This window comes from Pongo abelii, chromosome 10 (assembly GCF_028885655.2).
Source record: "Pongo abelii isolate AG06213 chromosome 10, NHGRI_mPonAbe1-v2.0_pri, whole genome shotgun sequence".
Lineage (NCBI taxonomy): Eukaryota > Metazoa > Chordata > Mammalia > Primates > Hominidae > Pongo > Pongo abelii.
In genome coordinates this window covers 66,408,307-66,552,485 of record NC_071995.2, presented here as the reverse complement: position 1 = coordinate 66,552,485, position 144,179 = coordinate 66,408,307, and the positions used below count along the sequence as shown (strand labels likewise).

Here is a 144,179-nt window from a genome sequence, read left to right as displayed (position 1 = left end):
GGCGGATCATTTGAGGTCAGGGGTTCAAGACCAGCCTGGTTGACATGGTGAAACCCCGTCTCTACTAAAAATAAAAAAAATTAGCCGGGCGTGGTGGTGCATGCCTGTAATCCCAGCTATTCAGGAGGCTGAGGTGGAACAATCGCTTGAACCCAGGGAGGTGGAGGTTGACAGAGTGAGACTCCATCTAAAAAAAAAAATTATTATTGACTATAGGCTGGGTGAGGTGGCTTGTGCCTGTAATCCCAGCACTTTGAGAGGCTGAGGTGGGTGGATCATTTGAGCCCAGGAGTTCGAGACCAGCCTAGGCAACATGACGAAACCCTGTCTATACAAAAAAATTTAAAAATTAGCTGAGTGTGGCGGTGCACACTTGTAATCCCAGCTACTTGGGAACCAGACATGGGAGGATCTCCTGAGCCCAGAAGGTCAAGGCTGCAGTAAGCCAGCCTGGGCAATAAGAGTAAGACTCTGTCTCAAATAATAATAATAATAATAATAAAAGAAATAAATTATTAGACTATAGTCTCCCTGTTGTATTATCAAGTAGCAGATTATTCATTCTTTCTCTTTTTTTTGGGCCCATTAACCATCCCCACCTCTCTCCCACCCCTTCACTACCCTTCCCAGACTCTGGAAACCATCCTTCTATTCTATATTTCCATGAGTTCAATTGTTTTGATTTTTATATCCCACAAATAAGTGAGAAATTGCACTGTTTGCCTTTCCATGCCTGGCTTATTTCACTTAACATAATGACCTTCAGTTCTATCCATGTTGTTGCAAATGACAGGATTTCATTCTTTTTTATGGCTGAATAGTACTGCACTATGTATATGTACTACATTTTCTTTATTCATTCACCTGTGGATGAACACTTTAGGTTGTTTCCAAATCTTGGTTATTGTGAACAGTGTTGTAACAAACATGGGGGTGTCGATGCCTCTTTCACATATTGATTTTCTTTCTTTTGGGTATATACCTAGCAGTGGATTGTTGGATCATATGGTAGCTCTGTTTTTAGTTTTTTGGGGAACCTCCAAACTATTATCCATAGTGGCTGTATAATTAATAATTTACATGCCCACCAAAAGTGTACAAGGGTTCCCTTTTCTCCACATCCCTAGCATTTTTTATCACCTGCCTTTTGGATATAAGCCATTTTAACTGGGGTGAGATGAAATCTCATTGTAGTTTTGATCTGCATTTCTCTGATGATAAATGATGTTGAGCATCTTTTCATATGCCTGTTTGCCATTTGTATGTCTTCTTTTGAGAAATGTCTATTCAAATCTTTTGCTCATTTTTTGATCAGATTATTAGATTTTTTTCATATAGAGTTGTTTGAGTTCCTGATATATTCTGATTATTAATCCCGTGTCAGATGGGTAGTTTGCAAATATTTTTTCCCATTCCATGGATTGTCTCTTCACTTTGATTGTTTCCTTTGCTGTGCAGACGCTTTTTAACTTGATGTGATCCCATTTGTTCATTTTTGCTTTGGTTGTCTGTGCTTGTAGGGTATTACTCAAGAAATGTTTGCCCAGACCAATGTTCTAGAGAGTTTCTTTAATGTTTTCTTGTAGCAGTTTCATAGTTTGAGGTCTTAGATTTAAGTCTTTAAACCATTTTTATTTCATTTTTGTATATGATGAGAGAGGGGTCTAATTTCATTCCCTGCATATGGATATCTGGTTTTCCCAGCACCATTTATTGAAGAGACTATCTTTTCCCCAGTGTGTAGTCTTGACACCTTCATTGAAAATGAGTTCACTATAAATGTATAGATTTGTTTCTGGGTTCTCTTTTTGTTCCATTGGTCTATGTGTCTGTTTTTATGCCAGTACTATGCTGTTTTGTTTAATATAGCTGTGTAGTATAATTTGAAGTCAGGTAATGTGATTCTTCCAGTTTTGTTCCTTTTGCTTAGAATAGCTTTGAGTGTCCTGGGTCTTTTGTGGTTCTATATAAATTTTAGGATTGTTTTTTCTATTTATGTGAAGACTGTTACTGGTATTTCTATAGAGATTGCATTGAATCTGTAGAATACTTTGGGTACTATGGACATTTTAACAATATTGATTCTTGCAATCCATGAACATGGAATATCTTTCCATTTTTTGGTGTCCTTTTTAATTTCTTTCATCAGTGTTTTATAATTTTCATTAGAGAGATCTTTCACTTCTTTCGTTAATTCTTAGGTATTTAATTTTATTTGTGGCCATTGTAAATGAGATTACTTTTTTATTTTGTTTTCAGATTGTTCACTGTTAGCATATAGAAATGCTACTGATTTTTGTATGTTGATTTTGTATACTGCAACTTTACTGAATTGTTTATCAGTTCTATTGTTTTTTGGTAAAATCTTTAGGTTTTCCCAAATATAAGATTATATCATCTGCAAGCAAGAATAATTTGACTTCTTCCTTTCCAATTTGAATGCTCTTTATTTCTTTCTCTTGTCTGATTACTCTAGCTACGACTCCCAGTACTATGTTGAATAACAGTGGTGACACTGAGCATCCTTGTCATGTTCCAGACATTAGAGGAAAGGCTTTCAGTTTTTCTCCATTCAGTATGATACTAGCTGTGGGTTTATCATATATGCTTTTATTATGTTGAGATATGTTTCTTCTATACCCGGTTTTTTGAGGGTAAAATATATTTTAGAAATTATGAAAATGAATGCCTTGGATGCTAAAGAATTTGAGTGCAAAGTGCTGTGGCCCTTGTATCAGATATAATCCTTTATTTTAGAAGCTTTATTCATTTAGTCAGTAATTACTATTTGCTTTTATATGCTATGCACTGTTTTAGGGGTTACAACCTTGAACAAGACTCAATCTATGCTCTTTTTTTTTTTAATTTTAAAGACAAGATCTTGCTCTGTCACCCAAGCTGGAGTGCAGTGATGTGATCACAGCTCACTGCAACCTTGAACTCCTGGGTTCAAGGGATCTTCCCACCTCAGCCTCCCGAGTAGCTGGGACTACAGGTGCATGCCACTGTGTCCAGCTAATTTTCTTGTTGTTTTTGTTGCCCAGGCTGATCTTGAACTCTTAGGCTCAAGGGATCCTACTGCCTTGGCCACTTAAAGTGTTGGGATTAAAAGCATGAGCCACTGTGCTCGGCCCCACTCTGTGCTCTTAGTTTGTAATTAGTAGGGAATTGAGATTTGTTTAAAAAGGCAATTACAAGATTTTGATTACATGGTGATTAATGCCACATAATAAGATAGGGTGCAATGGAAGCATTATTCTAGTCTTGGGAGTGAAGACATGCTTCTTAAAGAAAGTGATTAAGTTAAGAAAATAAGAATAACATACATGAGTTATTTACCGAATAATACCAGCATGTTGTGGATAATGTTAAATTGGGAGGTAGGGACCATAAATACATTGTGTTCTAAGATGGGCTGATATAGGCAGAGAAGTCTTCAGAGACAAGATTTGATTTAAATTAGATCTTGCCCAATTGATGAATATAATTTTTTATATGGTTGTGTTTAAAGACAGGGGGAGAACATCCCAGGTAGAAGTTTCAATACGTGTGAAAGGCTGGGTGTGGTGGCTCATGCCTGTAATCCTGGCACTTTGGCAGGCTGAGGCAGGTGGATCACCTGAGGTCAGGAGTTTGCACTTTGCATTAGGTGCTAGGGACCCAATAATGAATCAAATCTGGTCCCAGTACAGCAAATCATAGCTTATAGTATTATAAGGAGACCGGTCTAAATAAAGCAGAGGTTTAATCCTGGGGAGTAGTGGGAAATCTGAAGAGATAGAGTGGGGCCACCTGTATTTTGACTAATGTCTTGGGAGTTCAGATTTGAAGTCACTAACATTTTTTTATAGAGTAAGTACATTTCCTGGCTAATATGATAGAAGGGTTGCAACCGGAGAAAGAGCAGCTCTTGTAGGCACAGGGAAGTAACAAAGCAGGCTAGAGAATAGGCTAATTTTTGTGTTCGTTCTCCATCACCACTGCAAGTATACTGGCTTAGCAGGTCTGAGTTGCAAGTGCCTTCTGACTGGTCTCCCTGATTACAGCTTCTTGTCCACTCAAATCTAGTTGACACACTGCTGCCATGGTATATTCATGAAACAACATCTAGATTCTCATCTGACTAAGAAATCTTCAATGAATCTCTTTTTTTAAACTAATAAGCATTTGTTAAGGGTCTTTCTCCATATCTATCTATCTATCTATCTATCTATCTATCTATCTATAGATAGGTAAGTGGTAAGTTTTAGGAATCAAAGCAGAATAAGGTAACAGAGAATAACAAAGATGGTGCTTTTCTTGGATAAAGTTTTGAGGGTTACTTTTCCAAATAAGAAGAAACTTGAGTTAAGACTTGATTGGAGGGAGAGCTTTTGAGGCTTAATAGCAAGGGAAAAGGCCTTGAAGAAGTGTGTTTGTTGACTTCAAGGAGTGAGAGGTGGTGGGCATGGCTGGAGCACAGTGAGCAAGAGGGAGAGTGATGGAAGGTGAGCTTGACGTGGGTGAGTGGGTGGTGCCCCCCACCTTGAGTCAAGTTGTGCTTTGTAGTTCATCCTAAGGACTTTGGATTTTGTTCTGAATGATATAAGAAGTTGTTGGAGGGCTTTGAACAAAAGAGTATCATGATCTTATTTAGATTTGAAAAGGATTGATGGCTGTTGGCTGGAGATAGGCTCTAGAGGGGCAAAGATGAAAACAATGAGATCAGCTGAGGAAGTAAAAGAAATGAAGTTGAGAGATGCTGGTGGTTTGGACAAAAGTGGTAGTGATGAGGGTGTAGAGAATGATTGGACCCTTGGTTACAACTTGTAGCTAGGATTAATAGGATTTGCTGAATGAAAATAGAAGAGTAAAAAATGACTTCAATTATTTTGACCTGAGTAACTGGAGTAATGAAATTGCTATTGACAGGGAGGGGTAAGGTAGCCAGAGTAAGTGGCCTGGAACGTGATTAGAATCATGCTTTTGAACATATCTCTTGCATGCTTATTAGCTGTCTGAGTAGATGTGTTGCGATATAAACAATTGGATATATGATTATAGAATTCAGGAAGTGTCTGTGCTAGAGATACACATTTGGGATTTGTATATAGATAATATAGATAATATTTGAAGCCACAGGCCTAGATGAGATCACCAAGGAATAAGAATAGGTAGAGAAGGACAAACTGTGGTGCTCCAATGGTTAGAAGTGAGATGATAAGGAGGAATCAGCGAAGGAGATTGAGAAGAGTTATCCGTGAGGGAGAAGGGATCTCTGGAAGCTGGGTGAAGAAAAGATTTCAAGGAGGAGAGAATAATCAACTGTGTTGAGTAACTGACATTTGAATTTTGCCATTGGACGGGGGGAAGTTGATAAGCACAGTTTTTCACACTGTGTTGGTGAAGTGGTTACAGCCTGAATGGAGATTTTTCAAGACAGAAAAAAGTAAGGAAGTACCGGCAGTGAGTTATAACAGTCCTTTAGTTTAGAAAAACTTTGCTGTCATGGGAAAGTAAAATAGGGAGGTAGCTTAAAGGGATGATGTGGTACAAGGACGTTTGTTTTTAATGAGCTAGGTAGGGCAAATTTCATGATATTAGGAATAATGATGGATAACACAGGAGAGAGTGGACATTTGCTGAAGCAGTGTCATTAGTGTCCTTGAAAAGGTGAGAAAGCCAGGGACCCAGTGTCTGGTGAAGGGGCTAGCCATAGATAAGAGTATGGACAGTTCCTCCATCATAGAAAGTGTGGGCAGAGTACATGGGGACATTGGAGAGAAGTTTGTTGATGTAGTCTTGGGACTCTTTGGAAATTCTTTTCCGATTGCCTCTATTTTCTCAGCAAAACAATAAGACTCTCAGCAGCTAGAAGGAGAGTAACAAAGAAGTTGGAGGTTTGAAGAGCAAGAATAAAGTATAAAACAGACATTTTTTTTTTTTTAGATGGAATTTTGCTCTGTTGCCCAGGTTGGAGTACAATGGCGCACCAACTCACTGCAACCTCTGCCTCCCAGGTTCAAGCCATTCTCCTGCCTCAGCCTCCCGAATAGCTGGGATTACAGGCACCTGCCACCACACTCGGCTAATTTTTGTATTTTTGATAGAGACGGGGTCTCACCACATTGGCCAGGCTGGTCTCAAACTCTTGACCTCAGGTGATCTACCTGCCTCGGCCTCCCAAAGTGCTAGGATTACAGGCATGAACCACTGCACCTGGCCTAAAATAGACAGAAGAGAATGTGATGATGAAGAAAATCTTCAAGAATTGCCATTTATATTATTTGTTATGGTATTCAAAGTTTTCAAAAAATTTCTCCTAGTTCTCTCAACTCATCTATTCTCCACTCCCAGTCATTCCCAATGCACGTTTCTGTTTTAGCGTCATGATAATGGATGCAATATAGTAGAACACCTAGGGGCATCAGGCTGCAGTGAGCCATGATTGTGCCAATACACTCTGGCCTGGGCGACAGGGTCAGACTCTGTACTCAAAATAATAATAATAATAATAATAATAATAGTAATAAATAGAATGCTTAGGAGTGGGAACTTTGGTGGTGTCCAACTTTTGGAATTTGAATCTTGGTTTCACCACTGTGTTTCTTCTGGCTTTGGTTTCTTTATCTGCAAATGAGGAAATAAACAATCCATACTTCTTGTGGTTGTCATAAAGATTATAGAAGATAATGCATATCAAGCATCTGGCACATGGTAAACACTCAGGAAATATTAGTCAGGGTTAATTTTACTACTACCATCATCTCTATCCTGTGAGGATGTGTGTCTTAAGGGAGAGGACTATTTTACTCAGCCTGTGATCCTCATGATACCTTGTATAGAGTTGATGTTTAACAACTATCTAATGGAATGCAATCCACATTTAAACAATACTCAGTGCATTGCAATTGGCCCTCAGGTTTCCTGAAAATCTGACTATTATAATCAGCATGTTCTGTTTGAAGGTATTGTCAGTTGTCAAGTTGAGTGTTTGAATGCTCCACTGCCCTAAAAAGAAATTCATGATGATATTTCTCAAAAAAACATATTCTACACATGCAAATGTTGCCTTCTTTTTTGAACATCCACTTCTTAGATTGGATCCTACTGTGCTGTGGTCTTCCCTGGGAGCCTGATTTTTATGAAGCTGGCAGGGGGCTGGGTGCATAAAGAGATTCACAGCTGAGGAAATCAGACAATTGAAGCTCTGAACAGCCTCAGTGAGAAAACAGTGTTCCTGTTTCCTCTGTGCCACAGTCTTGTCACCTGCTTTTCCATACAGTGGTGAAACAGAGGTAGAAAATTGATTTGGCAAGTCACTTCTATTATTATCTTAGTGTAGCAGGACGAGCCTCAGACAAAACCCCTCAGACACCGAGTTAAGGAAGGAAGGGCTTTATTTGGCCAGGAGCGTCGGCAAGACTCACGTCTCAAAAACAGAGCTCCCCAAGTAAGCAATTCCTGTCCCTTTTAGGGGCTCACAACTCTAAGGGGGTCTGTGTGAGAGGGTCGTGATCGATTGAGCAAGCAGGGGGTATGTGACTGGGGGCTGCAAGCATCGGCAATTAGAACAGAACAGAACAGGACAGGGATTTTCACAGTGCTTTTCTATACAATGTCTGTAATCTATAGATAACATAACCGATTAGGTCAGGGGTCAATCTTTAATGACCAGGCCCAGGGTGTGGCGCTGGGCTGTCTGCCTGTGGATTTCATTTCTGCCTTTTAGTTTTTACTTCTTCTTTCTTTAGAGGCAGAAATAGGGCATAAGACAATATGAGGGGTGGTCTCCTCCTTTACTCCCCCTTTTGAGAACTTCACTCATTAGTGGGAGTTCTCACTTGCATTCTAACTACCCATGTCTTCTTGCAAGACAGATCAATAGTGATTAATATAGTACACTTGTGCTGAAGCATTTTGATGAACTAAGGTAGCGATGAAGCTTTTTATCATTTGAAGAAGTAGAGGTAGCAAACAAGTGAGCAGTAAGCAGGTTTCTATTACTATTATAACTCCTGTTTGAAGAGTTTTAAATCTTCTTAGTGCTGGGAACCATTTTCTAAACATGGCCCCAGGATCAAATCCATGCCAGTTTTGTCATATCTCTAACTATGTCTTCAACTACTTGCCCTTGATCATCTATGTGTAGGCAGCAATTAGTAAGGTTAAATTTCCCACAGACCCCTCCTTCAGCTGCTAGCAAGTAGTCGAGAGCCAATCTATTTTCATAGATAGCATTTCTCATTTGAGTTTCTTGCTGGGCCAGAATAGTCAAGGCTCTGCTGGTCTTATTAGTGACTATTTTTAAGACAGCTTGTAACCGTATGATTTGGTTGAGCATGTAAATGGGGGTCTGGTATCCCCATGAGCCATCTTGTGCCCAAGTGCCAGGCACATAGTATTGTATGATTCTCTCAGGGGGCTGTTCATCATCTTTTTAATTTTCTATAGCTATGCTTCTCTTTTTGCGGGAAGCATAGACAGGGAAGCCCAGGAGTTCACCTGTCTTTATGGGCAGTAGGAAGAAAGATGGTTTAATAGTGCCAATAACACAACTACCTGCCCACTGGTCGGGTAATTTGGTGTAAGCTCTATGCCCACATATCCAGTATAATCAAGTGGGGGCTGTCCAGTCCCACTGGGACTCCGGGTGGGTTCACACGGTTTGCAACTTTGGGAATTTACTAAATGGATTTTTCTTAGTGTGTTTTGAACTCCACTAGGTGGCTGTTTTTGTAGTACTATTATACAGTTTTTGCCCAAGGCAGCTGAGTCTTCCCACAGGAAGGGTGAAGTCCTTCCCAACTCTTGCTATATAGTATTGTCTAAAGACTGAGGCTTTTAGGACCCAGAAGTTATCAGGGTGATTCTTTTGAGCTGGGAATTCATCAGGAACTGGGTGTGTAGGTACTAATTCTTGGGCTTCCCATGGCCATTGATCTCCCATTATAGTTCCTCCACATATATAACATGAAGTGACATTGAGAGACTGGGCTACATGCTCGGCTAATTGCAAAAACAAATTTCTTGTTTTTCCTGGAATTTCTGGTACTGGCACATTTAGTTCATCATAGAAGGTTTGAAATACTGGCTCAGGAGAGCATTTATAAACTTCTCCTCAAACCACAGTATTTACTTGAGGATCCAGTCCAGCCCCATCGATTCCTAGGGTTACATGCTCCCCTTATTTCCAGCAAGGATCAAGGGAGTTTGTTATTACTAGTTCTAAGGGGTTACACAGACCACTGGTACACGAAGGGTCACTTTTCCCTTTCTGAAGATGGACAGGATCCTTTCCATTTTTTATCCAAGTAGCCTAAATGACACAAGACCAGTATCCACATTCATTTCCACACAGTCTTAATTCATGACAAATGTACTTATTTTCTGCCATATAGCCTCTTTCCTAATTAAGAGAACCACATCTTATTCCTAACTTATTACTATTAATGACAGCACAGACATCAAATTTCAAGGTGACTTGTTTGGGCACTCCTTTTTCTTCTGTTTTGGCTAACACTTTACTCATATCATTTATGAGCCCTCACCAGTCCTCAGTCCTTAATCTTATTTTAAAAACTGTGGTCATGGGAGGCTCAGATGGGTCATAACACACATCAGCTTGGGGGCTACATACCTTGTATAGAATAGCATTATACAAACAAGTTCTTTTTAGAGTCCCAGTACACTTATGATAACCATGAAATAATAGGACTGTAGCAACTTTTTGTCCTACCTCACAGTGACTTGATGTATACACTGGGAATAGTCCTCAGTCTGAGGAAGGTCAGTTGAAGTCCTTACTGTACAAGTCCAAATTTTAAGGAAAATGAGTCCCGTGATGAGTTTTCTCATGCTTCGGCCACACGTGGACCAGTCAGTTTCCAGGTGTGACTGGAGCAGGGCTTCTCATCTTCTTCAGAGTCACTTTGCAGGGGTTGGCGAAGCTGCTCCCATCCACGTACAGTCACAGCCTACTGATGTTCAAGGATGGTCTCAGAGGTTGGGCCCACTAGAATAAACTGAGTCCAATACCTTTACACACTTATGTTCAACTGGGCTCTCTGATACTGGGAGCAAGGTGGTGGGACTTAGGGTGTTGCAAACTTCAATGGTTATGTGGGGATTTTTACATAGCAAGCTTTGGTACTTGGTTAATCTAGCATTTGTTAGCCAATGATGCCCTTTGGTATTCATCAAAGTTACCACAGCATGGGGGGGCCTTTATATTCAGGTTTTGCCCAAGGGTTAGTTTATCTGCTCCTTGTGCTAACAGGGCCATTGCTGCCAGGGCCCTTAGACATGGGGGCCAGCCTTTGGAAACCCCATCTAGTTGTTTTGAGAGATAGGACACTGGCCTTGGCCAAGGCCCTACAGTCTGGGTTAAAACTCCAACTGCCATTTTTTCTCTTTCTGACACATGGAGTGTAAAGAGTTTTGTCAGGTCAGGTAGCCCCAGGGCTGGGGCTGACATGAGTTTTTCTTTTAACTCATGAAAAGCTTGTCACTGTTGGTTGTAATAGATGTAGTTTATCCAATCTACATTTTTATTAACTGTCACCCACCAAAATATTGACTCAAATCCTGCAGATATTTGATTTCAAGCTTTAAATTCATCTGGTATTCCCCGTGGGACTCCAATTGCGTCTAAATAGACGTGAGAGTTGAAAGACCCATAAAGGTCTTCTCTCGCTTTACGATGTCTTATTTTTCCTCCCTCTGGTTGATGAAATGCCAGGGTGAAAGTGATAGCCAATTGAACTAAAGTACAATTGCCACTCCAGTTATTTGGCAGAGTGCCCAATAAAGGTCCACCAAAATACCACCACACATCTGCTTGGGGATGAACAAGGGCTGACTGATTGATAAGCTCTTGAAAATTCTTAAGCTTACTGAATCCCTTCAGGTCTCCAAGGAACGCTATGTTTCCTTCCTGTCATGAGAGACAGGAAGTGAACTTAGTGTTGGGAGATGGAGGCTGGATGGTCCTCGGGGGCTGACCTGCAGGGTGCTGGACTTTGGGATATAGTAGAGAGAGCTTGGCATGACTTATTACTCCAGGCTGTAGAATCCTGGAAAAAAGCTACCATGCAGCTCATGCCTGGTCAACTGGAGGACCACCTTAGTGGAAAGGGGACAATCTGGGGCTCTGGCCTACCATGTGCACAAGCATAACAATTGCTTTTGTTTAATGTGCAGATGGAATATTTGATCCATTCCAACCAGGCATTTGCATCTTGGTATCCTGTCTTAATTGCCAAAGTTTGTTTTAAGTCTTTAACTTCTATGATCCTCTAGTAAAATGAATGTATGATTTTAGGAAATTATAAAAACTGGTTGGGGTAGTCCATCCTTGCTCTTTAGTGGTCCACAGAATGTTGGACCAACTACGGCATAAAAGCTCTACACTGGGGAGCGAGACTCCTGGTTGACACGGGAGTCTTTATCGAAATTTCCTTGGATTTAATGGTCCTAATTTACTAATGTCCAGTCTGAGGAGAGTCAGGAGGGACAGAGGTACTTTTCTGAATTAGAGAGCTGTCTTTGACTTGGCAAGTCCCCACAGGGTATAACAAGGCAAGCATTAAATGCAATAGTTTGAGGTGACATTGACTTGGTTATGTTAGTAACTAGATGGTCAGCAATAGAACAGGAAAGAAGAAAGAGTAATAGAAAAGATGAAAGAATTAAATTTTTCTTAGCTTTAGTTTGGTAGGGTTTTCCCCTGGGACTATAGTACATGACTCTGGAGGGGATGGCGCTTTCTTGACTTGGTTGTGATGAGTTCATCCTTTTTTTGCTGTATGAACAGCAGTCTTGGTGGTTAGCAGCACAAGGTAGGGTCCTTCCTAGGCTGGCCTGAGTTTCCTTTCTTTTCACCCTTTGATGAGAACGTGATCTTCATGCTGGTGGTGGTTTACTGGAAATTCTAGGGGTGGTACATGTGCTAAAAAGACTTTTAGTTTTGGGGGAAAGAAAAGTGGAAGATAAACCAAGTATATAATTTCTAAGAAATTGACCTTTTGTTTTAAATGTGGGGACATCAGCAGTGAACTTTATAGTCCTTGGTGCCTTTCTACTGAATAATTTCCTTTAGCACCTATTTTTATTAGTTTTTGGACCAAAGAAGCCAAACAGCATTTTATATTTGACAATGCTTCCGGTATGATTTTTATACCAGATAAGCTAAATTTCACCTTTATATTAGTGCGTTATTAATGTTAAACTTAGTTTTAATAAAACTTTATATACATATTTATTCAATTTTTAATGTCAGACCATGAGGTAAGATTTTTACAGACTCTTTTTAACCTTTTATAATCTTTGTTAAAGAGCAGGTTAGTGCTTTAAGAAAAACCTGTTGTGTTTTTACTTTAATGTCCAGTTCACAGAAAAACTGGATGATACCCCTTTAACTTTAGCTAATATGTTTACACACAGAATTTACACACAATTAATGTTTTAAAACTTGCTTAAACTTTTAAAACAAAATTTTAACCTTTTAATGTAGGTAAAAAATAGTTTTACATTCAGGAGGCCTAATTACTTGTAAATTATACAACATTTCTTGTATAAATTCTTTTTTTAACACACTTTTTAAAAATAATTCTCTTTCATGACTTTTACAGACAATTCTTTGACATGCCTTAACTTTCTGACTTACTACAAACATTTCTTTCTTTAAACAACCAGTTAATTTACTTCATGACAAGAATTGACTATATAGCATTCTTTTTACATAAATTCTGCCCCCCCTTTTTCTCTCTCTCTCTTTTTTTTTTTTTTTTAAAGATAACCATTCTTTTCCAAAGTGAACTTCCTTTATGTCTGTGGACCAGACTAAGGCCACAAGATTAGAAGTTATTATAATACATGTTACATGGTTAACTTTTAGCAAACTTTACTTTTGTTGAAAACCTTGTAAGTTTGGGATTTCAATTATCCTTTGCTATTAATAAGACCTTGTTTAGTCCAAATTAACTTAGCATTGGTACAGATGGCTTTTTTTTTCCTTTAATTACCTGGGAGGAACCATCTATGGTCCTGTCCTGAAGAGAGTTCCTCCTAGTCTGGTTGGACCTTTGTATGGTAATTAAGATTTAGATCCCCTGTTAGGAAACCTGCTGGGTTAAGGCAATTTTCAGTGGTTAATGTTAAACCATCTTTTTTTTTTTTTTAGGATACTTCTGAACTGGTGAGGTGTGCTTAAAATGAGGTTCCTCTAAAAGTTATTTTTTTACTTTCTTCTGTTAGCAAAGCAGTTGCTGCTACAGATTGAATGCATTAGGCCATCTGTGGGTTACTGGGTTAAGGATTGTTGATAGGAAGGCCTCAGTGCTTTCGGGATACGCCCTTGTTTACACTGACAACAAAGTGGTATTGGAGTGTTATAGGGTTACAGCAAACACCTTTAATTATCAATTCTAGGTTTTAAATTTACTTTGGCTTTTAAAGGAATAAGGTACACTTTTTTTTCCTTAACTACTTGTGTGTGTCTGTCTTTCTTTCTTTCTCTTTCTTTCTCTTTCTTTTGTTCTTTCTCTCTCTTTGACTTTCCTTTTGCCTCTGTCTCTTCCTCTCTCTCTGCCTCTCTCTCTCTTTCTCTCTTTTCTTGACTCCCTCTTTGTCTTTCTGTCTCTTCCTTTCTCTCTCTTTGCTGGTCTTTCCTTGCCTCTGCCAGCGGCTTATGCTGCTGTTCTCTCAACTACTGTGAAGGGTGGTCTAAAACCAGCTGTAACCAAGTGTCTATGTACGGGAACTGGTCTGGGTGCCCTGGCTTACAGGTTACCTTGTGCCATACCTTTGAAACAAGGGACCTATCCAGGCTTCCTTCTGATGGCCAACCCACCTCTAATGCTGGCTAGTCTATCTTACACAAAGTTTTAAGTTTTCCTGGTGTCATAGTACTCCATAGTCTCTCTTAAATCTTTTCTTGAAATTTTTCAACATAGTTCCTAGTGGGGTGGGCTTACTTTGTGCCTGACCCATGCTTCCTTGAGGCAAAACACCACGTTCATACCACACGCACACCACAAAACAAAGAATGGGTAAAAAGGGTACACACACACTTTTACAGTTTCCACCAAACCAGAATCAAAACCAAGATCAGAGTATCAAGCAATCCAAGCCAGGTCAAAACCAAACCCAAAATATCAAGCAATCCAAGTCAAGTCAAAAACAAAAACCAAAGTGCTGATACAGGCACGCCGTGGGTGATCAGGCCACGTTTCCACTCCAAAGGAGTGTGCAAGTTCCAAAGACTAGTCTTACCAAGTTTCAGATGTCTGGACTCCAAGTGCCAGTTCCTTCCTGGTGTTCAGCCACTGTGTTGATCCTCTGCATGGGCCTGCCATGCACCACTCTGACTAGGTGTTCCACTGGGGCAATTGCCTACCTGGGAGCGCTCTCAGGATCCACGTCACTCAAGCTGGCTGGGGTCCCCCACAGGGATGCTCCACAGGGCAGGCCTAAGCACCCCAAGGGGTTGCCTTGACCTTCTGTTAATCACCTCGCTCCCCCATCAGGGAACCAAGAAATGTAGCAGGATGAGCTGCAGACAAAACCCCTCAGACACTGAGTTAAAGAAGGAAGGGCTTTATTTGGCTGGAAGCATCAGCAAGACTCACTTCTCAAAAACAGAGCTCCCCGAGTGAGCAATTCCTGTCCCTTTTAAGGACTCACAACTCTAAGGGGGTCTGCATGAGAGGGTCGTGATCGATTGAGCAAGCAGGGGATATGTGACTGGGGGCTGCATGCACCGGTAATGAGAACAGAACATAACAGGACAGGGATTTTCACAGTGCTTTTCTATACAATGTCTGTAATCTATAGATAACATAACCGATTAGGTCAGGGGTCAGTCTTTAACTACCAGGCCCAGGGTGTGGCACTGGGCTATCTGCCTATGGATTTCATTTCTGCCTTTTAGTTTTTACTTCTTCTTTCTTTAGAGGCAGAAATAGGGCATAAGACAATATGAGGGGTGGTCTCCTCCCTTAGTAGAAAGGCCTCATAAACGGCATTTGCAAAGGAGAACTGCTTTAAAAAGGGTATAGTCATTCAATGCCTGTGGGACAAATGGCCCTTTGGTACTGGCTGTAGAAATCATCTAGATGGTGCAGATTGTGCTCTGGAAGAGCATTTTATTGCAGGGACACTGCAAGAATTGACTGTCTTATTAAGAAGCACTATTATAATAAAATGTGATTTAATTACCAAGCAGGGGTCAAGAAAGGACTGGAGGAGGGATTTGATCATGAAAATACTGGCCCAGATGAATTAATTTTAAGGGTGTTTGTAATAATTAGGCACATATATTTGAATAATAATCACACCCCCAAATTATGTGAAAAGTATACCCCTTTCAATTGCATAAAGTAGTTTACGTGCCCATTATCAACTGAGCCAAGGAATGTGTAATGATATGAAACCTAAGATCTTCATGAAATGCTTCCATAAAAAATAACAGACAGCTTTCCCTTTACTTATATTTACTTGCCAATTTCAAAGGAATCAAATTCCATTAAATTATATAAATAAACTATCCTGAAGGCACTTGCTTCTACTGTTTCAGGAAGCTACCCTATATTTAGAAAATTTCTGTGGCTCCCGATAAATGTATTTCCTTTAGAAAAGCAATTCTCATAACTTAAGTGGATAGAGTAGTGGCTGTTTTTAATGAAACTAAGGAATTTGTGATGTCATCTTGTGTGTGCCAATCCTTCAATTAAGAGGGGAGGACCCGAAAATGCAAAACCCTATGGTTATACCACACACTTTAAAAGAAATGTATCAAAAGCTCATTATGCATGGTCACAGTTTGCAGCAAAATACAATCCTTTAGAAAGTGAAAGGGACTGCTCTTTTATGTAACTTGGCTCTGGAAGCCTGCGGTGACAAACCACACACATCAACAGCCCCCACTTTGAGCAAACGTGGAAAACCACTTGTTAGCTCCGCCCCTCTAAGTACTCCTCCCTGTGGCTCCATTTTGTTTTTAAACTATTTTATTTTTGGTAAAAGTTAAGTTTACTAAGCTCTAAAATACATGAAATCTCCTGCTGTCTATTCTAACACTGGAAGCTGCTCCGGTATAAAAATTGATGCATCCCATGTGATAAGGAGGAGGAATGTTATTTTATTAACAGTTGGCACCAGAATTCCTTCAGAAAGGGAAATGGAATTACTCTGAAAAATACCCTGATAAGAGCTTCTAAAGTAGAAGAGATCCCAGGAGGGGCCAGGGAGTAGGCGGAATGTTTCTGAGACAAAGGGAGCAATTTTGCTGTAACTTACAAGGGCATCCAGAGGGCCTGGGAGGGGAGGAGCATTGGAGCCAATCAGAGAACATCTTCTCAACGTGGCTCTTCCTCTCCATCCTCCCGCACAAGCCTTTGCTAAAATGATTGAGCTGGCTAAATACTTGGTGCAAGTAATTTTTTATTTTATTTTATTTTTTGGTAGAAGCGTGGGTAAGGGTTGGGCTTGTGTCTAGATCAATTGAGTATATCAAGGTTAACATGTATGGACCTAAGACTGGAGGCAAACAGACTCTGAAAATAAACTTGTAGGATTTTTTTTTTTTTAAATTATGGAGAGGCCTCTAGGTGCTCACGGGGGGATGTTTTTTGATGTAGTCTTTGGAAGCTCTTTTCTGATTGCCTCTATTTATTTTCTCAGCAAAACAATAAGACTCTCAGCAGCTAGAAGAATAACAAAGATGTTGGAAGTTTGAAGAGCAAGAATAAAGTATAAAATAGATATTTTACCAAAAATGCCTTCTACCAAAAGACTTTTGCCAAAAATAAAATAGTTAAATTTTATTGATATCTTTTAATGAAATCTTTGTGGGAGCTAGAGGGCCTCTGATGGGATCTTGGGTAAACCAGCTAGTTTATGGGCAGAATCACTGCTGTCATGGGTGGGAAGCTACTGTGGATAGTCTTAAGCTGCTTCATGGATGGTTACTTGGAAACAGGACTCTATAAATACAAGATATCATGGTTGCTTTTGCAGTCATTGAACTGGCCAGACTTCAACGTAATTTTTTTAAAGTTATTAATTTATTAATTTATTATTATTATTCTTTAGAGGCAGGGTCTTGCTGTGTTGCCCAGGCTGAAGTGGAGTGGTATGATCATAGCTCAGTGTAATTTGAACCTCAAGGGCTTAAGTGATCCTCCTGCTTCAGCCTCTGAAGTAGCTGGGAACACAGGGTCCACCACCACGTCTGGCTAATGTGAATTTAAGGGGCTAATTGACGGAAAAAAATGATTCTTTAGTAGACTAACAAAGAATTTTGAGATCCTAACCTTACATTTCAACACTAGTTTTTCAAAATTAATTCAAAGTCCCTGAGAATGAAGGATAAATTAAGGATCAAAATGGTATCTAATAGTCTCCAAATGATTCTTCATTAGCCAAGGTTGCTAGAGTGCAAATGATTCTTCATTAGCCAAGGTCGCTAGAGTGCAAATGAAGGTGAGTCAGCATATTGAACACTTTGCACACAATCATCATATCTGTTCTAGGATCAAACCTAGAGGACCACAGTTGAAGCCAATGGACAAAGGGTAGAAATATATGTGATCATGGTTTACAGTGTGTCTTGGGGGTTTTTGGGTACAAAAATAATGGGATATCACCCAAGGCAGGGGTCCACAAACCCCAGGGCACGGTCTGTGGCCTCTTAGGAACTGGGCCGCACAGCAGGAGGTGAGCGGAGAGTGAGGGAGCATTACTGCCTGAGCTCTGCCTCCTGTCAGATCAGCAGCGGCATTAGATTCTCATAGGAGCCTGAACCCTATTATGAACTGCGCATGTGAGGGATCTAGATTTCACACTCCTTTTGAGAATCTAATGAATGCCTGATGATCGGAGGTGGAGCAGTTTCATCCCAAAACCATCTCCATCCCCCACTGTCTGTGGAAAAATTGTCTTCCACGAAACCGGGCTCTGGTGCCAAAAAGGCTGGGGACCGCTGACCTAAGGAAATGATTCAATGTATATTAAATATTTCCTCCAACTGGAATTTTCTGACCCAGAGTTTCAGATTGCATCTCCCCCTCAAGAGATACTGTCCTTGATCACGCCTTATAAAGTTTTCCCCTGCATGTCACCCTTTGGATTTCTTTCACAACACTTATTATCATCTGAAGTGATCTTGAATATTTTTATTTTTTACTTGTTTGTGGTCTGCCTGCCAACCATTGTGATATGAAGACCAAGAAAACAGGAACCCAGTGTGCCTTGTTCATCCCTGTTTCTCAAGCTGTAGGATGCCTGGCACATAATCAGAGCACAATAAATATTTATTGAGTCATTGAATGCATTTCACTCAGCATCTAAGCTGCAGAGATTATCAAAATCCTCATAGGCCACTACAAATATAATGTGGTTACTTTTATAAAGGAAACATGTACTGAGGGATTCTAAGGCTGGTGTTTTGAACTAATTCCTTTTTATTATCAGCCTAATCTTGTATCATTTAAATGATGATCACATTATACCTGTCGGAATACTTTGCAAGAAAAAATTCACTATTATAGTCTCTCTATACCAAAGTGAATCTAGAGATTCAATTAAATGATAGAATAGTAGAGTTCAGTTTTGATATGGAGAAATGTTTTGATGTTGTATTTTAGTTTGGGTTAATAGCATTATTAGGTTGCATTCTAGTGTAATTAAAAGCATGAGTTCACTTTTGTTTTTAAGAGATGAAGTCTTGCTATGTTGCCCAGGCTGAAGTGCAGTGGCTATTCACAGGCAAAATTATAGTGCATTGCAGCCTCGAACTCCTAGGCTGAAGTGACCTTCCTGTCTCATCCTTCTAAGTAGCTGGGACTACAGGCTTATGCCACCACACCCAGTTCAACACATTTTTTTTTTTTTTAATTTAAGAAAAAAATTTTGTGGCGGAGGCTAGATAGTAATACCTGTTTACAAGATTTGACAAGATTTAATACTACTTTTGTTTTAAAATTTATTTATTTATTTTTTGTGACGGAGTCTTACTCTGTCACCCAGGCTGGAGTGCAGTGGTGTAATCTTGACTCACTGCACCCTCCACTTCCTGGGTTCAAAGGATTATCCTGCCTTAGCCTCCTGAGTAGCTGGAATTACAGGCATGTGCCACCATGCCTGCGCTAATTTTTGTATTTTTAGTAGAGACAGGGCTTCACCAAGTTGGCCAGGCTGGTCTCGAACCCCTGACCTCAAGTGATCTGCCCGCCTTGGCCTCCCAAAGTGCTAGGATTACAGGCCTGAGCCACCGTGCCTGGCCTTAAAATTTATTTGAAAGCATAATTATGAATGGAGAATATATTAGTAAATGTGTTCAGGCCGGGTACAGGGGCTCATGCCTGTAACCCCAGCACTTTGGGAGGCCGAGGTGGGAGGATTACCTGAGGTCAGGAGTTCGAGACCAGTTTAGTAGAGGGTGAAACCCCGTCTCTACTAAAAATACAAAAATTAGCCAGGCGTGGCAGTGTGCACCTGTAATCCTAGCTACCTGGGGAAGCTGAGGCAGGAGAATTGCTGGAACCAGGGAGGCAGAGGCTGCAGTGAGCTGAGATCGTGCTGCTGCACTCCAGCCTGGGTGACAGAGCAAGACTCCCTCTCAAAAAACAAACACACACACACAAATGGTGTTCAAAATGAGAACAAATAATACAAATTTCTTTAGCATCGTATTATGGATAATTAGGAGAAGTTATTTCAGAACTAATGCAAATGCATTGTTTTGGGAGAATGGAACATTTTTTTCTACTTCATACCATATTGCTTCCATTTTTTTTTTGTTTGATATTACTCGTCTGTTTTTGTTTGTTTTTTGCTTTTTTTTTTTTGAGACAGAGTCTTGCTCTGTCACTCAGGCTGGAGGGCAGTGGCGCGACCTCAGCTCATTGTATCTTCCACCTCCCAGGTTCAAGCAATTCTCTTGCCTCAGCCTCCTGAGTAGCTGGGATTACAGACGCGCACTGCCATGCCTGGCTAATTTTTATTTTTATTTTTTGAGACGGAGTCTTGCTCTGTCGCCCAGGCTGGAGTGTAGTGGTGCGATCTTGGTGCACTGCAACCTCCATCTTCTGGGTTCAAGTGATTCTCCTGCCTTGGCCTCCCAAGTAGCTGGGACTACAGGCACGTGCCACCACGCCCAGCTAATTTTTTTATATTTTTAGTGGAGACGGCATTTCACCATGTTGGCCAGGATTGTCTCGATCTCCTGACTTTGTGATCCGCCCACCTCGGCCTCCCAAAGTGCTGGGATTACAGGCGTGAGCCATCATGCCCAGCTAGTTTTTAATCTTTAATAGAGATGAGTTTTCGCTATGTTGGCCAGGCTGGTCTCAAGCTCCTGGCCTCATGTGATCTGCCTGCCTCGGCCTCCTAAAATGCTGGGATTACAGGTGTGAGCCACCGTGCCTGGCCGCTTGTCTGTTATATGTTGTCAAGAGGCCTTGTTTTATAACAAAACTAGACTTGTTAGATATAAAATTATTAATTTTCTTCTAGGTATATTATTTTCTCTATTTTCATATGAGAAAAATTAACAAAAAAGTACTTGTTAGTACTCCTGTACTGTTGAATGAAACTGATTGCATAAAAGAAAGTTACAAAATTATTTTAAAATTTCATTTCTGGAATTGGTGTGCACATATTTATTATGGGTGGAATAAAGGAAAAAGTATTTTCAGATGTTTACTTATACGCAATTTTTTTTTCTTCAAAAAATAACAGTAGGCAAGACGCGGTGGCTCACTCCTGTAATCCTCGCACTTTGGGAGGCCGAAGCAGGTGGATTGCCTGAGTTCTGGATTTCAAGACCAACCTGGGCAACACGGTGAAACCCCATCTCTACCAAAATACAAAAAATTAGCCAGGCATGGCGGCATGCACCTGTAATCCCAGCTACTCAGGAGGCTGAGACAGGAGAATCTCTTGAACCTGGGAGGCAGAGGTTGCAGTGAGCCAAAATAGCACCACTGCACTCCAGCCTCAAAGTGCTGAATCCATCTCAACAAAACAAAACAATAAGTATATTAGTTATTTCTACATAACAAATTATTGCAAAATTTTGTGGCTGAAAATAACAAACATTTACTATTAGTAACAATAATAAACAATTATATTATTATAGATAAATAAAGATTATTTATTATTTCTATAAGGAATCAGGGAGCAGCTTAGCTGGATAGTTTTGGCTTGAGGCATATTTCATACGACTCCAGTCAAAATGTTGACCCCCACTGCAGCCATCTGAAGGCTTGACTGGGGCTGAGGGATCTGCTTCCAAGATGATGCACTCACATAGGTGTCAAATTAGTGCTGGTTGTTGACAAGAGACCTCAGTTCTTCATCATATGAACCTCTCCATAGGACTGCTGGAGTGTCTTTACAACACGGTGGTTGTTAAGACTTCCCCAGAGCACTGGGCGTGGTAGCTCACGCCTGTAGTCCCACCCACTCGTGAGGCTGAGGCCGGAGAATGGCGTGAACCCAGGAGGCGGAGCTTACAGTGAGCCGAGATCGTGCCACTGCACTCCAGCCTGGGCAACAGAGCGAGATTCTGTCTCAAAAAAAAAAAAAAAAAAAAAAGACTTCCCTCAGAGCAAGTGACCAAGGAAGCAATGTGGAAGTTGTAATGTTTTTTATTATCTAACCTTGGAAGTTACATCATCACTTCCGTGATGTTCTACTAGTCACACAAACCAGTCTTGATTTAATATAAGAAGGAACTACATGAGGGCATAAATACAAGGAGGTAAGGATCACTGGGTATTGTCTCAGAGGCTGACTACCGTAGTAAGAAATATGAAGGTTAACTTGAATTCTACCACTCTTATGAATTTTGAATTTGTTACTGATGTTCACTAAAAAGTGCTTTGCAAATTATGGGGTGAACATGGTGGAAAATAGAAATAGCATTTCACAAAAAGCCCTGATCAGTGTATGAATAACATCGTCTGCTTCGAAATATTATGAACATTGCATATCATCACATTAGATAAAGCATATAAAGTATTGTCAAATCTGCTTCATAAGATTATAAACATCTTTTGCTTTTGGTGGGACACGAGATCAGATAATTGCAAAGAAAATATGGAGAAAAGGTAAAGACTGAAAAAGAAAATAACAAGGACCAGGGGAAGGAAAAAGAAGTAGAAAAAGAGAAGATAAAGGAAAGGGGATAAAAGGGACAAGATAAGACAAATTGGAGGTAAAAGAGCAGAGATACAGAAGATAAAAACATGCAAATAAAAGACAAAAGAAATGTGAACCCAGAGGTGATCTGAACAAGAGAGAAGGAAAAGGAGAAATGATCATGAGAGGGGGGAAAGGAAAAAAAAAGACAGAAAAAAAATTTAAGGTTTTCATTCCTTTACCAGTTTTTAGATACTTTTCCACCTCAGAACAGGCTTGCGGCCTCTTATTTTCTCACTGTGTTTCCCAAGCTCCTCTGGGAACTCCCCTTAATGCCTGGTTCTCAGAACCCTGCTTTTCAGCTTGTTGCTCAGACTGGGTTGGGTAAGTTTCCGGGGAAGAGAGTAGGTTAGCCATTTAATTTATTATCCAGCTTGTTCTTCTTAAGTACACACTCCCTTGTTAGGTAATATTTTTCTAGAAGTATTGAAAAAAATGTAATTTCTTAGAAAAAAAATCAGGCACAAACAAGTGATTTTCTGAGAGAATTTTAGTTCTGTAAAAAAGTATTACCATATTTGGATTTGGTTCCCTTTGTATATCTGGCAGATGTGTATAGTTCTTTTTGGATTTTTGATTCAGGGTTTACTTTAGTTCAGATTTCTGCTTCAAGTCATGTTTCTGTGGTTGAAATAAAATTCTGGCTAAAAAAGTACCTAGCTACTAGTTTTTATTAGCCAACATTTCTTTTTTTTAATGTGAGAACATTGCATAATCTGTGCTTCAATAATGATTAATTTGTAGACTTTAGAGAAGTTTGGATAAGCAATTTTCATATATGGAAATATTAAATGAGCAATATGATTATTTTTTCTTACATTTTTAGTGTATTTTCTGCTAAGTTAACAAAGGCAAATTTAATCAAGGCAAGTAATATAATATGCAACCTTCTTTTTAGACCATCTCCTGCCTCCCTCTCCCCAATCTGGGTTATTTTTAAAAAAGCTATTTAAAAATTAAAAAATTTCAACTGAGTAACACATTCACAAAGCTCAAATTCATCTTTTTTTTTTTTGAGATCGAGTCTCAAAGTGCAATGGCGTGATCTCAGCTCACTGCAACCTCCACCTCCCAAGTTCAAGCGATTCTCCTGCCCCAACCTCTCAAGTAGCTGGAATTACAGACGTGCACCATCACGCCTGGCTAATTTTTGTATTTTCAGTAGAGATGGGATTTCACCATGTTGGCCAGGCTGGTCTTGAACGCCTGACCTCAAGTGATCCTCCTACCTGGGCCTCCCAAAGTGCTGGGATTACAGTCATGAGCCACTGTGCAGGGCCTCAAATTCATTTTGATTGAAATTCACTGGACTTCTTTAATTTGTGATTGGTAACCTTCATCATTTGGGAAAACTTTTTTCTATTATCTCTTCAAATATTGTCTCACCCTCATGCTTTTTTCTTTCTGGAACTCTAATTAGAGGCATGCTACTTTCTCAATCTGTCCTCATGCCTTTTAACGTTTCTTTTATGTTTTACATCTCTTTGCCTCTCTGTGCTTCCTTCCAGACAAGTTCTTCTGGCCTATCCTCTATTTTAATATTTCTTTTTTCTTCAGCTATGCCTAATATGCCATTAAAACCATTCATTTAGTTTGTAATTGTAATAAGTATAATTGTCAGTTATTGTGGTCCTATTTAATTCTTTACAAAAAACTGCTTCATCGTTTTACAGTTTCTTATTATCTGCATTTATTTTCAAGCTTGGCTATTGAACAATCATAGTTGCTTTGCAATCTGTGTCTGATCATTCTAGTATCAGATTTTTTTTCAGTCCTGTTTCTACTTTCTGTTATTTTTGTTGCTTATTGCTGTAGTACTTTGTCTCTTTAACGACTGTGAGCATTTTCTTTGGAAAATTATTTGTGAGCATTCTTTGAGTCCCTGGATGATATAAGTTCTTCCAGTGGGGGATTTGCTTTGGCTGTGTGCCTGGAAACAGTACCAGTTCTTGACTTTTTCCTGGATCATTCAGTTTATATTAAGTTGGACTATAAATCCTCATGAGGGCTAGCATGCAATTGCCACTTATTAGAGAACTTCTCCTTTACTCTCTTAAGTGCCTTTGCTTATAGTTCCCTAGGGCAAGGGCTGTGGAGTTTATTTTTGATTCATCCTTCCACCAAGGGTTCATCCTTATACCAGTCCTTTGGGATCTGAGTATCCTATTAGGTTCTCCAAGCAGTTATGGGCTTTGTCTTCTGTTCTCCCACATGTCCTGAGACCATGGAAATCAAGGCTGAGATTGGCCAGGTTTGGCAAATGCCCTCAGTGTCTGGCTCCCTTCTGGGTTCCCATGTTCACTAAGATTTTGACTTAATAATTCCTTCTTGACATCCCTTTGATGCTTTTAAGGTTTTACTAATATTTTATTTTGTATTTTCAGCTGGAGGGTTATTCCAGTTAACTAGCCTGCGCTATTACTAGAAATAAAAATCCTGGTACAAAAGGTATACAGTGAAATGTTTCCCTGTTATTCCTGCCTTTCTGATCACCATATGATCATCTCAGTACGTGCTAAAACCACATTTGATAAAGTTGAAAACTCATTCACACATTCACCACACACACACACACACACACACTCTCTCTCTCTCTCTCTCTCTTTCTCCCTCTTTCTCTTAGAAAACTAGGAATAGGAATAGAAAAGGAAACTTTAAAAAACCGATAATGGTTTAATGTCATACTTTGGTGTTGAAAATGTGGGGATATTCTTGTTTTTTACTTAGTCCAATTTCTTTATTTTTCGACGTTGGATGAAATCCCAGAAAGGTAAATTGACATACCTAAAGACCAGTGGTCTACCCAGAAAAGCACAAGTTATTTTATTTATTTTTTAAGGTATTTTGTAAATGTTATTTTTGAAACTAATTTCAACTTTTATTTTAGATTCAGGGGGTAAATGCGTAGGTTTGTTACATGGGTATATTGTGTGACACTGAGGTTTGGAGTATGAATGTATGAATGGCCCCATCACCCCGGCGGTAAGCATAGTACCCAACAGGGTGTTTTCAGTCCTTGTCCCTCTTCCTCTCTCCCCGACTAGTAATCTCCAGTGTTTATTTTTCCCATCTTTACGTCCATACCTAATGCTTAGCTCCTGCTTATAAGTGAGAAAGAATATGCAATATCTGGTTTTCTGTTCCTGCATTCATTCTCTTAAGATAATGGCCTCCAGTTGAATTCATGTTAAAGGACATGATTTAATTCTTTTTTATGGCTGCAAGGTACTCCATGGTGCATATGTACCACATTGTCTTTATCCAATCCTCTGTTAATGGGCATCTAGGTTAATTCCATGTTTTGCCATTGTGAATAGTTCTGCAATGAACATATGAGCGCATGTGTTTTTTTGGTAGAACAATTTCTTTTCTTTTGCTTACATACCAAGTAGTGAGATTGCTGGGTCGAATCGTAGTTCAGTTTTAAGTTCTTTGAGAAATCTCAAAACTGCTTTCCACAGTGGTTGAACTAATTTACATCCCCACCAACGTGGTCTTCACTTTGTTGCCCAAGCTGATGGGGGCATTGTTATTAAAGTGTTCGCTTTCCTCTGCAGTGTTGCCAGCATCTGTTATTTTTTGACGTTTTAATAGTAACCATTCTGACTGGAGTGAGGTGGTATTTCACTGTGGTTCTGGTTTACATTTCTCTGATTCTACTAATGTTGAACATTTTTTCATGTTTGTTGGTCCCTTTTATGTCTTCTTTTGAGAAGTGCCCGTTCATGTCACGTGCCTACTTTTTAATGAAGTTATTTGTTTTTTGCTTGTTGAATTACGTTCTTTATAGATTCTGGATAGTAAACCTTTGTCAGATGCATTGTGTGTGAATATTTTCTCCTATTCTATAGGGTGTCTGTTACTCTGTTGATAGTTTCTTTTGCTGTGCAGAAGCTCTTTAGTTTAATTAGGTCCCACTTGTCAATTTTTGTTTTTGTTACAGTTGCTTTTGAGGATTAGCCACAAATTCTTTGCCAAGAATTTTCTGTCTCCCTGTTATTTCTACCTTCCTGATCACCATATGATCATCTCAGTAGGTGCTGAAAGCACATTTGATAAAATTCAAATCTTTCACACACTTACCCCTTTCACACACTTACCCATACACACACCTCTCTTTCTTAGAAAACTAGAAATAAGAATAGAAAAGGAATTCAAACAACACTCAGCTACAAGAGATAAGTCAGAAAATCTTGGCTGGGCATGGTGGCTCACACCTGTAATCCCAGCACTTTGGGAGGACGAGGTGGGTGGATCACCTGAGGTCAGGAGTTCGAGACCAGCCTGGCCAACATGGTGAAACCCTGTCTCTACTAAAAATACAAAATTAGCTGGGCATGGTGGCACATGCCTGTAATCCCAGCTACTCAGGAGACTGAGGCAGGAGAATTGCTTGAACCTGGGAGGCAGGAGAATTGCTTGAACCTGGGAGGCAGAGGTTGCAGTGAGCTGAGATCACACCATCACACTCCAGCCTGGACAAAAAGAGTGAAACTCTGTCTCAAAAAAGAAAAAAAAGTCAGAAAGTCTTTATTTTGTTATCTTTTATTTTATTTATTTTTTATTATTATATTTGAAAGAGACAGGGTCTCACTCTGTCACCCAGGCTGGAGGGCAGTGGCATGATCATAGTTCACTGCAGCCTTGAACTCCTGGGCTCAAGTGATCCTCCTACCTCAGCCTCTTGAGTATCTGAAAGATTACAGGTGCATGCCAGCAAGACTGGCTAATTTTAAAATTTTTTATAGAGATGGGGTCCTTCTTTGTTGTGCAAGTGGGTGAGAGTATTCTTACTAAAGTAAGAGCAAGACCAACAGGCTTTTGTCACTATTTCTATTCAACATTGTTCTGGCAGCTCTAGCAGATGCAGTGAGACAAAAAAATAAATAAATAAATAAAATAAAAAAAGAAAGAAAAAAAAGAAAAGAAAAAAAGAAAAAAATGGAAAAGAGATAAGACATTGGAAAGATAAAATCTTTTTTTAATTTATAAAAGATATGATTACTTATAGAGATTCTAAAGACCATCTATTAGAACCAATGATAATTCAACAAGTTTGCTGGATACCATAGCATTTCTATACTGGTAATTAGTCTTTAGAAAATTAATGAAAAATATGTAATTCATAATAGCAACAAAACTGTATCTTCAAATGAATCTAACAAAATATCTGTAATACTTTATGGAGAAAATAGAACACTACTGAATGATGCTAAAGAAGTTCTAAATAAATGGAAATATGTACCATTTTCATGAAAAGGAAGATTCAATATGATAAAGATGTCAGTTTCTCCAAATTGATTTATAAGTTTGAGGCTTTTGTGAATCTTGTCAGACTGATTCTAAAATTCATTAGAAAGAACAAAAGCTATGCCAGTTTTGAAGAAGAGTCTGGGCTACTTTGTACTACCAGATACCAATGCTTATTATAAACCTAAGATTAAAATAATGCTGTATTGGTGTGAGGATATACATATACCTATGTGGAACAGAATAGAAATCCTGGAAAAGAACTGCATGCAGATATGAAGGTATAATATAGGACATTACAAATTAGTGAGAACAGGACAAACTATTTAAGACATTGTCATGAATCAGCTGGTTATTCACATCGAAAATTCTTGTATCATACACTAAAGTTTTAATTCCAGGGGTATTAAAGACCTAAATATGAAAAACAAAGCTTTTAACATTGCAGGACATTTTAAGAGAAAACATAGGAGATATATTTTTAATCTTGGCATGGGGTGAATTTGTTAAGTAAAGCACTAAAAGGCATATACTATGAAAACAAAGATCAATAAAATAAAAACCCTCTGTTTATCAAAGATACTGTAATCAAAGTTGAAAGAAAAATTACAGAATGGGAGGAAGCATTTACATTACATGTAATTAATATGATATTTGTTTTCTAAATATATAAAGTAGTCCTCTAAATATAAAAGAAAAAGACAATCCAATAGCAAAATGAGTAAAGACATGAACAAGCTATTTACAGACAGGGCTAGTAGCTACTGTATTGGGCAGTGCAGCTCTAGAGGAAATCTAATTGCACAAGAAGTTCCATCATAGAACTACATTTGGAAACACCTAAATGTCTGTCCACGGAAAAATGAACAAAAAAGTATAATATATTCGTAAATTGAAATACTATGTCCCCATCAAAATAAATAAACTAGGGCTACATGTATCAATAATTATAAATATAAAAGCCAGGGGCCAGGCAGGTGGCTAACACCTGTAATTGCAGCACTTTGGGAGGCCAAGGGAGGCAGATCATCTGAGGTCAGGAGTTTGAGAACAGCCTGGCCAACATGGTGAAACCTTGTCTCTACTAAAAATACAAAACTTAGCCAAGCATGGTGGCATGCGCCTGTAATTCTAGTTACTCGGGTGGCTGAGGCACAAGAATCGCTTGAACCCAGGAGGCGGAGGCTGCAGTGAGCCCAGATCATACCACTGCACTCCAGCTTGGGCAACAGAGTGAGACTCTGTTCCAAAAAAAAAACACACAAAAAAAGCCAGGCATAGTGGTACATGCTTGTAGTCCCAGATACTCAGCAGACTGAGATGGGAGGATAACTTGAGCCTGAAAGTTTGAGGCTGCAGTGAGCTATGATTGCACCGCTGTATTCCTGGGTGACAGCCTGGGTGACAGAGTGAGACTCTACCTCTAAATAAATAAACAAATAAATACATAAACAAAGATTTGTAAAAATTATAAATATTTAAAATAATTTGAGCCCCAAAAAAGCAAGCTGCTTAATAATAATACAAGATAATGATTTATATACAGGTTGAAAAATACTATATAGTACTACATATTATTTTATGAGCTCTTCATATACATTAATACTGTAAACAGCCATGGTGATGATAAATGTTTAATTCAGGATAGTGGTTATCCTTCAGTAGGGAGCAAAGGGAATGGAGTCTGTGAGAAGTATGTACATATATAAGGAACTTTGGCTCTATCCATAGATTTTCATCCCCCCTCTAATGATGTAAATACAGCCAAATGTTAAGATTTAAAGAAGATCAATGGTGAATACACACACATTTAATTAATACAATATTAACAGCCTCTATTAAATATATAGAATAAATATAAATATATTGCATATTGTACTTTTTTGTATGTTTGACACAATTTCATAAGAAATCATAGAATAGAACCCTGTAAGAGGATGGTTTAACATTAGGAAATATTTTATTGCAATTGATCATGTTAGTAAACTAACTTAATAAATTAGAGAAGAAATGTTTAAGAATATATGAGCAAGAAATGGGTATTGCCGAGACCAGCTTGGTTGGGGAGATCCTAACCCAGCAGCGCTAGAGGAATTAAAGACACACACACAGAAATATAGAGGTGTGAAGTGGGGAATCAAGGGTCTCACAGCCTTCAGAGCTGACAGCCCTAAACAGAGATTTAGCCACGTATTTATTAACAGCAAGCCAGTCATTAGCATTGTTTCTATAGATATCAAATTAACTAAAAGTATCCTTTATGGGAATTGAAGGGATGGGCTGAATTAAAGGGATAGGTTGGGCTAGTTAACTGCAGCAGGAGCGTGTCCTTAAGGCACAGATCGCTCATGCTATTGTTTGTGGTTTAAGAATGCCTTTAAGCAGTTTTCCGCCCTAGGTGGGCCAGGTGTTCCTTGCCCTCATTCCGGTGAACCCTCAACCTTCCAGTGTCGGCATTGTGGCCATCATGAGCATGTCACAGTGCTGCAGAGATTTTGTTTATAGCTAGTTTTGGGGCCAGATTTTGGGGGGCTTGTTCCCAACAGGGTATAATTTGTACAAAGAAAAACCACAAAACTAATTAAGGACACAGTATAAGACCTGAATAAATGCAGAAACTACCATGTTTCAAGGTAGGACAACCCATATTGCGAAATTATCAATCCTCTTCAAGGTAACAGGGAAACTGTATTGAGCCATTCTTGCGCTGCTATCAAGAAATACCTGAGACTGGGTAATTTATAAGAAAAGAGGTTTATTTGGCTCAGGCTTCTACAGGTTGTATAGGAAGCATAGAGGCATCTGCTTCTGGGGAGGCCTCTGGAAGCTTCCAAACATGGTAGAAGGTGGAAGTGGGAGCTTGTATGTTGCATGGTGAAAGCAGGAGTGAAGGAGCAAGTGGTGAGGTGATACACACATTTAAATGACTAGCTCTCACGAGAACTCACTAGCTCAAGGACAGTACCTGGGTGATAGTACTAAACCATTCACAAGAAACCATCCCTATGATCCAGTCACCTCCATCAGAGTCCACCTCCAACAGAAACTTAATGCCATTCTAATTGGAATGTCAATATTTTGAGTATTTCAAATTAATGAGGGAAAGGGGAAGCAGGACAATTGGCTCTCCATTGGGAAAAGAATAAAGCTGGTCTATCTTACCCAATTTATAAAAATAAATTTCTAATAAAGAGCCAAACATGAAAAATAAAATTATAAAACAATTAGAAGAACATGTGATAGAATACTTTTGAAATCCTGGAATGAGACTGGCCTTTCTAAGCATGATATTAAAACCTACTAGAAAAGATTGACAGATTTGACTGTACACAGATGAAAAACTTCAGCATGGTGAAAGACACAATAAAACAAAATAAAAAGCAAAGAACAGGATGGAAGAAAATTGCTGCAGATGAATGATTCCTATTAGTCCTGTTCAGTGAGCTCCTGCAAATTGCTAACACTTATTAGCCACTTTTCTGTGTGCCTAGCACTAACAGAGTGCTTTTTAATTTTAAGCCATTAAAAATCCCACAACAACTTAAAATGTTCCCAACACATAGAAATAATAAATACTCAAGATAATGGAGACAATAAATACCCTGACTTGTTTATTACACATTCTATGCATGTGACAAAATATCACATGAACCCTAGAAATATGTACAAATATTATGTATCAATAAAAAAAAATCCTACAACAACATTATGAGGTAGCCACTATTGTTATTTTCCTAGGTGAGGAAATGGAAGCACAGAGAGGGTAAGTGATTCCTCCAAACTCACCTGTTGACTTAAGTGACAGAGATGGGATTTAAATCTAGATCGACTTGCTCCAACATTTAGTTCTCCTACCTACTCTCCTGTTTATATAAAGCATTTTAAAAAATAGAGGCACCCAGGCTGGGTGCAGTGGCTCACGCCTGTAATCCGAGCACTTTGGGAGGGCGAGGTGGGTGGATCATGAGGTCAGAAGTTTGAGATCAGCATGGCCAACATGGGGAAATCCCGTCTCTACTAAAAATACAAAAATTAGCCAGGCATGGTGTGCGTCTGTAATCCCAGCTACTCGGGAGGCTGAGGCAGGAGAACAGCTTGAACTAGGGAGGCAGAGGCTGCAGTGAGCCAAGATTGTGCCACTGCACTCCAGCCTGGGCAACAGAGCAAGACTCCGTCTCGGGAAAAAAAAAATAGAATAACCCAACTGAAAAATAGGCAAAAAGAGGAAAGTAGAAAATTCATAGAAGAAGAAATACAGTGGCCTAGAAATGTGTGAGAAGATGCTAAACTTCACTAGTTACCAAAGTAATACAAATTAAAACAACATGAACTGTCACTGTAGCCCTCAGGTTGGTAGAAAAGTTTTAAAGAAATTCTAATAAATAGATACAATTTAAATAAAAATTATAAGAAGAAGCAGGGAACATGTTTTCTACTTTGTTGGTAGGAAATAAATTGCTATGACTGTTTAGGTGGGCAATTTGGCAGTATTAATCAAAATTACAAATTCACGTGCTTTTAGATGAGCAATATACTTTTTGGAATCTAGTTAACTATATCCTAGTGATATACACATAGGTGTGATACAGCTATACAGTAAAAATGCAACTTAAACTTAGAAATATGCACACAGATGTAGTACAGCTATACAAATGTATAATGTTTAAAATTCAAATTAAACGTTAGAAATAATGGGGGTAGATCTATATATTCTGCTGTGAAAGATGTCCAAAGCAGAGCAGTGATTATTGTGTTTGGGTTAAAAAATTTAGGTTAAGAAATACAGACATCTGTGTCAAGAGCAAAACCCTGTGTATACTCTTGGGTGCCAGGTGCTTTTCTTGCAGTCTCTGTGGTTGCCTTCTAGAACGCCCCTGACTGCAAGTCTCACCTCCAAGTCTTTGTCCCTACAGGTAAGGGATTATTACTGAGATTCTCTGAGGTCTCCTGTGCTTATGTTGCCTTTGGACATAGGGTCTTTTCTTCAACTCAGATTAGTCTGCTTCATGTCCCGCAGAGTGTCTGTCTTTGATGTTGCTACTATGTGCTTATCACTTTGCCCTAGTTTCCATTGCCAATGTAGGTTTGTTCATCTATATGTATTTTTATTTCCTTGGTCATTTCAATGAGCTTATGGGAGGGGCAGCTGGAAATGCGTGTTCAAGTCACCATATTACCTGGAATAATTTTAATACCTCATTTTAGATAATTTCTTTTGCATTTTCTCTAATTACTTAGGGACATTTTAGGAGTTCTAATGCCAAATAAGTAAACATTTGGAAGGGTGCATATTTGGGAATTTTGCCAGAACCAATTTAAAAAGCAAAGTTTTGAGAGAAATGATAGACTACAGTAAAAATTAATGAAAACTTGTTTAAGGAACAGTTTATTTTGCATAGTTAGAATAGACTTTATCTGTACACTTAAGACTGTGCAATGGTTTTAATTGAATATATGTCTTTTACTGTACCTGAGGGTATAGTCTGTACTAGAGGAATAAAAGGATCCGACTGCGGTGCCAGTGAATGAAATAGGCCTGTTTCTTACAGAGCTGTGATGTACAGTGATTGATTATCATTCAACAATGACCACAGGAAGTGAGGATATCGAAATGGTCCCTATGAAGACAAGGGACATTACTCACTAACGGGTAGCATATCTATCAGCCTTGAAAATAATTAGAGATAATAAAATCATAACTGCATAAGCATATGGAGAGCCATGCATTTTAAAACACAAGTGCATATTTGTATATTTCATCAGTGTTTATAATGGCTTTCACATGTTTTTTCCTCATAGAATCCTCACAACAATCCAGGCAAAATGGACAGTGTAATTTTATCCCTGTTGTGCAGATGAAGACACTATCGGTTAAAGTGATTAAATGATTTAAGTAAGGTCACACATTCAGTTAGTAGAAATTCTCATATATAAAATGTTTTAGATCATATCAGTTTATTAAAAAATGATTCATTCAACAGCTGTAGGGGCAAATCAATACACTGTAATGTTTTATACTCCTGTTAACAGTGTATGAGAGTCAGCATTTCTTAGCACACTCAAAGCAAAGCAGTTCTATGAAGGCCTCCTTCACAAGCGATTGCCACGTCATCTGTGCTAATTTCCTGAAAACTTTGTTAATGGTCATTCATTAACAATCATTCCCATTTTATCTGAGGCTTTTCATTTCTGGCTTATCTTCATTATAATTTACATGTTTCCTTTTAAAATGTTTTCTAAAGCACAGCAAACCAGTAAACGTGCTAATAAAAACTAAAGCTGAGATTTAATTTCTTAGATAAAATTGAAACAGGCTGACAAACTCAGACTTGTGGGAAGATTGGAGAGACGGTTGCCTGGGAAATACTTAATGAGTCATTGTTTTTAAAACCCCCAGAGCCAGGAAGAAGGGGCTGATCAGCCGGGGTGGGCTATCATATTCCTATTTCATATATTTCTAGAAACAGCACAGTTTTGTGCATGTGTTCAATGCTCCAAAATTAATAACTTCTGGTAAAATCAAGAGATGAGCTACTTTAGGCAAATTTGGTCCCCCTGACCTAGTCATAAACATTTATAAATACGATGAAAAGTCTTCCTTTAGCCATTTCTTATACATATATGTTTATCTGTACATATGCCTGTCTCCCTCACTGGCTAGTCGAGTTCTTTGAGCTAGAGAATGAGGGTTTTCATCTTTGTTTTACAGCTAGGACTTGAGAGAAATACCTGTAATATAATAATGCAGATGAATACTTGATGCCCGGCTGGAAAAACGACTTTTCGAGTATAATAGCGATGGAAGAATTCCCAAAGGAAATTATTGAAATATTTGAATTTATAAAAATAAAAAATATCTCTGCACTACCCTCTTCCTCCATATAAGTCTAAGCCCATAAGCCAACTTAAATGACAAAGCAAATAGGGGAAAATATATTCAGTAAACTTGACAGCAAGAGATTGAATACCTTTATTATATAAAGAATTCATAAATTTCAAGAAGAAAAATATAAAGAACCCAATAGTTAAATGGGCAAAGGACATAAATACATAATTCACCAAAGAGAAATAGAAGTGACTAATAAATATAAAAATGCCAACTTTTACTTTTAATCAAAGAAATGCAGAACAAAACAAATACTATTTCTGATCACTAGATAAAAAAATTTTCTTTAAAAAAAATTGTAATGAACCTGACAAAGGCAGAGTGAATAAGAATGTATTTTGATACAAACTTTCTGGAAAGCAATTTGGGAATATTTATCAAAAGCTTTAAATATATTAATATTCTTTGACAAAAGAGTTCCACTTTTATTTAATTAATTTATTTATTAAGATGGAGACTCATTATGTTGCCCAGGCTGGAGTGCAGTGGCTATTCACAGGTGTAATCATAGCGCATTGCAGCCTCCAACTCCTGGGCTCCAGCAATCCTCCCACCTCAGCCTTCCAAGTAACTGGGACTATAGGCACAGGCCACCACCCTTGGCAAGAGTCCCACTTTTAGAAATTTATCGTAAGGAAACAATATGAAATGTGAGTAAAGGCATTCTACACAATGTTATTTATTTGAACAAATACTAGAAAAATTTAAAAATCCAATTGTAAGGGATGATTAAATAAATTTTGGCATAGCCAGACAATAGGCTCTTTATACACCCTTTAAAGTTATGCTAATGGAATTAAAAATATATAACATGGCAAAATACTTATGGTATAATTTGAAATGAAAAAGTACTTTTAAAATAGACATTTATACATAGTTGTATATAAGCATAGAAAAGTTACTAGAAATAAATATATCAATATTTAGCAATAACTATTTCTAGACAGTGGAATTGCAAGTAATTTCTTCATACTTATATGTATTTTTTGAGCTTTTTACAAAGATAATGTACTACAAATCTGGGCATGGTGGCTCACGCATGTAATCCCAGCACTTTGGGAGGCTGAGGCAGGTGGATCACCAGAGGTCAGGAGTTCGAGACCAGCCTGGCTAACATAGTGAAACCCCGTGTCTACTAAAAATACAAAACAAATTAGCCCAGCATGGTGGCAGGCACCTGTAATCCCAGCTGCATGGGAGGCTGAGGCACAAGAATCACTTGAACCCGGGAGGCAGAGGTTGCAGTGAATCAGGATCATGCCATTGCACTCCAGCCTGGGCGACAGAGTGAGACTCGGTCTCAAAAAAAAAAAGAGGCATTGCTCCTGATAATGTACTACAAATCCAACTTGAAGTTATGTACATCTTTTAAAGAATGTGTAGTATGTACATAACTTAAGGAAATCTGGTTGTTAAAATTAGCAAGGAATAGGTAACATGTAGAAGGAGTTTCTTTTTAAGATGAGAGACATTTGAAAGCTGCATGCAGTGGGAAAGAGTGGAGAAGGGGAGGTTGAAGATATAGGAAGAGGCTCTCATTGAGGGCTGAGGTCCTGGGATACAGAGTTGGGTGAGACCTGGGTGAGACCCCTCTTCCAGTGAGGCCTGAAGGAGGAAGGTACAGACCAGTTAGGCAGCGGGGATGAGAAAGTAGAGATTCTCACCTGATGACTGCTATTTTTTTCTGAAGAAAAGAGGTAAGATTCTTTGCTGGAAGTCTGAGCAGATGCTTGAGAAAAGTGTGAAGCTTTGAAATAGCCACTGAGCAGAAAAGAAGGCACTCCTGTGCCATTTTCCCTTCAAAACCTATTCCTTCTTTTCATTCCTGTAATCAATGATTGGCACCAATGATTCAAGATAGAATCTGGAAATCGTTCTCTGCATTCCTATCGATCAATAAAGTTCTAGTAATTCAACCCCCTCAGCATCGTCTCTTGAATCAGCCTTCTGTCTTTTTCATCTTCTTGCCTGTATTGCTGCAATAATTTCCTAATGGCCTGTCTAGGTTCATTTGTTTCTTCCTACTCTCAATCTTTCTATTACACTGTTGGCAGGCCCATCTTCCAAAAATCCAATTAAGGACTTTGTTGTGACCCTTTAAAAAAATACTCCAATTGCCTTTAGGATGAAATCCAAATTCCTCTGCGGGATATACAAGGCACTTCTTCTTTGTTGTTTCATTGTTTTGTTTTTTATTTACCTATAAAGTTAATTTTTAAAATTTGAACTTATAGCTTGGCATGGTGGCTCCTGCTTATAATCACAGCAACTTAAGAGGCCAAAGTGAGAGGATCTTTTGAGTTCAAGGCCAGTTTGAGCAACCTAGTGAGAACCCATGCCTAAAAAATAAATAAAAAAAATAAAAAGTAAAAAAAATTTTTTTGAACTTATACAATGTTTAGCAATAAAGCACAAGTTTTAACCTACTTTATATGTTGAGGATCTGCAACAGATTTTGTTTGAAAAAGGACTCCAATGCTTTTTAAATTTTAATTTGGCTGGGTGTGGAGGCTTACACCTGTAATCCCAGCACTTTGGGAGGCTGAAATGGGCGGATCTCTTGGGCCCAGGAGTTCAAGACCAGCCTGGGCAACATGACAAAATTCTACGTCTACAAAAAATACCAAAAAAAAAAAAAAAAAAAAATAGCCAGGCATGGTGGTGCACGCCTGTAGTCCCATCTATTTGGGAGGCTGAGGTTGGAAGATTGCTTGAGTCTGGGAGGTGGAGGTTGCAGTGAGCTGAGATTGCATCACTGCACTCCAGTATAAGGCACTTCTTGATTTGTTTCTTATAATTTTAAACTTTTTATCAAGAGATGAGCTGGAACAAATCTGCACGTAAAGGAAGTAGCGACAGTGGTGTGCTGGAGCCAACTCATTACCAGCTCGTGAGAGCCATCCACTCCATCCATCCATCCATCCATCCATTTTTCCTTTCTTCTTTCCTTCCATTCATCTACCCTTCCATTTACAAATGCCTACAATATGCTGGCAGCTGTATAGGCTAGGTGCTAGGGAAATAATACAAAGAAGTCTAGACGTGGTGTCTGTGCAAGAGAAACTTAAAGGTCTGGTGAGGGAAATAGACTTAAATAAGTGTGATAAATGTTACAGCCATCAAAATAGGTACAGGGTGCAGTGAATACAAAAAGGAATGAATGTTAGGTCTCTAAGGTGAGGGTTGGGCAGAGAGATGGAGTCAAGGAAAGTTTCCTAGAAACTAAGATGACTCTCGGGTTTCTGATAACTAGGTATGTTAGTTACAGAAAGCTACAGAAGCAACTTTCCCCACCCCCACCAAAAGGTGGTAAATTCCCACTCCCCTATCATTTTGGGTTACACTTGTACTAAAAAAGATGCATTTGGGGAAACATATCAGAATCTTTCAGCCTCTACATTTTTGCATGCACCATTTTCTCTGCCAGAAACATCCCGTATTCACTTCTTCACTTGGCTAATACTTAATATAAAGAAAAATGTGAAAGCATTTATGTATCAGCTAATGTGCTAAATTCTTTACATTCATTATTTCATTTAATCCTCATAATAATCCTGTGAAGGAGGGATCTCTTTGCAGATGAGAAAACTGAGATTCAGAAAGGTAAGTAACTTGCTCCAGGTTATCCCAACTAGTAAACTGGAAGAGCTGGATTTTGAACCCAAGCAATGAGACTCAAGAACCCATGTGTTTAATCATGACAACAAAGGGCCTTGTCAAGATTCAGTTCAACTGTCTCATCTTCCAGAAAGTCTTTCCTGTTGCTCTTTTTTAATGGGTGCATCTCCTTATTCCCAAAAATCACATGCATGCAAATTCATCATGGCACTCACCATACCCTACTAGAAGCATTTGTTGCTCCTTTTCTGTTCATTAGCTGCTTCCCTTTTTTTCCCAGACTATGAGCTCCTTGAGGGCAGGAAGAAGTCCATACATCTGTTTCCTCAATTCAGAACACAGTACCCAGTTTTCCATAGGATCTTGATCAATGTTTGTTGAATAAATGGAGGCATGAAAAAACATGGCATATTATTGATGGGAAATTAGATGGGGCTAGAAAATAGCGTATGGGCTAAACCTGCAGAGGTAGAGTGGGGTCGGATAATGAAGATTGTTATATACTAGTTTAGGAATTTGCAAGCAGCAGTCACAAGATCCTTTAAAAATACTTCCACATCCATGGATATTATACTTTTCAATTCTGTAAGTCTGTAATGTGGGCCATTAACCATGTGTGTGCTGGTACCTGTTTAACAACCCCCTACTGACGTCCTGATTTGTAGTGTTTTTTATTTCCATGGTGTACATGTTTACATCATGGCAAACTTCAAGTTGCCAACGTGATGTTAATGAATGTGGAAACAGGAAGGGATGCTCAGTAGCATGCCATTATATTTTCACCCCACAGTTAAAATAGACATAAATGACCTCAGGAGCACAGATAATAGTGAAATGTAGCGAAATAATTAGGACATGATGACTTCTGAGTGTTTATTACTTTTGTTTTTAATATAAATCTTTAATTGTTTATCTAATTTAATTTTTAATAATGTCCAGGTTTAACAGCTATCTTACAAAATTCCTTAAATTTTTATTGACACATAATAATTGTACATATTTACGGGGTACATGTGACATTTGATACATGCATACAGTGTGTAATAATCAAATCAGAGTGATGGGATATCCATCACCTCAAACATTTATCATTTATTTGGGTGGAAAACATTTCAAATGTTTTCTTCTAGTTATTTAGAAGTGTACAGTAAATTATTGATAACAATAATCATCTACTGTGCTATTGAACACTAGAACTTATTCCTTCTATCTAACTGTATTTTTGTACCTATTGGCCAGCCTTTCCTCATCCCCCTTTCTTCTCCCTTCCCAGCCTCTGGTAACCATCATTCTACCTCTACCTTCAGGACATCACCTTTTTTTAGTTCCCACATATGAGTGAGAAGTTGAGATATTTGTCTTTCTGTGCCTGGCTTATTTCATTTAATGTTCATCAGGCTCATCCTTGTTGCTGTAAATGATATGATTTCCTTCTTTTTATGACTAAATAATATTTTACATTTTCTTTATCAATGCATCCATTGAAGGACACTTAGATTGATTTCGTATCTTGGCTATTGTGAATAGTGCTGTGATAAACATGGGCGTGCAAATATCTCATTGATATTTTGATTTTCTTTCCTTTGGGTATATACCTAGCAGTGGGATTGCTGGATCATATGTTAGTTCCATTTTTAATTTTTTTTGAGGAAATTCCATACTGTTTTTCATAATGGCTATACTTATTTAAAATTCCTTAAATTTTAACAATTGGCTCTCATGAGCTGGTAATGAGTTGGCTCCAGCACACCACTGTCGCTACTTCCTTTATGTGCAGATTTGTTCCAGCTCAGCTCCTGGGACCAAACTTATTTCTAAGCAGGTGACTATAAAAAGCTCTGGGTCAGTGGGTTCTCAAGGTAGCATTAGCTCTCTTATTATCTGCTGTAATCTTTGTGTTCCAGTTCCTCAGTACTCATGTTTCTGCCTTGTTTTGCAGAACATTCCCTGCAGATATAACCATCTTTGTAAAGACTGCTTTTTATCCTTAATACTAGTTTCCCTCTGACTCCTTTTTTTGAGACAGGGTTGATCAAGTTGTGTAAGTTCTGACCTGCACAGGGGTCATTATTCATATATGGACTGTTTGCTTGGACTATCACATGTTACATTGCTTTCTGTTGTTTGCCTACCTCAGTACTGCTTGAATACTCACCCTTGCATTTGGACTTTCTTTGACTCCAGTACATGGATGGCTCTTCCATCCTGCTTATCCTCTTAGTTTTGGATCTACCTTTGGAATCAAGATTCTGTATTATTTTTGCTTCAGTGACTGACATCTGGCCTCCGTCCGTGATCTGATTGCAAGGCTACCTGGCTTCCTGGCTTTGGCCTAGCCAACCACAACTCAAATCCAAATGCTGATAAATAGCAATATGAGAAAATGAGCTGATTTAAGCAGATATTACAATTTTAACGTTATCAATATCTGCCAGTAGTTCCAAAGACCATAGTCGTCTTACTTCTAAACAATTCCTGAAGATTCAAGACTGCTGAGAGTTTTGAAGAGTGTCTAGGTTAAAATAATGGAGCAAGTGAATTAAATAAATGGTTGTTTTCTCCTGTCAGTTCAAAGAAGGCTCATAGAAGACTGAGTGAATAGGTGGATCTTTAATGGATTGAGTTTCTCCTTTCTATAGCCCCATAGCAAGGACATATGGCTAAATCTATGCTAAGCAATATACGTTTTTGAAATAAAACACACTATTTTTGTACATAGTCTGTTTATTTGCTATTTGAACCTAACAAACTCAAGAAGGAAGACTTGGCATTTCTCTTAATGTTCAATAGTTTTTTTTTTATGATTATACTTTAAGTTCTAGGGTACATGTGCACAACGTGCAGGTTTGTTACATTGCTATACATGTGCCATGTTGGTTTGCCGCACTCATCAACTCGTCATTTATGTTAGGTATTTGTCCTAATGCTCTCCCTCCCCTGGCCCCAGACCCCCCGACAGGCTTCATGTGTGATGTTTCCCACCCTGTGTCCATGTGTTCTCGTTGTTCAACTCCTACCTATGAGTAAGAACATGTGGTGTTTGATTTTCTGTCCTTGTGATAGTTTGCTTAGAATGATGGTTTCCAGCTTCATCCATGTCCCTGCAAAGGACATGAATTCATCCTTTTTTATGACTGCATAGTATTCCATGGTGTATATGTGCCACATTTTCTTAATCCAGTCTATCATTGATGGACATTTGGATAATAGTTATTAACATTGCATATTAGTCCATTTTCACACTGCTATAAAGATATCACTGAGACTGGGTAATTTATAAAAGAAAGAGGTTTATTTGACTCACAGTTCACATGACTGGCGAGGCCTCAGGAAACTTATAATCATGGCAGAAGGGGAAGCAGGCACCTTCTTCACAAGGCAGTAGGGTAGAGAAGAGCAGGGGAAACCACCACTTACAAAACCATCAGATCTTGTGAGAACTCACTCACTATCACGAGAACAGCGTGGGGGAAACTGCCCCCATGATCCAATTACCTGCCTCCCTCAACACATGGGGATTACAGGTCCCTCCCTCCATACATGAGGATTACAATTCAAGTTGAGATTTAGATGGGGACACAGAGCCAAACCATTTCACATTGGTAACCTAACATTGATAAAAAAAACTGACGTTAATACATTTTAGCCTTGAGCATCCTTGAATGATCTAAGAATCAACTTGAGAAAAACTGTAAGGGAAAATGCATTTTAAAATACTCATTTGGTTCCCTCAAGGGGAGCAGAAACCTTGAGTTGCTAGTTTAGGACTCAGGCTCTTGGTTGAAGGTAGGAGTTGCCCTATGCCTCAGGCTTCACTGATATTCTGCTCCTGCTGAAAGAAAGGTAGCTGGGGCAATTCCCAGTCCAGGAAAATATTTCTATGCTTATTATTGAGCAGAATGAATCGTTATGAACTCAAAGATCTTTCCACACTCCAGGAGAGCTGCTGTGTTCAATGACACAGAAAAAAAGTCTCCCTTAGAACAAGAAGTTAGTTTTCCTAAGAACATTCTAATTCTCAGATGCCTTCCAGAGAAAGGGAGTTACCTTAAATCTTTCCCTTGACAAGGTAGGGTTCAAAACAGATATTCCAATAAATAAATAACTGACTGAAGTTAGAGAGCTCTCTGTTTCCAAAAACAGAGAAACAATGCCATGTAAGGCTGGCTTCATGGGCATGTGACCTGTGTCATTACACAGAATTCTGCACTTAGAGGGCTCCACGCTGGATTTAAGATGTGGCTATTGTCATCTTGAAATTCCTTTTTTTTTTTTTGAGATGGAGTCTCACTCTGTCACCCAGGCTGGAGTGCAGTGGAGCAATCTTGGCTCACTGCAACCTCCACCCCGCCAGGTTCAAGCGATTCTCCTGCCTCAGCCTCCCGAATAGCTTGGATTACAGGCACACTGTAATTTTTGTACTTTTAGTAGAGACGGGGTTTCACCATGTTGGCCAGGCTGGTCTTGAACTCCTGACCTTGTGATCCACCTTCCTCGGCCTACCAAAGTGCTGGGATTACAGGCGTGAGCCACCGTGCCCGGCCGAAATTCTTAATAATTTTTGAACTAGGGAGTCCTGCATTTTTGTTTTTCACTGGGCCCTGCAATTCATGTAGCAGGTCCTCATTGCAAGAGAGTTGGAAAAAGACTTCCAAAGAGGAACGTTCTCTGCAAGAATGCTCCAGGACAATACTGAAAACATGTCTTGAAGAAAAGTTATAATTTTTATTTATGTAGCCAGGCAAGAGTAAACTGAAAACACAGCTACCACAAGTACTGCTTTATAAACATCCAACTGTAACAGTAGCTATCATTTATATTGTGCTTACCATGTGCCCGGCTCTGCGTGTGTTAACTCGTTTAACCATCATTATATCCCCCCATTCACAGTCGAGGATATGAGGCACAGAGCGGGTAAGAAAAGCTCCAAAAGTCACACAGGTAAGTAAATGACAGGGCCTAGATTCACACCAAGGCAGTACGGCTCCAGAAGTTTTTTTAAATGTAATGTTTCTCCCTTTTACTAAGGAACAATGACATTGGTTTGCAAAAAGATATTTTGCACTGTCTCTGATTAGTCTAGCTATTACTTTAGAATTCAGAGAAAACTGATGAGCTAGGGCCTTTTAAAGACTTGAGTCAATATGTCCTTGAAAGCTAATAGTGAATTGCACCATAGAACAAACACATTCTTTCCTTTGGAACATCAGCTACGGACTATTTTATAAAGGGGAAAAGTACTAACATATTATACTTTATTGTCTCATGACTGGCATTCAATTTTGACTCAGATTTAAACTACAGTACTAAGCTTATGTGCTAGAGGAAACATTTATCTTTGGAAATTTGCAGTATATTTTATTCCTTTCAGGGAATTGGGGATTTGGCTCCTACTTGCTGAATATGTTACACGATTCTGTAAAGCCATTTTTAAATTAAAGAGACTTTCTTTGACTTTATTTTAAAAAATCTTTGTAGGCACCATAGCATATTGGTTGAAAGGATGGGCTCTAGAATCCCACAGCTGGTTTTCTGGTCCTTGTATTTGCATCTGTAACAAATATAACAAAAACAGACACCTCACATGGCTGCTATGAGATTAGGAAGGACCTAGCACTTCCTAGAACACAGTTAACCTCAGGCTATATGAATAATGATTTTATTTATGAACACTGGTATAGAATAGCGCAGTAGATGGATCTTGGGGAGATAACTTATGAGCCTCAGTTTCTTCAGTGCAAGTTAATAACACCTATCTCACAGAGGGTTATAAGGATTAAATAAGATACTGTATAAGAAATGTGTACTTAGCTAGGGCTGGAATATAGTAAGGTCTTATTAAAATGTAACTACTGTTATTCTATTTGAACTTCCTTTAATGTAGGTCTAGGTAATTCCACAGTGAAATTTGGAGCTCAGCATAAAGCCATTTTCATCTTTTTCTTCTTCTAGGCCATACTCTGTTAGAAGAATGAGGTAAATGTTGGTCTTTATTGTACAGTGATACTTTTATGTATTAATTATGCATTTAAAAATAAACTTTGGAAAGACAAATTGGTCTCTTTCCAATGGTCCTTTTATAAAAAGCTATTAAAAATAAGGCATAAAAGAAATCACATTCATTCATTATTAATACCTTATAGCAGTGATTACATCAGCTCAGTCTGCCCATCGATCCGCCTCAGAGCCCTTGCCTCAACTGGAGCTCAAAGAGCAGACAACAGCAGAGAGGAGGCAAAGAGCACATCTTCTCCCAGGTCCTCCAGATCTTGCTCCCTCAGTAAGGCCCTTCTTCTCCTGCACCTGCAGCTCTCCTCCTCCATTGATTTCTTTCCCTTGGCCCATCAATGTGCTTGAGTCTTTTTCTACCTTATGCACAAGAAATAAGACAAACTATATTCCCCTCATACTTGCTGTTCCCTTGAAGTGCTGTTTTATCTTTACCTTTTCTTTGACTGCTAAACTTCTGCTAAAAGTGGTCTTCACATCCTTAACATCTCCCGCTTTTTACCTGCTCCTTTCACCCCTGTGGATTTCCAGAAACTGTTATTTTGAAAGCATTAAGAACCTCCTAATCATCAAGGCATTTGATTTTTAGACTTCATTCTTCTTGATCTGTCTGAAACATGTGACCTGTTGAAATCTTGACAGTCTTTTACCTTCAGAAACATTGTACTTTTCTTAACATTTGTGCCTTGGTTTGCTCATAGAAAATGTAATAATGTCAGCTTTGCAGAATGTTGTAAGAATAAAACAAAGTGATGTCATTCACATATTTAGCAATCAGCAAAATTAGCATCACTTCCCCCTACCCAGACTGTAAGTCTTACACTTAGCAGATGACTTTTATACCTGAATTTTTGTTTTAGCCTTTCTCTACAGGTTCATTCTTCCTTTTTAACAGACTGCTGCACAACTATTTCTACTTGTAATAATAAAATCATGGATGGTTAGGGCTGGAAGCATTCTTAGAGAGATCACTCTCAATTTACAGTGAAGCAAATGGTGGTGTGGAGAGTAAATTGATTTGAGCCAAGGCTGCTTGGTCAGTAAGGAAGGCTTCGATTTCAAACAATAGGAATCCCAATGCAATTGGCTTAAGTGTACGATCTTCCACAGCAAGAAGTACAAGACTATGGTATACTAGAGTTGGTTAATGTAGCAGTTTAATGACAACATCAAGGGCTCAGGTTGCTTTCCTGGGCTGCCACCCTCAGCACATTGGTCTTTCTACAGGCCAGCTGCTGGAGGTTAGATGGCCTCAGCAGTTCCTGGTGTCTCAGCTAGACCTGACAATGAAAGGAGAGGCCATCTCTTCCTGTGTGGCTCCTTTTACTAGTGAGTGTACACTACTCTGTAGCACACAGCCAACTTTCCTTCATGCCTCATTGGCCAGACTTGTGACATGCTCTGGGAGTCGGACATGTGATTGACTCAGACCGATCAGAATTCACCCTTGGAGTCTGAGTCTCATCTCCTCTGAAGTGTATGGCACTACCAACTTAGGTGGATGCAGAAGCTAAATCTGGTTTCTTAGATTAGAAAAGAAGAAGGTGCAGTGAGAAATGGGTGTTGGGTAGGCTCCGACAGTGTCTGCCACTGTCTCACAGTGAGTTTGTGGCAGTGTCACAACTAGAACCCACTACCCAACCTTCTTTCAATAATTCTTATCGCCTCTGAACAGTTGAACCAGACTCAACCATGACTAGCATCCGACTGATTACCCTTCTACCTAGACTTGTCCAATATCATATTCTCCTATGTACTGACCATTTTCTTCTAAAGGTGTGTGATATGGTTTGACTGTGTCTTCTCCCAAATCTCATCTTGAATTGTAGCTCCTATAATCCCCACATATCTGGGAGGAACCTGGTGGGAGGTAATTGAATCATGGGGACAGGTTTTCCCATGCTGTTCTTGTGGGAGTGAATAAGTCTAATAATATCTGATGGTTTTATAAAGAGCAGTTCCCCTGCACATGCTCTCTTGCTGGCTGCCATATAAGATGTCCTTTTGTGTCTCCTTCACCTTCCGCCATGATTGTGAGGCCTCCCCAGCCGTGGAGAACTGTGAGTGCATTAAACCCCCTTTTTAAAAAATATTAATTATCCAGTCTTGTGTATTTCTTCATGGCAGTATGAAAATGGACTAATACAGTATGCTACAATTTTCTTCAAAATGTATTCATCTTTGACGCCTACCTTGTTTGTTCTCTGCAATGATTCACTCTCCAAATCTTATTTAATCCCTTGATTAAAAATCTCACACGTTCATCATTTTCTTTCCATTATTGCTGTTATCTCTAGGCCACATCTTTATTATATATGAATTAGATTATTATAGTACTCACATAACTGATTTTCCTGATGCAACTTTCTAACTCTCATTTATCCTTCAAATCACTGGTATATTCATTTTCCTAAAACATTCATCTCACCTTTGTGAAAACTTTGGTAGGGGGGTGCCAAGTGAAACTAAGCTGTAATAATTTTTAAAAATTAGGATAAAGTATGAATTCAAAGTTGTCAGTTCCTTTTATTTCTAGTGTTAGAACTTATTTATTTATTTGAAACAAAATCTCCCTCTGTCACCCAAGCTGGAGTGCAGTGGCGCGATCTCAGCTCACTGCAACCTCTGCCTCCAAGGTTCAAGTGATTCTCCTGCCTCAGCCTCCAGAGTAGCTGGGATTACAGGCAACCGCCACCATGCCCGGCTAATTGTTTTGCATTTTTAGTAGAGACGGGGTTGCTATGTTGGCCAGACTGGTCTTGAATTCCTGACATCAGGTGATCTTCCCACCTCAGCCTCCCAAAGTGCTGGGATTATAGACTTGAGCCACTGTGCCAGGCCTCTAGTACTGGAATTTACAAATTTCCTTGGAGTAGATACCCTTTTACCTGAGAAGAATTGCTTCAATGGTCTCCTTCAGGTAGATGTGATGTCCAAAGTTACCATTGTTCAGGGGAAGGTATGTAACAGAACTTTTGTCTTATATTGACAAATACCGTCCTTCTGGGAGACTGTAAAACAACAACCACAGCGATAACGACAACAAGAACAATAACCCTCCATGGATATATTTGCATAAGGTCTAAGGAGCCTTCTGGGAAGTAGTGGGTAAAACACTGACACTTGCCTTTTGAAGTTTAACATTATTACTATAATATCAATAGATTAAGATGGATCGAACTGAGATCATTTAACAAAAGATATCAGGTGCTTTTGAGGAGAAACCCACCATAAGAGAAAAGAGAACTTGGAGTGGTAACCCAAGTCATACCCCTAAGGGCATTAGAATGGGAGTGAGGAGGCCTGGCTTCACAATGGGTTTGGTACAGCAAGTAAGCATCCGCAATTAATGCTATCTTCCCTTAAGAGAAGGGACTTTGGAAAAATGCTGTGTGTGTATATAGATATGTGTCGGTGTGATATAGTTTGGCTATGTCTCCACCCAAATCTCATCTTGAATTGTAGCTCCCGTAATTCCCACGTGTTGTGGGAGGGACCTGGTGGGAGATAATTGAATCATGGGAACGGTTTCCTCCATACTGTTCTTGTGGCAGTGAATAAGTCTCATGAGATCTTATGATTTTATAAGCGGAAAGCCCTTTTCTTGGCTCTCATTTTCTCTCTTTGCCACCACCATGTAAGACATCCCTTTGCTCTTCCTTCATCTTCTGCCGTGATTGTGAGGCCTCCCCAGCCATGTGGAACTGTGAGTCAATTAAACCCTTTTCTTTATAACTTACCCAGTCTTGGGTATGTCTTTATTGGTAGCATGAAAATGGACTAATACAAACTGTGTATAGACTGGGGACCAAACTCATGGGAGGGGTAATTTAAGAGCCCAGTACAGAAGTTTCTTAGGATTTCCATAGCTGTCTAATACTGAGGGGGAACAATTTTCACTTGCTTTTGAAGAATTCTTGCCAACAGTGATGGCAGTGATGATGAGTCAGTGACTTTATTCTCTTTGGAAGGGCCTCTGGAAGTTTGTAGTCACATTTTTACTGAAGTAATATAAGAAAGATATAACAGCATTCAGCTTGGAAAGGAAGAAGTGAAACTCTATTCACAGATAACATGATTATTTAAATAGAAAACATGATGCAATCTATGAAAAAAAATTCCTGGAACTAAAAGTGACTTTAGTAAGCTTGCAGAATACAAGATCATACATAAAAATCAATCGTATTTTTATCTGCTGACAATAAATAAGAAATTGGAATAACTATTTGAGATAGTATCAAAAATATGAAATAAATGGAGAGTAATCTGATAAAAATACTTGAAAGACCTGTACATGGAAAACTACAAAACATTGCTGAGAGAAATTAAAGACCAAAATAGGGAGATACACTGTGTTTTCAGATTGGAAGACCAAATAATAATATTAATTACTCAGTCTTAATATTGTTAAGGTAGCAGTTCTCTCTAAATTAATATGTAGATTTAATCCAGATAAAAATCTAAGCAGGCTTTTTTTTTGTTGTAGAAATTGACAAACTGATTCTAAAACTTAGATGGAAATGCAGAGGACCTAGAATAGCCCAAGCAATCTGAAATGAAAGAACAAAACTGGTGGACTTAAATTACCTGACTTCAAGGCATATTATAACGCTATGATAATCAAGACAATGTAGTATTGGTATCAAGGTAGACAAATAGATCAATGGAACTGAATAAAGAGTTCAGAAATAGACCTACACATAACACATATGGTCAACTGATTTTTGACAAAGGTATAAAGGCGATTCAGCCTCCCAAAGTGCCATGATTACAGGCATAAGCCACTATGCCCAGCCTAGGCAAAAATTTCTTAGATGCAACACCAAAAACATGAGCCATTAAAAAATGGATAAATTAGACATCATTAAAATTAATAACTTTTGCTTTTTGAAAGACACTGTTAAGAGAATGGAAAGACAAGCCAACACTGGGAGAAAATATTTGCAAATCACATAACTGATAAAGCACTTGTATCTAGAATGTATAAAGAACTTTAAAATCTGAGTAATAATAATAATAGTTTAAAATGGGCAAAAGATTAGTGCACTTTGAATTTGACACTTCATGAAAGGAGCTATGAGGATGGCAAATAAAAACATAAAAAGACATCCAACATTGTTAGTCATTGAGGAAATACAAATTAAAGCCACAGTAAGATATCATTACATATCTATTAGAATGTCTAAAATAAAAATAAAGATGATTATCCCAAGCATTTGCAAGGATGTGGAACAACTGGAATTCTCATAATCTGTTGGTAAAAATGTAAAGTGGTAAACCACTTTGGCAAATTGTTTGGAAGTTATTTGAAAAGTATAATATTAATTAACCTACTATGTGACCCAGGCATTTTATGGCCAGGTATTTATCAAAGAGAAATGAAGACATATGTCCATACAAAGACTTGTACATGAATATTGATAGCAGCCTTATTTGTAAGAGCCAAAAACTGGACACACTGCCAGTACCTATCAAAAAGGTGTATGAATAAACAAACTGTGGGACATCAACACAATGGAATATTACACATTAGTAAAAAGGAACAAACTATTGATACACCCAACAACATGGATGAATCTCCAAAAATTATGGAGTGTAAAAAGACAGCCTAAAAAGAGTCTATACTGTATGATTTCATTTATATAAAATCCTATGCAAACTGAGCTATAGTGACAGAAAGCAGATCAGCAGTTGCCTGGGGATGGGGCAGAAGGGAGAGATTCCAAGGAGTATGAGGACATTTTGGGAGTTGATGGATATATTCTTTATCTTGATTGTGGTGATGTTTTCATGGGTGTATACATATGTCATAACTTATCAGATTTTACACTTTCTTTCTCTTTTTTTTCTTTTTGAGACAGAGTCTTGCTCTGTTGCTCCGGCTGGAGTACAGTGGCACAATCTCAGCTCGCTGCAGCCTGTGCCTCTCAGGTTCAAGCGATTCTTGCACCTCAGTCTCCCGAGTAGCTGGGACTACAGGCACATGATACCACGCCCAGCTAATTTTTGTATTTTTAGTAGAGTTGAAGTTTCGCCATGTTGACCAGGCTGGTCTTGAACTCCTGACCTCAAGCGATCCACCCACCTTGGCCTCCCAAAGTGCTGAGATTACAGGCTTGAGACACCATCCTGGCCCAGATTTCACATTTAAACAGTTAATTTTATGTCAGTTATGTTTCAATAAAGTGGTGTTAAAAAACAGATATTGTAAACATGTAAAAATAGGTAAAGTGTGAAATATTGGTTATACCTACTGAATCTGCATTTCTCCAACTGATAACCTTCAAATCCTTGGACCTGGTCTCAGCCTAACCTTCCAGCTGTATCTCCTAGTGACATCTTAAATTCCAGTTAAAGGAGACTGTTTCCTGAATAGATGTTAGCTTTTCTTGTGCATTTTGTCACCCTGACATGAGCTGCCCACCGTCTTCTCATCCCCTCACCAGATGGGATCTGAACTCCCACAATGCTTTGCATCTTTCTTTACGGTACTCATCACTCTATGTTACAGCTTACAAACACGTTTCTTACCTCCCCTATAAGCTGAGAGATTCTTGAAGGTAGTGACCCATATATTTATTATTTATCCTGGTACCCCAGTGGCATCTTGGAGAATGTCTTGTAAGTAGTAATGATAAATATGTTTAACTGAAGAGTTTTTAAATACTGTCCAAAGGATTGAAAACATTTCACTGTGCTTAAAAATATGAAACCTTTCCTAATTGTGGTGCATGCAATCTTCATTCACATAAGACTGGGTGAGTATTTCTCTTATATTTAGTTTGCTTGATGTCTTAAGCTGTCACAAGTATCTTTTGATACTTATGATCTCTAGTGACATTTCTCATTACCTAAGTATCAGTAGCTATTCTTTGTGGTAGATTTGCAATTGCTTAATGATCACTCTTATAGTGCAGCAGTCCCCAGCCTTTTTGGCACCAGGAATCAGTTTGTGGAAGACAATTTTTCTATGAAATATTGGAGTAGTGGGAAAAGGGTTGCGGGATGAAACTGTTCCACCTCAGATCATCAGGCATTGGTTACATTCTCGTAAGGAGTGCACAACTTAGATCCCTCGTGTGCGCAGTTCACAATAGGGTTCATGTTCTTATGAGAATCCAGTGCCACCACTGAAGTGACAGGTGTGACAGGAGGCAGAACTCAGGCTGTAATGCTGGCACATCCATAGCTCACCTCCTGCTGTGTGGCCCGGTTCCTAACAGGCCATGGACTGGAACCCTGTTACAATGTGTACACTCACATTTTAAGCAAAATGGCATAGGTCGTAATGCCTATATAGTAGAGAAAAATAACAAAATTCTGTTTGTGAAATATTTCTTTGTATTTTTTGATCCCATGATGACATAATAAAACCCAATCCCTGTCTAAGAAATAGTTTGAGATAAAATCTAAGAATAATTTTGTTGGACAGTTAAGGTGAACAAGAAACTGGGTTAAAAGGAGAGCTTTATTTCAGCTTCATATATCTGACAAAATTGGGAAATTGGATAAAAGGAACTTAGGAAATTGTACTGAATGAAAATGTACTGACATTTTGTATTTGTTCTGATGTAAAAGCATCTATTTCCCTTACACAGAGATGGACACATAATGGTCTCAAATCTAATGGAAGTGCTCATTTCCAAGGGTATTGTAGTTTTGAAATGAATTTGTTTGAGGATTCTAGGTCTAATTTCATATTGTTAAACTCTAAAATTACAGAAGGCTTTTCCAAAGTAATACTTGAACCTCTGAATGACCTCATGGTGCACCTCGAGCATAGGCTTGTTGTGTACAAAGTTTGATGGGCTTGTTTTCAATACAACAAACCCTTCAATGCAAAACATTCAAATCCTCCTCTCTATAACAACTGATGCCATATCTTAGCTCTTGCCTTTCCCATGGGCTAGATTTCTTTTCCTTTTCCTTTTCCTTTTTTTTTTTTTTTTTTTTTTTTGAGACAGCGTTTCGCTCTTGTTGCCCAGGCTGGAGTGCAATGGCACGATCTTGGCTCACCGCAACCTCCTGCCTCCCAGGTTCAAGCAATTCTCCCTGCCTCAGCCTCCTGAATAGCTGGGATTACAGGCATGCGCCACCATGCCCGGCTAATTTTGTATTTTTAGTAGAGACACGATTTCTCCATATTGGTCAGGCTGGTCTTGAACTCTCGACCTCAAGTGATCCACCCGTCTTGGCCTCCCAAAGTGCTGGGATTATAGGCGTGAGCCACCGCGCCCGGCCTTCCATGAGCTAGGTTTCTTCCTTCACTCATGTAAGAGCTTGGCCTGGGTGATGAAGTGACAGCCACTAAAAGTTTCTAAAGCAGGTAACAGGGCAGAGGTTAAGAGTTCAGGGTTTGCAGGTAGACCTTGGTTTGATTTCTAACCCTACCGTTAGTTCTGCGGCTCTGATCTAGGTATTTAACCTAAGCCTTAATTTCTTCCTCTGCAAAAGGGGTCCCAGGCGTGTTAAGAGCTTAGCATGGTGCCTGGCGGAGAAAGCACACATCAATATACATTTATGCTGTTAATATTATTAACAGAAATATCTTAGTTTTACTTCAAGAAAATAGCCTCCTTTGCTTTTTATGCATGAGTCACCAATTGGGAATTACTTATTCACATTGTTATTATAAAATAGCTTTATGGTGCTAATTTTAAAAACCTGATAGTTTGGATGTGGACAATTTTCTTAAAAACAGCTCTGGAGAATTTGGTAGTTGTGTATCTAGTGTTAAAAAAGCCAGCCCAGCTTTGCCACAAAGACACAAATATCAGTGGCTTCAAATAGATACACAGGTGGCCTTTTGGAGCCCCAGATATTGTCTTACTCAGTTCACTGTGGGCAGGAAGAAGACCTATTTTTAAGGAGAGGGAAGACGACTATAAGTGGTTAAAAATAGGATGCTTCTCCGTCCTCTCTCTGCTACTTTCACCCTCCATGTTTCCGACTATCCCCATTTTCCCTAAATTCCTCTTATCATCTCTGTACATGTTTCCCTCGTCCTTTTCTACTCTAGAAATAGTACATATTATGAGAGCAAATACTTGACACCATCCCCAGAAAGTCAGTGGTGGGGATAATGAATTTTTAATCCCAAACACCTGGCCTCCTTTTATTTGCCCGCCAGAATGAGGTTTCTTGATTATTCAAAAAAGTCCTCTTACGCTGGTGCTCACAAATGAGTAAAAAGGTTAATAAATTTCAGATCTACTTAGTAATCCTGGGAGATAGAAGTCTGCAAACAGAGATTTTTCTTTTTAGGTTGAATCTGACATTATGAAAAGCTACCCATCTCTTCTCATACTCAAAGTATTTACCCAAGCGTTAAACACTGAGTAGCAAGAGTGTGGTGAAGGAGCTAACATTAATCGTGGGACCATTTTGCAGAATCTCATGCACATTATCTCATTTAATTTTCATGACAATCCCTTAAGGAAAGCAACATCGTTCCCATATGACATAAGTGAGGACAGGTGGGGGCTTTGACATATCCTATCACAGAGAGGCCCATGCTGATGCAGTTTCACTAAGCCCTAGTGATCCCTTGTAAAATTTAGTCATCCTCTGCAGCCGATCTCCCTCATCCACACAGTGGTATCATGTTGCAATACTTTGATACAAGTGCCTCTTTGCCACTGTGCAATGCCAGTTATGGTGAGATGTAGCTCCCATTTCCAGCCACCTTCTGTGGCCAGCCAATTCATGAGACCATGGACAAGTGCAGACTCCATCTTACTAGGAGAGGAGACAGTGGAACTGATAGCCCCTCCCTCAGCAGTACAAATACAGCATCTGTCTCCTCAAAGCTATTTCCTCTGCTCTGGTTATGTAAAGGCAGGCATGCAAGTGCCTTTATATTGGCTGGGGCAGTGGAGGTGGTGGAGGATGATAGTGGGAGGTAAGGAGAGTTTTCTGAATTGATACCTCTCAGTAAACTCTGCATGGCCATGGAAGGGGTACCTGGTGGTTTTGGTCTTTGGTTACAATTCTGGGAGAAGAGCATCACTTACACATGGATTATCAAATTTAGCTCTTATAACAACCCTATGAGGAAGGTTTGTTCATGTAATATAGTAGTTACAAGCATGGGCTTGGGCTTTAATTACAGGTCTTATATCATTCATGTCAAGTTCAAACATGACCACTGTTGTGCCTATTTCCTCTCTGTATCATGGGAAGAATGATAGTTCCTACCTTATGCTATTGTGAACAGTAAAAGAGATAACCTACGTGGTAGTAAATGCTGTGTAAGTGTTTGCTATTGTTATTTTTATTTTCCAGATGAGGAAACTAACACCCAGATAGGTTCATAGCTGTTGAAGATCATATAGCTAATATGTGCCTCTAAAACCCATGCTCTTAGCCATTCCTTCATGGTGGTGTTACTTAGCCTTTTCCACATTCTGGCACACATGGAAAAAATGTGTGGTTATAATAATGTTATTATTCATACACAGCATTGGGGAGAATTAATAGGATAGCTCAAGTCTTAAGGTAATTGGTCTGGGAGGCCCTGACTATCCCAGGTCCGCTCTGATTAACTGACACTCTGGCTGTACTGGAGCAGGGAACAGGACCTGCTTCTCCAGGCCAATAGTTAGGTAAGTCTTCATGGAGAAAGTGATGTCTTAGGTGTGGCTGGAAGATTAGTAAAATTTAGTAGCAAAAGCAAAGGACGAGAATGGGGAAGTGGGGAAGTCTGCTTAATTTTCTCCTGTAGAAAATGGAGATCACGGTAATACCTATTTCACAGGTTAAAAATGAAATAAAGGAACATACATGGAAAAGGCTTTGTAAGATGTGATATCAATGTTAGCTGTTACTATTCTTGAGGAAAATGAATAAAATATTTAAAACCGTAAAAGTGAACAGCACATAGTGGTTGCAGAGATAGAACACTTCTACCAAACATTCACTTGGGAAAGTTTACAGCTTTAATAGGACTCGTATCCTTTCATTCATCCATTTATTCATTCATTCTTAACCAAATAAAAGTGAACATAAGCTTTCTCCAACATTTGTTATGAGGCTCAGCCTATTTTCATCAATAACTGAAGCAAGTAGGAATAAGATCAAGAATCCTATAATCTCAAGCCAGGTGTGTCTCTGAAGTCCATAGTAGTTTGGCTATATCTGGGAAATGGCATGCCAGGCTGTCTCTATGTGATAGTCCCAGGGCTTCTTGGGTGAGGACTTGTCCAGAGGGGCAAGGCAGCTAGGCAGAAGCAGCTGGATCCCAAAACAAAGCTTCGATCATTGGAGGGAAGGGGTTTGGGGGTGTCACTCAGGTTGTCTCTGGCTCAGGGAGGGACATCTGCATCCTGTGGAAGGAGCATGGGAAGGTTGTGAGTAAAACTTGCACTGACAGCGTTGTCCATCCCTGGGGTCCAAGGACATCTGCCTTGGACCTCCTGGCCTAAGCTAGAGTAAGCCAAGAAAAAAGAAGGGAAGCGAGACCTTCTTTCCAACTATGCAACACAATACTGAGACGCCTTGCCACTCTGAGGGCTCCATGGCATCAGCTGTGGTAGGAGATGTCAGCACCTGCTGGAAATGGTGGCAACCAAAGGATGGAGGCCACAGAAGAAGAGAGAATAGCAGGTGCCATGTGGGTGAGAATCAGATTTATTTATGGAAAATATTCATAGAGTGATTAAGGGCAAAAAGTAGGAAAACATGGGTTACATACAGAACAAGGCAAAGATAGTTAAACTTTGAAAGTTTTCCTAAGTCTTCATAGCCAATTCATTTCTGTACCCTTCAGCTACATACATGTTGAAATCCAAGATGAGCTCTGTAGACCAATTCATCTCAAAATATTATTTAAGAAGTTTTTTTTTCCATAGAGAGTTCATTTAAAATTTGTCCAACTTTGACATTTTCTTTTCTGAGTTTGCTGTGAAATTCAAGTTGTGTAATTTACACAAATGCATCAATATTTTAAAAGCTACCAATCTTACACATGCAAAAAAGAAGGCTTATAATCTTCAGTAATCTTTAATGTAACACACATCCATTATATATGAGCTCTCAAAGGAGAAACTTGCATTGTTCAGAATCCTAAGTGCTACACAATGGCGTCTTTGGGAAACTTAAATACCACACATTTGCTTTGTAAAACCATCGTTGAGTGACTTTAGTGGATTAACCCTGAAAGTCATCGTGACTGTTTTGTCTTTAATAATCTGGACCAAGCAAAAGGAGAAAAGTTTCTATGATGTGACATTCTTGTGGTCATAGTTTTAACAAGATATACTCCTTGAAATTTGCCTCTGATGCTGGAATGCTCATCAATTCTCGGAGAAGCTGACTCATTCTTTGTGGCTGAACTCAAATGTCACCTCTTCTGTGAACTAGTCCTCAAAACCTCGAGCAAGATTAATTGCTCCCATGGAGGTTGGCACATGCATGTGTTATGGCACTGTTCTTACACAGTGTCTTAGCTAGTCATGTGTTTGTTTACCCAATAAACTATGAACTTCTTGGGGTCAGGAATGGTTCTTGGCACAGGAGGCACCTAGTAGACATTTGTAGAATTAGAGTATGTATCTATCATCAGTAGATACTACATTTAAAATATGGATAGATTTGCACACTTGTAAAAACCAAGAGAAAAATGTACAAGGAGCTGTTGCCATCCAGATGTAGGACAGAAAAACGAATTTTGGGATGTTGTCATCTTAAAATTCCTTTAACTGGAGAGATTCAAGAGAAGTCAACAATATTTTGAGGTGAATGACTGAGTTAGTGAGTAAATGAAAGTTTCTCTTTATCCGGTGTGTACTTGATTAATACCTACATTTAAAGCTATCATTCCGGGGAGGGAAGGGGATGGGTTTGGTATTTGTTGAATTACTTCTGCCTACTAGGCTCTGTACTAGGAAGTTTCCATTACAGGATTTCACTTTAGGTGCAACCATCCTGCTGGTTGGGTTCTATCATCTTTTTTGTCAAATGGAGAAACAGCAACTGCAAATTACTCAACTTGTATTTTCAGAGAGATTTAGTAATGTGAACAAAGTCATTCATCTAGTAAGCGGCTGGACCAGAATTCTAACTCAAGTCTGAAAAAAGTCTTGGCATATACCTATACATATTAGGAAAAAAGGGAGAATTCAGCAGTTGTTATGATAAATGAGGGGCAGCCCTCATCTTGTAGTTTACACTTACCATCTTAAATACGTATCTAAGGAGAAGGGGGAGGTGGGATGGGGCTTGGATTAGGCAATATGTATGGTGGTTAAGCAAGTGGACTCAGAGTTAGACAACCTGGGTACAGAGCCTGGTTCTGTCTCCTTTTAGTTGTGTGACCTTGAGCAAATTATTTAACTTCCTTGAGCCTCAGGTTCTTTAACTGTAAAAATTGGTGGAGGGGAATAATCATCATTTCTATCTCACTGGATGTTGTTAGAATGAAATGAAAGAATGAACATAAACACTTAGCCAAGTGCTTGGCACACACTAATGCTCAAGACCTTATTATCATAATTATCTAATGCTCCATATTTACTACCCAAAGTCAGCAGATAATTGCTTATCTTCCAACTTTCTTAATGTTTAGTAGATGCAATGTTAAAGTGGAAGACAAGTCCACTCAATAGACCTGCAGCCAGAGTATTGGGTTTGGAATCATTTAATCGGAGTTTGGTTCCTGGTTCAGCTTCGTAATCTTGTCTAGACACGTTGCTCAGTTTCTCTGGACTCAATTTTCTTATCTGTAAAATAGTGATCAAAACTATACCTAGCTTACAGAATTCTTGCCAGGCAAGAATTGCTAAGACAAGGAGTACACGAAAGGGCATTTAACCTAGTCTAAGAGAGTCAGGAGGATCTCCTGGAAGGAAATGAAGCCCAAGTGGACACCTAGAAAAGAAAAGAACCTTGTCAACCGTGATATACACTTATGTCAATAATATATTATTATTTAAATAACATAAGTATATATAACTGACATTTAAAGTTATTTTGGACTGTATTCCCCATTTTACTGATTTTTCTTCCGATAAAACCTTTGAATTTCATTAAGTTTTAAGAAGAGAAATGGTATGATTTTTTTTTTTTTGGTAGATTGTAATTATCGCCAAAATTTGGTCCATCATTTTCCTAAAGATGTTTCTAGTGAAACACTAGTCTTCTGCAATGTCTTCGATCATCAACTGTGTAAAATGAGAACTAAAATAAATATAGACTGAAACTCTTTCTTGCTTTCATATTGAATGAGATAAGTGCATGAGCTGAGAGAGGGAGAGAGAGAAAAACACATGTTTACATCTTGGATGTGATCCTGAGTTATTTCCTGGATATAAATAAGACACTTTGAAAGGCACATTAACTTTTCCAGGTCACAAGGGTTTTCATTAGAATGCTGGACTATAAATAGTTCCCTAGTGAGGTAAAGGAAATGATGCCCTATTCCTTCTCACTCCCAGAGTTCTTAGCATACTGGAGAACAACATTCTCTTGCAAGTGTTTGGCTCACTATGTGCTGGTATTGTTTATAAGGTCAAATTTTGGATTAACCTTTTGAGATTTAAAATAAAATCAGACAAGGGAATCTTTGTGAACATTTTATTTCTTAGGGAAAATTATTTTACATGGAATTTACCTAGTGTACCACATAAAAATTCTTAACACAGAGTATCTAGCACAGTGTAAAAATATATTTCCCTTGAGTAGCTTAAATGTCATCATGTTTGGTACAAAATAGGAAATACTTCATTCTGCAAATTACCTTGCCAGAGCTTCTCTGCTATGGTCTCATACATAACAGTGATATCTATATAGTAAAGGATAATTGAGGAATTACCTGGTGAATTCAAACAACAGTATCAGTCACAAGTGATAATTCAGAAAGCATTTTGTTTTGTTATCTTTTATTTTTAAATTTTTTTTATTGTTATTATTTTTTAAGAAACAGAGTCTTACTCTGTCGCCCAGGCTGGAATGCAGTGGCCTAATCATAGGTCACTTGCAGCCTCGAATTCCTGGACTCAAATGATACTCCTACCTTAGCCTCCTGGGTAGCTGGGAGTACAGGCATGTGCCACTATGCCTGGTCAATTTTCTTTTTCTTTCTTTTTTTTTTTTTGCCTGGTTAATTAAAAAAATTTTTTTTGTAGAGATGAGGTCTGGCTGTGTTGCCTAGGTTGGTGGAAAACTGCTGCCCTCAGGTGATCCTTCTGCCTTGGCCTCCCAAAGTGTTGGAATTACAGAGAGCCACTGTGCTTGGCCTGTTTTGTTACCTTTTTAGAGCAAAATTATCTGTCTAAAGAATTAAAAAATTACCTATACTTATTTAAGTGTATTTTGTCTGAAGTATTTCTGGGAGATGCATTGAACAGGCCACATTAGGATGAAGTGGGTTTGTTAGAATAGTAAGATCTGGCACATGGCTGCTCATGTCAGGTTTTTGCTGGACTATAACTGCTTGAGGACACAAACTGTATCTTATTTATCTTTGAATCCCTCTGGTGTCTTGAATGTAGTAGGCATTCTCTAAATAGTTATCAAGTTGATTGAAATTCATTTTGTTATGAAAATAATTTCTGGGCCTCCTAGGAATCAGACAGTGTTTGAAAAATGTATCCCTCAATGCTCATTATTACATTTGGTTTAGTTTCTCGTGGGGACCCGTGTATGTTATTGAAACATGAAATATATCTGTAATAGGAAAATATGGATGTGACAAGAAAAGTAGCAGCAAAAATTGGGCAACCTTTGGTAAATATGGGTAAAATCGATGCAGACCTGTCTGACCTAACAGAATTCGTACAGATTTAGAGTTTTTGGAAACTGTTTTCACAGTTATTGTACATTGTACGGTTTGTCTTACTTTTCTCTTTTGACGGTTTTATTATTAAGTAAGCCAGAAAATGAGATGAGGAGATGCTTATCTCTGTGTGCGTGTGTGTGTGTGTGTGTGTGTGTAAACAAGAAGTCAATACAATTTCATCTCAATAAGATGAGCCCTGCTTAGGAGGATAATGACCATTAATTGAAAGACTAATATGTACCAGGCAGTCTTTAAATACATTAACATAGTTAATGCATACAACAACCCTATGAGGTACCTGTTATTTCCATTTTTAAAGTTTATAAGCTGATGTTCAGAGATGTTTAATAATTTTCTCAAGCTCACATAGTAAATGGCTGAGCTGGGATTCACACCCAAAACTCTTCGACTAATGAATCAGTTTTCTTCCCCTGTATTGTGCTTGACACTGAAGAGGCACCCACGCACACTTATTCTTAGCAGTGTCAAAACATCTTTTTCTTTTGGGCACCATTTTTCTGTAATTATTACCTGTAGAATCTTTCTTTGAGCCTTAAAGCCAGATTAAGGCTTTGCTTATGTACAGCAGTAAAATAGTCCAATCTTAGCTTCCAGTACTGGTGATATTTTCTGGAAAGTCGGTAACTGGACAAAAGTGAGTCACTCTGAATAAAAGAAAAAAGTGAAATAAGGGTGTTTAAATAAATAAATAATAAAAAGTGAAATAACATTTTCATGTGTTTCCTTCTACTCAGAATTCGAATTGCTCGATTAGTTGCATTAGGAAAAGACAAAGGATTAAACACCCTCATATATTTTTTTGAGACAAAGTCTGGCTCTGTTGCTCAGGCTGGAGTGCGGTGGTGCAATCACAGCTCACTGCAACCTCTGTCTCCCAGGTCAAGCCATCCTCCCACCTCAGCCTTCTGATAACTGGGACTGCAGGTATGCGCCACCATGTCCATGTCCGGCTAATTTTTGTATTTTTAGTAGAGATGGGGTTTTGCCATGTTGCCCAGGCTGGTCTCAAACTCCTGACCTCAAGTGATCCTCCCTCTTTGGCCTCCCAAAGTGCTGGGATCACAGGTGTGAGCCACCGCGCCTGGCCTCACTTTTTAAACTATTGAATTAGTATCCTACAGTTTTTACTTTCGGGCAGTAATAAAGACACCCTATGGAAGAGCTGCAGGTGGAAGAGGTTGAGAAGGATTCTGTGTTTCTGAGTTGATATAGGAGTCAAGGTGGTATTTTGTCTAGGGAGGAGAATGACGATATAAGAGAAGCGTTAGCTAGTTTCTAGTCAATCTTCTTTCCTATGCACACAGGATAATTACAAAGTTAAAATTAAAAGACAATTTACTTATCTGACTTTTTTGTTTCAGTGATGTCGCACTCAGAAGCAGTTAAAATAGCAGATAAGGAAACCCCTGGGTCTGTTGAGATCTAAACAACCTGTTTCTTTGTTGTACTATGTACCAGGTAAAGTGGTAAACAAAAGAAGCACAGTTCCAAACCTCATGGAACTTATATATCAAGACATGGAAAGACAATATTTTCATATAATAGTATGTAAGAACTTTCAAAGAGACATTGCAGTAAAAAAAATTCAACTCCAAGGGTGAAAACTTGCCTCCAAAAGGCTCCTGGAGCCAGGCTACGGCTGGGAGTGTTCAGAGGGACTGTGGGAAGACAAGATAATTGAAGGAAAAATAACGGCTCCAACTAGTTTAAGGTATTGACATCAGCAGGAGATTGCACTGTGCCTAACTGGGGTTACTGGTGTTATTGAGCAATACAGACTGCCTGGACATTAAAAACTGACTGGAGTGGGTACCATAGTGGTTTAATGCAAACTACCTTCATTGGTGACTTGAGGTAGGTATATCTGAGCTCTAGCAACTGATCACATCCACTTTCTGTGAAAAGGCTTTCATAATACTTTTTTAAAAATTATTTATTTATTTATTTAGGTAACGGTAACAGCACATAAAATTAATCATTTTAAAGTGAACATTTCGGTGGCATTGAGTGCATTCACAATGCTGTGCAACCATCACCTCCAGTCCCATGACATAGTCATCACTCCAAAAGGGAACCCTATACGTATTAAGTAGTTGTTTCCCATCCCCCTTTCCGCCTGTGCCTCATATCTACAAATCTGTGTTCTGCCTCTGTGGATTTACATTTGCTGGATACTTAATGTAAATGGCATCATACAATAGGTAACCTTTTGTGTCTCGCTTTTTTCACTTAGCATAATGCTTTTGAGGTTTGTCCATGTTGTAGCACGTATCAGTACTTCATTCCCTTTTATGGCTGAATAATATTCCATTATATGTATACACCACCTCTTGTTTATTCATCCATTGGCAGACATTTGAACTGTATCTCCCTTTTAGTTATTGTGAACAGTGCTGCTGTGTACATGGTATACAGTACATGTACTTGTTTGAACACTTGTTTTTAATTCTTTTGGCATCATACCTAGGAGGGAAATTGATAAGTCATATGGTAATTCTACGTTTGATGTTTTGAGGAACACCAAACTACTTTCTACAGTGGCCGAATGACTTTACCTTCCAACAGTATATGAGAGTTTCAATTTCTCCATATCCTCCCCAACAGTTGTTTTTTGCTTTTTTGATAGCCATCCTCGTGGGTGCGAAGTGGCACTTCATTGTGGTTTCGATTTACATTTCCCGAGTGACTAATGATGAGCATCTTCCCATGCTTGTTGGCCATTTGTGCATCTTCTTTGGAAACATATCTATTCAAGTCCTTGGGCCATTTAAAAAATCATGTTGTTTGTGGTTTTTTTGTTGTTGAGTTGTCATAATAATTTGTGAGCCATGTAGTTTAACTATGTTATGTTCAAATCCAACACCCAGAGCCGTCTTAGCGATGGGCTTGTTGGGAAGGTGTGGGCAGGGAGAAGGAACATAGGAGAGGTGGAATTTCGTGTGTGGGTGAAAGGGGGCAACATCAAGATTCACCTTCCCTCATAACTCAGAAGAGAAAGTGCTAACTCTGGCATGGCACTTTGATGGATTTGCCTTCCTAGAATCTGTGATCTCAACTTCATTCTCACCGTCAATGTCTGGCTTAGTAGTAAAGATGTACCATTTTTGAGTGCACTGCACACAAATTATCCTACTTAAGCTTCATAGTCATGCTGGTTGGTGCTATTATTTTAATTTTGCAGATTACAAAAATTGAAGCTTGGGGAGATTATGTAACTGGTCCAAAATCACAACTAGGGCAGGGTGCGGTGGCTCATGTCTGTAATCCTAGCACTTTGGGAGGCTGAGGCGGGCGGATCACTTGAGGTCAGAAGTTCAAGACCAGCCTGGCCAACTTGGTGAAACCCCGTCTCTACTAAAATACAAAAAATTAGCTGGGCGTGGTTGTGCATGCCTGTAGTCCCAGCTACTCGGGAGGCTGAGGCAGGAGAATCACCTGAACCTGGGAGGTGGAGGTTGCAGTGAGCTGAGATCAGACCACTGCACTCCAGCCTGGGGGACAGAGCAAGACTCCGTCTCAAAAAAAAAACAAAAAACAAAAACAAAAACAAAAAATCACAACTAGATGGAGGTTGAATGAGTAGAATTCCTTTCTCCCAGATCCATGCCCTTTCTCTGTTACTCCATGGATGGCTCGCCACTTGTTTGTCTCATTACTGCAGCCTCCTAACCTTTCTCCCTTTCTTCAGTACCGCCTTCTTCAGTCAGTCCTCTGCACTGCTGACATAGGCATCCTTTCTTAAACATAAATATTATCATGCTACATCTCTGCTTGAAGTCTCTTAATGGCTTGTCATCCTTCAAGATTCACTGTCTTCTCTTTCAAGTTACCATCTTTTGCTTCCCTCATTTGTGTCCTACTTTATAGTCCTGTCAAACTACTCCCAGTTTCTGGAATCTGTCAAGCTGCTTCATAACCTCATGCTCAAACATAGAGTTCCCTCTACCTGGAATGCATTAAAGGTCCCTCCTCACCCACAGTACTTTATGAATCTTTTCCCCATGCCATAAAATGCACAAATATTGGCAAATGACGTAGTCAGGGGAAAAGAAACAGAGGAAGCTCTCATTATTTACATACTTCACCTTGACTACCTGGAATATCCAAGAGAATTCACTGAAAAACAAGAAAGTAGTCAGATATAAGATTTTAAAAAATCAGTAGGTCTCCTAATCACCAGCAGTAACCAATTAGAAAATGTAACGGAAAAAAGATCTTATTCATAATAGCATCAAAATGATAAAATATCAGAAACAATAAAAATATGTAAATCCACGTATTTAAAAAACATTCTAAAATGCTATTGATAGAAAAAAGAACAACCGAGTCCATGCAAATATACTCCATGTTTCTGCACAGAAAGTTTAATGTGGTAGCTATGAGCCTAAAGCTTGAGTTTGAATGCCATTTCTACTCATTCCTTCCTTGATCATCTCAGGAAAGTGGCTTCACTCCTCTAAGGTCTAGCTTCCTTGTTTGTAAAATGAGAGTAATATTATTAGTTAACTAGTGTGTCAAGTATAAGAATTAGAGAAAATGATCTTTTCAGAACACTCAGCCCAGTGCCAGGCACATAGTAAATACTTAATCAGTTATTATAGTAAAGATGCCAATTATCTTTAAGATGATCTGTGCACTTAATGCAATCCCAATTGAGGATTTGTTTTTGTGGGTGATTATAATTTTATTGGGAGATTATCTTTGGAGGTTATTGGTTTTTCATTTCATTTTTTTTGGAGTAATGTGTTCTCTGAGTTGCAAATGTCTCACAACAATGAGAAAAACAAAAAAACAAAACACAAAATGTTTTGGTTTTGCCTGGTGTTTTGCTGGTCCCATCTCTCTCTCTCTCTTTCTCTCCTGTCCTTTTTTCCCTCCTTTATTTACTACCCTTTAGTTATACTATAGCGTACTGCAGAAAAGTCTACATTAAGTGTACTGCTATCCTAGTTAAGAAATAGCACATTACCTGCACCCTAGGAATTCCCCCTTGTGACCCTTCCTAATAACTAACCCCTCCCTTCTCCTCAAAGTTAATTTTTTTTAGTACATTTTAACACTTTATTGGAAATTGGTTGCATACATCAATGAAATCAGATCAAAGTAAAAGCATCATTTTCACACAATAATATCCTGATATCTGTGCTATGCTATCTTCTTACATAATTAATAAATCCCAAGATGTTCCTGATTTTGGTATCAAAGAGCTTGAGTGTCCAGAAATAGCTCTATACAAATAATAATCATAGCATCTAAAATAGCCATCATTGTTTTGTGTTGGTTCCAAAAGTCCTGGGAATATCTCTTAAAATGTAAGTACCTTAGACTGGCTGCAGTGCTGGTGGGAGAGAGTGAAGGGGGTACACATGGAGCTAATTATAGCAGGAGCTGGGCAGAGGGAACAGGCTTCTCTAGGGTGAGGAACATAAGGGGATAGGGGCTGGAGATTCTGAAATCTGGGCAGGGAACTCAGTCACCCTGCATTTTCCAACACTGCTTGAGTGTCAAAGCTAATAGAGACAGAGACTCTAGTGTGAAAAGATGCCCATCACCCCAACTCCCTTGGCATTGCCCAAAGATGGTAGAGCCCACTTCCAGATTATATAGGTGCAGAGAGTTCACAGAGAAGGTTCTAGAAAGTTCTGCCAACCACCCCCTCTCCACCCCTTTCCCCCTCCTACCCCTCTCCCACTAGCTATCACCAGCTATACTCAGTTCCCTCCCAATTGAGAAAACGTGAGGGAGTAGCACTTTACAGAAAATAACTTTGGGCGGGCGCGGTGCCTCATGCCTGTAATCCCAGCACTTTGGGAGGCCGAGGTGGGCGCATCACGAGGTCAGGAGATCCAGACCATCCTGGCCAACACGGTGAAACCCCGACTCTACTAAAAATACAAAAATTAGACGAGGATGTTGGTGTGTGCCTGTAATCCCAGCTACTCGGGAGGCTGAGGCAGGAGAATTGCTTGAACCTGGGAGGCGGAGGTTGCGGTGAGACGAGATTGCGCCACTGCACTGTAGCCTGGGTGACAGAGCAGGACTCCGTCTCGAAAAAAAAAGAATAACTTTGAGCCAATGTGCTGCTGCTAGCCCCTTGGAATCATGTCAGGGTGCCCTTTGCTTGGTTTGACCTGACAGGCACTGGGAAAGTCTGTTCTGCCCCCATTGTCCCCCTCACCACCTTTAAGGCATCATCCATCAGCAATTAGGTTCCCTGGTTCTTCAAAGCTTCTCAGCACCCAGCATAACACCTGTATATCTGTGGCGGCTTTACTGCTCACAAACAGCTTTCACTTCCACTAAGTCATGTGGCTCTCACAACCCTATGAGGTAGGAAGGGCAGGGACCATCTACATTTGAAAGACACGGAACCTGGAACTCATAGAGTTAGGTCCCTCGACCAAATTCACACAGCTTGGCCAGTGGCAGAATCAAAACCAGAACTGAAGTCCACACTCCACTGTCCTTCCCACTGCTTTTCTGAGCACAGGGAAGAGGCTGGCAGAGGGGACTCCTGTTCTCATCCCTCACCTGGCCCTCTTGGGAGGCTCGGGGACAGCCCCACTGAGGACCCCATGGGTCTGCGTGCGGTGGATGATGACTGCAGTGCTTGGGCACAGCAACGAGGAGGACACGATGACAATGATGGCCCGGATGCTGAGGACAGTGACCAGACATCCAGGCTGTGCTTGAGAAGCACGACTTCCATAGGGCCTTGGCTGGCTGCATCCATGTTGCTTCACCCCCACATTGCAGATCACGAAGGGTCTGCGGAAAGTTCTGAGGCAAGGATGGCTCTGCGCTTCTCAGGGTTCCCAGGACCCCACGGGATTCGGCAGCGGGACGCGACCCCCAGGTCTGGAATCTCAGCCCCAGCCAGCGCGCAGAACGTGTTTCGGCTCCTCTAAGCCCCCTTAATTGGTTTTTAACAACTTTACCTTCTTTTGGACTTTATATAAATCATATATAAATGCAGTGTGTATTTTTTTGTTTGTTTCTGGCGTCTTTTCCTCAACATATGTTTGTGAGATTAAATCATGTTTTGTATGTAGCTGCACTTTTGTTATTTTTATTACGGTATCTATCCTTTCTATTACTGTTGTAAATTTGGGTTATTCTCAATTTTAGGGTATTACTAATAATCTTGCTACAGTTTTGTGCATGTCTTTTGATGTATGTGTATGTGTATTTCTATTGGATGGATGTCTGAGAATAGAACTGCTCATAGGATACATATGTTAAACTTTAATATAATAGATAACACCAAAGAGATTTCCCAAAGTAGCTGGACAAATTTACACTCCTTCTAGTGATGTATGAAAATTCTGGTTGTTCCATATCCTTCACAACACTTGATATTGTCAATATTATTAATTTTAGCAATTCTGTTGGGTGTGTGGTGTTATTCCGTTGTGATTTTACTTTGCATTTCCCTGTTGTCATTGAGCAGCCCTTTTTCAAATGCATTTTGGCCATTTGGGTATCCTGTCTCGTGAAAGGTCTGTTCAAGTCTTTTGTCCATTTTTAACAAATTGGGTTGTTTTTTCTTTAATTTATAGGAGTCATTTAGGTATTTTGGATATGAATTCTTTGTCCGATACAGGTATTATAAATACGTTCTCCCAGTTTGTGGTTTGCCTTTTTACCATCTTAATAGTATCTCTTTTTTTTCGAGGCAGAGTCTCACTCTGTTGCCCAGGCTGGAGTACATTGAGGTGATCTTGGCTAACTGCAGCCTCCACCTGCCAGGTTCAAGCAATTCTCCTGCCTCAGCCAGTGAGTAGCTGGAACTACAGGCACGCGCCACCTCACCCAGCTAATTTGTATTTTTAGTAGAGATGGGGTCTCACCATGTTGGCCATGCTGGTCTTGAACTGCTGGACTCAAGCAATCTGCCTGCCTTGGCCTCCCAAGGAGCTGGGATTACAGGTGTGGGCCACCATGCCCAGCCTCTCAGTGGTATCTTTTGATGTACAGAAATCCCAAATTTTAATAAAGTCAAATTTATCAAGTTTCTCCACACCCACAACTTTGCTTTTTTTAGAGATAGGGTCTAGTTCTGTCCCAGGCTAGAGTACGGTGGTGTGATCATAGCTCACTGCAGCCTTGAACTCTTGGGCTCAAGTGATCTTCCCATCTCAGCATCCCCAGTAGCTGGGACTACAGGTGCGTGCACTACCACGCCCAGCTAATGTAGTATCATTTTGGTCATATATCCATGAATCTATTTCTGGACTCTCCCTTCTGTTCCATTAGACAATTTGCTATCCTTATGCCAATGCCATCCTGTCTTAATGCTAAGTCTTGATATCTGATAGAATAAGTTTTCTTATCTTGTTCTTCAAGAGTGTTTTGGCTATTTCTGTTTTATTTCTCTTCTACATAATTTTAGAATTGGCTTGTTAATTTCCATATTTAAAAAAGCTGCTGGGATTTTGAATTGAAATTTCACTGGATATATAGATCAATTTAGGAAGACCTAACAACTTTACAATTTTGAATCTTACAGTCCTTGAACATGGTACATCCCTCTATTTATTCAGATCTTTATATCCTTTCAGTAATGTTTCTCTGTGAAGGTTTTTATGATAATTTCTTAACTTAGGGTTCCTACATAGTTACATGTGGGGCAGGTTTGAAGTTTCAGTTTGATAAGATGATATATTTTCTTCTAAGAATGGTCCCAGGTTATGGCAAACTTACTCATAGCTATCCTGGGTTGGTAGCCTGTATGTGTTTGATTCCTTTTTCTTTTCCTGTTTTTCTTTTTTTTTTTGTTGTTGTTGTTTTTGAGACAGAGTTTCACTCTTGTTGCCCAGGCTGGAGTGCAATGGCACAATCTTGGCTCACTGCAACCTCTGCCTCCCAGTTCAAGCGAGTCTCCTGCCTCAGCCTCCTGAGGAGCTGGGATTACAGGCACCTGCCACCAGGCCCAGCTAATTTTTATATTTTTAGTAGAAACAGAGTTTCACTATGTTGGCCAGGCTGGTCTCGAACTCCTGACCTCAGGCGATCCACCCGCCTTGGCCTCCCAAAGTGCTGGGATTACAGGCATGAGCCACCACATCTGGCCCTGATTCCTTTTTCACTGATAGCCATTTTAAGCTCCCAGCCTCTTGCAGAAGCTGTTCATAGCGCTTACCTCTAAAATGAGACTGAAGCAAAGGGTAGGTGGAAAAAGGAGCCCTCCATAGAGTCTTTTATAGTTATTTGTATAGTTGGATTTGTTATTTGATGACAATTAATACAACTTAAATTACCTGTAAAATTTAATAGCCAACCATTTCCGCTCCCCTAGCTTAAGCTCCCAAACTTTGGCAACCTTCTCGGTCTTCTCCTTTCTTCGCCGGCTCATCACCTGTGCTCCAGCACCTAGCTTTCTTTGATTTGTCTTTGTTCCTTGAGAGTGCCATTCTTCTTTTCACCTGAGGGCCTTTGCATTTCTTGTTCTCTAGGTCTGTAATGTTCTTCACATTTTTGCCTAGCTAGCTTTAACTCATCCTTCCGTGGCTCTCAAGTTCTACAACTCATCCTCAGAGCAGCCTTCCATGAATTTCAGACAGGGTCATGTCCCCTGGTATGTGCTCTTCTAATATCTTATATTTCTCTCTTGCACCATTTACCACACTTTTAATTAAATAATTAATTTTGAAAGTAGTTGTATAATTCCAGATGTGAGCTTCATGTTTGGTCAGGCAGTATGACTGTCTCATTTGCTGATTAATTCCAGGACCTAGCAGAGTGCCTCATACATCATAGGCCTTTGAGAAACACTTATTGAAGGAATCAACAAGTAAGGGAATAAGATTTTTTAAAGTATACGTCATACATTTGTTACCAACAACCCCCTCAACTCCAAAATTGGGCACAAGGATTGAAAATAAAAAATTCATTGTACTGCTTAGTAAAGCATTACTAGTAACTTTCATTAAAAATGGACAAACTTTGTTAAAAATTTATGAAGCCTTCAGATGATTTGGTTACAGATATTTGTAATATGTGCATTTAAAACTATATGTTAACTGATATAATGGAATATGATTTGAGGAAATGACTCAGCAAATGATTCTACAGACATCCTTGTGAGCGTTCATAATCTGAATCAAACAGCAAAATGAGGTCACCAAATGTACCAACGGGGGAAAATAACTTTCTAATGAAGGCCTAAAGATATTTGTGAAAACTATTCTCTGAAGCGAGTTGGGAGATCTCATTCAAAATTATTGCAAGAGGGTCAAATGTAAGAATCTTGGGAAATCACATTTCAGAGAATGTATAAAAATCTAAATACACTTTCACATTTTCCAGATTTTGCTCAATCAAAATTCAGGACAGAAAGTCCTAATAGGAGATCTTGGGTACCCCCATCTGCTCCTAATGAACAAGAAGTATGTTAAAGACCAAAATTATTGGCATAATAATCCGTTACATATAAATCACATGTAGTGTAATCTTTATTTTTCTTATGAAAAAATCATGTTTAACAATGGCAAAAAAGTACACATAGGCTGTTTTATATAGCTGTAAAAGTTTATATCTGAATAGATCTAACATGATGCTGCTATACTCAGAATTCATTTTATGAGAACATGCAAGTAAAGTACTTTTTCTAATGTACATAAAGATACCTAATTAACAAGGCACATTGTACTAATGACTAGGAAAAGTAGCTTTTTCTCCCCCACCACCCTAAGAATTCTTGTCATGATTTCCCTTTTGCAGTAAAATTTTAAGAAGCAATTGGCAATTTAGGAGGTAACAGGGTATCTTTTGGTAAAATCTTGAATTGTTGAGCTCTTAGGACTGATCTCTCTTTGGGAGTGTCTTTTCTTTGCATGGGGCTCCTAGAGATGTGTGCAGATTTGCTTATTAAGTGTTTAGTGGGTATTAGATCACACATGAATGTGTTCTGATCAGCTCAGCCTAGCCACAGTGAGCAGCTTTGTGGCTAGCAAAAGAGAAAGAGCAGTTGATTTGTACCCAGCTGCTGTCACCTTGGTGATGTACCAGATAGCAAGCAGGCAGATGTTGGTTTGTTGCCTTTGTCGTCTTTCCTCCTAAAACAGTATTGGCTTTCCCATATGAACACAGCTGTGAGTTTCTTGTGTGTTGTTGTTTTTTTGGTATGAATTGTCATCTTTGATTTTTTTTTAACCCCCACACTCCCCCAGACAAGTCAAAACCTCCAGGTGAGTGAGTTTTTGGGGAGAATCTTAAGTATAGTTTCTGATTCCCCTAAACCTCTTCATGGAACCTTAGGGATCTTAGGCTCCTGGATTGGGAAATCTGAATTCTTTTTCTGTTTCTGTTTTGTGCAGTGCAGACAATGTGGTTCTGTAGTCCCCTATACTTGGAGTGAGTTCTGAGGATACCATCTGTAAAACTTCTCCTCTAGAATCCCCACTGCCTGAAGTCTGTAAAGGCCCTCTGCCCACGAACAAAGGAGGGACTTAATAACCCACTAAGGATTTTGGTAGGAAAAGGTAATTATTTCCCGAGATGAGTGCTGCCTGGGAGACTCTTCTGCTATCCCCAGGAGTCCCTTCCTCTATGCTCATTTCTAGGCTCCTATCATCCAACATCTTCAACTTCAGATGCAAGCTGGTCTCTTACTGCCTCCCTGGAGTTTTATTGTTGGACAATTTCCTGTCCATGGATCCTCATGAGATTATGCTGAAATTTCATTCCCAATGTCATCAGGAGTGAAACCAACCAAAATTGAACTCTAGAGAATGTGCTTTAATATATAAGAACACAGCTAAGTAATTGCTGTGTTGATCAGAGGAGGAAATCATTCACTATAAAATGCTATAGGACAGACAACTCATTTTTAAGCAAGTTCATAACGGGAATTGCCTAAACAGAATTAAACTTTTATGGATTTTTTTAAAGAACCTATTTATTCATCAGACTTAAATGAAACATTTCATTTCACTTAACTAAAAGGGCAGAAATTTTTGATGTCTCGATTACACAGGAAATGTGTTATGCACATGTTCATCAGAGTTTAATGGATGACTTCAGTTGTAAAAAAAGTTCGGCCATGTTGAGACTCTTGCTCAATGATCCCTGGTGAAATCCCCTTCTTGCTACTCACTCTGTAATCAGATGTTACATCTATCGACCCAATTCTTTTGAATGGTTTCTAAAAAGGAGAGGCCATTAGTTCAAATGTGCCATTTTCGCCTGTCAAAAGGCACTTTGCAAACGAACATTACACTCTAGGAAGCAGAGCTCTTCCATTCTCAGAAAAAAGTGATGATAATTGGAATTTGCATGTGTTTCTTTTTTGAGAGACAGACCACAGAGTTTGTTTATGACTATCTTTAGCACCAACGGGAAGCTCATGATGAAATGGAGGGGAAAAGAGTTAAAATGTTTTAAAACTCATAGGAAATATGTTCCAAATGATCCAGGGGCTTTTAAAAGTCCATTTTAAAAACATGAGAATGATGTAGCATGGGGTTGTTTTTTCGGTAGCAGGGAAGGGCATCACTTTGCTAACTGCACTTTCTGGCCCTGGGATCAGCTGCTCATTATTTGTCTGAAGAATAACTGGGTGGGACCAAGGCTGCAGTCTTTAGCAGTGGAAAAGGTGATTCTTTGTGAAAAACTTAACTAGTTGGTAGAAAGGTCAAACCAGGAATGCTGACTCCTTAGCAGCCTAACCCTAACCTCAACACTAACTTGGTTTTTAAACAAGGTAGGTTTTTTTTTGTTTTGTTTTTGAGACAGAGTCCCCTCTGTTGCCCATGCTGGAGTGCAGTGATACGATCTTGGCTCACTGCAACCTCCGCCTCCCAGGTTCAAGTGATTCTCCTGCCTTGGCAGGAGTAGCTGGGATTACAGGCACCCGCCACTGTGCCCAGCTAATTTTTGTGTTTTTAGTAGAGATGGGGCTTTGCCATGTTGGATAGGCTGGTCTTGAACTCCTGGCCTCAAGCAATCCACCCACCTCAGTCTCCCAAAGTGCTAGAATTACAGGCATGAGCCACCTCAACCAGCCTAAACAAGATAGTTTTTATATGAATAATCTTAGATGATAGGTAAGTGTTCACAAGCATGTTTTCAAACATTCGTATCAGCCCTTAAGGGGGTACCAAGCAGTCTTCACTCTCTTACTTCCTCTAAGTCTCAGATCTGCACTTTAAGTTATCCCCATCAGTCAGAATAGGCCAGGTTATGCTGCTGCAACAAAAAAGCCTACCACCATGTGGTGTTGGTTTAGGGACTGCTGGTGGATGAAAAGAAAACCATTACCTGAGGCAGGAAGAATGTTTTTCTTTTTTTTTTCCCTGTGCCCTGGGGACAGACAATGTTTGAGATGGTGGCTGCTCTGTCTCCTGAGCTCCTAGAGTGAGATGAGCAGCACACCCTAGCTGAACTGCAATGCAAATAAACTTAATTTTATAGCCAGTAAGATTCAGCAGCATAACGTGACTTATCCTGACTACTACAATATTTAGTGTAATTTTACAGATAAACAGACAAATTCTCATAGAGGTTAAACAGCTATCCCAAGACTCTAGGCAAGGGCAGGGAAACCATGTACAGCTTCTCTCTAACACATCAGGCTGACTCTTCCTTTGTGTCTGGCAGAGCCATGAAAGATCCGTTTTTTCCATCAGCTACTGAATTCTCATTCTAATGAAGTCATTCTGATCCCATGTGCCTCTGGGAATGAACGTGGTCTTTTGCAGACAGAAACATAACTTTTTTTTATTTGTTTGTTTAGCATTGCAGGTAGGATGACCAACCATCCTGGTTTGCTGAGGGATTTCCCAGGCATGGGAGCATCAGTGGTAAAATAAGGAAAGTCCCAGGCAAATTAGGTTGAGTTGGTCATCCTAATTGCTGAAGTGATTTCTCCTAGTAACACTTAGGAATTATGCAGCCTGGATTCCCACTGCACCTTGTAATTCTTTCCATTATAATATTTATCACATTGTGTTTTAAATGACTCAGACCGTTCAGTGTCTATCTGTATACAAAGCCCTGAACTCCTGAGACCAAGAACTATTTCTTTTCCATTTTGTATTTCTAATACCTTGTATGGTGCCTGCCACTTCAAAAGAACACAATAAATATTTATTGAATGGATGAATGAATGCTATTTCTCTGTCGTTTTTCATTCCAAAAACTGGTGTGATGTAATTAGCTTTCTCCTTTGAGAATTGATTCTACCTAGATACTAATTTAACTATAAAGAAAGGTAGGAATCTTTCTTAGCTGCAGCTACAAGCTTGCATAAAGCTTTCAGTGTGACCCATAGTGTAAAATTATATAAACTCAGCACTGGATTTCAGCATAAACTGATTCCTTTTAGACTGACTGAATAATTGAATCTCCTTGTTTGGCATTTGTTTAAAGAGAGAAGGTCATGGGACAAATGGTGGATATTTGAGGCTATGGAAACATATGTTATAAATTTGGTTTAGCTGTTTCTGGTAACTGGCATTATTGTGACTGAAGACCCAGGCTTCCCCAGTCTGCCCTCCACCCTCGGGAATGCATAACTAGATGCTTTTCAAAAACCAGAGCAGAAAGAAAATCGCCATGGGCACGCCTCACGGATGGACTGCATTCATGCCCAGTTAAGGAAAGCAAGCAGAGGACTGAGATACTTGCTCCAGAGAGTCAGACCCAGGGCTCATCCAGTTGAATCTTTTCATAACAGGCCTAAGAGGTGTGCTGAGAAAGAGCTTAGTGGTTCTTGACTCTACTTACAGATTAACTCCTCAGACATCTTTGCTAATCACCCACAGAGGCTCTTTCCTAAGTGACTAAGCTTTTCTGAGAAGTCACTTGAATTCTATGAAGAGGCCCTCCGGATTGGTGGGAAAATCATGGAACCTGTTTTAAGGGGACTTAAAAAAAATCCCCATCCTCAGTTTCCTCGTCTGTAAAATGGGTTTCATTTTACTTACCTTTCTTACTTCGCAAGATAGTTCGTGAAGGTCAAAGGAGATTACATCAGTGAAAACAGTTTGAAGATTGTAAAATGCAGAAAGAATATAAGATAATATATATTTTCTGCCTCTATTAATTCACCTGATTCTTTCCCCATCCTATAACAAACCTTTCCTAAGCTTGCCTTCTGCTTTAGAACTTCCTTTTATTTATCCCAATATTTTTCTCACCACAGAAAGAGAAGAAACGTTTGCTGTGTGCTTTGTATGTGCACTGTCTTCATAACAAACTTGTGATGCAGGTACATTATCAGAATTTTACATACAGGTACAAGTTCGTGGTGGTTTGGTAGCTTGTCCGAGGTCATGCATGCAGCCAGATCTTGGGTTTAGACTCAATTGTGCCTATCTTATAGGCCATGCATTTTCCATCCACCACACAACCTTTGAAGTTTTAAAGGGTTCCTCTCCATTTTTTTTTTTTTGATCCTGGATTTGGTATACAAGTTCACCTTGGGCTTGATCACAGCATTTTGATTTTCTAGAGTTTGATCATATTCTTCATCTTCTGTCACTCCAGCCTGAAATGTCCTGCTCTTTATTCTGGCAGTCCTCTCCATTTTCTGGACTTTTATACTTGCTTTTATTTGGACCTTTCTTGAGATGTAAGAGCTAAGGCTACATGTAGTAGTCCAGGTGAGGCACTCCAGCGTTGGGTACCAGGATAGGATAATGTTTCCAGATGTATTTTCAATATTCAACATGATGCCGAGATATCATTTTTCTTTTGGCTGAAGCAAGGCAATTCCAGCAGAATGTCCTCTGGCATAGCCAGCAACCATGTGGCCAGCCCATTGGGAACATAATGTTTTGAGGTTGCTAAAATCCATTCATTTATTTATTCAACGAGTGCTTTAAAATACTTATGCCAATCTCTATTCTAGTTGCTGTGGATAGGGTAAAATAAAACACCTCAAGTCCCTGTTTTCTTAGAGTGTATTAAGAAGTATGGAAAGACAGTCGATGAATACAAAAATGTATATGACACATGGCAAGGGATATGCAGAAAAATGAAACTGGGGAAAGGGAATAAAGGAGGAGTGGGCAGCAGACTTGCTTTTTAAAAATAAGATGGTTAGGTATATTCCTGATAAGGTGACATTTGGGCAGAAATTTGAACGAAGCAGAGGTCATCTCAGGGAAGAACAGCCCAGGCAGAGAACAGCAAGAGCAAAGGTCTTGGGGAAGCTATTTGCCATGTTTAAGGTTATGCCAGTGTACTTGGATCAAAGTGAGAGTGGAAGGGATTGGGGGAGATGAGGTAAGAGATAAGGCAAGAGCATCAGGATCAAAGAGAGACAGATGATGTATGGTCTTGTAAATTATGGCTAGGACTTTGGGTTTTATCCTGTGTGAAATAGGAAGCCATTATAGTATTATGAGCAAAGAACTGGCCTGATCCAACTGAATATTTTAAGAACTTACTCAGACTGCTTTGTGGTGAGAGGCATGGTGGAGGCAGGGAGGCCAGTTAGACAGCTGTTGTAATATTCCAGGTGAGAGATGATGGTGGCCTAGATCAGGATGATGGTGGAGGTAAGGGCAAAATGTGGTTGGATCCTGGATATAGACTGGATAAGAGAGAAAGAGAAAAGCCAATGATAACTCCCAGTTTTCAGCCTGAGAAACTGGACACACTGGGTGAACACAGTTACCTTTTATTCAGATGAGGTATACTGTGGGAGGCACATGTTTTGTGTATATGCGTGTGTGTGTATGTTTCTATGTGGGGGTAGGGAATCAGGAGTTCTATTTTATATATTTTAAGTTTATGTCCAAGTAGGGATATCAAATAGGCAGCTAGATGTGAGTATGAAGTGTTCTGGGTAGAGGTCAAGGTTGGAGTTATACATTTGAGATCTTTCAAGTCTTTGGGTGAAATGAGATCACCTAGATAAATAGAGAAGTAGATAAAAAAGAGATCACAGGACTGAATCTTGGAGCACTACAACCTACCATTTAGAACTTGAGGAAATAGATGGAACCAGTAAAGAAGTGTAGTTTCTTAGAAAGCTGTTTTGGTGGTTGTATGGCAGCAGCTACCGTAAATACTGATGTATATATTGGAGAACTGCTTCCAAAGTGGAACAGGATCATTGTGAAAAAGCACAAATAAAAAAAGAGACTTTTTTCTTATCATTGAAAAATCTGGGCCAGGTGCAGTGGCTCAGGCCTATAATCTCAGCACTTTGGGAGGCCGGAGCTAGAGGATTGCTTGAGCCCAGGAGTTCAAGACCAGTCTGGGCAACATAGTGAGACCTGGTCTCTATTATTAAAAAAAAAAAGAAAAAAAATCTTTAGAAGATAGGCCAGTTACTCCCAGAAGAGAAAATTAGGTTGAATTAGTTCAGGTTAGGGAAATTTGCTTAACTGACTAGAAAGCAAAGGGATTATGTATTCCTGGGAATGTAAGCAAGGGATAGAAACAAAGTTCCACAACTCTTGATACCACAGATATGCAAGTTGTAAGTACATGCATTTATAAATTCACAAATCAGACATATCAGGATATGCATATTAACAGAATCATCTACACAATGCGTATAAATACAGTTTGGCCTTCGGAATACTTTTTTTTTTCAGTGGCAATTGGTGTTAAGTTTCCTAAGTCACACAAAGAGAGATTATTTAACTCGGCGGGGTGCGGTGGCTCACACTTGTAATCCCAGCACTTTGGGAGGTCAAGATGGGTGGATCACTTGAGGCCAGAGTTCAAGACCAGTCTGGCCAACATGGCAAAACTCCATCTCTAAAAAATATACAACAACAAAAAATTAGCCGGGTGTGATGGTGTGCATCCATAGTCCCAGCTACTCGGGAGGCTGAAGCATGAGAATCACTTGAACCTGGGAGGCAGATGTTGCAGGTTGCAGTGAGTGCAGATAGTGTCACTGCAGTATACCCTGGGTGACAGACAGAGACTTTGTCTCAAAAAAAAAAAAAAAAAAGAAAAGAAAGATTATTTAACTCATGATGTATCTCAAGTGTGGGCCTAATTTTTCAATTTTTTATTTTTTAAAAATGCATCGCAAGCTGTTTTATTTCAGTGTATGGGAGTGTTTGACAGAGCAACATTTTTGTAAGCAAACCTTGACAATATATCGCATGAGTGTCCAATCTTTTGGCTTCCCGGGTCCACATTGGAAGAAGAAGAATCGTCTTGGGCTACACATAAAATACACGAACATTGACGATAGCTGATGAGCTACAAAAGAAAAAAACTGCACAAAAAAATCTCATAATGTTTTAAGAAAATTTACGAACTTGCATTGGGCTGCATTCAAAGCTGTCCTGGGCCGCATGTGCCAGCCGTGGGCTGGACAAGCTTGTATTAGAGCGTGTTTCTTTCTTCATTGGTACTTATTGGTAGAAGATGAGATATCCAGCAATAAAAGGCAAATGTAAGCATGGTTTCTTTAAGATGCATCATAAGCTGTTTTCTTTCAAGAACGGAAGTGTTTGACAGAGAAACAACTTTGTAAGCAAATCTTGAGAACATGTTATTAGAACATGTTTCTATCTCCATTGGTTCATATTACATGGCTTTACCTATGGAGCTATAAAAGGCAAATGTAAGTATGCTTCCTTTTTTTTTTTTTGGAGAACTGAATCAAACAGATTTTATTCAACTTTTTAGATGAGGAAAACAAATGATACGAAATAAGTCATAAGAAATACTTTCTTATACCACTGTCTCAAACCACTTTCAGTGTTTTACAAAGTGCTCACACAGCAAATACGAAAGACTTCAATACACTCTTCCTTTGTAACTTTTTGCCATAAATGCAACACTAACAAACATACACATTTCTTCTGTATCAATCTTAAAAGTTGAATTACTAATTTTTATGATGTTACTCATAGATATTTTTATTCATATACTTTTAATGACATCATTGCCAACACATACATTATTTTCTTTAACTTTATTTTTACATTAAGCCAACATCTGTCATGCAGCTATCAAAAATCTTAGAGTAAATTACACAGGTTTGTAGTCCAATTTAGACTTTAGCTTGTTAGAATCAGCCACTTTTCTTTTTTTTTTTTCTTTTTTTTAATTTATTTTTTCTTTTTATTATTATTATTATTATACTTTAGGCTCTATGGTACATTTGCGCAACGTGCAGGTAAGTTACATATGTATACATGTGCCATGCTGGTGCGCTGCACCCACCAACTCGTCATCTAGCATTAGGTATATCTCCCAATGCTATCCCTCCCCCCTCCCCCCACCCCACAACAGTCCCCGAAGTGTGATGTTCCCCTTCCTGTGACCATGTGTTCTCATTGTTCAGTTCCCACCTATAAGTGAGAATATGCGGTGTTTGGTTTTTTGTTCTTGCGATAGTTTACTGAGAATGATGATTTCCAATTTCATCCATGTCCCTACAAAGGACGTGAACTCATCATTTTTTATGGCTGCATAGTATTCCATGGTGTATATGTGCCACATTTTCTTAATCCAGTCTATCATTGTTGGACATCTGGGTTGGTTCCAAGTCTTTGCTATTGTGAATAATGCTGCAATAAACATACGTGTGCATGTGTCTTTATAGCAGCATGATTTATAGTCCTTTGGGTATATACCCAGTAATGGGATGGCTGGGTCGAATGGAATTTCTAGTTCTAGATCCCTGAGGAATCGCCACACTGACTTCCACAAGGGTTGAACTAGTTTACAGTCCCACCAACAGTGTAAAAGTGTTCCTATTTCTCCACATCCTCTCCAGCACCTGTTGTTTCCTGACTTTTTAATGATTGCCATTCTAACTGGTGTGAGATGGTATCTCATTGTGGTTTTGATTTGCATTTCTCTGATGGCCAGTGATGGTGAGCATTTTTTCATGTGTTTTTTGGCTGCATAAATGTCTTCTTTTGAGAAGTGTCTGTTCATGTCCTTCGCCCACTTTTTGATGGGGTTGTTTGTTTTTTTCTTGTAAATTTGTTGGAGTTCATTGTAGATTCTGGATATTAGCCCTTTGTCAGATGAGTAGGTTGCGAAAATTTTCTCCCATTTTGTAGGTTGCCTGTTCACTCTGATGGTAGTTTCCTTTGCTGTGCAGAAGCTCTTTAGTTTAATTAGATCCCATTTGTCAATTTTGGCTTTTGTTGCCATTGCTTTTGGTGTTTTAGACATGAAGTCCTTGCCCATGCCTATGTCCTGAATGGTATTGCCTAGGTTTTCTTCTAGGGTTTTTATGGTTTTAGGTCTAACATTTAAGTCTTTAATCCATCTTGAATTGATTTTTTATAAGGTGTAAGGAAGGGATCCAGTTTCAGCTTTCTACATATGGCTAGCCAGTTTTCCCAGCACCATTTATTAAATAGGGAATCCTTTCCCCATTTCTTGTTTTTGTCAGGTTTGTCAAAGATCAGATAGTTGTAGATATGTGGCATTACTTCTGACGGCTCTGTTCTGTTCCATTGATCTATATCTCTGTTTTGGTACCAGTACCATGCTGTTTTGGTTACTGTAGCCTTGTAGTATAGTTTGAAGTCAGGTAGCGTGATGCCTCCAGCTTTGTTCTTTTGGCTTAGGATTGACTTGGCAATGCGGGCTCTTTTTTGGTTCCATATGAACTTTAAAGTAGTTTTTTCCAATTCTGTGAAGAAAGTCATTGGTAACTTGATGGGGATGGCATTGAATCTGTAAATTACCTTGGGAAGGATGGCCATTTTCATGATATTGAGAATCAGCCACTTTTCTTACTGCTTTCATGAAGTCTTCCTGTACTACAAAATCATGATCAGCACGAATTGCGAACATGCCTGCTTCAGTACAAACATTTCTCAGGTCTACTCCATTAAAGCCATCTGAAAGCTTCACAATTGCTTCCTAATCTCTCTCACCATGCTTTGTAATGGGACCTGCATGGATTTTCAGTAGGTCTAATCTTGCTTGTTCATATGGCAAATCAATATGTATTTTTCTATCTAATCTTCCCGGATGCAGCAAAGCAGGATCCAGTGTGTCCGGTCTGTTTGTAGTCATGATCATTTTAACTCTATGCAGAGTATCAAATCCATCCATTTGATTCAGTAACTCCATTAAAGTATTCTGAATCTCTCTGTCAGCTGAAGTACCCTCAGAAAACGGACAACCACCAATAGCATCTATTTCATCCATAAAAATGATGCATGGTTGATGGTTTCTGGGATAATTAAACATTTCTCTGATCAAACAAGCACTTTCACCAACATACTTGTCTACAATAGAACTAGATACAACCTTTAAGAAATTGTAGTCCAGCTGGCTAGCAACAGCTTGTGCCAAGAGTGTTTTTCCCATACCTGGTGGTCTGTGTAACAAACAGCATTTTGGAGGCATTATTCCTACCTGCTGAAATAACTCTGAGTTTGTAAGAGGTAATTCTATCACCTCTCTTAATTCCCAGATCTGTTCTGATAGCCCTCCAATCTCAGAATAAGAAACATTCCAGGGGTCCTCATGAGACATGTTATAAACCAGTGGATCCACCTCTCTTGGCAAATATCTCGTGACAGTTAGTGTAGTCATATCCAAAGCGACTCCTGTTCCTGGCTTCAGCTTACTTTTGTCAAGCTGTCGACGACAACCCACAACATATCTTGGTCCATTTGTAGCTTTAACAATGAATTTTGCTTCAGTTATCTGTTTAAGCACTTCACCCACAATCTGCCCAACACTTTGTAGGGCCTTCAGATCATTTTCAGACTTTTCATACTGCTTGGTAAGTTCTTTTAATTGTTCCCTTAACTCGTTAAGACAGCCGTCGATCTCCTTGTGCTCAAGCAGCTCTTGCAGTAGTCCTGAATGAAGCACCTTACCTCTAGGGTCCGCCATGATGAGAAGCTGCTTCGTTTTTTTAATGATATATTTAGTGCGTGTAAGTGCAGCTTTTTTACATGGATATACTGTGTCGTAGTGAACTCTCGATTGTTAGCGTAGCCATCACCTGAATAGTGTAAATTGTACCCATTAAGTAATTTATCATTCCTCACCCCCTCCCACCCCAATTTTCAATTTCAGTCATGTTCTTAAGAGTTTTTGCAATTGCAATTCTTGTCTGTGCAACTAACTCATCTGATAGATAGACAATCAAAGCAGATGTATAAGAAGAGTGAAATATTAACAGATTCTGAAAAAGCATAGTCTCCTTTTATCCTGTGGACCCTTGCACCCCCTCCCTTCCCCTAGTGCTGCATCCCAAATTTGGCCAGCTAGAGGTAGGTCTCCAGTTCCCAAGGGGAAGTAGAGTCAGAGAACAAAGATATTGTTCCCAGTTAAGTTTGAAATGTCTTGATCTTCGCAGAAGACAGATTTAAAGAACAGGTCAGGCACGGTGGCTCACACCTGTAATCCCAGCACTTTGGAAGTTCCAGGCAGGCAGATCACCTGAGGTCAGGAGTTGAAGACCAGCGTGGCCAACATGGTGAAACTCCGTCTCTATTAAAAATACAAAAAATTAGCCAGGTGTGGTGGCACAAGCCTGTAGTCCCAGCTACTTGGGAGGCTGAGGCATGAGAATCACTTGAACCTGGGAGGCGGAGGTTGCAGTGAACCAACATCACACCACTGCACCAGCCTGGGTGACAGAGCAAGACTCTGTCTGAAAAAAAAAAAACCAAAAAAACAAAAGAATAATAGCAGACAGATTGAACTCCTGTGGGCTGGCTCATTGGGGAAGAATTGGAGAGGCCGAGACACTGATGCGGTGTTAGAAGGGACTCTCCCCTGCAGGCCTACTTCATTTTCTGAAGATGTGAATGGGGTGAATGTCATTTCTCCAAACATCACATATACTCAAGCTGCATCCTCTAAGTTCTAGAAAAAGCTCATTGTCTTCTCTGGCTTAGTTTCAGAGAGGCTCTATGACAAGTTTGTCACCAGCGGAACAACCAGGATGTCCAGTTGCCTATTGTGCTGAGGGAGAGTTGGGGCTTTGTGGAAGAAACAGTGGTTGGGAGCCCTGTCTATGGATCACTGTCTTTAGGAGGAAGGCTCTTCTTGCTCCCCTTCCATGCGGTAGTAGGATGGGCTGAGGCTGCCCCTGCTTGGGAGAGGCTGCTGTCCTTGGCAGACCAAGAAAGGATCAGCTGAGCCTTCTTTTGGATGTCTTCATCTTTTCACAGTTTTTTGAAGGGAGCCTTCTTTGTGCCCACAAACATAGATTTAGTACCCGCTTCTTTGTGCTCCAATACTGTCTCCATTACAGGACTTACTGCACCATCCACTTGTCTCTCCCCTACTAGACTTGTGAGCCCTTCGAGAACAAAGACCAAGTTACATTTGTCCTTATATACCACCCCAGGATGGTGCCTAGGTCATGGTAGGCGAGCTATAATTATATGCTATGTTATAAAGAAAAACAAATGCATTCACTCTCTACGATGTTGAGTGCTCTGTTACCTGGCTGGGGTAACTGGAATAAGTAGAGGAGAGTGCAGGCCTATGCAATACAATGCGTTCTGTTCAACAGATGTTAAGGAACAATAACTGCAGCCACCTACAGTGTGTCTTCTCATCTTTATTTCTTTTCCTTCAGATAACAGATTGAGGCCTATTTCCCCAGAAGGATGGATAATTGCAAGATTATCCATCTTACAATCTGTTAGCTAGTCCCCTTCTTCCTAAGACTTTTCCTGTCATCACTGTGACTGTACCCTTGCCTTAAGTACATTTTATAGTTAGTTCCCTCTTTTGGCCACATTGTGTTCTTTGAAATCATGTCTTTGTAAAATGGAACATTTTCTCCTGTAGTGACAAGGTTGTAATTAAAACTAAAGGCTGACCAAAGACTCAGTATCAAATAAAATATAGTCATGATCAATAACATGTCAAAAAGACAAACCTGCAACTACAGTCCTCTAAAACAATTTAAAATAGTAAAATCACACCCCAAGTCCTATATAAAAGTCATAAGCACACATTGGTTATACAAAGATACGTGGAATTATGTCAATGTTTGTAAAAACATAAAATTACATCCTACTCTATCATAAATTTTTCCTAAAACTAATACACATTAAGATGATGTTTTTAGCACATTAATGAATAACAATTTATTCTGCTTTTAAATTAAAAATGGAGTATTGGAAGATGATTTAGATAGTTCAAGTCTCTTTTTAAAAAAGTCAAGTCTAAGTAAGTTTGAAGTTATGTTCCTTTTGCCCTTTGTAGGTTGTCCTCTTCAAAGTGGAGGCCTTCGAAGTGATTCAAGTGATTCCATAGTTGCACCCAAATTAGTAGGCTCAAGAAATGTTTCTTGTTGTTTATGACAATGATGGTGTTTCTTTCCTCTTCTGAAAAGCTCACCCAATATTTCTAATCTTTTTCTTTCCTTCTCTTTTTCTTTATTTAAAGCTAAAGTCATAGTTGCTCAGTAGAAGACCAAACCGGAGCTAGGCAAGGACATGAAATGGCCTTAAATCCCTCAGGCTCTGCTTCCTTCTGTGAGTGATTCTTCCCTGATTTAATTTTTATTGTAGAAGCAATAATACAATTGCTGATTGTGAGCAAACTCCACAAAAAGAACTTCAAAACATCTGGGACAAGATTTCTAAGAGGTCTGGGTGACCCTGCATAAAATTCAGTAAAACAATTCAATCAACATTTATTGAAGGCCTACTGTGTTCCAGGTCTGATGTGGGGCTCAGGAGATGCTGAGGCAAAGGGAACATAACTCGGCCTTCAAGGAGCCCCTGTGAAGCGTGGGTGTTAGGGAAACTGCACCTAAGTCTAGTTGTGAGAACTTCCTACAGAACGGTAGCAGACTTGGGTCATGTTCTCTGGGGTCTTCTCGTCATATGACTACCAGGTTTGTGAATGAAACTGATCTACAATCATGTCTGGTAAGAGGAAGGATATTTAGAAACTGTTATCCCATAAGCCTCTGTGTTTTCTTTCTTTCTTTTTTTTTTTGAGACTGAGTCTCACTGTCACCTAGGCTGGAGTGCAGTGGCACGATCTTGGCTCACTGCAACCTCCACCTCCTGGAGCGATTCTCCTGGCTCATCCTCCAGAGTAGCTGGGATTACAGGTGCCCACCACCATGTCCAGCTAATTTTTGTATTTTTAGTAGAGATAGAATTACACTGTGTTGGCCAGGCTTGTCTCGAACTTTAGACTTCAAGAGATCTGCCTGCCTTGGCCTCCCAAAGTGCTGGGATTACAGGCATGAGTCACTGCGCCTGACCAGCCTCTGTGTTTTCTAGTGAAATTTGAGGATTGGAATTTGCTTCATGTTTAATTAAGAAAACTCTCATAATCCCATTGAAAACATAAATAAGATTATCATAATGTTGGGTAAAGGCTGATAATATAGCCAGATAAAGAAATAAAAGGGTGAAACAGTAATGAGGAAATGAGCCCCTTGGTCTTGAATTGTGGAACGTATTGAGTAATTGTTTAAAGAGAACCATATTGGCTGGGCGCAGTGGCTCATGCCTGTAATCCAAGCACTTTGGGAGACCAAGGCGGGTGGATCACCTGAGGTCAGGAGTTTGAAACGAGTCTGGCCAACATGGTGAAACCCCCGTCTCTACTAAAAATACAAAAATTAGCCAGACGTGGTGGTGAACACCTGTAATCCCAGCTACTTGGGAGGCTGAGGCAGGAGAATCGCTTGAACCCAGGAGGCAGAGGTTGCAGTGAGCCATGATAGCTCCACTGCACTCCAGCTCAAAACTGGAAACTCCGTCTCAAAAAAAAAAAAAAAAAAAAAGAAGGAAACAGATTGGATAGCCTAGGCTGGATTTACATAATTTAACCAATATTTTCCCTCAGAGTTTTTAAGGGTTTTTTTTCAGGAGACAGTAAGATGCATACTTCAATGAAAATAATATACATCTGTGTGCATGGTAGTTTTCTGGGAAAAACAACTGGCATCAGGGATAAGATTATTTTCAAATAATGTGTCAAAAAACAAGACATGGAAGCAAAGAATGAATGAGTGCAATTCACGTGTTAATGCTTACATGGAATTCTGTTTGTCTGGAAAGTTGTTGCTGTGTGGCAGACTTATCTGCTTTTTTTGCCTTATAAAATAATTCTCAAGTGACTTTTTGATAAGTGTGAATACAATTAGAAACAAGACCCCAAAGGTTTTCTATTTCTCTGGAGCTATATAGCCCTGCATTTGAAACCATTACTCTAAGCTTGTTACATATATATTTTTTGCACAGAATACATTTCTAAAAATAGGATATGACCTCAGCAGAAAATTAAGCAAAAACATGTGGTTGTCTTCATAAGCATAATGCTTTAGAAGTCAAAATATATGCAAATAAACCAGGAGACCTGAGAGCTACCTCTGCCCCCATGTCTCCATTGCAGTCTCTTCCTAACTCTTCTACTGTCCTGCCTCTGCTCCCTCCAGTTCAGCTTGCACGTGGCCTCCCAGGTAATTTGAACAGGACAGACCTCTCCTGCACCAGCCCCTTCAGTGGCTCCCTTTTGTGCTCAGTAAAGGCCAAACTCTTTAGCATGGCATGTGAGACCTCTGTAATCTGGCCTTTGAGGCTCATCTCCCCCCATTATCCAGCACACACATCCCCTGTATTCTCATCATACTGCACCCTTCATGGAGCATGCCATGTAAATACCTTTACGCTTTTGCATAGAATATACCTTCTGCCTAAAAAGCAGTTCATATGTCACTTCTGAGACATCCTTTCTAATTCTTTCAGGAAAGGAATGAGGTCCCTCTCTGCGTAAATGATCTCTATACCATCACTTGTCAAAACGCTTTATTATTATTTGTCAAAACAGAACCTTCTTTTTATGTCTCAATTGCTACTAAGACCCTGAAGTTTGAGACTGAAAATATGGGTGCTATGTACTACCATAATTCCAACATGAAATGCTAGACCGCAAGTACTGGGATTCGAAGACCTGTTTTGTGAGATCATTATCTATTTCTGGGACATAAAAGAGTTGAAGAGTCACAGGGAGAGGGATGATTTCTTCCAAGAGCATCGACTATAGGTAGTTTGTTTCTCTCCCTCTACCCACAATGAGGGACTGGAGGAAGAGACTTTCCTTTCTCTTTGAGTCAAGCAAGAGGGCTTCAGCAGGAGCATTCAAGAGAAAAACAGAAGTCTCATGGAGTGTGAGGGCTTCAGTTCTGTGCCTGAGAATATTGAGGTAAAAAGACTGGGGCTGGAGCCACCTGTCTGATGGCAGAGCACAGGGAGACAGACATTCGCTGGGAATAAGCTGCACTTTCATTCATAAAAGCTGACAAGACTGCATGAGTGTTTCTCATTGACCGGACATGGACTCACCAACACAAAACAGCCTGGAGCTATTTTTGGACCCTGCCCAAGAGGACAGCCAGAAGACAGGGAACTGTGACTTCAGTAGAGTAGGTATGAATGCGGATGGCTAGGGCCACAAAGAGGAATGAGAAGACAGAAGACAGGCATTGCCCACATCAAGGGGCTTTTGAGAAGACTCCAGTGGGCATACCTCTGTGGATCCCACAAAAGCACCCATGATAGGAAGGGTCAGCTCCAACATCCTCTGAGGCCAGAGAGCACCAATGCTCGCAAGAGTGCTTGACAGGAAGAAACCTCTTGCTGTTTCTCTCTGTCTTTCCCAGCTCCAGCCCTGAAAGAGCCAGAGTGTGGTGGGTTGTGGGGAACAGAGGAAAGGAAACGCACAGGGGAAGGATATAGAGGAGAAACTGACCATGGCTCTTCTTTCCCATTGCCTTCTCTCCAGCCTGAGGCAGCCCAAGTCAGGGAGCTGAGAAACTTTAACTTTGAGTGACAATTAAATTATTAAACTGAACTGAAAGCTTACTGTTCTTGTGACTAACAGATACAAGGAATTTGCACTAAGAGTATTCAAAAGAGTTTATGGAAGCTGCCCAAGATTTCTTCCACTTTCCATGTAGGGAAGTTCACAGAATGGGATTAGACAACTAGCAGAGAGAAAGACTAGAGTTTCTACCTGCCAAACCCCAGCCCTAGTTTGGAGACCTACTTATTCAATGTACCAGTGACATTTGTTTATTAATTTGTTGCCTCTTCATACTGAGAGCTTCTTGGGGATAGAAACTCATATATTATATTCATCTTTATAAACCTTAATGAAGCAGTATCTGCCACATAGAAAATGTTTGTTGAATGAATAAATGAACAAATTAATTGATAAATGGGAGTGATACAGTATAGTGATTCAGGGTCCAAAGCTGGGCTTTGCCACTGATTAGTTGTGGGTTCTTTGGTCAATTTCTTAACCGTGAAAGACTTGATTTACTTACCTTTTAAAGTGGCCAGAAAATAGTACTTACCTCATCAGATTTATTTGAGAATTAGTTGTGAGGTACTATATTGAAAATGCTTAGCACAGCGGCTAGTACACAATAAATGTTCAATAAATGTAAGTTGTAATGTCATTTTGCTGTTGTTAGATTTGGAGTTGCACAGATTAGTATGTAATGACCACTCCCCAAACCCAGCTGAGCCTGGTGTCCTTGATCTTGGTAGTATGCCTTTGACCCCAATTAGGCCTGGTGGTCTTGATGCCTGGATCTCCCTGTTTCATCTCCTCAAGGAAGAAACTTTGTTTTCTGCTGGGCTGAGGAAGGGCAGTTACTTTGCTCCATTGGGTAGCAAAGAGTTCTGGCTGGTGGACAAACTGCTCTTACATGGACACTCAAATAACCCTCTGCTTTCTAGAGATATCTGGGACCTCTCATTCCCGAGTCTTTCTGGAGTTCTATAGCACAGGTCAGCCATCTTCTAAGCTCCTCCCAAAGCTGTTTCAGCTTCCTTGGCTTTGCTAAATCAGTTATCACTGACACTTCAGCTTCTGATATTTTCTTGTTTTTGCTTCTTCTTTGTCCTTGTGTGTACCTATACCTTTAACAAAGTCTTTTACCGTAATTCGGGCAGAGGGTAGGGGAGACTGGGAAAAAGCTACAATAAATATGAGTGTTCAATCTGCCATGTATAGCCTGAAGTATATGTAACTTTAGTAATACGAAAAAATAGTGGTAGTTGTAAAAAGAATTTATTTAGAGATATAAAATGTACTTGTCCATATTTTTATACATTTAAAGTTAATAATACAAAGAAATGTGTGCTATTTTGCAAAATAAACCACGTAGAAAATAAACACATCGGTGTTTTGATGAAGTAGCATTCACAAAGAGGCTGAGGTTATTAGAGAAGGCTTCATGGCAGAGGTAGCAATTTTCCTGGGCTCTGAATAATGGGTAGAATTTGGTTTTATTAAGGATAGGAAATGGGTCTATAACTCATTTATATATTAGCAGTCATGTGTAATTCAGGGTTTTATCTACTGTAGCAGCATTGCCTTGAGCTTCTCAAAATGGCTTTTCTGTTATCCTTCCTTTTGATAAGAGACAAATCCTCATTCTTGGAGAACAAAGCCAGCTCAACAGAGGGAAGCAGAGCTTGAAGACAGAGAACAGATGACAAGACCCCAGCCAAAGCCAGAATGCCCTTTGGCTTCCAACGTGCAAGAGCCAGTAACTTATCCTTCTTCCCTCCCCCTTTTATTTTTGCTTAAGCTAGTTTTAGTTGGATTTCAGTCATTTGCATCAGAAAGAGTCCCAACTAATATGACAGGGTAATGAGACTATATTTAACTTGAAATTGTATTATTATTTATTTATTTATTGAGATGGAGTCTCACTCTGTCGCTCAGGCTGGAGTGCAGTGGCACGATCTTGGCTCACTGCAGCCTCCACCTCCTGGATTTAAGCAATTCTCCCAGCTCAGTCCTCCAAGTAGCTGGGAGGCGAGCACCACCAATGCTCAGCTGATTTTTGTATTTTTAGTAGAGACGGGGTTTCACTATGTTGGCCAGGCTGGTGTCAAACTCCTGACTTCAAGTGATCCACCTGCCTCGGCCTCCCAAAGTACTGGGATCACAGGCGTGAGCCACCATGCCTGGCCTTAACTTGGATTTTAGAACACAGTGGGCAGAGCTAGAACTCAATTTATAGTCTAACTTAAAATTACAGCTTGCAGATTGTTTCTCATTACATTTATTGCTGGTAGATAATTCTTATCCTTTGACTCAAGGCAGAATGGAAACAGACTTGTGTCTGCGTTTTTCCCTTTGGAGCTTGTTATTTTTCTCATAACAGATGAATTATTTGTAAGCAAAAATTAAAGATAAAAATCAATTCCCATCATCTTAAAAAAATGTGGTGAGCGTGTCCCTAGAGTTACGAGAGTTTCAGAGTAATTTATCTGCAGAGTGCTGCTGGAAGGCAGAGCCCACCAATTCCCCACGGTTCAGGGTTAAGGGAACTGATCCTTTAATGCTTATAAATCAGAAGTTTTTGCTGCAGCAACCAGGGAAAATATAGCAAATCTTTAGGTGACATGGCAAATAACTTAATTATAGATAATTAGTAAATAACTACACACTATGGGTCTACTACTGTTTTCAGTGCTGTTTACGTATTACTAAAAACCAAAGGATGAAGTACTGTTACTGTCATCATCCCCATTTGCCAGATGAGAAAACTGAAGCACAAAGTTAAGCCAGGATAGGCCCTCTGGCAGTCTGATGCCAGCATGACATGCTCTTGATCATTGCACTACACTGCTCTAGGTTTTAGTCAATTTACAGAATTTTAAGTGTATATGCTCTAGGTTTTAGTCAACTTCCAGAACTTTAAATGCATAAAAATACGGACATGTGCATTTTATGTCTCCTTTGTTGTATAGCAAGTCTCAGGTCTACACTGACAAACCAAGAGATTGGGGTTTAAGTCAAAAGACAGTATTACTCAAATAATCAGGAAAAGGGGGAAAATCAATTTCTGCCTGAAATGCATTCCTCTATTTGTTTTAGTGGTAGCCACATGAATTTTCTTAGTTAGATTTTAAATATTGTTACTACAAGGCTGGGCGTGGTGGCTCAAACCTGTAATCCCAGCACTTTGGGAGACTGAGGCAGGTGGATCACTTGAGGTCAGGAGTTCAAGACCAGCTTGGCCAACATGGTAAAAGTCTGTCTCTACTAAAAATACAAAAATTAGCCGGGCATGGTGGTACATGCCTATAGTCCCAGCTAGTCAGGGGGCTGAGGCAGTAGAATTGCTTGAACCTGGGAGGCAGAGGTTGCAGTGAACTGGGATTGTTAATAATTTGTTAAGTCATTGTAGTATAATAAGAAAGATATTCGGTGAGCTCCTAAAACCTCTGGAATTTCCTGAGTGAGGAGGGTGATAAGAGCATCTTTTGTTCTAATGAGGTGACTTTGGGAGGCCCATAGTTTCAGGATGGGAGCTGGTCCCCAGAAAGACCAAGCCTTGTTTAGAAGCCTGGAACTTTTTTAGCCTTACCTCCCAACCTCCAGGGAGAGGAGAGAGGCTGGAGATTGAGTTAATCACCAATGGCTGCAATCACACCTATGTAATAAGATATCCATAGAAACCTCTAATGATGGGGTTTGGTAAGCATGTTGAGGTGCTGGGAGGATAGCATACCCTGAAAGGGCATGGAATCTCTGTGTCCTTCCCTTCCCCCATACCTTGCCCTAAGCATCTCTTCCATCTGGCTATTCCTGAGTGGTACCTTTTACAATAAACTAGTAACAATAAGTAAAACATTTTTCTGGGTACTGAGAGTCATTTTAGCAAATTATTGAATCTAAGTGGGGGGGGTCAGGGGAACCCCTGAATTTATAGTCAGTCTAGCAGAAATGTGGGTAGCCTGGGCATTCCACTGAGAGCTGGCATCTGAAGGGAGGACAATCTTATGGGACTGAACCCTTAATCTGTGGGGTCTGGTGCTAACTCTGGGAGTCAGTGTCAGAATTGAATTGAATTGTTGGAAGAAACACCACATATTTGGTTTCTGGTGGAAAGAAACCCCACTCATTTGGTGTCAGAAAACATGGGATTTGCTAGAACAGCACTTACTAATATTTGGTTTGGGAAGAGAAAGGATGAAAGGGTGGGAATGAGGAAAACTTTGATCCCTAGATGGCTACCTAGTCACCCATGGTATGAAACTGCAGTCTCGTTGTGATCAGTTACTAAAGGTAGAAGTTAGGCCGGGTGTGGTGGTTCACATCTATAATCCCAGCAGTTTGGGAGGCCGAGGCGGGCACATCACCTGAGGTCAAAACTTCGAGACCAGCCTGGTCAGCATGGTAAAACCCTGTCTCTACTAAAAATACAAAAATTAGCTGGACATGGTGGTATGCGCTTGTAATCCCAGTTACTCGGGAGGCTGAGGCAGAAGAATCTCTTGAACCCAGGAGGTGGAGGTTGCGGTGAGCTGAGATTGCGCCACTGCACTCCAGCCTGGGCAACAAGAGTGAAACTCCGTCACCAAAAAAAAAAAAAAAATGCTAAAGGTAAAAGTTACTAGTGGAATTTTGAAATGGTGGTAGACCTAAATTCCAAGGAGTTGGCAATTGGATTCGTAAGACAATGCAAAATAGTAACAAGCATCCTAAATCTACAATCTCTTGGTTATTGTTATTTGTAATAGCTAAAACGAAAGTAAAAGTGTGAGTGCTGGGTCGAACTTTGATGGTGGAGTAGGCTCAGATTTTGGTTGGTCTGAGCTTCAGTTACTAGCCTCAAAACCACCCCTAAAGGGGAAACTTATGCTGAGAAAGTAACTCTAAATCCTCTGGTCACCAAGAAGGTAGACCACATGGGGGAAAGACAAAACCAAAAAACTACTTAAGCCAACGGTATGGCGTGAAGGAGTTGTCTCATTTTGTGGATCAGTTGTCATCAGCTTCCCAAAAAACCTTTACTAAAATGGATTGTGAGAGTGACAAATTTAGGGGCATTTTTTTTGGTTTTAAATGCTGCAGAGTGCAAGAGCAAGTTTGGTTAATACAGGACCTGCAGCTGACTATGGAACAATGGCAGATGGCTAGACATCATCCAGACACACAGGAGGTTATTCTTGAGAAAACTGGCATCCTGGTGGTCTGGATAAAAGCCACTGTAAGATGTAATTACCCAAAGATGGGGGACTGTTCAACTCTCTCTACAAAGGCCAGATAGAACACCCAAGATGAAGCGGCTGATGTTTTGTAGGCAAGCTATGTCAGATTGACTTTATGATGACCAAGATATTCATCCGGGAATATGCCTGTTACCCAGGACATGGTAAATACTGTGAGTAAGGGGGCCCTTCTTACATGGGCACCCCATGTAATCCTACTGCTGCAAAACTGAACAATAGTTTGAGTAGAACAAGTGTCTGGCGCCTAATGTGTGCTCTCAAATTGGTTTGAATCTTAGATACTTGTTCCAGATCCTGGTAGCAATGAACAAAACAGACAATTCATGGTCTCCATGGAGCTAATACTTTGATGTTCTATTACAGAAATGGACATGGGATGGAGATACCTGATATATTCAGAGAACTAAAGGCTCCTTCATTGCCAAAGGAATCTTGGGAATTTACAGCCGTAATTCTACATTGTAATTATGGATGGAGCTTTATATTGGGTGGAGGTCAGTAGGACTGTTGGAATGCCAAAGTTGGCTCCCTGAGTTTGTCTTTGAGCTATCGGTACATCTGTGCCACAATTTAGAAAAACTGATGATAGTTTACTTTTATTTTAAAATTTATCTTACAAGTATTTCATCTGTTATGAGAGCAAAACACATTCCAGAGGGGAAAATGCACACATTCCTGTACTCCATGTCCGAGAAAGCAAAGTGAATACTTTCTGCTGCCAATATGCTTAATTAGGGTAGACAAGGGAGACAGTACCACTTAAAATTATGTTTTTGTGAAGTCACATAAGGAAATGGACATAATATTGAGTGGTCAGAAATCTATGTTCTAGAAATTTACAAAAATGCACTGGGTCTGTTTTATAAGAAGAGGAGTTAAAAGAAACATGAGTGGGAGTTAAGTATTATTATAAAATGTTCTGTAGATTTAGTAATGTGGTTCTTTAAAATTTGTCATTCCTGCACAGCAGGGAGATAAGACAATTATTTTTGGCGCTTTATGAGTATTGTTTAAATTATTCAGTATTCTCTTTTATAGCTAAATTGCTGAAGTAAAAATATATCAGAAAATTAATGTACTTTTATTTATACAATAACAATACCTTATAACTAAGTATGAGCTGATCACACTTAGGTGCTCTTTCATCAAATACTCCTAATGATTTGAAATATAAATTATAATTGATATCACTTTAGGTATGAGAAAATTATGGTTCAAGAAGGTTTTATGATTTTCCCAAGATGCAAGTCGTGTCGTTGGGACCAGAACTTTGGAATTCTGACTAGAGATTTTGAGCTGGATAGATGTAGTGATCAAGAGAATGAGTGCTAATGTCAGTTGGATCTGGGGTTGTTCCCCAGCTGTATCCTTACTAATTACTTAGCCTCTCAATCCTCCAATTTCCTCTTCTGAAAATGGGGATAATATGACCTACCTCATAGCCTGGTAGTGAGGATTAAATGAGATAATTACTAAATGTGAAGTGCTTACTTGGCACATAGTATATATATGTTCAATTAAGTATTGCAAATATTATTGATAAAGAATAAAGTGGAAAATAAAAATAATGACTTAATATTGTCTTCTTATTTGGAAGAAAACAATAGATTAAAACAGTGGAGGCCGGGCATGGTGGCTCATACCTGTAATCCCAGCACTTTGGGAGGCCAAGGCAGGAGGATCGCTTGATTCCAGGAGTTTGAGACCAGCCTGGGCAACATAGTTGAGAGCACGTCTCCACCAAAAAAAAAAAAAAATTAAAAATTAACCAGATGTGGTGGTGTGTACCTGTAGTCCCAGCTACCCAGCTACTGGAGGTGGGGGACGCCCAAGAAGGAAGGATTGCTTGAGCCCAGGAGGTTGAGGCTGCAGTGAGCCATGATGGAGCCACTGCATTCCAGCCTGGGTGACAAGAATGAGATCTTGCCTCAAAAACAAACGAACAACAGCAACAACACAACAAAAGCCTAAAAAGCAAAAGAACAGTGATTCTCAACTGGAGGCAATTTAGTCCCCCACCCCGACAGGATATTTGATAATGTCTGTAAACATTTTTGGTTGTCACAAATGGAAAGGTGCTACTGGTGTCTAGCTGGTAGAGGCCAAAGCTGTCAGAAAACATCCTACAATGCACAGGGCGGGCCCCACAACAAAGAATTATCTGGTCCAAGTGTCAGCAGTGCTGAGGTTGAGAAGCCCTGCATTAAAACAACAAGAATTCATTGAGTATACTTAAAAAATTGTATTTGTTTTTGTTTTTTTGATAGAGATGGGGGCCTTGCTATGTTGCTCAGGCTGGTCTTGAACTCCTGGTCTTAAGCAGTCCTCCCTCCTTGGCCTCCTAAAGTGCTGGGATTATAAGCATGGGCCTCCACACCCAGCCCTTATTGAGTAACTTTTAATGAGCCAAGTAAACATCACTTCTCTAAGCACAGAAGAATTTGAAAATAGGAGACAATATATTATCTTTGCGAGTATAGGACACAAAAATTACTGTAAGGAAATGACATAGTTTATGTTGGACGTATGAATAGAATGATAATCTAGAGTTTTTGATAAGAAAGAAAAGTTACCAGTTAAGTTCTTTGTGGCTAAGAGGTGACAGTTTTCAAAACTGACAGTTTATAGTTTATTTTAAAAATATAAATTTTCATGTGATAGGATCACTTAAATTCATCAGCAAATGGCCTCCTTCGCTAGCTTTCCATCATTCATTGAATGCTTTTCAATAGCCAGGGCTTTAGTAACACCAGTAAGATATGATTTGATGAAAATAAATTATAGAAATTTGTATTTAAGTGAGGGCTGGATGCGGTGGCTAACGCCTGTAATCCAGCACTTTGGGAGGCCCAGGCGGGTGTATCACTTGAGGTCAGGAGTTTGAGACCAGCTTTGCCAACATGGTGAAACCCCATCTCTACTAAAAATACAAAAATTAGCCGGGTGTGGTGGCACATGCCTGTAATCCCAACTACTCAGGAGGCTGAGGCAAGAGAATCACTTGAACCTGGGAGGTGGAGATTGCAGTGAACCAAGATCGCACCACTGCACTCCAGCCTGAGAAACAGAGGGAGACTCTGTCTCAAAAAAAAAAAAAAAAAAAAAAAAGAAATTAAGTAACTAAGCGAGAAATTAACTAAGTAAGAAAGTAACTAAGTGGGAAAACAGTGTAATTTAGATGTATTAGTATTAAGACCAAAATGCACTATTCTCCTACTTAGAAATCAGGAGACTCAGTACTTTTCACAGTGATCTTAGCTTCCCTTAATTTGAATATCTTAAAACTAATTATATTATGAAAATGGAATCCCACATACCAATTCATTTAGAGGTATTGATTAAGATGAACTAATTTCTCTAGATTTATAATCTGAATAATTTATTATTATGCAATACACCCCACATTAATGGCTTCTACAAAGTAAAAGCAAAAAACTAATCTTTCACCAACTTCTACTCATGTTTGAAGAACTTCCTGTATATATGCCAAAATCAGTCACCACAGAGCCCAGTGATATCAGATTATATAATGTGCTGGTGTAGAGAGCAGATATAAAGGGGTATTTTTTCAATTTTTGTGGGTATGTAGTAGATGTATATATTTATAGGGCATATGAGATGTTTTGATACAGGCAGGCAGTATTATAATGATCACTTCATGGAAAATGTGGTATCTGTCTCCTCAAGTATTTATACTTTGTGTTACAAACGATCCAGTTATACTCTTTTAGTTATTTTAAAGTGTACAATTAAATTATTATATACTGTAGTCACCCTATTGTGCTGTCACATAGTAGGTCTTATTCATTCTTTTTTTGTACCCATTAACCACCCCCACTTTCCCTCCCACCCCCCAACTACCCTTCCCAGCCTCTGGTGACCATTCTTCTACTTTCTATCTCTATGAGTTCAATTGTTTTTATTTTAGATCCCACATGTGAGAACGTGTGATGTTTGTCTTTCTGTGCCTGGGTTATTTCACTTATCATAATCATCTCCAGTTCCATCCATGTTGTTGCAAATGACAGGATTTCATTCTTTTTTTTACAGCTGAATAGTATTCCATTGTGTATAAGTACCACATTTTCTTTATCCATTCATGTGTTGACGGACACTTAGGTTGGTTCCAAGTCTTGGCTATTGTGAATAGTGCTGCAATAAACATGGGAGTGCAGGTATCTCTTTGTTATACTGACTTCCTTTCTTTTTGGTAATATGCCCAGTAGTGGGATTGCTGGATTATATAATAGCTTTAGTTTTAGTTTTGAGGAACCTCCAAATCTCCATAGTATTTGTACTAATTTACATTCCCACCGACAGTGCATGAGGGTTCCCTTTTCTCCACATTCTTGCCAGCATTTGTTACTGCCTGTTTGGATAAAAGCCATTTTAACTGGAGTGAAATGATATCTCATTGTAGTTTTTTGTTGTTGTTGTTGTTGTTGAGACAGTCTCACTCTGTCACCCAGGCTGGAGTGCAGTGACGCAATCTCGGCTCACTGCAACATCTGCCTCCCAGGTTCAAGTGATTCTCCTGACTCAGCCTCCCAAGTAGCTGGGATTACAGGCATGCACCACCATGCTGGGCTAATTTTTGTATTTTTAGTGGAGACAGGGTTTCACCATGTTGGCCAGGCTGGTTTCAAATTCCTGACCTCAAGTGATCTGCCCACCTCAGCATCCCAAAGTGCTGGGATTACAGGTGTGAGCCACCACGCCTGACCTCATTGTAGTTTTGATTTGCATTTCTCTGAAGATCAATGATTTTGAGCACTTTTCTTATACGTGTTTGTCATTTGTATGTCTTCTTTTGAGAAATGTCTATTCAAACCTTTTGCCCATTTTAAAATCAGAGTGTTAGATATTTTCCCGTAGAGTTGTTTAACTCCTTACGTATTCTGGTTATTAATCCCTTGTCAGACGGGTAGTTTGCAGATATTTTCTCCCATTCTGTGTGTTGTCTCTTCACTTTATTGATTGTTTCCTTTGCTGTGCAGAAGCTTCTTAACTCAATGTGATCCCATTTGTCCATTTTCGCTTTGGTCGCCTATGCTTGTGAGGTATTACTCAAGAAATTGTTGCCCAGATTAATGTCCTGGAGAGTTTCCCAGATGTTTTCTTGTAGTAGTTTCATAGCTTGAGGTCTCAGATTTAAGTCTTTAATCCATTTTGATTTGATTTTTGTATATGGTGACATAGGGGTCTTGTTTCATTCTTCTGCATATGGATATCCAGTTTCCCAGCACCATTTACTGAAGAAACTGTTTTTTCTGTAAATGGGTTTTTTTTAAAAATGAAGAATATTAAAGAAAGATGCATTGTTTCAGCTAAAGCCAGGCTTACCACCGTGATTGTACCCTGAACACTGTTTCAGGAAGGACCTCAAAGGTATCCATGTGCTCAACAAGGGGTACAGCATATGCTTCTCTGGTCCTAGCAGGGTCAGCCTGCTGCCATGGTTGGAGGTGAGGACCAGATGTGCTGCTGAAAGGAGAAGACTGGGGGTGGGGGAAGGGTGGTGGTATTATTCATTCAGTATGTATATACACGTGTGTTTATTATTTATCCAGTTTTTAAATAGTGTGAGAATACACATCATTTAATATATATTTATTGATCAACTAATATGTGCCAGGCCTGTGTTTGTGCTGGCAACAGAACGATAATGAAGGCACAAGAGAAGGAAAAGGAGACAGCTTGACAAGGAAACACGTGGCTCCCCCAACTCTTCATAAGTTCACACGTTTATAGGTTGGTGGGGGAAAAACTTATCTAAACTGAAAATTAGACAAATTATTTATTACACATAGTACACTAACAAAATACATAAATACAACAACAAAAGGTCAAGTGGATTATGAGTAAAAGAGTAACTATAGGAAGTAACCTAACCTAGGGGGTCAGAGGAGGTAGCCAGTAGGTATAGTCTCGCTTGGTGTAAAACAAACAAAACTCCCACGAAAGCAAAAGCATGGCTTTGGTTTGATAAACAGCACAGTTCAGATATCAAATATTCCTAGTTAAGTGTGTGGTTCCAGGCCTTTAAAAGACTGAATCCTGCGGCAGGTGGTGGTTATTTTCACCATGAAGTTGGTAGAACAAACCAAAGTTGACAGGATATCAAAAATCCTGATTGGCTTTAGTCACTGAGTGACTGCTGGGAGAAATGTGGTTTTAAGAAAGGGTGAGATTGGTGTGTAGGCAAAGAGCTGGGAGAGAACTCCAGATCTAGGAGATAGTTTGGAAGGAGTAAAAAGCAAACAAGAGGTAAACAGAATGATGTGATGGGTGGAAAAGCACAGGAGCCCATGGGGAAGACTGGGCTTTAAGGGCACAGACAATGAAACCAGCTAGAAGGCAGGAAGTGCACCCTGGGGTGGCCCTCCGGTACAGGAACCTGATCTGGACAGGAAGTGAAGGGCATCATCTGAGGAGCAGGAAGGGGAGATGTGAGGGAAATGTGTCCATTGCATAAACCTTGCTAGAGCTTTTATCCTGTTACAGGGTTGTAGGCAGCTTGGAGCTTCTCTAACAAAATAATCTGGCCTGCTGGGAGGTATTTGTGAGGGACAAGAAGGGAGACGAGAAAGGTTAGAGTGTGGGCAATTACCATGGGGTTCTGTCTTGTCTTGGCTCCCTTTTGGGTGACATAAGATATTTGTCTTGGATCCAAACAGGATGAAAATAAGTCTCATTTCCTCCCCTCTCCCAACCCCCTGCCTCCCATGATGAAATGATCTATATGGGACTCTTGGTTGACATAAATCTTTGTGCTTTAATAAAAACTAAAGGTTCAGGAGTGGGAAGTGGTTAAGAAGTTGTTTGCTGGGGATTATACCAATAATTCATCCTGTTTAGACTGAAGAATGACAATGGTAAAGAAGTTAAAACAAAAAACAAACAAACAAACCCACTAGGGTAAATGGGGCAGGGGAAACTGAGAAGTGAAAATGAAGGCAGGATTGAACATATGTGAATATAAACTTTTTTTTTTTAACCAGCTGTAAACAAAGTGATATGAGGAAAGATGGGAAGAGATATAAAAATAAACAGCATTAAGTTAAAGGGGGTAATTATAGGAGCCAAAATGAGAGGTGAGTGTTGCAAAGGATCCAGCTAACTTTAGAGACTTGAGAAGTTTCCTCAAACATTTCCTTTCAGGACACTGTGGGGCTTTCAGTCTTTCAGGATTTAACAAGACCCTAAATGAATATGCCTTAAATTCACACACACACACACACACACACATTTTTTTGTTTGTTTGTTTTTTCCTGTTGGGGGAGAAGAGAGAGTAGGAGATGTGTTCTTTGTTGTCATTTGGAAAACAGCTTCCGGTACATTTTATTTTCTTTTAAAAGCCCTGGAGAATAGTCAGCAAATAGAAATTGGTTTGCAGAAATAACATGGCTTCCTGGAACTTAGGGGGAAGGAAATGGGTGGTTTCTTTAATTACTATAGTATTTGTTTAGTATAGTGTGTCTTATAACTAAAGATAGAATTCCGGCTAATGTCCAGGAGGGAAGGTGAATTTGGATATTAATGAATTTGGAAGCTTTATACGGTTGTGTTGAATTTACCAGGTTAAGTAAGACAATAATGCTCTTTGTTTTCCCTATCCTGGCCAGATCAGAGTGGACTGAAGTTTGTTTTCAGATATCTAATCAGTTTAAATTCAAGTGCATTATTATTTACATATGAAGAGCTAATGACTTTAATGTAAGCAAGTAAGCTTATTTACAACAAAGAAGTGACTGGGTGACAAGAGGAGTGTTGATATTGCCTTAATTAGTTGATTTGCTAATTATTCTTTTCTGCTGGGTGAAATAGTACTTTTCCTAATGAGCAGCAGAAACAAGAATGCTCCAGCAAAAGCGATTTTAACACAGTAGTAGCAATAGCTTCTTGGCCATTTTAGGTCCATTCGTGCTGAAGTTGTTGACTTTATACAATTTTGCAGACTTCATAAGATTGAAGAACTAAGTGTATTCCTGTAGGTTTATCCTATTTATTTATCAGCTATGTGACTTAGCTCAAGTCTGAGAAGCTTAAAAGGCATTTACTGAAAGTGAAAATAAATTAGATGGCAGGTTTGAACTTAAATAAGAATTAAAAATATGTCCCACAGCAGTGCCATGCATTTATTTCTTCAGGCTTCTTAAAGACGTTGATTGGTAATAGATGCATCCACGTTCATTGGTGTGGGAAGCCCTGGGGAATGGCTAGAAGGCTGCTTCATTTTCTTTTGTGTAGGTTTGCATTTCTTCTGTATTTGAAAGTGGTGATACTGAAGAAATTCAAAAATCCCCAGGAGATTCCATGTCCACATAACAAATGCAAACTTATCTTTACTTTAATGTGTTCACTTCTCATAACTCTTCGACTGGAACCCTTCACTTCATCCAGTCTGAGAGTCCTGTAAGTTTCTGCCACAGGCATGCACATTACTGACACCACGCTTTTGCTTGGCTGTGCCTCCTGCCCAGAATGCTGTCTATTCTCTTACGCACATCCTCTCTCTATCCCATTTTTGTCCTATTTCTTCCTGATTCAGAGAGGGTGGTGATTGGTGGATATGGCTAACATTTATTAAGTATATCTCATGCTTTACATACTGTGGTGGCCATTTATGTGCATTGTTTAATGATACCGCCCTTTTACAGGTAGGGAAAGAGAGGCTTACAGAATGTCACTGGGCTCACACTAGTAAGCGGCACAAAGCCAGAATATAAATCTAGGTCTTTCTGGTCATTTCTGGACTTAATCTTATAGTGCCTTGAATTGTTTCTTAGCTATTGCATCTACTAAGGCCTTATTTCTCTAACCAGATTGTCAGTGGCTAGAGGCAAGGAGCTTATCTTTTAGTCTGCATAGAGCAGGCCCTCAATAGCGATAGCCTTCTATTGAAGTGAAAAATAACATGTAAAACGTTAAAGGATTTTTATTATTTGATTAAACACTGGAAGAAAGAAACAAATCCCAGGAAACTAATTTCTCAAAATTACTGTATGAACACAAGACACTGTGGTTCTTAGTGTGGTCGGCGCCACTCCCATGGGTGTCTGGAAATGTGGGGGCAGTTCTTAGGTTGTCAGGATTCTGAAGGTGTCTTGCAGTTAGTGTGTGGTAGATGGGGACGTCGAACACCTTGCAGAAAGTGGGACCGTTCTCCACCCTGCAGGGGCCCAATAAGGGAAGCAGCACCTGGAAAACATGGACCCAGATGCCAGATTGAGTTCCAACCTACCTCCACCTTTTACTAACTGAGTAAATCTTTCTCATGTTAACTATGTGCCCTCTCCACTCCTGGCACATGGTTAGTGCCCAACAGCGTCAGCTCATAATTACCATCCTCTAGAAAAGTGTCCCCCATGGCAAGACATGATCTTTGCAGAGCGAGAGAACTTACTAGACTAATAGTAACGTGTAAAAATCAAGGTGTAATGAACATACAGAGTGGAATAATAGACATTGGAAACTCCAAAAGATAAGAGGGTGGGGTGGGAGTGGGGATGAGGGATGAGAAATTACCTGTTGGGTGCAATGTACAGTATTCAGGTGATGGGTACACAAAGAGTCCAGACTTCACCACTACACAATATATCCATGTAACAAAACTGTACTTGTATTCCCTAAGTCTAAAAAAAAAAGCAAAACTAAAAAAAAAAAGAATCAAGGTGTGTTCCAAAACAGTGCTTCTCAAACCTTAATGTGCTTACAAATCTCCTAGAAATCTTGTTAAAATGCAGATTCTGATTCGACGGGGGGAGCTAGGATGGGACCAGAGTGTCTGCATTTCTGATAAGCTCATGATCCCAGAGCTGCTGTTGGGTACCAAAGTTCTAAAGTACTTTGAGGGAGAAGCCAACTTAATAAGTGAAATAATAAAGCATTTATTGCATATCTACTATATAACTTAAATGATAAAAATAGAGTAATGGAGGTTGGATATAAGGAGTATAGAATTTGATTTCTTCACAGAAGGAGCTTCCATCTGCTTTGCCACTTTTATCTGAGAGACAGAGAGAAAGAGAGAGAGCGCACACATTTTCCATAGATAACTATATTTTTCAGGGGAAAAAGGCAGAGAGGTATTTCTTATGTGTGTTTCCTCACACAAAAAGGCCATTTTGGGTCCCCAAATAATTTTAGAGGAGGTATTATAACTAAATAAAGGAAAAACTTGGCAGCCATTCTTGGATGCAGCGTGTAAGCCTTGTGTATCTCAGAACTAGTATGAATGGTGTGCATTTGGGTGTTTCTGTGTGTGTGCAGTTTTACATGTTGTGTATGAGCTGGAAAGTGTATCTGGCCATTGCTAGGGAATTGATTTCTTAAACATCACTAGAGAAGAGGGATATTTTCCCTGCTAAAGATTAAAGCCTCAAGCTAAGGGGCAGGAGTTTCTAAGGCAGCCTTGACTAGGAACTTTGCATATTACAGGCAGTCGATGTTATTTGAACGTAGTCATTGAGAGAAGAGACTACTCATTATCCACTTAAAATACTTCCTGGCTGCAGCATGGTGTTGTACAGAAGCCAAAGCAATTGGCTTTGCATTTGGCCAGCTGATTTAGCAAGAAATTTCGCAAATGATGCAGTCCTTACAGATGGTGCTGTTGGGTTTTTTAGAATGTTTTAAAACACTGATGGATTTGACCATGAACTGAATTTCCAGTCTCTTAGATTCACCTCCAGCCACCCCTTGACGATCTCCATGGCAACTGGAGACAAGGAGCAGACCTTTTCTGCAAACTTATGATAAATGATTTCCTTTAAAAACCACTCGCACAATAAAAATGTTTTGGTGTAAACTTGGCCAAGGGGAACTCTTGAAACTTTCAGTTTCTTTGCCTAACTCTGAGTTGCTTGAGTCACATTTTTGCATGGTTCTTGATTGACTTTCTGGTGCTCTGCCTGGAGGTCTTTGCTTATCTGTGAGTTGCCTGAGTCACATTTTTACATGGTTCTGGTGCTCTGCCTGCAGGTCAAGAAGGAGCCAGTATCTCCAGGAGGAGTGAGAGAGTGCTCTGCCAGTGTGAAGTGTAAATCCTTGAGAGGCTATGGCAAGGGTCCATGCCTGAATGTGTAGAGCAAGAACAGCTGGAGGCTGTGGCTTTCTCCAGGAAGAGGTTTCTAAATTTGCCTCTCAGAAGATATCAGAAAGTTAAAGGTACTGTACCATCTTCACAGGCCGAATTCTTGTTCAGATCTTTACAACAGGGACTGGTCCTGATCTTTGCTGTTGACTGCTTTCTTGTTTTTCTATTTGAATCATCACCTTTTATTCGTCTTCCTTGGTTCCCTTTTGGTTGTGCTTATTTCGGCTTTATGTAAGCAGCATCTCTGGATGCATAAATGAGGCAGATAAAATTCCCCAGGGTGACTGATCTGCCCTTCATCTATTTTTAGCACTGCAAAGAAGTTACCATAGCCCACAGCATAACTCAATCACTGTAAGCCAGTGAGTACATTCTGAGTTTTTTTTTTTTTTTTTTTTTATAACCTTTCCTGGAGGCATTTGGTATAAGCTAAGCTTAAAGGCACATGATTCAATCATTGATTATTCAAGACATGTCATACTTAGGCTTTTATAATAACCATATTGTCACTGTCAACTAGATATTCAGCTCTGGTTTCTAATTTTGCACTGGAAGCTGTACAAAGTCTATTGTGTTCTGTGTGTGTGTGTGACTCTGGCAATGCAGAAATGGCAACAAGGAAGTATCTAGCACCCACGAAAAGACTGATGAACACCAATTTGCTTTGTCTCAGTCAAGCCATCTTTCTTAAGAGAACCCTTGGCCTGTAGCTTGAACTGTTTAATCCTTGTATATCTTCCACCCCTTCCACCCTTAGGGAACCTCCATAAGGTAAGGACAATGTGTCTTTTTTACCACCTGCTATCATCTAAATGTTAGTATCCCCCTCAAATTCATATGTTGGAACTAATACCTAATGTGGTAGTATGAAGAAGTGAGTCCTTTTGGGAAGTGATTAAGTCATGGATCAGTGCCTTGTGTTAGTCAGGGTTCTCTAGAGGGACAGAACTAGTAGCATATATATATATATATATATATATATATACATACATACATATATATACATATATATACGTATATACATATATATACATATATATACGTATATACATATATATACATATATGTATATATATATGAGTTTGTTAAGTAGTATTAACTCATACGATCACGAGGTCCCATACTAGGCTGTCTGCAAGCTGAGGAAAAAGGAAGCCAGTCCAAGTGCCAAAGCTGAAGAACTTGGAATTCAATGTTCGAAGGCAGGAAACATCCAGCAGTGGAGAAAGATTTAGGATGGGAGGCTAGGTCAGTCTAGCCTTTTCACATTTTTCTGCCTGCTTTATATTCTGGCCGCACTGGCGGTTGATTAGATGGTGCCCACCCAGATTAAGGGTGGGTCTACCTTTCCCAGCCCACTGACTCAAATGTTAATCTCCTTTGGCAACACCCTCACAGACACACCCAGGATTAATCCTTTGCATCCTTCAATCCAATCAAGTTGACACTCAGTATTAACCATCACAGTGCCCTCTTAAAAGAGGTGCCTTGCCCTTACTGCCATTTGGTAATATGACAAGAAGTCGCCAGTTTTGAAGCATAGAGCAAGTCCAGACACCAAATCTGCTGTCACCTTGATCTTAGACTTTCCAGTCTCCAGAACTGTAAGCAATACATTTCTGTTATTTATAAATTACCCATTTAAGGTATTTTGTTATAGTAGCCTGAACAGACTAAGATATCACCATACCTCTGTAGTTTAGCACAGGGCTTAAGCTTCAGGCAGCATTTATTCATTTGTTCATTGATTTATCAGTTCATTTAGCAAGTGTTTATTGGTAAACACCAACATTCCAGCTTGTCTTGGAATGAAATTTCCCCATCTTTGATAGGAATACATGCTTATCACTTCCATTTTGGCTGTAAGAGCTCCCCATACCTCCTCTACTTCTTGGAAGCGTGCTCCTCTAAGGTTGTTAGCCCTGCCCTCCTATCCAGATTTGCTCTTTTGCTTTGCATCTGCAGAATCAGCACTATTTCTATAACAAAGTGGTTCCCCCTACTTCTGAATATCACTGGTTTCTTTTATTAATTTCTTTCATTCAAGGTTAAAGAGGTAGTTATATGATGTGACCTGTGATGGTTTCATGGTGTGTCTGCTTTGGCTTGGATAAATCACATCCCCCAGAGCTCCCTTTCTAATATGTTTCTGACTAGGGTGGTCTACAAGGGAGAGTCTCCTGCAAAAATTGGAAGATGGAAGTGAGGCAGCAGCTATTTTGTAGCACACACTACCTTCTCCTAATTATTGAAACACTAATCTAGGTGCTGCTGTGAAGGGATTTTGCAGCTGTAAAGTCCCTAATCAATTGACTTTAAGTTAGTCAAAAGAGATATTATTCTATGTGACTTAATCAGTTAAAAGCTTTTTAAAAGACAGTCTGGACCAGGGGTGTCCAAGGGAGAGAGTACAGTCATGGGTTCTTAGTTTCTGTTTCTCATTGGGCCAGAAAAGCCCCTTCCTCATCCCTCTTTTCTGCTTATTACTAGAGATGGAAACTGAAAACTATGGCTTCAGGCTGCTAAAAGCCTAAAACAAAACAAAACAGAACAACAACTACAAAATAAAGTGGTTTCGATAAGCTTGATCTATACCCTCCCTGAGGTCAGATATTCCAAGTAGTAGAGCAGAAGGAAAGTTGTAGAACTTTTCTACATTTTGGGACAAAAACACTCATGTTGTTGCTGATCTGCTAATTTGCCTTGTTGGTGTGAAGCAGCAGCTAGTCTACAATTCCTTTACTTTCCAGATGTATCTACTTCCAATTTCACTGACTCTTGGGTTAAGTGTGTGTGTACAGCTCCATGAAAAAGAGCCCTGACTTCTGCATGACATCCTCATCACTGAGCTCATCCTTGTGGTAGTCTAGCCTGCTTATGACTTTCCCTTTCTGATTACCTGCCTTGTGGATGTCAGGCCTGCTTAGCCAGCTCCTACAGTTGTGTAAGATAATTCTTTGTAAAAAATAAATGGATAGATTAAAAAACAAAAACAAACAAACAAAAATCTTCTGCTGGTTCTGTTTTTCATGTCAAACCCTGACTGATACATAAACTGAAGAAGCAACTGTTGCCTTATATATCATGCAGTTGGGCAGTTTGGAACCCAGATGTCCACCAGCATTCATTCAATTATTCATAACTGTACCATAGTTGACAATATAGCAATAAACAAAGCAGATATGGACCCTGCCCTCGGAGAGTAGACTCTAGCAGGAAACAGATGTTATCTAATATTTATAGGATAATACATTAGCATGGAGTTGTCAGAAGGTGTAACTAGGAGACCCTGCCTAAACTTAGATGTCAGAGAAGGGAAGTAAGGGCCTGGAAGAAAGAGTGAGGGTCTGACAACAAATGAAAGTAATTCAGGAGGTTCTGCAAAGTTGTCGTTCATGGCAGTAGAAGGGATGAGGCTTGGGAGATAAACCGCAGACGGCTATGCAAGCCAAGATAAGAATGTCTGACTTTACCCCAAGGGACAAATATTTTTATTTAAAAACCTTCATGTTCTGGAATCCTATATAGTTATTTTATAATGTCACAACGTGGTTATATTTTGAATCTTTGAAGATCCCATGGTGTTAGTGTGTTTGATCTAGCCATTCCTGCTCCTGTCCTCTTATTTTTTTGCACATTTTTTACAATCCTCTTGTGTAACCCATGATGCCCTTTCTATTGTACAAGCATCAGTTGGCTACTGTCATACTATTTTTAACTCGTTCTCCTGCCTTATGCTTTGAATTCTCACCCATTGAAAGGAAAAGAAAACAAAACCTGCACTTTTCAAATTAATTTACCTGACAGTTTCCTTTTGTCAACGTTTACTTTTTGTTCTATTTAGATGTGCAGAAAAGCTTCCGGAGGGTGGGCATTCCCCAGCCTCATTATTCCTGGTCTTCTGACACCACCTGCGGTGTGGGAGCTCAGCCCTTCCCTGTTAACCCTTTCTTACTGCTGTTAACCCTTTCTTACTGCTGAGCCCCCTGATGCTCTAAGGATCTTCTTAATGAAGTAATTGATTTACTTAATGAAGTAAATGCCATCCTTGAAAACTAGAGCAGTAAATACTATCAATTCTATGGACTAGAGAGGGGAAACACTGAAATGGTGCTAGAAGGTGCCTGACAAAACCAGTCACAAATCTGAATGAGGCTGAACAGTGTGAACCTAGGGTCACTTTTTTCCTTTTTTTCCCTTTTTTTTTTTTTTTTGAGACAGGGTCTTACTGGGCTGGAGTGCAGTGGTGCAATCCTAGCTCACTGCGTGTAGCCTTTAAGTCCTGGGCTCAAGCACTCCTCCTGCATAGCTGGAATTACAGACAAGGGCCACTGGGCCTGGCCAGTTTTTGCCTTTTTTTTTTTTTTTTCTCTTTCATTATTTTCAGGTTTCCCTGTAGCTGTCTTTGGGAAAGCAGTGAAGTATAGAGGTTAAGCCAAATTGTAAATTGTAAAGCCAAACTGATTTGGGTTGGGAGTCAGATTCTACTATAGCCTATTTCTATACTTGTAACACGGGAGTAATATTACATACATGTAATAGGTAAAAAAGGTGACATGTGCAAAGTAATTAGCTTAGTGCTAGGCACATAGATGGGGCTCAGTCAATTTGGCGTATTAAGCATTATGATCTTTATTTTTCATCTCCAAATATTTATTCTGGAAACTGGAACATGCCGATAAGGTAAGTATGTGACATTGGAAATGCAAAATAAAAATGTACATTCTCTAAGCCACAAAGAGCTACATTCACACAGCACCGGGGAAGGTGGGCAGGAAGAGGATAACCTACTCCCAGCCAAAGGAGCCTTGTGACAACCTTTTCCTAGCAGCAAAGACTCATGTGTGAGGATCTCAGCACCTGAGCACTCACCAGTCCTAAAATCCTGGAGTCTTAGACCCTCAAATCTTAGAATCATCTCTTAACAAATTTTATTTTTAAATTGACACATAATTGCACATATTTGTAAGGTACACAGTGATGTTTTGATACATGCAATGTAGAGTGATCAGATCAGGGTAATTAGCACATCCATCATCTCAAACAGTTATTATTTCTTTGTGTTGGGAACAGTCAATATCCTCTCTTCTTGCTGTTTGAAAAAATACAGTATTGTTAACTATAGTCATCCTACAGTGTCACAGAACACTAGAATTTATTCTTCCTATCTAGCTGTAATTTTGTATTCTTTAACAAATTTTTCTCTATCCCCCTGTTCTGCTTATTCTTCCCAGCCTTTGGTAACCTCTGTTCCACTTTTTACTTCTCTGAGATCAACATTTTTTAGCTTCCACACATAAGTAAGAACACGTGGTGTTTCTCTCTGTTCCTGGCTTATTTCACTTAACAGAATGTCTGCCAGTTTCATCCATGTTGCCATGAATGACAGGATTTCATTCTTTGTAATGGGGGGATAGTATTTCATCTCATATATATACCATATTTTCTTTATCCATTCATCTGTTGTTAAACATTTTGGTTGATTCCTTATCTTGGCTATTGTAAATAGTGGTGCAATAAACATGGGAGTGCTGCTATCTGTATGATATATTCATTTCTTTTCCTTTGGATAAATGCCCTGTAATGGGATTACTGGATCAAATAGTAGTTCAATTTGTAGTTTTCTGAGGAACTTACATACTGTTCTCCATAGTGGCCATAAAGAGTTTTTTTTGTAAAGAGTTCCTTTATGAAAATTAGCTGGGCATGGTGGTGTGTGCCTGTAATCCCAGCTACTAGGGAGGCCGAGACAAAAGAATTGCTTGAACCCAGGAGGCGGAGTTTGTAGTGAGCTAAGATTCTGCCACTGTACTCCAGCCTGGGTGATAGAGCAAGGCTCTGTCTCAATAAAAAAAAAAAAGTTCCTTTTTCTCTACCTCCTTAACTGCATTTGTTATTTTTTTTTCTTTTTGATAATAGCCATCCTAACTGGGATGATAGACAATATCTCATTGTAGTTTTGATTTGCATTTCTCTGATGATTAGTGATGCTGGGCATTTTTTCATATATTTGTTGGCCAACTGTACATCTTTTCTGTTTGGATCATTTGCCCATTTTTTAATTGGATTTTTTTTTCTTGCTGTTGAGATGTTTGAGTTTCTTGTGTATTCTGGATATTAATCATCTGTCAGATGAATCGTTTGTAAATATTTCCTATCATTTTGTAGGTTGTCTTTTCACTCTGTTGATTGTTTTTCTTTTTTGCTACCCAGAAGCTTTTTAGTTTGATATAATTCTATTTATTTTTGCTTTTGTATCTTGTGTTTTTGAGGTCTCATTCATAAAGTCTTTTCCCAGACTAATGTTCTGAAGCATTTCCACTTTATTTTCTTCTAGTAGTTTTATAGTTTTGGGTCTTACTTTTAGGTGTTTAATTCATTTAGGGTTGGTTTGTGTATAGGTGAGAGGTGGGGGTCTAGGTTCATTCTTCTGCATATGGAGATCCAGTTTTCCCAGCACCATTTATTGTAGACACTGCCTTTTCCGCTATGAATATTCTTGGTACCTTTGTCAAAAGCAGTTGGCTATAGATACATGGATTCATTTCTGGATCCTCAGAATTGTTCTCAGTGAACAATTCTGTTCCATTGTTCTATGTGTGTGTTTTTATGCCAGTACCTTGCCATTTTGGTTACTATAGCTTTGTAGTATATTTTGAAGTCTGGTAGTATGATGTCCCCAGCTTTATTCCTCTGCTTAGGATTACTTTGGCTTAGGATTACTTATGTCTCATAAAAATTTTAGTGTTGTGTTTTTCTATTTCACTGAAGAATGTCATTGCTGTTTTAATAGGGATTGCACCGTATATTTCTTTGGGTAGTACAGTCATTTAACAATAATAATTTTCTCAGTCTCTGAACATGGAATGTCTTTTCATTTTTTTGTGTCCCCTTTAATTTCTTTCATCACTGTTTTACAGTTTTTGTAGATGTCTTTCACCTCCTAGATTAAATGTATTTCTAGGTAGAGTGTGTGTGTGTGTACTTATTGTAAATGAGGTTGCTTTCTTGATTTATTTTTCAGCTAGTTTGTTGTTTGTATATAAAGATGCTACTGATTTTTGTATGTTAATTTTTGATATGGTTTGGCTGTGTCCCCATTCAAATCTCAACTGAATTATATCTCCCAGAATTCCCACATGTTGTGGGAGTGACCTAGGGGGAGGTAACTGAATCATGCGGGCTGGTCTTTCCCATGCTATTCTCATGATAGTGAATAAGTCTCACGAGATCTGATGGGTTTATCAGGGATTTCTGCTTTTGCTTCTTCCTCATTTTCTCTTGCCACTGCCATATAAGAAATACCTTTTGCCTCCCACCATGATCCTGAGGCCTCTTCAGCCACGTGGGACTTTAAGTCCACTTAAAACTCTTTTTCTTTCCAGTCTCAGGTATGTCTTTATCAGCAGCATGAAAATGGACTAATACAGTAAATTAGTACTGAGAGTGGGGTGTTGCTGAAAAGATACTCAAAAATCTGGAAGCAACTTTGGAACTGGGTAACAGGCAGAGGTTGGAACAGTTTGGAGAGCTCAGAAGAAGACGAGAAAATGTGGGGAAGTTTGGAACCTCCTAGAGACTTGTTGAATGGCTTTGACAAAAATGCTGACAGTGATATGAACAATAAGGTCCAGGCTGAGGTGATCTCAGATGGAGATGAGGAACTTGTTGGGGACCAGAGCAAAGGTGACTCTTGCTATGTTTTAGCAAAGAGACTGGCGGCATTTTATCCCTGCCCTGGAGATTTGTGGAACTTGGAACTTGAGAGAGATGATTTAGGGTATCTGGCGGAAGAAATTCCTAAGCAGCAAAGCATTCAAAAGGTGACTTGGGTGCTGTTAAAAGCATTCCATTTAAAAAGGGAAACAGAGCATAAAAGTTCAGAAAATTTGCAGCCTGACAATGCAGTAGAAAAGAAAAACCCACTTTCTGGAGAGAAATTCAAGCCAGCTGCAGAAATTTGCATAAGTAGCAAGGAGCCTAATGTTAATACCCAAGAACATGGAGAAATGTCTCCAGGCCATGTCAGAGACATTCATGGCAGTCCCTCCCATCACAGGCCTAGAGGCCCAGGCGGAAAAAGTGGTTTCATGGACTGGACCTAGGGTCCCCGTGCTGTGTGCAGCCTAGGGACTTCATGCCCTGTGTCCCAGCTACTCCAGCCGTGGCTGAAAGGGGCTAACATATAGCTTGGGCTGTGGCTTCAGAGGGTGGAATCCCCAAGCCTTAGTAGCTTCCACATGGTGTTGAGCCTGTGGATGCATAGAAGTCAAGAATTGAGGGTTGGGAACCTTCGCCTAGATTTCAGAAGATGTATGGAAATGCCTGGATGCCCAGGCAAAGGTTTGCTGCATGGGCGGGGCCCTAATGGAGCACCTCTGCTAGGGCAGTGCAGAAGGGACATGTGGAGTCAGAGCCCCCACACAGAGTTCCTACTGGGGCACTGCCTAGTGGAGCTGTGAGAAGAAGGCCACTGTTCTCCAGACCCCAGAATGTTAAATCCACTGACAGCTTGCACCGTGCTCCTGGAAAAGCCACAGACACTCAACAACAGCCTATAAAACCAGCTGAGAGGGAGGCTGTACCCTGCAAAACCAAAGGGGAGGAGCTGCCCAAGACCATGGTAACCCACCTCTTGCATCAGTGTGACCTGGATGTGAGACCTGGAGTCAAAGAAGATCATTTGGGAGCTTTAAAATTTGACTGTCCTGCTGGAGTTTTGACTTGCATGGGCCCTGTAACACCCCTCCTTTTTTTTTTTGCCAACTTCTCCCATTTGGAACAACTGTGTTTACCCAATACCTTTACCCCCATTGTATCTAGGAAGTAACTAGCTTGTTTTTGACTTTACAAGCTTATAGACAGAAGGGACTTTCCTTGTCTCAGATGAGACTTTGAACTGCGGACTTTTGGGTTAATTCTGAAATGAGTTAAGACTTTGGGGAACTGTTGGGAAGGCATGATTGGTTTTGAAATGTGAGGGCATGAGATTTGGAAGGGCCAGGGGTGGAACGATATGGTTTGGCTGTGTCCCCATTCAAATTTCAACTGAATTGTATTGCCCATAATTCCCACATGTTGTGGGAGGGACCCAGGGGAAGGTAATTGAATCATGGGGGCCAGTCTTTCCCATGCTATTCCGTGATATTGAATAAGTCTCACAAGATCTGATGGGTTTATCAGAGGTTTCTGCTTTTTCTTCTTCCTCAGTTTCTCTTGCTGCCACCATGTAAGAAAGACCTTTTTACCTCCCACCATGATTCTAAGGCCTCCCCAGCCACATGGAACTGTAAGTCCAATTATACCTCTTTTTCCTCCCAGTATTGGGTATGTCTTTATCAGCAGTGTGAAAACAGACTAACACAATTTTGCATTCTGCAACTGTACTGAATTCATTTATCAGCTCTAAAAGTTTCTGGTAGAGTCTTTAGGTTATTCTATACAAACGATCATATCTACAAATAGGAACAATTTTACTTTCTCCTTTCCAGTTTGGATGCCTTTTGTTTCTTTCTCTTGCCCAATTGCTCTGGCTAGGCCTTTTAGTGCTATATTGAATAAGAGTGGTAAGAGTGGGCATCCTTGTCTTGTTCCAGTTCTTAGGGGAGAAGATTTCAGCTTTTTCCAGCTCAGTTTAATGTTAGCTGTGGGTTTGTCACATATGGCTTTTATTGCGTTGAGGTATTTTCCTTTCATACCTAATTTATTTAAAGTTTTTATCACGATGTGAAGCTGAATGCTTTATCTTCATCTATTCATACGATCATGTGATTTTTGTACTTCATCTGTTGATGTGAGGTAATACTTGTATTGATTTGTATATGCTGAACCAGGCTTGCATCCCTGGTATGAATCTCACTTGATTGTGGCATATAATCTTTTAGATGTGTTGTTGGATTCAGTTTGCTAGATGTTGTTGAGGATTTTTGCATCTGTGTTCATGAAGGATATTGGTCTGTGGTATCCTTTTTTTGTTATGTCCTTTATCTGTTTTAGGTCTCAGGGTTATTAAGCATTATGATCTTGAACAAGGTGACTTCTCCAGAGGCAAAGGGGGATTTAACTGCCATTTACTCAGCAGTTTACTCGATAGTTTATCTTTTCCCTTTTTACTCATTTTCATACAATGGGAGTAAGAAGCCTGTTTGCTTTAAGAGCAGTACCTGATTTCTCAATTTCCAAATCAGGAATCATGATAGAAAGCCAGGTTCATGAGTTGTGAGGATCCTTGTAGAACTTGCCCAGATTATTTTAAAAGTGCACTGGGCCGGGCGCAGTGGCTCACGCTTGTAATCCCAGCACTTTGGGAGACTGAGGCTGGCAGATCACTTGAGGTTAGGAATTTGAGACCAGCATGGCCAACATTGTGAATCCCCTGTCTCTACTAAAAATACAAAAATTAACCAGGTGTGGTGGAACACACCTGTAATCCCAGCTACTTGGGAGGTTGAGGCAGGAGAATTGCTTGAATCTGGGAGGCGGAGGTTGCAGTGAGCTAAGATCGCTCCACTGCACTCTAGCCTGGGAGACAGAGTGAGACTTTGTCTTCAAAAAAAAAAAAAAAAAAAAGTGCATTGGAGTGAAACATTTTCAGAAATAGATAGTGGTAATGGCTTACAATATTGTAATTGTATAATTAATGCCACTGAATTGTACACTTAAAAATAGTTAAAATGGTAAGTTTTATGTCATCTATATTTTACCATGATAAAAAAAATACTAAAAAACCAAACCAAAAAAAATAAAAAAAAAACAAACCAAAAACAAAAAAGCAAATTGGAGACAGGCCTGCTGGCTGTCTGAATAATCCCCTCCGCCCACTAGCAAATGTAGGTTAGCTCAGTAATAATGTGACCCACTTAAGAACTGTATAGGGACTATTGTTGCTAACTGATTCTAGAAGGTGAGTTAGAAAAGCCCATATCTAACCTCCTCACTTTACAGAAGTGAGGTCGGAGACCCTGAAAGTGTGACTTGCTGAAGACTGTGTAGCACCTGAATACTCTGGGAATGAGCTCACCAACGCTGCACAACACCATGCTGATTCACTGAGGCCACTGGAACATTCCAGGCCTTCTGAGCGCTGAAATGAGGCCTCTTTTAGTCCATTGTTACTCCAGGTGCCTAATCCTTGTCGCTAAGCATCCAGTTGCTCAGAGTTCTAAAATTGTACAAAGCAGGACCAAGGCATTAGGTTTCAGTCACAGCCAAGCAAGTGTGGACAGTGAGTAATGTCTGAAGATTCCATAGCTTGATCACAGCTACTTTTGTCCTGCTGTCTGAACTTCATTGTCAATTCTCGAAGACGCCACACTCTCATGATAGGGGCCTTTCATATGCTGTTCCTTCTACCTTGAATTCCTTTCTCTACTTTGATAATTCCTATTCTTCAGGTTTCAGGTAAAACATGGCTTTGTTTAGAAAGCTTTCCTATCCTCCCAGCCTATGTTAGCTCAGCCTATTGTGTAATTTCTTAGTAACCTATGCTTCTTTGTAGTCTTCGTCATACTGGTAATTATTTGTATTATGTCTGAGTTCCATGCATGAGGGCAGGATCTTGGTCTGTCCTGTCCACCACTGTTTCCCAAGAACCCAGCATAGGGTCTGTCTGGCACATTTGTGTTCATTAAAGAAAAAATATAAATTAACCCTGTCTTCTCATGGAAGAATGAAAATAATGATATACCCTTATTTGTATTAACAGGCATGTGTGGCTGAAGGAAGTAGGGTAGACACTCCCTTTAATCTGTAGGCATTCGTTGATACTCCAAAGAAATATGCAAATGAGCAGGGTGGAGGGGCTGAGTGCGACTGCTCACATTTGCATTGTATGCATGTGAGAGTAAACAGTAAATCAACAGTAGAGGGGATATAGGTTGGATATTAAGGCAACGTTTTCTGGTATGATATTAAGGATTGTTAAAAATGGGTCAGATAACAGAGGAAGGTTGTGGAAACACCTTCCCTAGCGGCTTCAGAAACAGGCCAGAGTTCCATTTTAGCCGGTTATTTTAGGCCTACTCCAGGCAGCAGGGTAGACTAGACATCCTCTTAGGGTCCAATCGTTCTGTTCCTCTGACCCATAATAAATAAAGCTATAGATGCCGTTGTTTCCAATACACACACAAATGCAAAATGCTTCTACACAGTCTTGTGCCTGTAAATGTTGCTAGTTCATTTTCTACTTAGTGTTCTGAACTCACCTTTTGTTTAGAAAATTACCTCAGTCTTTAAGCACGGCAATCTCTTTCTCTAAAGGATTTATTCTATATTTCAAAGCAAGAACTGCAATGCATATCAATTCAACGTTTGTATTGACACTTACCTTAAAATGTGGAGAATACAAGCTAGGAAAAAGGATTTAAAAAATAGCCTGCTAGTCCGACTAAGTTCCAGCATACAAACAGAGTGATCTGGACATGTTGTGTGTCATAATCCCAGTGAGGAGGCCGGGACAAATTTTCTTTCTCTGCCTTTAAAGTGAAGGAAGGGAATGGTCTTGAATATGCAAATGAATCTAATTTAATTAACTTTTACGACCACAGCTCCTTTAGATAACCATGGGAGCCAATTCAATTCCATTAAAATTCAGCCATTTCCCTAAAGCCTTGATGAGACACCCTTGTCTTTTCCAAGAAAAAAACAAAAAAAAAAAACAAAATGTGAAAAGATCTAATCAGAAACAATGAAAAAGTGTAAGTTATCTGCTGCAGTTCTTCTATTTGGTCTCACCAGAAGCTGCTCACACAGTCATTTACTTCAGTTTGTCACCCCTGAGTCTGGCGCTGCCAGCAGCAGAGTGAAATCATTCCAGGTCAGTCATGTAACTGCTGACCCAGAGTTTATCCTAAACTGGGGCTATGAAAGGTAAAGGTAATGATATTTCATGCTTCTGAGCAAAAACTCAAGCCTCGTGAGGCTGAGGGAAGAATTGCCTTGACCTCAGGCCAGAGATGAAGACGAATTTATGCCACTTCTTCCTTTGCCGTAATATTCTTTCCTTGTCCTCCCCCTGATTACAAATATAATACATATTTATTGGCCAGGTGCAGTGGCTCATGTCTGTAATCCCAGCATTTTGGGAGGCCAAGGCAGGCAGATTGCCTGAGGCCAGGAGTTCGAGACCAGCCTGACAAACATGGTGAAACCCCATATTTACTAAGAATACAAAAATTGGCTGGATCTGATGGTGCGCCTGTAATCCCAGCTACTTGGGAGGCTAGGGCAGGAGAATCACTTGCACCCGGGAGGTGGACACTGCAGTGAGCCAAGATCGTGCCACTGCAGTCCAACCTGGGCAACACAGCAAGACTGTCTAAAAAACAAAAAACAAAAAGCACTCCATATTTATTGTGAAAAATAAAAAAGAAAACAGAATGACTAAAAGAAGCTGCTCAGATCTTGGAAGAGTTTGGAAGGCTCTTTCCCAATTTTGTTTCCTTCTTTTCCCCTTAATAAGCAGATTTTTAGAGGACTTTGTGAGTGGTGGTGGTGGAAGAGGGGGGTGCTAAGTTTGTGAAGTGGGGATGTTACATTCAAGTTCTTTCTCTTCCTTTTTTTTTCCTTAAAATTTTTTTTTATTGTGGTAAAATACTCATAACATTTACCATTGTAATCATTTTTTAGTGTGCAGTTCTGTGGCATTAATTACATTTACATTGCTGTTACCCATTGCTGTCATCCGCCTCCAGAAATTTTTCATTTTTCCCAACTGAAACTCTGTGCTCATTAACAATAACTGTCCAGCTCTTGGCTACCACCATTCTACTTTCTGTCTCTATGAATTTGACTATTCCAAGTACCTCATATCAGTGGAATCATACAGTATTTTTTTGTGATTTGCTTATTTCCCTTAGCTTTATGTCCTCCAGTTTCATCCATGTTGTAGAATGTATCATGTCAAAATCTCCTTCCTTTTTAAGGCTGAATAATATTTCATTGTACATATATATCACATTTGCTTTTCCATTCATTTGTCAATTGACAACTTGGGCTGCTTCCACCTTTTCACTATTGTAAATAGTGCTGCTATGAACATGGGTATACAAATATCTCCTTGAGACCCTGCTTTCAATTATTTTGAGTATACACTCAGAACCTTCCTTTTCTTTTAGACCTATATCCCACATCACTCACCTGTCTTGTTTCTAACACTATGCAATTACATAGCTGCCCATGGTTTCTAAATCCTGGCCCCTGAATCATTGTTCATGGTTGAAAAGTATGTGGTGGTTCCACCCATTATCCGATCCACCTGAAAGTGCCTTGAGACACGTTCAGCAATGTGCAATTGGGTTTCTGGGAGCTATGCTACCTGCTAGTTCTAGAAACATTAAATGTCACATGACTTAAATATTGCAATTAATTTTAGCATGACCAGAGGCAATATTTCTACTTCTTCACATAGGTGAACTATGTCTAAAACAAATATCTTCTGAAGAGTAGGTCACAGTGCTCTGCATTATGTGATTATATAATTGTGCAGGCTACTGATTGGAATGTAGAGTTAAAGTTACTGTAGGAGGTTTTTTAACTGAGTAGATTAAAGAACTCAAAGTTTATATTTCCTTTAGTTAGATTTTTAAAATAATAAAGTACTTAAATTCTAACAAAAGATACACAATTATAAAATAATTAGAGAAAAAAGATGATGTGATAAACAGACCACTTCTGTGGTTATAAGACAAAGGAGAAAGAAAGGTAATAAAAAACAATTAAAACCAAAGTTATTTTCCCACCAATAATTTTATCTGTCTTTCTTTTCAAGTCCCTTAGTCTCGAAATTATTCACTTTTCCATGTCCTAGTCCAGGATGAATATTCTGTGCCTGAATTATTGCAATTTCAACAGCTAAAATCTATTGAACACTTAATTCCATGCCAAACACTGTTAGCCTAAAGCATGTATCAGCTTACTTTAACCCTTATATCAATATTCTGAAGTCGATTTTATCACTCGGGGCAACTGAATATCTAATATTCATTCTCCTCTCTTCTTGCTTGCCGACAGGATGCAATTTTGCTTGGAGTATCAATGTATTCAACTAAATACTCATGTTCCCAGTCTCGTCACTGCTAAGAGGCTCTGTGATCCAGTTCTAGCAAATGGGATGTAAGCAGAAGTCTGCTGGGGGCTTCTGGGAAGCTTTTTTCTTTCCTGATAAAATGAGACACACATAGCTAGATCAAAGCTCTTGACCAGCCTCTGCTTCTTTCTGTTTTAAATCTATGACCTAAGACAGAAATGTTATGGCTGGAGCTATAGCAGCCACCTTAGAAACACAAGGCAATGAGCCAACCTGCTAAGAAAGGCAGATTTGAAAGCTAGAGAGAACCTGGAATCCTGGTGGCATTTCTGAGCAGTTGAATCATTCCCAGCAACTGCCTACCTCTCTACTTTCAGTTATAGGGGAAAAATAAACTATTTATTTAAGCTATGAGTAGATGGGTGTTTAGTTACTTGTAGCTGTAAGCCTTCCTAATCCCATGTTTCAGTTAAGGAAATAAAAGGCTAAGTAACTTACTAAAATATATATGATCCTTCAGTGGTGATATGGTGATTTGAACTTATATCATCTGACCTAGAGTCTAAGCTTAGTCTCTTAGACATGGTTCTATATCACATCCCCCTTGTGCTATACTGCAAGGTCTACTTATGAGTTTTTCAGGAAATAAACTTAGTCTTGAGCCTCTCTCTTACTTCTTCTTCTCATAGATGCCAGTGTGATACATCTAAAGCCAGATCTGACCTTCTCACTTTCTTGCTTAAAACCATCAACAATATTTCTTTCTGTAGAGCTGGGATGTAACCTCAACTGTCTTGAGAGCCAGGTAGCTAAAGTAGTTGATAGAGGCAAGTAGATCATAAGAAAATCAGTTTTGTTGGTGTATTAGTTATCTACTGCTGTGTAACAAATTGCCCCCAAAACTTAGCAGCTTAAAACAATAAACGCTCATTTCTCATATGGTTTCTGAGGGTCAGGAATCTGGGAGCAGCTTAACTGAGTGGTTCTGGCTCAGGTCTTTCATGAGTTTGCAGTCAAGATGTTGATGGGGGCTTCAATCATCTGAATACTAGGATGGAGCTGGAAGTTCTGCTTCAAAAAGACTCACTCCCATGGCGATTGCTGAAAGCTTCAGTTTGTCACCATGTGGGCCTCTCCTCACAACATGTCAGCTGTTTTCTTCCAGAGCCAAGTAATCTAAGAAAGGCAGAATGACAGCTAGCCTGGGAAATGGAATAACATCACTTCTGTCACATTCCATTGGCCAAACATATCAAACTTGATACAGCATGAGAGGGGACTGTACAAGAATGTGGATACCAGGAAATGAGGATCAGTGGGGACCAGCTTGGGGGCTGACAACAACAGGTAGATATTGGACAAAAGGGTAATATTTGCTATTTAGTTTCAGCCAATTGTTCCACTACGTGGAATACAGGTCTTATGTTACTGGATTTTCCCATTTCTCAAGTAAAGTTAGAAATACAAATTTCTGAGTTATATCCCATGATAGTAAATGCTGGCTCAGAATTGCAAAAAATCCTGTGCAGGTCAAATAAAATACAAATGCAGTTCAGATATGGCTTGTGAGTTGCCATTTTGCAACCTCTATGGCCCATAGCTTGGAAAACATATGTAGGTCCAATTCCAATCTGTGATACTGCCTGAAGTGATATTTTCGGTAGGATTTTGAAGACAAGTCCAGGCCTAGCCAGGAATGTACCTTGGTAATTTAATAATGTCTTCCATGGATAAAGGAGGGGAGAGTGATGACATATGTGCCTCAGATTGACACAGACTGCTATATAATTCATTACCCAAACTAGGATACTTTTGAGAGTAAAGGGAGGTGCTATATTAATTACGCTGACATAGTGACCATAAATTAGGACTGACTCAGGCAAACCAGGATGTGTGGTCACCACCTGCACCGCCCTTAGTGAAACCTTCCCACTTCTGAACCCCGCTGCCCACACTCCTGCTGTTCCCCCACTCATCCTATCTTCTCTTCCCCACTCATCTGTTTCCTCCTGGACTTCAACTTCTTCAGGTTCCAGTGGAAGTATCACTTTTTTTCCTGTTGTCTTCACCTCCTCACCTCCTTTTCAGGTGAATCACTCTTTTACCAGAGTTTTGTAGTATTTTATACATATCTTTAATGCAGCATTTCTGACAGCACCCTATTCACAGGGGCCAGTGATTACTCATTTAGGATTCTCAGTACCTATCTCAGCATCTGGCTTAAAGTAGGTGCTTGATGATAATTTACTGGAATTTTATTTTGAATCTCACCTCCCCTCTTTTTCTCTAATACCTTCTGCAGGAGATGATAATGAATAGTGAAAAATGCCAAGCAGACAATAAGCAGGAGGAACAGAGGAAATCCACAAATTGGATAGTTGTTTCTTGAGTAACTGACCATCAATCTAAATAGTGGTTGCAGTAATTTCAAATTCTTCTCTTCCTTTTCACTTCAGGTGAATGAAACCTGTTTTCACTGAGAATGAGCTTCTATCTTGGTAGTAAGAATGGCTACTATCGCCCATAGTGTGTACACTAAATTCTCAGTGTATGTATGTGTTTTATAAAAGCTATTCCCTAGGAAGTTCATAACTAAGCAGTGAAAATCAATCTCAGGCATACACAGGACATGTAGGAAGATTTATTCTCTCATGTACGCATCTAACACTTAGTAATACTTGTGCATTGTCTATAAACCTCAGGGGGGAAAATAGAAACTGCTGGATAGCAATGCTCTCTATAAATGCCCATGAGTGAAATTAAACTGGAAGATGTTAAAGGGAAAGCTCCGTGGGACTGAGGTGTGTTTTTGTTGGAGATGGGTAGAGTGAATGGTAGGACGCCATTATAATCCAACAAATTATTATTAATTTTAATCCTAATGTCAGAGCACTGGGGTGGAGCAAAGAATAACCATGTGCTACCTTTTCTTTGGCAGGCTTTCATTTGATCTCTTTTGAATCAGAAGACCCAGAAAACTTGGATTCACTTCTGGCTCTGATCCCTCTGGGCAGTGTGATTTGGAGTAAGTCATAACTTTTCTCTGTGCTATCTTCCTGTTTAGGAAGGGGCTACTAATAACACCAATTTCACAAGGTTATATGAATAAGGTATGTGAAAAGACTTTGTAGATTGGGGTGAAGTCTACAAATGGTAATTAGGACTATTCTCAGGCTGATGTTCAGGCAGTGTGTTGGAGAGAGAGTGGAAGGGAGGAACAGAATGGAGAACCATACTTAAGCCGCCCCCAGGCCTCCTCTGAAACCCTGGTTTATCCCATGAAAGCAAGGTTAATAATACTACCCAATAAAGCAGGAACACTTAGAAATTAGTCTGGAACAAGATTAAATTTGCCAAGGAGGGCTGGTCCTGACATCACACGCTTTAAACCTGTGGTTGGCAGCCAATTGGTTGCTCTATTATTACCTGCTCTGGAGAGGGTGAGACTAAATTGGAATGCTCTTTCTTCGGTTCAAGCTGTTTCTGCTGAGTCCCACAGTGTTGATTATAGTTCTTATACTCTGTAACTGGCTGTTTCATTCTTGACTCACCTCCAGACTCATAAATATCCCACAGAAAACACAGAGGCTTTAAAAGTTGCCTATCTTTTAACCTTGTGCCATAATATGTTTTGTAGAATTGCCAAGGCATACAGTATTTTTCCTGCCCTTCCAATACCTATTCAGGAGCAAAACCCATGATAAACTCCCTTTGCATCTTTTGTAAGAGAGATAGACAAACGCCGGAGAGTTTCTCTGCAGTTGTGTGACCTTGGGTAGTTTCTTCAACTACAGAAAGAGAGGTAATAATAACTAATGTGGAGGCTGTTGTGAGCATGAGGAATAATTTAAGGAAGAGCACCTGATACCTGGCAAATGTCCCATAAACATAATTGCTGTAGTTATTAATAATAACGTGAAAAGCATTCAGAACAAAACATTTGAAATGAGTTCTGGAAAGATTAATTTATACTTAATAGTCAAGAGACTATCTCTCAATATTTTCTATGTGCTGATTTAGGAGAAAGTCCCTGCTCTAGCTGGAGAGACAAATGTCACACACAGAAATTTAAATAGTGCAATAGATGGAGGACATTTCAATATATTAAAAAACTATTAAAGAAGATAACCCAAGATGGACCGAGTGTACCTACAGCGATTTTGTTGTTTTTTTGTTTTTCAGTTGAGCAGATGCTCTGGGTGCCACTCCATCATATATTGGAAACAGCATTACTTTATAGTAAATCATGACCACGGTGTATGACAATGAAGTTGCATCTGAAGCAGCCAGCACCCTATGTGCTAGCTGGCTTTTAGACCAGGAGACTGTGATTCTGTGGTCAGGATCTCTTTAGGGATGACTAAATATGTACTACTCACTATCACTCACTGGAGCTGCAGACCCTAGTCTTAGAGTTTCACTTCTTAAAGACCTTCATCCTTATTAAAATGGTAATATCCTTACTGTCATCAATCACTGACACACTGGTATGAGTGAGTTTGAGTCTGGTTTGAAGAGTAGGTTTACTGGAGGAGGAGGCTCACAGGGAAGCTGGGAGGGAACCCACAGCTACTCTGCAGAGAAGGGGAGAGGGAGGTGAAGTGCGGAGGCAAGGGGAAGGGAGGGTGGCCATACTAACAGTCTCCTGGCTAGAGAGGAGGATTGGACCGTTTTGCATTCTTTTTTTTTTTTTCTTGAGACAGAGTTTCACTCTGTCGACCAGACTGAAGTGCAGTGGCACAATCTTGGCTCACTGCAACTTACATCTCCCCTGTGCAAGTGATTCTAGAGCCTCAGCCTCCTGAGTAGCTGGGATTATAGGTGTGTGCCACCATGCCTGACTAATTTTTGTATTTTTAGTAGAGACGGGATCTTGCCATATTGCCCAGGCTGGTCTTGAACTCCTGGCCTTAAGTGATCCACCCACTTCAGCTTCCCAAAGTGCTGGGATTACAGGTGTGAGCCACTGAGCCTGGGCTATTTTGCATTCTTAAAGTAGCTTTATCGCTTTATCGTCCATGCCTCTTCTCCTCTATGCTAGCACTGGTTATACTTACAAAGATGGAGTGTGATTTTTCTTCCTTATTCTTCTCTTTGTTCTAGGAACCAGAAAGAACAGGTGTTAATCTTATTAGTAAGGAAAGGAGACCTCAGCAATAGCGAGAAACTGAACTTATCTGTGAGGCTTTGCATTTTGATGTGAATTGTTTCCAGGGATTTAAAAATATTCAGTAAAACACAAAAAAAGTAATGAAAATTTTTTAATAGCCTGAGGTGAGTATAGTGTAGTTCTTCTGGTGGGAAAATTATGTAATGTTAAATCATCCTTCTTCATGAAGATATATGTATTCATATATGAAACTGAGGTTTCATAGGTTGTTGTGAATGGTTCAAAGAGCTATGGATAGGCCGGGCACGGTGGCTCATGCCTGTAATCCCAGCACTTTGGGAGGCCGAGGTCGGGGGGGATCACCTGAGCTCAGGAGTTCCTGACCAGCCTGGCCAACGTGACGAAACCCTGTCTCTACTAAAAATACAAAAATTAGCCGGGCATGGTGGTACACACATCTGCAATCTTAGCTACTCGAGAAGCTGAGGCAAGAGAATCACTTGAACCAGGGAGGGGGAGGTTGCAGTGAGCTGAGATCACCCCAGTGCACTCCAGTGTGTGCGACAGAGTGAGGCCTCATCTCAAACAAAACAAAACAAAACAAAAAAGAGCTATGGATAGAGTGATGGGAAAACTGAAAGTAGATTTACTGTTAATTTTTGTTAATCACCATCTATAATTATTTTATATATTTGTGTACTTATTTATTGTCAGTTTTCCCCCCTAGAATGGAAACCCGGTGAGAGCAAGGACCATTTCTCTGTTCTCCACTATGTCTCCCACCACCTAGCACAGCGGTTGGCATATGTTTGAGGAATGACAAATTTGTGATCCAGTTTTATCCACTGGTTCAAAATTACCTTTTTCCTAAATTTACTTTAATATAAGCACTAAAATGAGATACCTGAAGATTGTTTAAAACATAAAAACTCAATCCTGACATGAAATTATATATGATAATCATGAATGTATTCTCTGCTAGACCCAGATTAGTATGACTCTATATTTTCAACATCTGTCATTTTAAAATAAATTATTCAACATTATTAGATTCCTTATAAATGACATCAATCAATTAGCACTGCAAGGCTGAGTCTTGAGGGATTTTATTTTTTTAGAGGCTGGGTTGGTAAATGTCTTAACTCTTCATATTCCCTAGAAAGGATGAAAGCAATCTGGGCTCCCAGCAGGCTCCCTCCCACCCATCCCTATTGAAGATTTAATTAATGTGCACATTATTTTGGGCTGCCCATTCCAACACTGCTGGACATAGATAGAGGTAAGAGTTTGAACCAGGAGAATGGGACGGAAGCCCCTGGTCCCCACCATTGGGAGAGTTAAAACTGGCACTTCCCATCGTTTAGTGGCAGTGAATCAAAGACTCTTGTGCTGACTGCTAAAGACTCGCTTTTATATAGAAGTCCCTGCCAGGCCTTTACATATTGAAATGAATCATTGTCGCCTGTGTCAGTTTTGCTCTTCATTTGCTTGATGTATTTCATCTGCATTTGGAGGTATTAAGAATCACTGTTTGACCTATTGTATTTATTGTCACACAGTTATACTTTGGGTTTTCTGCAAACCTGTAGAAAATATGCTGCTTAAAGATATTAAAGGGCCATTAGCATCCTGCATCGTCAAGGCATTTAATTCTAAGACACCTCTTAAAGTTTAATAAGACAAAAGATTTGCTTTTTCTTAAATCTCTAGATTAGGGTGACCAGCTTGTCCTGGTTTGCCAAGTACTTTCCTGGTTTTAAAGCTGAAAGTCCCACATTCCTGGTATCTTTCCAGGCCTGGATAAATGGAGGTTAGTCACCCTATCCCTACTTGTATTGTTGGGAGACCTTATCAGGACTTCTTGAAACCAGAGCATACAGTTGATTTGAGTCCAGCTTTAAGGTAAAGAATAATAAATCTCCACCATGGCAAAGAAACTAAAGTCAATAAGTAGTAAACGTACACTACGGAATTGCCGTGTGCAGAGTTCTTTGAAGTACTACTCGTTGGAACCAGCCTGGGATTCAGACATTTGTGCCTTGCTGCTTTTTGATCCAAGGAATGCAGGGTCAAGTTATCAGAAGCATTTGAAGTTGTTTAGAGAATTGTGAAGAATTTCACTAGGCTAAACAAATTATACATCTGGGGATTGATTGCAAAGGGGCTTAGGATGATAGTGTCTGCATCAAAGATGCAGTGATGCCTTTGATACAATGAATCACTGCTACTAAACCATCTTAAATGAGAACCAGCTTTTCCCTCCAAACCAATCGGATTGATCTGTGCATTGAAATATGTTCCCGTCACAATCCTTTTGCTGCGTTGGAGACAAGAATGCTGCAAGAAGTGCCAGAAGCCATGCTTGCTGGGATTGAGAATATCGTATTTATGGTCTGAGCGCATTATGGTTTGACCTCTCGTCTATTGTACCTGCTAATTCCTTGAACATTACTAAAGGACCCTCTGAACTTCTCAGTCTGCTTTTCCAATCCTTTTTTTTTTTGTTATTGTGTTCTGTGTTCTCTTATGTGATGATCAGTGGGGTGTGGCCACAAGAGGCCACACAGCAGAGGCTCGGGAAAACAAAGTTTATTATCCCCAGAGGGTCTAGAAACAGGAGGCATCTTTACTGGGGTTTTCACGGGGAAGGCAGGGCAGAGTAAACTGGAATTGGCTAGTTTGAATAATTCGTGTAAGCTTTGGGCTATAGGGTGGTCTTTAGTTTCCTGGTACGCGGCCTGGGATGATTAAGGCAGAGTAATATTGCCTCCTGGTAGAGGAGGTATGGCTCTGGACTGGTTAGTTTGCAAAACAAAGGCATTCTCCATGAGCCCTCTGCTATCTCTAAGAACTGGCTAACCCAAAAGGGGCAGTCTCTCCTGAGCTAGATTTTTAAGATGTTAAAACATCATAACAGGCCAGGCACGGTGGCTCTTACCTGTAATCCCAGCTCTTTGGGAGGCCAAGGCGGGCGGATCCCATGAGGTCAGGAGTTCCAGACCAGTCTGGTCAGCATGGTAAAACCCCATCTCTACTAAAAATACAAAAATTAGCTGGGTGTGGTGCCGAGTGCCTGTAATCCTAGTTACTTGGGAGGCTGAGGCAGGAGAATTGCTTGAACCCAGGAGGCAGAGGTTGCAGTGAGCCTAGATTGTGCCACTGCACCCCAGCCTGGGTGACAGAGCAATACTCTGTCTCAAATAAATAAATATACAAATAAAACATCATAACATATAGAAAAACATTACAAACAATACAAATTGACATTTCATTGATTCCCAGAGAGTGAAGGCAGCATGGCATAGCAGAAAGAGGGAGGTCTGAAGTGAAATTGTATGGGTTTAAATCTTGGCTTTGCCTGATATGAACTGTAAAGTGTAGGCAAGTCTGTTGACTTCTTTGGGTCTCAGTTTATCATCTACAAAATAGGCTTAACAATTCTTTTCATGATTGCTGGGAGGACTAGATAGGATGATATATGTGAAAGTTCTTAGTAGGTACAGAAATTATACTAAAAAAGACAGACAAATCTACATACTATGATGCAGTGTGGACTATCTTTGGTCACCTACATATCAAAGGTGGTCTTAAACTGCTCTGGTTTGGTAAATGTTGGAGTAGACTAGAAGTCAGAGAGTACGGAATCCACCCTTATTTGCTCTCAGGCTTTGGTTTACATTGAGCTCAAGTGTAGGGATTGTGTCAAATGATTCCTGGAATCCTTTACAATTTGTAAAATTCTATGAATTCGTGAAGTCTGCAAAATGTGAATCTGAGGTGTACATATTGTAGAGCAACTATTAGATCATTGATCACATTATATATATATATATATATATATATATATAAAATTATTATTTTTTTAAGACGGAGTCTCGCTCTTTCGCCCAGGCTGGAGTGTAGTGGTGTGATCTCGGCTCACTGCAACCTCCACCTCCTGGCTTCAAGCCATTCTCCTGCCTTAGCCTCCTGAGTAGCTGGGATTACAAATGCCTGCCACCATGCTCGGCTAATTTTTGTATTTTTAATAAAGATGGGGTTTCACCATGTTGGTCAGGCTGGTCTTGAACTCCTGACCTCAAGCAATCCACCCACCTCGGCCTCCCAAAGTGCTGGGATTACAGGCGTGAGCTACCACGCCTGGCCCTATCACATGATATTTTACAGAAGCCATTATCCCATACCTTTGAGTCCAGCCCCAGAAAGAGCAGTCCCTTGCATACCATCCAGCATGACCTTGGGCATCCTTTCCCCACTCCCCAGTCATAGCTGTTTGGGCTAGGGTTGGAAACCTGTCCACGGTAGGCCCCTTGGAGTCTCTTGCTGGACACTTGGGATTAGAATGGAGACAGTCAAGTTAACAGACAGTAATGCTGGACCTGGACGGTCACCAGCACGTGTTGGAGGCTGAGGGCACCATCCAATGTAAGCCATGGTGGATGGTGTAATAGGAGAGCAAAGGAAGGCAATCTGGGAATGGGTTGAATGGGGAAGGAGAAAAGGTGGGGGAAAGAGAGAAATGTAAAATGAGGGAAGCAGAGGAAGAGATAACATGGCAATGAAGAAAGTAACATCTTTGGTCATTTTCTGTTCCAATCACCCACAGCAGGCCTGTCGGTTCTCTCTTACCTTCTGTTCTCTTTTACCTAAGTAGATTTTAGTGGCTTTTCTATTCTTGATCTCCAACCATGCCCTAAGACATATGGTAACACAGACTGAGGATTTTCTGATGGCAGGGCTTTGTCTCATTCCTTTTTGGAACAAGCACAAAGTAGATGCTCAATGAATTTATACTGAAATGACATGAAAATCATATGTTTGTATCTGAAGTGTCACCGATGGCATTTATATAAAAAAGGTTAATTAAAATAGATAATTATGTTTCAACAGGCATTTCCCTGGATCTTCTCATTTGGTCTACAAGTATTTTTTCTTTTCTTTTCTTTTCTTTTTTTAGAGATAGGGTCTTGCTTTGTCATACAGGCTGGAATGCAGTGGCATGATCATAGCTCAGGCTGGAATGCGGTGACGTGATCATAGCTCACTGCTGCCTCAACCTTCTGGGCTCAAGTGATCCTCCCACTTCAGCCCCTCCAGTAGCTGGGACTACAAGTTTGTGCCACTATGCCTAGCTAATTTTTCAGAATTTTTTTGTAGAGATTGAAGGGGTGGGGGGGTCTCTCTATGTTGCCCAGGCTGGTCTTGAACTCTTGACCTCAGGGATTCTCCTGCCTCAGCCTCCCAAAGTGCTGGGCTTACGAGTGTGAGCCACCACATCTGGTCCACAAGTATTTTTGAGTGCTGTGTTCACTGTGTTTTTGGGACCCACACAGGATCTAGCTCACTGTAGGGTTTATTTTAAAATGTCTGTTGAATGGAATGGCTCAGGATTGCTTTACATACTGTAGAGATATAAAAAGAAACATAATTTATGGTTGCTCTACATAAGCAGTATCCAGTGTAGTTGGGAAGATACATGGAAAAAAAAATCAAACATAGTGATTTGCAGTGGATTTCAAATAGCTGGAAGAATGGAGGTTCAGTGAGGTCTCATGTATTTAGAGAAGTTTTGTGGAAAATCAGGAAGTTGAGTTACACCTTGAGAGCTGGGTGGGATTTGGCATGTTAGAAATAGGTAGAGATAGGAAGAAGACAAAATGCTTAGCAAAAGCCTGGGGGGCAGTAATGAGAGTTTTGTTGTAAACACAACTTACAATTTAATGATTCACATGAAGAAACCTGAGACACCGTGTCCAAGTACGGGAGGCAATGGAGTGCCATGGCTAAGGGTGCTGACGATGGAGGTAGACTTTCTGGATTCAAATCTCAGTTCCTCCTTCCCCCCTCGCCCCTGCAACTGCCTTTGTGATATTGGGCAATTTACTTAACCTTTCTGTGCCTTAGTTTCCTCATCTGTAAAGTTGGGGATAATAATAGTACCCACTTCATAGGGATGTTGTACAATTGGAGAGGACGCTGTTTGTAAAGTTCTTAGATTAGTGTCTGGAACTTAGTAAGCATTTAATCAATGTTAACTCTTAATTGTTTTTGTAATGGAACTCTGGTGCTATGACCCAATTAAAAGAACTATCCAGTGAATTTTGAATTGGGTATAGGATAGCAGATCTCTTGGTCATTAAGTAAACCAGTTACTATCGCTGGGGTACTGGTAGGAACTGGTTTATGGTCAGAAGAACATTGAGTGTGTAGAACTCAGTGGAAGGCTTTGAGAGCCAGGGAGAGGAATTTGGACTTGGGGATGACGGGCAGGGCACAGTCATATCTCCTGAGCAGGGGAATGATGTGATGAAGGTGAGAACAGGAAAGCCAGGGCAGCAGGCAGTCCAATGAGCACCAGTGAGGGAGTGAGGGGGCTAGTGCAATAATTCAGGGGTAAGGTGATGAAGGCCAGGGACAGGACCGTGGCTGTGAGAGGGAAATGCGGTGGGAAATTGGAGAGACTTCAAAGGGAAGGTGTCCACTTCTCACCTCCTCTACTGCTGCCACCCTGGTCCAGGCGACTGTCACTTCTTGTGTGGATTACTGCAATGTTCCCCTAACCCTTCTGCCTCTGGCCTTGCCCCGAGGCCTAATCTCTTCACAGGTACTGCTTTGCAGTCTGGCAGCTTTCCTACTGCACTCCGAGGACAAGCTGAATGCCTCGCTTGGATCTACGAGGCCTACGTGGGAATCCCGCTTCCACTGGCTTCATTCCCTACTAGGCATCCACCCCACTCCACGAGGCCGCTATCCCTGACTTCTTCCAACACATCAGGCCTTCCTCAGGGAACTTGCCTATGCCTGTTCTTCTTCTTCTTTTTTTTTTTCTATACGGCATCTCACTCTGTCGCCCAGGCTGGAGTGCAGTGGTGCGATCTCGGCTCACTGCAAGCTCCGCCTCCTGGGTTCACACCATTCTCCTGCCTCAGCCTCCCGAGTAGCTGGGACTACAGGCACCCACCACCCCGCCCGGCTAATTTTTTGTGTTTTTAGTAGAGACGGGGTTTCACCGTGTTAGCCAGGATGGTCTCGATCTCCTGACCTCGTGATCCGCCCGCCTCGGCCTCCCAAGCCTGTTCTTCTTAAGTATCTGCCTAGGCTAAGTGTGGTGGCTCACGCCTGTAATTGCAGCACTTTGGGAGGCCCAGGCGGGTGGATCACTTGAGGCCAGGAATTCGAGACCAGCCTGGCAAACATGGCGAGACCCTGTCTCTATTAAGAATACAAAAATTAATCAGGTGTGGTGGTGCATGCCTGTAGCTCCAGCTGCTCGGGAGGCTGAGGCACGAGAATTGTTTGAACCCAGGAGGCAGAGGTTTCAATAAGCAGAGACCGTGCCACTGCACTCCAGCCTGGGTGACAGAGCGAGACTCTGAAATAAATAAATAAATAAATAAATAAATAAATAAATATCTGCCTAGATAATTCCTTTACCTCTTTTCTCCTTTAAGTGTCTGCTTGAATGTCATCTTATTAGTGACCCTTAGCCACCCTTTTAAAGTAGCAGCCCTTCTCTACCTCTGCACTCCCTGTTCCCCTTACCCTGTCTGGTTTTCTCTTTGTAGCCCTTATCACTACTTGACCTAGGAGCTCTTTATTTGTTTATTGTCAGATTTCTGCACTGGGATGTGAGTTCTATGAGGACAGATATGTTTGACTGTCTTGCTTATGGATGTATCCCCAGGAACTAGAACAGTGCCTGGCATACAGTAGGTGCTCAATAAATGTGTTGAATGAATGCATAAATAAGAAGCAGTCAGATTTGTTGTGTTAGGCACAATGCCCAGTGGCCCTTCAGAGGCTGCCTTATTTATGCTTCCAGTGATGCTGTTCAAGGAATGTATTGTTCTCATTGTTTTACAAATGACAGCACTGAGGCAGAGACCAGAGGTGAACAGGGGCACAGAGCTGGTAAGTGATGCAGTCAGGAGTTATGTCCAGTTCCTTTGACCTTGGTGTCGCCATTCTGCATGGCTAAGATGAGATGGGGAGGGAGGAGTCAACAGGATGCCGGGGCTTCCAGGTTCTGGAAGATGGAAGAGCGTCAGAAGCACTGACAGAAATGCAAATGCTGGGAAGAAGGCCAGAGCTTCAGAAAAAGAAGTAGCTGAGGGAGGAAATGTTGGATCAAGTAAATATTCAGGAAGAAAATCCTGCTGTTAAGGAGAATGACTAAATAATATATTGTCCAAGACCCTTGTGAGAGTGAAAGTGGGCACTATTTTTTTTTTTTTTTTGAGACAAGATCTTGCTTTGTCGCCCGGGCTGGAGTGCAGTGGCACAATCTCGGCTCACTGCAACTTCCACCTCCCAGGTTCAAGCGATTTTCTTGCCTCAGCCTCCCGAGTAGACGGGATCACAGGCGTGTGCCATCACACCCGGCTATTTTTTGTATTTTTAGTAGAGATGGGGTTTCACCATATTGGCCAGGCTAGTCTGGAACTCCCGACCTCAGGTGATCCACCTGCCTCGGCCTCCCAAACTACTGGGATTACAGGCATGAGCCACTGGGCCCGGCTGCACTATTAATAATAAGGTACAACAACAGGCATACATGGAGGCTGTCCCAGGAAAGGGGGACAAGCGGTCCCTTTGGACTCAAGTGATTGGAACATCCATGACAGTCATGTCTAGAGATTTGGGTATCTCCCTTCTGGAGATACACAGGGAAGCCACAGGGTTAGGGTTCTCATCATCAGGGACAAGGAGGAAGAGAACATGAAGACCAACTTTGAGACCCTACCTGAGATAAGTGGGAGGAGAAGAAAGAGCTTATGGAAGACAGAACCGGAAGGGAGAAGAGGCACAGAGGTCAGGAGGAGAGGGGACAGGAAGGAGGGGGAGCGGGGGAGGCCACATTTTTCACGCAATTTAAAAGTAGGTCAGTGGGAAGCTGGTAACAAAAACAAGACTAGAGAATCACTTGTTTTTTGATTTTGTAACAAAATCTTCATCTGTTTCAACACAGTGCTAAAAGGCATTTAATTAAAGCAGCTTTGAATTCATTTTGACTTGAGAACTTTTCTTCTGCAGCTCCCATATAAACCTTGAGACTGTTTGGGATGCTTTCTTTTTTTTTTTTTGAGACAGAGTCCTTGCTCGGTCACCTCGGCTGGAGTGCAGTGGCACTATCTCGACTCACTGCAACCTCCACTTCCTGGGTTCAAGCGATTCTCCTGCCTCAGCCTCCCAAGTAGCTAGGACTACAGGTGTGCGCTACCATGCCTGGCTAATTTTTGTATTTTTAGTAGTGAGAGGGTTTTGCTATGTTGGCCATGCTGGTCTAGAACTCCTGGCCTCAAGTAATCCACCCACCTCAGCCTCCCAAAGTGCTGCGATTACAGGTGTGAGCCACCACTACCGGCCTGGGGTTCTTTTAAAGGCTGGATCAGGAATCGGGTTTTGGTGTCCCAGCTTGAAGTTTAAAAAAGTTTTTTTATTTTTTTATTTTTATTTGTTTTTAAGGAATGTTATTTGTTTCTGGGCAATTTATTTTATTTTTATTTTTTTACTTTAAGTTCTGGGATACATGTGCAGAATGTGCAGGTTTGTTACATAGGTATATATGTGCCATGGTGGTTTGCTGCACCTATTAACCCATCATCTAGGTTTTAAGTCCCTCATGCATTAGGGTATTTGTCCCAATGCCTTCACTTCCGTTGCCCCCCACCTCCTGACAGGCCCTGGTGTGTGATGTTCCCCTCGCTGTGTCCATGTGTTCTCACTGTTCAACTCCCACTTATGAGTAAGAACATGCCGTGTTTGATTTTCTGTTCCTGTGTTAGTTTGCCGAGAGTGATCAGCCTGAAGTTTTTTCCTGCGCCTTTGCTTGGCCCAAGGCAATAAGAGGTCCTGCATTCAGAGTGGCATTGACACAGATCAAATCTGGGCCCCAGGTGGAAGATACAGAAGCAAAGGGGATACTTCTGTGATTTCTTTGGGGTCAGAAAGGTTAAAAATTGAGTTTCTGAGCCAGCATGAGTAATAGTGTCTAAAATCTGGTTTTCCATGGCAAAGTAGAAATGTTAACATTTCATGAACAATTCAAGCAGGTATTTTCCGACCTTGGCTTCTTCCTTCAGTGGAGGGAGGGAGATGGGGCGGGGGAAGCAAGCAAGCCAACAGAACCCTAGTTCAAAACATAATTGAAATGATAGCATTAACAACAATGCTGGTGTCTAGCAGTAACGTGGTTTACCAACTCTGGTGGTCTGTCTTATAATTGGGAAAAAGAGAGAGCTAGGTTGCTGAGCGCAACATTTTTGTCTATCGAGACATGATTAGTCCACTTGGCTCCAGTCAGAAGGTGCCTTTTCCAGGTAGTGACGATGTGCGCTTAGTGCATGGCTTAGTGTTCTCAGTTTATTAGAGAGTAAAGTCTCAGGACTGAGCCCATGGAAACAGAATCACTCTCTCGCATTCTCTGAATGGGAGGATGAGTAATCGTGGCGGGTAGCAGCAACCGGCAGAGAACAAGCAGCAGGCCTTCCCTGCAGTTTCTTTTTTATCACAGCAGAAGTGTTACTGGGCAGAAATCACTGTGGCACACAACCCCTGGGCACCAAAGGGAATAAAATCTCACAGGAATTCAAAGAGAACAAAGTCATTAACACTGAGCCAAAGCCTGCTGGCATACATCGCAGAAATCAAATGGATATAGAGGGCTCCTGAGAGGAGAAAATGCGTAACTCTAGGCTACCCTGCACAAGATGCTAATATCAGTACCTAAATACTGGTTTTCACGAAAGCAGTTTGTCTGTAGCTGGTGTTCCTGCCACATTGGACGAGTGTGTGTCAAGGCTGACCTTGAGCAGAATGAGGAAGTAGGAGTTTGTTTTGGCACACCACACCGCTCGTCCTTCTCAACTCTACCCTAAAGACTGAGCCCTCTTCAACAGTCCCATGCAAGGTTTTATACTCAAAATGAGAATTTATTGGCAGTATATGGTACGGCACCAACTATGCTCAATACGCTCCTCCTTTCTCTTTTGATCACCTCCCTCCTTCCTCTTCTCCTCTTGTCCCATCTGTTTTATTTCCATGGCTTTTCTTTTCCCTTCTCCCTTCTTTTTGACCATTCTTCTTTTCTTTTCCAGAAATATAAAACAGGGAGAGAGAGAAAGGATGGGAGGAGGTGGGTAGTGTGGGGCTGGGGGAGACAGAGAGAGGAGTCAGGGAGGGAGGGTTATCTGTTATCTGTAGATTTTAAATCTGTAATGTTTGTTGGGGTTTCTTTGTTTTGTTGGTGTTTATTTTCACCTCATAGGGTTGTTGGGAGGATTAAATGTGGAGTGTTTAGCTCAGTGCCTGGCATGCAGTAAGATCTCAGTAAACACTATTTATTAGTATTGAGAAGTTTACCCTTGGAATAAACATCTTCAGATCTAGGCCATCTATTTGGGGAATGGGGGATTTCTTCTTTCCTCTTAAAAAGTTCCTTTTTCTCAAGTTCTTGTTTTATTTTTATCTATTATTATTATTATTTTTAGAGGCAGGGTCTCACTCTGTTGCCTAGGCTGGAATGTGGTGGCGTGATCAAAGCTCACCACACCCTCAAACTCCTGGGCACAATCAACCCTCTTGTCTCAGCCTCTCCAGTAACTGGGACTATGGGTGCATGCCACCATGCCCGGCTAATTAAAAATTTTTTTTTTTTTTTTTTAGGAATGGGGTCTTGCTGTGTTGGCCAGGCTGGTCTTGAACTCCTGGCCTCAAGCAACCCTCCAGCCTTGGCCTTCCAAAGTGCTAGGATTACAGGTGCAAGCCACTGCACCTGGCCCCTTTTTCTGAAATTCTTTTAGGATAATTACATGTATACATGCACATAGTCATATGCACATGAATGTACATACACACACACAGACATTTTCTTTCTCTGTTTTACAGAGGGAGCTCAATGCAGAAAATAAAGCCAAGGCTTCAACTTTGATCGAGTAAAGTAGCTTTCAAAAAATTTTAACCTCCACAACTGCCACCTATACACACCCTCTATATAAAACAACACAAAAATTTTCAATAAACAATCCTTATCTTCACTGCTGGCACTATTGTGTTCAGGTCTGTTCCATTCTCTTTCATTTAAAAAAATGCTGGCCAGGTGTGGTGGCTCATGCCTGTAATCCCAGCACTTTGGGAGGCTGAGGCGGGCAGATCACAAGGTCAGGAGTTCAAGACCAGCCTGACAAACATGGTGAAACCCTGTCTCTACTAAAAATACAAAAAATATAAAAGTGCAGTGGTGTGATCTCGGCTCACTGATCACTCATCTTTGCCTCCCCAGTTCAAGCAATTCTCCTGCCTCAGCCTCCCCAGTAGCTGGGATTACAGGCATGTGCTACCATGCCCGGCTAATTTTATATTTTTAGTAGAGACGGGGTTTCTCCATGTTGGTCAGGCTGGTCTCGAACTCCTGACCTCAGGTGATCCACCTTCCTCAGCCTCCCAAAGTGCTGGGATTACAGGCGTGAGCTTTATAAATTTTAACTCATTTAGTACCCATAACCACTCTAACCACTCTAGACAGTACACTATACTATAATTACTCCAGGGGAAGAATTGCCTGTTCTTTTTTCCCAACATCTAGCCAGAATCCAGAAGACTCGCATATTATAGAATCTGGGCTAAATACTTAAGTAGAAATGAGAATAATATTATGGAACAAGCAATTGCTTTCATAAATCCTGATGGGCAAACAATAGCCAAAGATAGTGACCACAAACCTTGAATCAGCAAACCTGAGACTTGGCATATTGCTGTAGTTAGGCTGAAATTATTTGTGATATACTACAAACTTTTGTTGTAAAACATAACATAAAAATTTAGTCACATGTAAACATTCACCCAGAGAAAATTTCTGTAACATTTGTTGTTTCATCCTGAACTTAATGCAGGATAAAACAACAAGGGGCCAGGGCACCCCACCTACTTATCACCCTTTGTCACCACCATCACCACCAGCACCCACAGAAAGAACAGCCTGGTGTCTGAAATGGTGGGTAAGGAATTGCTTGTAAACTAAAAAGAGAAAACTCAAATGTCTACCTGTTTAGTTAATGGAGTTTTAAATATTTGACAACCTTCATTCTTCTCTCATTATAAAAGTAAAATGATGTTCACTGTTAAAATTCTGAAACATGCAGTGAAATGTAAAAATGAAAATATAAATGACCCCGAGTATCACCACATACACACAGCAGCTATTCACACTTGGTGTAGTGTGAGTGTGTTTAGGCCTTCAGACGTGTTTTGTTTGGCTTACCCAGTGTTTTAAAATGTTTTTCATTATAAAAACCTGGATTTCCAGTATCTCTTGAAAAAATACCATGATCTGACAACACTGGGTCCACATTTTTGCACAACAGCTGCTGAGAGCTGAGTAGCTGCTGCCCCTCTTGGGCAGGGCAGGGCATATGTATTTCCTCCACCCCGGTCCCCACCATTCCCATTTTTCTTACACTTGGTCAGGTTCATTTGCTTGTTATTCTCTATTCTGGTGGGCATTTGAGTTTTCTCTTTTTCAGTTTACAAGCAATTCTTTACCCAACATGTCAGGGATCAGGCTGTTCTTTTTGTGGGTGGTGGTGATGGTGATAGTGGTGACAAAGGGTGATGGGTAGGTGGGGTCCTCTGGTCCCTTGTTACAGAGGGTGGGGGAGCAGAAGTCTTTTATTTCTGGATTCTGCTCTTGCTTTTCTAGTATGTTTAACATTTTAAAAAAGCTCTATATGTAGAGGATTAATTTCTTTTCCTTCCTTTCTTTCTCTTTATTTCTTCTTTCTTTCTCTTTCTTTCTTTCCTTCTTCTCTTTTTCTCTCTTTTTTTTTTTTTTCCAAGACAGGCTGGAATGCAGTGGTGTGAATCTCGGCTCACTGCAGCCTCCTCCTGGGGTCAAGAGATCGTCCCACCTCAGCCCGAGAGTGGCTGGGACTACAGGCATGCGCCACCACAGCCGTCCAGCAAATTTTTGCATTTTTTTGTAGAGATGTGGTTTCATCAGGTTGCCCAGGCTGGTCTCAAACTTCTGGGCTGGAGCAATCTGCCTGCCTTGGCCTCCCAAGGGATGAGCCACTGCACCCAGCCCATCCACTAAATCCTTAAATGAAAAACTGCCACTGGCCTCTGTACTCCATACCTGGAGTTTTTTCTAGGCCACTGGCTTTTAATTTTTTTTAAAACCATCACTCACAATGAGAAGTAAGTTCTATAAAATGACTCAACATATACATGTTTACAACAGAAAAAAATGTTTCACAGAATAATCACTTGCCCTTTATGTGATATACACTGGTAAGTTCATTCTCTTCTAATACAATTAAAAAAATAAACGGGTCATGACCCATTAAACTGATGTAATAACTCTCCTACAGGTCATTACTCTTGGTTCGAAATACATCTTTCTGGGACAATTTCTGGTTTACAACTTAGGACTTCAGCTTTTCTCTTTCCCCGACCCATTCAAGTCTTGCATGCCGTTCTTCAGTAATCCCTTTAAGCCAATGACTTGTTTGGATCTGCTCACCTGGATTTGACAGTCCCCACCCTCTACATCATGACTTCTAGACTTCAGCTCAGTCATGGGCACCACCCAGTCCCTGTTGTGCCCCATCCAGCTTGTGCGGGGCCTGTCTTGGGTTGGCATCATCTCTTTCTATGCATTGTTCCTACTTGACGGGGATGGGAACTATGGTAGAGGATGAAACTTGTCATGCTGAGAAGAGCATTGCCTACCATCATCAAGAAAGGCTGTACCTAGAGTACTCTTACCCCAGATACTCACATGTCGGCTCCCTCATTTCCTTCAGCTTCTGTTCTACTGTCCCCTCCCCAGAAAGGCCTTTCCTGACTATGGCACCTCAACTAGACCCCTGGTCCCCTCTGTCCCCTTGCCTTGCTTTAGCTTTTCTTTTTAGCTCTTATGGAGGGTCTGGCTGTAGGAGTCATAGAATGTAAAAGCAGGGAGAGATTTACAAACCAGCTGTGATTCAAGCCTCTAATTTTATAGAGAGGAAATGCAAGTCCAGAGAGATAAGTAAAGAGTCCATGGCATCCTAGATTATTCATGGCAAATCTGAACTAGAAACCAGATCCCTGGGTACTTGTCAGTTCCTCACTGGTTATGATGAGGTTTTCGTTTGTTTGTTTGGTTATTTATTTTTTTAACTCTGTCTTATAATAAGCTCTAGGATACATGATATTAGACTGTATTATACTTAGTAGTAAATAGTGGTATGAAAATGTTCTGCTTGCAGGTTTCATTTTACTCTAAAACACACACACACACACACACACACACACACAGAAGCATAATGAGGTAGGTGACATAGATACCACTTCAATTAAATAAAGTGCAATATCAAAGGGAAAATGTTGGGTACCAAGATTCAGGAGACTAACTGCATTGGTACCCAGAAATTTCATACAAGCAAAGACTTGAATTTAAGGCTCCAGCGAGGCACAAGGTTTGTTGATGAATGGTTGATGAGGAGATAGAGGCTTGTGTCACAGGATTTGATAAAGGAGAGAGAGGGGCTACACAGCAGCATAACTAAGGTACAACTGTTTGTTTTCGGAAGAACCTTCCAAACTAGGGGGGAAGGTAGTTCAATCCGCAGCTTGTAACTTTTGCACATGCAGGAACTGGGTGTTTTGGGGAGTTCTAGAAGCTCTTCCACGTAGTACTTTTCGGTTCTAAACACTTTGTAGATTCCCACAATACAAAAGTGTTGGGGATTAGTGGAAATTTATATTTTTTAATGTTGGCAGTCCTGGATCTAGTCACTATCTTTTGGCAATGACATTAATATTCTCCTTTTGAGGAACTGCTTCTCTCTCATTGGTTGCATTCTGGTGGGACTGTTTTGCCCTGACTACCCTTAGCCAGGTGGAAACTGTAAGACCCAAGCTAATCTAAAAGGGAACTGAATCTCAATCAGTGTGACAGAGATGGAAAATAGCTAAAGCTCACATGTCCTAGTAACACTAGACAAAGTAACACTCTGTCTAGACTACGGGAATATTCTTGCTACACAGACCCTGACATGGCCTTACTTTTTATCATCTGCTGGCCTGGTTCTCTAGCCTTCTCTTTCATGTGAACTCTCCCATATCCTCCTAGTAAATTTCCTTCTGTTTAAGCTAGCCATTGTAATTTCTGATGCTGACAAAAAAACCCTTAATTACAATGGACAATCTGACCCGGGATATTCAACCACCACTTTCCACCAAATCTATATAGTAAGGGGCATCTCAATAAATATTTATTCATTGTCTACAACTTGCCAGGTGGCATGCCAGGGGCTATCTTCTAGGTTATCTAATTTAACCTTGTAACAATACCACAAAATAGGAATTATCATTCAATTTTAGATGGAAATACCAAGTGTCTTAGTCCATTCAGGCTGCTGTAACCAAATACCATAGACAAGGTGGCTTAAAATCAATGGAAATTTATTTTTCACAGTTCTGGAGGCTGGGAAGTCCAAGGTCAAGGCCCCAGCTGAGTTGGTGTCTGATGAAGGCTCACTTCTTGGTTCATAGACAGTCATCTTCTCTCTGTGGTCTCACATGGTGGAAGGGGAAAGGGTGCTTTCTGGGGTCCCTTTTATAAGGGCACTAATCACAAGGACTCCATCCTTATAATCTAATCACCTCCCAAAGACCCCATTGTCTTTTTTATTGAGACGGAGTCTCGCTGTGTTGCCCAGGCTGGAGTGCAGTGGCGCAATCTCGGCTCACTGCAACCTCTGCCTCCTGGGTTCAAGAGATTCTCCTGCCTTAGCCTCCCAAGTAGCTGGGACTACAGGCACGTGCCACCACGCCCAGCTAATTTTTTGTATTTTTAGTAGAGACGGGGTTTCACCATGTTAGCCAGGATGGTCTTGATCTCCCGACCTCATGATATGCCCACCTCGGCCTCTCAAAGTGCTGGGATTACAGGCATGAGCCACCATGCCCAGCCTACCCTATTGTCAAATACTATCACATTGGAGATTAGGTTTTGGCATATGAATTTTTAGGGACACAAACATTCAGTCTATTACACCAGGGGCAAGTAAATTGCCAAACGTTATATAGTTTGTAAGTAGCAGAGTTGGGATTCAAACCCATGTCTAATATTCTTTCAATATGTCTGTTTTTCCTTTTTCCTTTTCCTCAACTGTAGTACTTGTGTTAAGAATCTAAAGGTATTCAACAAAGCTAAATTTGTTCTTTAGAAAATCTATCAGCTATTAGGAAGATTTAGGAGCCAAAAAATTATTCTAATCAATATCATAGAAAGCATGCATCTTAGCAATAATAGATTCCCAGAAGATTTATGTGGTGTTTCATAACTACAGTGCTTCATGACTATAGAGATCAATTAATTCAAATTTCTCATCTTGTAGATAAGAAAATAGAGGCCAACAGATTTCTGTATTGTAAGTATTATTGAAATTACTATTATATTTGCCAATAATGAGGTTTTGATCCAAACCAATTTAGTTTAGTCATAAAAAAGTGGGACTGTGTACATTTATATAGCTCAATTAAAATCTGGGAGCTGAAAGAAACCTCCAGGTCTCTTACAATAATGTATCCGTCTGCCTCTATCATGGTGAGTTTAAAAAATATCACCAGGTTGTCTTTTTCTTTATAGCCTTTAAAGAAGGCAATTCAGTCACCTCCCTTGTAAAGCATTAGAATGTTGTTTATACCTCTCAACCTAACGACATTAAAAAAACTAATATATTCTATTTAAAGGCATTTAAAATTGTTATTTGAAAATTAGAAGCAGCCTTAAAATAGAAGTATTACTAGGCAACTATAATAATTAGAAATAACATAAGCCTGAGGTTTCAAAAGTAAGTAACTAGGGCGAAAGATGGAGAGGCAATGGGAAAGTTTCTTTTAATCTAAGAGAACAGTTATGGGGGTCTGCACAATATAGTGTGAACCTGTTACACTCATTTTAGGACACTCCACAGTTGAATCTCTTGTAGCAAATGTTTATTGAAAGCTTCTTGGCTGGGCATGGTGGCTCACATCTGTAATCCCAGCAATTTGGGAGGCTGAGGCGGGCGGATCATGAGGTCAGGAGTTTGAGACCCGCCTGACCAACATGGTGAAACCCCATCTCTACTTAAAAAAATACAAAAATTAGCCAGGCATGGTGATGCATGCCTGTAATCCCAGCTACTCAGGAGGCTGAGGCAGGAGAATCACTTGAACCCAGGAGGCGGAGGTTGCCGTGAGCCAAAATTGAGCCACTTCACTCCAGCCTGGGTGAAGAGTGAGACTCTGTCTTAAAAAAAAAAAAAGGAAGCTTCTTATATATGAGTTACTGAGCTAAGAGCTTTTAGAATACAAAGACAACCAGATGCAGTTCCTGACTGTAACTAGCTGGGAACTAGTTAGGGAGATACAGCAGATCCACACATACCTTTAACAATATCAAGTGAAAAGTGGTTATCAGATCCACAGAAATGCACTGCAGGTAGGGCAAGGCTACACTACACTGGGGGTCGGGGAAAGCTCTTGAGGATGAATATGACTTTGACAGTCAGAGACAGTGGAAAGGTTATGCACCCAAGAAAGTATGGCATAAAGAGAGGCCTAAAGATGAGTAATGTTCATATATAAACTTTCCATTTCAGGTCCTAAATCTACATTGGGACCTGTGCTTTCCTGTTTGGAAGCTCCTCTCTTCAGCTCTCTATATGTTAAAATCCTAACCACCAAGGACTTATATAAAGAGATTGAGTGGATGTGTTAAAAGGGTGAGGTTGTTGATACATTTATTCTCTTTTCTTATTTAGTTGTATTTTTCTTTGTAAGTAAGATTGTATTTTAGGAAATAATTATTTTTTAAAAAGATATTGTACCTACCTCTCACGGCCAACTTAAATCCTTGCTCCTCAACATAAATTCCTGACTACCTGATAACATTAAATTTGAATTGAAGTGTTAATGTGAACTCCTGATTTAAAGGGTTTGTGTGTGTGTGTGTGTGTGTGTGCGCATGTATAGGCTCTGTCCACTGTAAGAGTCTAGAAGCAATAATGGCTCACTGGCAAAGAGAACACTTACTGCCTCTAAATAGCATTTTCTTTTCTTCTTGTTCTTTTTTTTTTTTTTTTTTCTCACTCTGTCGCTCAGGCTGGAGTGCAGTGGCTTGGTCACTGCAGCCTTGACTTCCTGGGCTCAGGTGATCCTCCCGCCTCAGCCCCCGGAGTAGCTGGGACTACAGGCATGTGCCAACATGCCCAGCTAATATTTTTGTGTTTTTTGGAGACACGGGGTTTCACCATGTTGCTGGTCTCAAACTCCTGGGCTCAGGAGATCCTCTCGCTTTGGCCCACGAAAATGCTAGGATAATAGGTGTGACCCTCCATGCCCAGCCTCTAAATATCATTTTCTACTAAAATTAGCCAAGGTTCTTTGGAGGTCTGGGGCAGGGAAATATAACTTAAACCAGGTAAGCCTAGACATACCAGAGTTCCAGAAGGAAAGTCCTCCAAGACTAACAGGGGCCTATCAAGGAGGCCCTTGAAGGAGCTCTCACTGACTAAATTTGGGACAATTTGGGCATTAAGAAGAAAAAGCAAAGAGAGAGAGAGAGAAAGAAAGAAGAAAAAGGAGGAGGAGGAGGAAGAAGAGGAAGAGGAAAAGGAGGAGAAGAAAAGCAGCAGTTTAACATTCATTTGACTCTCACTTTGACAACTAATATATAAAGGAGAAGTAAATATTAACTACCTCTTTTTAGGAAGAACTGTAGGTTTTCTCCATTTGAGGAAAGTTTTCCTTCCCAAATAGTGCTAGGTAATAAATATTTTCATTTGAATCATTTGAACCTTATGAAATGGTTTATATTAAACTTTTTTTTTTTTTTGAGACAGAGTCTCGCACTGTCGCCCAGGCTGGAGTGCAGTGGCGTGATCTCGGCTCACTGCAACCTCTGCCTCCCGGGTTCAAGAGATTCTCCTGCCTCAGCCTCCTGAGTAGCTGGGATTACAGGCGTGCACCACCACACCCAGCTAATTTTTGCATTTTTAGTAGAGACGGGGTTTCAAAATGTTGGCCAGGGTGGTCTCGATCTCTTGACCTCGTGATCTGCCCGCATTGGCCTCCCAAAGTGCTGTGATTACAGGCATGAGCCACTGGCACCCAGCCTCAACTATTTTTAATGTATAAAATTTCACATGATTTTCATTCCATATTCAAATATGGGATGAAAAACTCAGAAAAATCAACATTTTGCAACTCCCAGTGAAATGACCGATTCAGGCAAGAA

General features: G+C 40.1%; 1 protein-coding gene, 1 long non-coding RNA gene and 1 pseudogene across 2 annotated transcripts; all 3 read right to left on the bottom strand.

The window, feature by feature from the left end:
• Window positions 1-54,901: 54,901 nt before the first annotated feature.
• On the bottom strand, window positions 54,902-94,412 carry LOC134759516 (uncharacterized). Its single transcript, XR_010135796.1, has 3 exons — window positions 94,321-94,412; window positions 60,255-60,388; window positions 54,902-55,272 (listed from the first exon to the last, which is right to left on the bottom strand). It is a non-coding gene; the product is annotated as an uncharacterized LOC134759516 (long non-coding RNA).
• LOC134759458 (small integral membrane protein 3-like) lies at window positions 66,272-66,477 on the bottom strand (annotated as a pseudogene).
• Window positions 77,960-81,542, bottom strand: LOC103892083 (26S proteasome regulatory subunit 10B-like). Its single transcript, XM_054528507.1, is given in 2 exon segments — window positions 77,960-78,072; window positions 80,390-81,542. Coding segments are annotated over 2 exon segments (1,263 nt in total). The 5' UTR covers window positions 81,540-81,542.
• Window positions 94,413-144,179: the final 49,767 nt, after the last annotated feature.